Source organism: Hyaena hyaena, unplaced genomic scaffold (genome assembly GCF_003009895.1).
Source record: "Hyaena hyaena isolate Hyena2069 unplaced genomic scaffold, ASM300989v1 scaffold_96, whole genome shotgun sequence".
Taxonomy (NCBI): Eukaryota; Metazoa; Chordata; class Mammalia; order Carnivora; family Hyaenidae; genus Hyaena; species Hyaena hyaena.
In genome coordinates this window covers 3,536,618-3,662,714 of record NW_024080729.1, presented here as the reverse complement: position 1 = coordinate 3,662,714, position 126,097 = coordinate 3,536,618, and the positions used below count along the sequence as shown (strand labels likewise).

The window sequence follows — 126,097 nt, the reverse complement described above, 5'->3', positions numbered from 1 at the left end:
AAAAAAAAAAAAAAAAAAAAAAAAAAAAGAAAAAGAAAATACCAGCAGAGATTTATACTGTAGGCTTTAAGAGTAGTACATCAATGACAATGACTACATGTTTTTCTGTCTGTTGTGTTGTGCCTCAGAAATATTCTCCAATGTGGTTTTGACTTGCATTTCCCTGATGATTGAGCACTTTTCTTGGTACTTATTGGCCATCAGTATATCTTCTTTGAAACAATGTCCATTCAGGTACTTTGCTCATTTTTAATTGCATTATTTTTTGTTTTGTTTCATTTAGGGTTTTTTTGCTAGTGAGTTGTAGGAGTTTTTTTTTTTTTTTTTAAAACGTTTATTTATTTTGAGAGAGAGAGAGTTCCAAGGAGGCTCCATGACAGTGCAGAGCCTGATGTGGGGTCCATCTCAGGAACCATGAAATCATGATCTGAGCTGAAATCAAAAGTTGCACACTTAACCAACTGAGCTGCCCAGGCGCCCCAATACTATTGATTTTTTTGGTGTTTACTTATTTTTGAGAGAGAGAGAGAGATGGAGACAGAGGATCTGAAATGGGCTCTGTGATGACAGCAGAGAGCTCAATATGGGGCTCCAACCCATGAGCTATGAGATCATGACCTGATTTGAAGTCGGATGCTTAACTAACTGGAGCCACCCAGGCGCCCCAAATGCTATTGATTTTTTTTTAATGTTAATCTCTATCCTGCAACTTTATGGAATTTGTTGATTAGATATAACAGGTTTTGAGGGTTTTTTAGTGTATAAAATTATATCATCTGCAAACAGAGACAATTTCACTTCTTCTTTTCCAATCCTAATGCCTATTTTGTTTTCTTTTTCTTGTCTGATTGCTCTGGCCAGGACTTCCAGCACGATGTTGAATAGCAGTGGAGACAGTGGGAACTTTGTCTTGCTTCTGATCTTAAAGGAAAAGCACTGACCTTTTCAATATATTAGCTATGGGAGTGTCATATAATGGCGTTTACTATGTTGAGGTACGTTCCTCCAATACCTAAGTTGTAGAGTTTATCATGAATGGATGTTGAATTTTGTCAAATGCTTTTTCTCTATCGATCATGCTTTTTTTCCTTTTCATTCTATTATTATGACGTATCACATTGATTGATTTGTATATTGAACCATTCTTGGATCAGGGATAAATTCCATTTGATTATGGTGAATGATCTTAAAAAAATTTTTTTTTACACTTATTTATTTATTTTTGAGAGACAGAGTGAGACAGAGCGTGAGCAGGGGAGGGGCAGAGAGAGGAGACACAGAATCTGTGCCTCCAGGCTCTGAGCAAGCAGTCGGCACAGAGCCTGACGCGGGGCCTGAACCCATGAACTGTGAGATCATGTGCCAAAGTTGGATGCTCAACCGACTGTTCCACCCAGGCACCCACTTGAATGACCTTTTTAATGTGCTGTTTAATTTGATTTGGTAATATTGTTTTGTATATGTTTCCATCTATATATATTGGCCTTTTCTTGTAGTGGCCTTGTCTGGCTTTGAATCTCAGTAATGCTGGCTTTGTGAAATGAGTTTGGAAATGTTCCTTCTTCTTTGGGGCTTTTGGAAGAGTTTAAGAAGGATTGGTGTTCATTCTTCTTAAATGTTTGGCAGAATTCACCAATGAAGCCATGTGGTTCTGGTCTTTTCTTTATTGGGAGATTTTTGATTACTGAGCAATCTCCTTACAAGTAATTGATATGTTCAGATTTTCTATCTCCTCTTGATTCAGTTTTGGCAGATTGTTTATTTTTAGGAATTTATTCATTTCTTCTAGGTTGTCTGATTTGTTGACCTATAATTTGTCATAGTAATGTCTTCTGATCCTTTGTATTTCTGAAGAATTGGTAGTAATGTCCTCATGTTCACTTCTCATACTTGTAGTTTGAGTCTTCTCTCCTTTTTTAAGTTTTATCTAGCTGAACGCTTATCAATTTTGTTTATTTTACACATAACTAACTTTTGGCTTCATTGATTTTTTAAAAAATGTATCTATTGTCTATTTCATTCTGCTCTGATCTTTATTATTTTCCTACTTTTTCTAGCTTTGGTTTTAGTTTGCTCCTTTTTTCATGTTCCTTAAATTTGAGTTTTTGATTCAGGATCTTTTTTTTTTTATTTTAAATGTTTTTATTTATTTCTGAGAAATACAGAGAGAGAGAGAGAGCTAGCATGAACAGGGGAGGGTCAGAGAGAGAGGGAGATACAGAATCCGAAATGGGCTCTAGGCTCTGAGCTAGCTGTCAGCACAGAGCCCAAGACGGGGCTTGAGCCCACGAACTGCGAGATCAAGACCTGAGCTGAGTCGGATGCCCAACCAACTGAGCCACCCATGCACCCCAGATCTTTCCTTTTTGTTGGTTTAAAAAAAAATTTTTTTTTTAATGTTTATTTCTGAGAGAGAGAGAAAGAGAGTGCAAGTCAGGGAGGGGCAGAGAGAGAGGAAGACAGAATCTGAAGCGGACTCCAGGTTCTGAGCTGTCAGCACAGAGCCCAACACGGGGCTCAAACTCACCAACTGGGAGATTATGCGTGACCTGAGCCAAGGTCAGACACTTAACTGAGTCACCCAAGTGCCCCTTTCTTGTTTCTTAATGTAAGTGTTTATAGCTATACATTTTTTCTTTAGTACTACTTTCATTGTGTCCCATAACTTTTGGTATGTTGTGTTTTCCTTTTCATTCATCTCTAAGTATTTCTAATTTCCCTTGTGATTTCTTTGATTTCTGGGTTCTTTAAAAGTGTTTCCACAGCTTATTGAACTTCCAAATTTTCTTTGCTAGTGATGTCTAGTTTTATCCCATTTTGGTCAAAGAAGGTGCTTTCTATGACATTAATCTTTTTAAATTTGTTAGACATTTGTGGCCTAATATATCGTCTCTTCTGGAGAATGTTCCATGTGTACTTGAGAGGAATTCATATCCTGTTGGTGGGTGGTATTCTGTATATATGTGTTAGATCTAGATGGTTTATTGTGTTAAAATATCTTCCTGTTGTAGTGAAACCTTTATATATTAGTCCTTTGTCTTTTGCAATCTTTTTAAACTTAAAATCTATTTTGTCTTAGTATTAGTATAGACACTCTTGTTCTCTTTTGGATACTCTTTGAATATATTTTCCCATTCTTTCATTTTCTTAAAAAAATTTTAAAAAGTGTTTATTTTTAAGAGAGACAGAAAGTAAGCTGGGGAGAGGCATAGAGAGAGGGAGACACAGAACCCAAAGCAGGCTCCACAACTGTCAGCAGAGTCTGATGCAGGGCTCAAACCCACGACCTGTGAGGTCATGACCTGAGCCAAACTGGGACACTTAACCAACTGAGCCACCCAAGTGCTCCCCCATTCTTTCACTTTCAACCTCTTTTTGTGTTTGGATCTCAAGCAAGTCTCTTGTTGGCAGCATGTAGTTGCATCACGTGTTTTCACCCATTCGTCCAATCTCTTTTGATTGGAGAGTTTAATTCACTTCCATTTAAAGTAATTCCTGATAAGGACAGATGTACTCACCATTGTGCTGTTTTCTATATGCCCTATAGTTTTTCTGTCTCTTATTTATTTCTTGCATTCCAGTTTTCTTTTGGGTCTAGTCGATTTTTGTTTCTTTCTGTGGTAAAATGTTTAAATCTTTTATTTCCTCTTCTGTATACTCTATAGCTACTATATTTTCTTTTTGGTTACCTTGGGGATTACATTTAACATAAATAAAGGTATAATATTCTAACTTGAATGTATAGCAGCTTAACTTCAGTAACACACACTGCTCCATTACAGATCTGTCCCCAATCCTTTTGGTTGTCAACACCACAAATTACATTAAATTTAACTTAATTAATTAAATCAACTAAAATTACATCTTTACACATTGTGTGTCCAAATACATAAAGTAATCATTCCTTTAAGTTCATTAATTTCCTAAATTATGTGGAAAACATATTTGGAGTTACATACCAAAGTTATGGTAATATGAACTTTTACATTACTATTTTTTATTTTTAAAAGTTCATTTATTTATTTAGAGAGAGAGTTTGTGAGCACATAAGTCAGGGAGAGGCAGAAAGAGAGGGAGAGAGAGAATCCTAAGCAAGCTCTGCACTGTCTTTGTGGAGCCCAATGTGGGACTCAAACTCACTAATCGTGAAATCATGACCTGAGCTGAAATCAAGATTGAGACTCTTAACCAGCGAAGCCACTCAGGTGCCCCGGTTTGTTTGTTTTTTTTTCCCCTTAAAAATGCATTATTCTCAGGGCTCCTGGGTGGCTCAGTTGGTTAAGCGTCCGACTTCAGCTCAGGTCATGATCTCACAGTTCGTGGGTTTGAGCCCCGCGTTGGGCTCTGTGCTGACAGCTAGCTCAGAGCCTAGCACCTGTTTCAGATTCTGTGTCTCACGCTCTCTCTGACCCTCCCCTGCTCACACTGTCTCTCTCTCTCTCTCAAAAATAAAACATTAAAAAAAATTTTTTAATGCATTTTTTAAAAAATTTTTATTTATTTCTAGGAGAGAGAGAGACAGCGTGAGCAGGGGAGGGTCAGAGATAGAGGGAGATACAGACTCTGAAATAGGCTCCAGGCTCTGAGCCGGCAGTCAGCACAGAGCCCGACGCGGGGCTCGAACCCACCAACCGCGAGATCATGACCTAAGCGAAAGTCGGACTCTTAACCGACTAAGCCACCCAGGCGCCCCAAATGCATTATTCTCTTAAATCATGTAAAAAAACAGTGCTGTTATAAACCATTGTTATAATACCAGCTTTTAATTTTATTCAGAGAAAATATAGGCCTTTATTTTTCAGTAGAATTTAGTGATTCATCCAATGCTCATCCCAAGTGCCCTCCTTAACGCCCATCGCCCATTTAGCCCATCCCCCACCCAGTACCCTGCCAGCACCTGTTTGTTCTCTGTATTAATAGTCTCTTATGGTTTCTCTCCGTTTATCTGATTTTTGCTTCCCATCCCCTATGTCCATCTGTTTTGTTTCTTAAATTCCACATGTGAGTGAAATCATATATCTTTCTCTGACTTATTTCGCTTAGCATAATACCCTCTAGTTGCATCCACGTTGTTGCTAATAGCAAGATTTCATTCTTTTTGATTGTCAAGTAATACTACATTGTATCTATATACTGCATCTTCTTTATCCATTTATCAGTTGATAGACATTTGGGCTCTTACCATACTTTGGCAATTATCGATAGCACTGCTATAAACATTGTGCTGCACGTGCCTCTTCAAAACAGCACACCTGCATCCCTTGGATAAATTCCTAGCAGTGCACTTGGTGGGTTGTAGAGTAGTTCTATTTTCGGAAAGGGGCAGAGAGAGGAGGAGACACAGAATCTGAAGCAGGCTCCAGGTTCTGAAAGCTAGCTGTCAGCACAGAGCCCAGTGCAGGGTATGAGATCATGATCTGAGCCAAAGTTGGACACTTAACCAACTGAGTGCCACCCATGCGCCCCGGGTTTTAATTTTTTGAGGAACCTCCACACTGTTTTCCAGAGTGGCTGCACCACTTTGCATTTCCACCAGCAGTGCAAAAAGGGTTCCCCTTTCTCTGCATCCTTGCCAACACCTGTTGTTTTCTGAGCTGTTAATTTTAGCCATTCTGACAGGTGTGAGGTGGTATCTCATTGTGGCTTTGACTTGTATTTCCCTGATGATGAGCAATGTTGAGAATCTTTTCATTTGTCTGTTAGCTATCTTGGATGTCCTCTTTGGAGAAGTGTCTGTTCATGTCTTTTGCCCATTTCTTCGCTGGATTATTTGTTTCTTGGGTGTTGAGTTTGATAAATTCTTGTTAGATTTGGATACAAACCCTTTATCTGATAGTCATTTGCAAATATCTCTTTCCATTCCATCAGCTGTCTTTTAGTTTTGCTGATTATTTGCTGTGCAGAAGCTTTTTATCTTGATGAGGTCCTAATAGTTCATTTTTGCTTTTGTTTCCCTTGCCTTTGAAGACATGTCAAGTAAGAAGTTGCTGCGACCAAAGTCAAAGAGGTTGTTGCTAGTTTTCTCCTTTAGGATTAAAAAAATTTTTTTTTTTAACATTTTACTTATTTCTGAGAGAGAGACAGCATGAGCAGAGGATGGTCAGAGAGAGAGTAAGACACAGAATCCGAAACAGGCTCCAGGCTCTGAGTCAGCTGTCAGCACAGAGCCCAATGAGGGGCTCGAACCCACAAACTGTGAGATCATGACCTGAGCAGAAGTCGGATGCTCGACTGAGCCATCCAGGTGCCCCTCCTTTAAGATTTTGATGGTTTCCTGTCTTGTTTAGGCCTTTCATCCTTTTTTTTTTTTTTGGTTTATTTTTGTATATGATGTAAGAAAGTGGTCCAGGTTCATTCTTCCGCAGGTCGCTGTCCAGTTCTCCCAATACCATTTGCTGGAGACTTTTTTTCCATTGGATGTTCTTTCCTGCTTTGTCAATGATTAGTTGGCCATACGTTTGTGGGTCCATTTCTGGGTTCTTTATTCTGTTCCATTGATCTACAGGTCTGTTTTTGTGCCAGTACCACACTGTCTTGATGATTACAGCTTTGTAAGATGGCTTGAAGTCCAGGATTGTGATGCCTCCAGATTTGTTTTCCAACAGTATTTTGGCTATTTGAGGTCTTTTGTGGTTCCAAATATTAAAATTGCTTGTTTTAGCTCTGTGAAGAATGTTGGTGTTATTTTGATAGGGATTGCAATACCAGCTTTTACATGTATTTACTTTGGGGTGCTTGGGTGATTTTGTTTGGTGTCCAATTCTTGATTTTGGCTCAGGTCATGAGCTCATTCATGAGATCTATCCTTGCTTCAGGCTCCACGCTGAAATGGTGGATGAGTAACCTGCTATGGTTTGAATAGACTCATCGGTTTGAATTTAGTGCATGTTGTCATTAATGCTAGGGTCTCCCAGGATTGCCAGTCATAAATTCTAATGCACGATGCTAAAAAGGCTGAATACATGTGGATAAAGCTCTTCATTGGACACTCCTCATTTCTGGAGTGGATGCAGTCTGCCTTCAATTACCCAGGTCACAGCTGGGAAACCACCTCTAGCTAGCTATCCTTAATACCCCTAGCATGTGCATTATTTGTGTAGAAAAAACATGCAGGGGCGCCTGGGTGGCTTAGTCCCTTAACCATCTGACTCTTGATTTCGGCTCAGATCATGATCTCACAGTCGGTGGGTTTGAGCCACACATTGCACAGACAGGAACCTGCTGGGGATCCCTCCTTTATCTCAAGATAAGTTAAAAAATGTTTTAAAAAATCATGCAAGTAAAGCTAATTATTTCATTTTCAAATAATTTAGCCGCAAAGGGGTAGAAGTAAAATTCAAACCCAAGGATGAAGCAAGGAGTTCAAAGGGATAAAAGATAAGGTCTCTGGAGCCTGCAGTGACCTATCTACAGATGCCTGTAGTGCTACTGGAGATAGGCTCGTCACCATCCCACCTTTCTTTTGCAAAACACGTGACCTCTCCTTTGGCCTTCAGAGTATGCTACCAGGAGTATCTGATGGAATATGCTACTTGGGAGGACACGCATGCTTGGGTTTTACATATTTACTAGAGGGCAGTTTCTCAAACTGAACCTTACAATCAGTTAAAATGGTGGCATGTTCAAAATCCTCGTTTCTGATTATGGTGTTCATCTGTGCAAAGATGCATCATCCCGTCACCTTTAGTCTCACGCTGGTTTCCAGCTGTCCTCAGAGCAAGGAAGACAATATGGCCCCCAACCAATTTTCTGATGTCACATGTCTTCATTTTGGGCCCCATGGTTTTCCAAGCAAAACAACTTTTCCTGAAGACGACGGAGGCAAAACCAAGAATGGGAAATTCGTGTTTGGTTTGGTTGTTTTTAAAATTTATTTGAGGAACACAAAAAAGTCTATCTGAATGATGTTTTTAAAAACAAGTTTTAATTCATCATATGCTGCCTTACCACTCCACATGCGGTCTAAAAGATGGTTCAAAGACACCTGATTTCTAGACAAATGAAGATTATTCAATTTGATACAAGAATATAGGACGTTTCTTCTTCTCGAGTGGCAATGGGCACCCACAATCGTTTGCTCAGATCCACCTGTATACCCCCCACCCCCCCACCCCTGGCTGTGACCCATAACACACACTTGGGAGACAGTTGGCTGGGGTGATCTGATTTTTGGAATTGTTTGTTACCTGCAAAACACTAACTGGCCTTTATAGGATGAAATCTCAGTTTTGGCCTCACTGGAGTCATGCTCTAGTCAACAGAGCTACAAATACTAAACAGTTAAGCAAACAAAGCAAAATCAACTTTTGCTTTTCATATTTCCTAGGCGAGACTGGGGCGTTTGAAGAAATCTCATGAAAAGAAAAAAAAAAAAAAAGACAAAAGTGAGGAACTAAAAGGATTCTAGTTTTCAAAAGAGAAACTCACAATTTCATTCCATTTGTTCCATGGAGCAGAGAACTGGTAGAAAATAAAATGATTTTTTTAGGTTGCTGTATGGGTCCTAACCTAACAAAAGTGTTTTGTTAAAACCTCCGTAAGAGTAAAAACGAAGTTAAGTGCCAGTGTTCTTTAGGGTTTTACACAGTGAGATGTTCCAGGTTGGAGCGGCAGTTTCCTCTGGCTGCAGACACACTCCCACGAGCGCTTTGGGCTGTGGGGAGAGAAAGCCACGCTCCATCTCGCTTACCCGTAAGGACCCAGATTCCGCTGTGTATATACGTATTTTAAGACTTGCCCTGATTCACTGCCCCAGTACTGGAGCTTTTAGGCGAGATGTGCCTGCACAGGAAGCGGTTTTCGGTTCTTTTTCACAGCCCACAGCAGAACCAAGGAGCTAGCAGCAGCAGGAGAGAGCTACTGAGTGCCGACCTGCGAGGAAAACCTTCATGCACAAGGAGCAACGACTTACTCTTACGGTTCCACAGACCTTGTTTTTAAAAATTAAGCTACGCATAGCAGTAGAAAGTCAAAAAATTTTTTGCATGATAATAGAGGAGTGTAAATAAAGTTCCATAAATCAGTATACAGGTTTATGAGGCAGTAATTTTTAAAAGACCAAAAAAAAAAAAAAAACAAAAAAAACCCCACATGGATCCTGAATGGATAAATGGATACGTAACTAAATCCACTCCAGGTCAGAGATATTATAAGAATAAGTCTTAAATTCTTAATGGCAATGGTTAGAGTGGAAAGAAGAAAGGAAGCGGTAGCTGTGCTACATTCCGCATGCCTTCTGGGAAGGGCCAGAGGAGGGGAAAGCACAATTCTCATGGCTCTCTTCTCACTCTGGCAGCTCAGAGCTTCATGTCAGGCAGGGAAAGCTGGCCCACACGCTCCCTCTGCTCATTATCGTTGCTGAAGGATGTTTCGGGAACAGCTGGGTACAGGAGAAACCCACTCTCTCAGGGAGGCTGGCTTAGGGAGGAGGGAGTTTGGCTCCGTCAGCAAGCAGGTGGCCTCTGAGGTTCTGGCTTTCAGGTCTGGGGCTGCCGAGGCCCCGAGGGGATTCCAGACCCCTCAACTATAGGCTCTGTTGGTTAAAAATGCTAGCACTTCGGTCACTGAAAAAAACCAAACCCTCTCCTCCGCTCCCCCACCCAACTGTAGGAAAGGAGAACTCCATTATGCATTTGTTTTTAGGTTTCTGCAGTGCTACTGAAGTTCAATCGAATGTAAAACCTAACAGATAGCCCCAAATTGTCAGGATTATCTCCAAGGACCTTGAATTAGATCTCGCAGGTTGACATACAATGAAATGAGCTGGACTCGAGCTGCTGGCTCAGTCTCGCCACACCAACAGCCATTTCCATTTTGTTCCACCTGGAGTGGTCCCACGCCCACCCTCCAGGAGAGCACTGGGCAGCAGCAGGGTGGCTGTTTTCTGGGAAGCCACCGGTTTTGCCGTTTGCTTCCAGAATCACACAGACTACAACGAACTTTACATTAAACACTGTTTAGTCCTGAGTAGGGTGCAAGCCCGTGGAGGAGGGGCCGAGTTCATCAGGGCTCTTCCCTCCTTTGCGTGGTGTCATACGTGGCCTCCGGCTCTTTCTTCCATTGCCTGCCCCTCTGTTTCTTTTTCACGGGTGACGACCCCTTCTAAAGTCTTCTTGCCCATTGCTTTACTGGCCTCTTCCTGAGGAAGAAGTAAGAAATCAAGAGGGTCAGAGGAAAAAGGAACTGAAACACTGAAGTGATTCCTGGCTCCTCCTGACCGTCAGGCATGAAATGGGGACATGATGATAACCTTACTGGGGTTGCCAGGCCTGGGAGGTCAGGGCAGCACTGCCAATAGTTCAGAGCAGGCAGCTTTCACCTTTCCTGGGTGACAACTAGCCTGCCCCAGGGACGCCTGCCACCAAGAAGCTGGGAGCAGACAGTACACTCAGGACCAGAGAACAACTCTGCTGGGGGGGAGGGCGGCAAAGTAAAGGGTTATGACACGGGGCTTCCCCATCACAGCCCATCCCTGGGGAAAATGGGATGGGGAAAAAAGTCTCAACAAAGACGTACTATCTGAAAAAACACCTGATGTCTCTGACTTTTAAAAAATAACAAACTTTACGGCACTCGGGTGGCTCAGTCGGTTGAGGATACGACTTCAGCTCAGGTCATGATCTCACGGTTATGAGTTCGAGCCCCCATGTTGGGCTCTGTGATGATAGCTCAGAGCCTGGAGCCTGCTTTGGATTCTGTGTCTCCCTCTCTCTCTGCCCCTCCCCTGGTCATGCTCTCTCTCTCTCAAAATGAAAAAAAAAATTTTTTTTTAAAAACAAAAACTTTAGGATGTCTCTAGGGAACTCATTTTCCTCAATTTCTTTCACGGATGTATCAGTGCCTTACAACTCTGTGTCTGGTGAGTAGAAAAGCCCGGTTCTACTTCCGGATCCAAAACAGCCTCAGATCAGATATCATTCTTCCCATTCTTGTGCATCTTGGGCTGTCTACCTGTCCTTGTGCCCCATGTTTAACCTTTTTAAAAAATTTATTTATCATTAAAAAAAATTTTTTTAATGGTTATTTATTCTTGAGTGAGAGTGGGGTAGGGGCAGAGAGAGAGGGAGACATAGAATCCGAAGCAGGCTCCAGGCTCTGAGCTGTCAGCACATAGCCCGATGCGGGGCTCGAACTTGTGAACCGTGAGATCATGACCTGAGCAGAAGTTGGATGCTTAACCGACTGAGCCACCCAGGTGCCCCTCCAAATTTATATTTTTACAGTGGGGAGGGAGGCAGAAGGTGGGGGGAAGAGAAAGAATATCCCAAGCAGGCTCCACGCTCAGCATAGAGTCTGATATAAGGCTTGATCCCAAGACCCCAGGATCATGACCTGAGCCAAAATCAAGAGCCAGAGGCCTAACTGGCTGAGGCCCCCCCTGCCCTCCCCCCCCCCCCGAAAGATAGTTCTGTGTATACCTTCGCGTCCTGCTCTGCGAACTTCTTGAACATGTTGGCGTATATCCTGCGGTCCCGCTCATTGTGCTCCTTCGCCTTTTTCTGGCACATGGAAATCTGCAGTCGCGCCGCCTTATTCTGGGGATTCACTGCCAACACTTTCTCGAAGTCGCCCTTGGCCGACTCAAACTCGTTCATGAGCAGCTGGGCTTCCCCTCTCCTGTATAAGCCCTTCTCGTTGGCACTGTCTAGTCCAAGCGCCTAGAGACAGATGGTCTACATTTTAGAAAGGATGAGTGTAACCTGTGTGTTTTGAAGAAATTCAGTATTTAAATAAATTACCGAAGCTTCCTGGGCAAGGGAATTGGAAAAAGCGTATTGAAGAGATGAGGCTCAAGGTAATTAAATACTACCGATCAAAATCCAACTAACTATACCCACATTAACTTCTGCACTTAATACAATTTCTACATAGATTCCAAGGGGGCTTTGGGGGGAGAAGCTCTTGAGAAATTCATTTTAAAATTCAACAGAAGAAGTAAATGCCCAAGAATGGCTGAGAAAATTTTGGGAAAACAAAAATAATGAGAGGGGACATGACCTACCACAGAAAAAAATACACTCTGAAAGCACTGAAATTAAAAGTTTGATTGCTAGTCCATGGACAAAAAGGGCAGTGGAAAAGAGCAAAGCATGCAGAAGCAGATTCATGTGTACGTACGTAAAAGATTTAACAGTGGCTAAGGTGTGAATACAAATCGGTAGGGAAAGGACTAGCTTTGCAATACTGGGGCTGAGACACTGGCTATGAACATGGAAAATGAGTTAAGTTGTTACCTCACATCAAAACACAAAAGGTCCCTACAGCCAGACAAAGGGTCAACAGTAATAATGTACAGACTGCCTCAGGCAATATGAAACAGACCAATCATCTAGTTGAAGGATGTGAACAGGAATTCACAGGTGAAATGCAAACGGCTGATGATGAAAAGATGTATAATTTCATCAGTGACCAAGAAAGAAAAATGAAAATAACTTTTTGTTGCCTATACTACTGAGGGGGGAAAAAAAGCCCATGGATAATATCCAATAATCCTATATTTTTAAGTTTATTTTGAGAGAGAAAGGTGGGGGAGGGGCAGAGGGAAAGGTGAGAGAGTAACCGAAGCAGGCTCATATTGTCAGTGTAAAACCGATGCGGGGCTTGAACTCATGAACCATGAAATCATGACCTGAGCTGAAATCAGGAGTTGGATGCTTAACTGACTGAGCTACCCAGGCACCCCTCAATAATTCTATTTTTTGACTCTATATTTCCATTCCTAGAAATTTAGCCTGTAGAAACAATGCCGGAAATATACAGAAGTGACCTGTATAGTCCTCTATGTGAGCAGCTGAACTCTACCATACTCAAGTTCTGAAAGGCTGAAGTGAAATCTGTTCTTATTAAATTGAACACACAAGAGTTATATGTCCAATCTGATACCAAATGCCAAAGATTTAAGGAAGGACATGGATGAAAAAAATCTTAACTTTTATTCATAGCGTATTATAGTCTGGGCATCAGAAAAGTCTAATGTAGCTGTAATCTTTCTGAACTTCCCAATTCATAAGGAGAAACAAAGAATCCCAAGCAAACAAAGGAATATTAACAAAGCAAAATGAAAAGCCCTCCACCCCTTGGCTAAGCAGCAGCAAAGTACAAAGACTAAGTATGGAAATGGAAAAAAAGATCGGGAATGTGTCAAGGCCAGTTCACACGCAGATACTCTTTACCTTATCACAGCATTCGACAGCTTTGGCGTATTCTCTGAGCTTCAGGTAGCACATGGCCAGGTTCAGGAAGGCAGCCAGCAGAAACGATTCAGAAGCCTTAGACTCCTTTTCTGATAAGCCATATTCCATCTCTAACCAGGATACAATCTTCCCGTACTGAATCACGGCCTGCATGTACTTGCCTCCCTAGGGGAGAAAAAAAAAAAGCTAGGGATTACTTGTACAGGGTCGAGAGTGTACCAAATAAATATAAACTCAGGCCTCCCGGAGAAAACTAAATCCTCAAACCATGTTATTTGATCATTTCTTTTTGCTCTTAGGAGACAGCTGTCCAGACCCCCTTTCCCCCTTCTCTGCGCAGGGCCGGTGGCCTGGGAGCTGGTTCAGGACAGTGTGCCGTACAATGCTGTTCTCCAGCTCACAGGGGACAGCCCTCCCAGCGAGGGGGCATCAAGGCTTTGGGTTACATTCTTGGGTGCTGGTATTTTGCAGACTTTGAAAAGGCTGGGAGTAGTTTTAGACTAGATCACTAGTTTACTCGAAGGGTAGTTACTTTTCTCCTTCCTCCTGAGGAGAAGCACTCCACAGTGGACTACGTTCTGGCAGAGACACAGCAAATCTTAGTTCTCTAAACCAGGAGTGGGCAACCTTTTTCTGTAGAGGGGCAGATAAATATTTGAGGCTTTGCAGGCTGAACAATCTGTTGCAAGTCTTGTCAACAGTAGTGCAAAAGCAGCTACGGACAATATATAAATACACTCGATCCCTAAACATGGATGGGGTGCGGACTCCCCATATGGTCAGAAATTGGGGTACATTTATCTTTAAAATAATTTAATTGTTTTATGTATTCATTTTTCTCATCATGACAAGTGCTCTCCTTAGTCTCCATCACCTATTTCACCCATCCCCCTACCCATCACTCCTCTGACAACCATCAGTTTGTTCTCTACGGTGAAGAGTTTGTTTCTTGGTTTGTCTCTCTTTTTTCCCCTTTGCTCATTTGTTTTGTTTCTTAAGTTATACATAAGAGTGAAATCAAATGGTATTTGTCTTTCTCCGAATGGACTTATTTCACTTAGCTATAGTTTCCAATTCTACCTATGTTGTTGCAAATTGCAAGATTTCATTCTTTTTTTAATGGCTGAGTAACACACACACATAGACACACATGCCACTTCGTTATTCATGTATCAATGGACACTTGGGCTGCTTCCATTGGTTACTGTAAACAGTGCTGCTATAAACACAGGGATGCAGGCGTCCCTCTGAATTAGTGTTTTTGTATTTCTGGGGCACATACCCCAGTAGTGTGATTACTAGGCCATAAGGCAGTTCTACTTTCTGAGGAACCTCCATACTGTTTTCCACAGTGGCTGCACCAGTTTGCACTCCCACCAACAGTGCGGGAGGGTTCCTTTTTCTCTACATCTTCCCCAACATTTGCTGTTTCTGGCGTTGTTGATTTCAGCCATTCTGGCAGGTGTGAGGTGAGATAGTCTTGGAGTTCTGACATGCATCTCGCTGATGAGTGTGTGTAACTATTGACTCTCCTAAAACCTAACTACAAATAGTCTACTGTTGACTGGAAGTCGAGTAAGCCAGCTGGGGAGACTGGCCGTGGTGGTGGGGGGGAGCGGGGGGGCTCTGGGAAGACAGAGAGAGAATCGTAAGCAGGCTCCACACTTAGCACAGAACCCAATGCTAGTCTCAATCCCATGACCTGGGCTGAAATCAAGAGTCAGATGCTCAGCTGGCTGAGCCACCCAAGGGCCCGACTGGTTGATCACCACATTGTCCATGTTATTTGTACTATATACAGTATTCTTACAATAAAGCAAGCTCAAAACAAGAAAAGGTTATTCAGGAAATCATAAAATACATTTATGATACTGTACTGAGTTTATAAAAAAAAAAAGTCTGTATATAAGTGGACCAGTGTAGCTCAAACCCATGTTGTTCAAGGATCACCTGTAAATGCGTGTGGCTGTGTACTGGAAGAATGTCACCAATACATGCTGTAGTCTGCTGACCTCTGATCTACACACAATGGAAATAAGAGTTCAATAGCAGCATCCAATAGAAATAACCAGGAGACATAAATCACACGGATGTTAGCTAACTACGGGAGAAAAATCCTTCCCCTAATATATTGTTGTTGCTCTTCAGCGATTAGAATTTGAACACTTCTGAAGATCAACTGTAGAGTTAATTTTATATATACTCTATACCAGAAATTATGGGGGCTGAGACAACGTATTTACTGCCATTTTAAGATGAAAGAAAGAAGTGACAGCTGGTAAGCACACAAATAAAGCCGGAGCACAGGTGAGGAGTCGCCTCTGCAGGAGGTGACTGTTAAGGTGGAAAGCAGAAGTCACATCCTACCAGATGGCAGACTTGAAGCCAGACCCTGGAGGGTATTTGACTGAACGTGAGACCCACGAACAGTGTTCAGATTACGTCACTAGGACCCACTGTAGTCAAAGCATGTATATATCTCAATGTGGAGCCGCCTCCCCACATGCGCTCCAGAGCTCACCCGATGACCAAGAGAAAACTGAGCGGATCTATGAGGATGCTCCTCTCATCAAGCGCTTCAAGTGGCTGGCGTAAGGAGTGCGCTCCGCCTGTACAAAGCAGCCCTGCTGTTGGGTTTTAGTGATGAGGATGGGGTAGAGAAGTTCCACGTGAAAAGCCTAGATCTGAAAGCAGTCAGGCTACCCCCCCCCCCCCCCCCCCGCCGAACATCCCTCTTCACAAGGGACGTTTAGGGAACAGAAGACCTACAGAGCTCACAAGTTCTGCTGCAGAAGGGCAGCGAAAAAGAATTCCGAAGTGTTTTGAAGAAAAAGTATACTAAAATCGAAGTCTACTATCCTCTCTGCCTCAGAAATTTGCTATCTGGGTTATTTATAAGAATAGGGAGACAGGCCCTGTCATAGTAAATGCTGAGACTTTTTAGGAAATCATATTGTATGTGCTATGGACTGAACTGTGTCCCCCAGCCTCATTCACATGGTGAGGGCCTATCTCCAGTGCAATGGTTATTTGGAGATGGGAGCTTTGGGAGGTGAACTGGCTTAGATGGGGTCCTGAGGGCATGGCCCTCACGATGGGCTTAGCCCCCTTGTAAGAGACACCACGGGACTTGCTTCCTCTCTCAACCCTGCTGTGAGCACCTAGGATAGCTAACGTGTGCACATGGCAAGGATGAGCGCTCTCACGACACACCAGCCTGCCGGAACCCTGAACTTGGACTTGCACTCTCCGGGACTGTGAGAGAGAAACTGTTGTTTCCATCACCCAGACTATGGTATTTCAAAGTGGCGGCCCAGGGTGATGAAGAGAACACTAACCTTCTGCCAGAGCCTTAGACCCACTACTATTCCTATTTTGGAACACTACAAAAAAGAAAAGTCCTCACGAGTTACAGGGTTTATCATTTCTTTCTGTCACTGTCTTTTCTCTTGCTGGACGGTGAGCAGTCTGAGGACAGGAAGCATGTCTCATCTCTTTGGACTATCCAAAGATATGTAGCACAAAGAGGCCCTTAGGAAAGGTGGGCTGAAGAAATATTAAGGTCCAAGATACAACTCTGGAATCAAAATGTCCAGATTTTGCTCTCTATCATTGAGAGCAAAAATCGAGATGTGGGTAGAAATGAAAGGTATCATTTCATTGAGATTAGGTAAGAAGGACAGGTATTTTCCCTGTTATGCCTAGCTGCTGCTTCCTCCTCCTCCTCAAATGCACCCAGTACCTTTTCTGAGGATCTCCTAGTATGCTGTTACAGGGGCAAGAAAAAAGCCAGGGAGGACAGGGACCCAGAGCTTATCATTTCAGTAGGTTCTAAATAATGGTATAAGGCTGCGGTTTCAAACCAAAAATCATACACACACACAAAACCCCAAAAAGCAAAAGAAACCCCTATCCCACAAAGAGACTTCACAATATTCCCTTTACATTTATGTAGCATTTTAATTTCTTGAAAGCACTTTCATCTGTATCACTTAAAATTCTTAAGAGCTCAACTTCTGATGCACAAAAATCTTGTTTTGTGGGATTTCTGCTTCGAATGCATGAAAACGAAAGTTCTCAGCTGGGGGCGATTTGCTCCCTGGGGGACATCTGCTGATGTTTAGAGACATTTTTTTAGTTGTCACAACTGCAGGGGTGTGTGCGCTACTGGCATTTGGTGGGTAGGATCCAGGGATGTTGCTACACATCCTATGATGCACAGGGCAGCCCCTCAGCAAAACAGAACGAGATCACTCCAAATGTCAGTGGTGCCAAGGGGGAGAAATCCTATACTAAATGAATGGAGGGAGGAGAAAAAAGGCAGGGTGGAGACTTAGGAGTTTTTTTTTTTTTTAACCTAAAATCCTAGAATTATAGATGACTTATTTCTAAATCACAGCACTGGTTTTTTGGTTCAGCAAAGTCAAAACACAGCAAAGGCCTGTTTGTCTGAAAAGGGCTCAGCAGTTGATCTTAACCAGCTTGCCTGAGAAATGCGTTTTTTCCCAAGGAGCACAAGGGGGCGCAAGAACCCCATATCACCGCAGGGTCCTCAGACTTCCTCGGACGAAACCAAGAACACCAAGAACGAGAGCTAATGCTCTTGTCTTGCAGAATACTATCAGCTATGAGGGCAAAAATCACATCTGTTTAATTGGCTTGCACAATGGTGTGTGGTCATCTGTTATTTTCGGAGCCTCTCCTGCCTTTCTTCTCTTTAAAAAGAGGTTGATATGAGGAGTTTACAATCTAAACAGCAAAATTATTCCCATTTTACAACTGAGTGCAATTCAACTCTACTAAAGGGAGAAATTTACCTACTGATGTGTAAACCAAACCAAGAGGTCAATAAGAATGGAGCTGTAATGCACCAGATGGCACGAGCTGTAGATTTTTATTTCACCCCATCTCTGTTCTCACCCACACATCTGGACTCTGTGCATGTGCACAACGTGCCAAGTCAAACACCCTGGAAAGACGAGGCCCAGGAGGCCAGTGTGGCAGACTGAAACCTGCCCTGAAATTTTAAAAGAGCGTGTATATAGGAAACTACCGGCCATTCTGGAGTCTTACATCTAAAACGAGGATCACTGCTGGGATCTTTTACCTATAATTATGTAATTATGAAGGTGCCTCCAGGGAAGTTGCTAGTAGTACAAAATGTTCAGAGACATTCTGGGAGAAAAGTCTTAGGTCAGTGGTTTTAAACCTTCCATTAATTTCCCCCCAACAGACTAATGTTTTGACAGATTTTGCCTATCGAATTGCATGTTAAAAATAATATGTTCCATATGTGTGACTGCCGATCCAGATTTTGCCCAAAGATCGGTAATTTTAAAAGTTGTTTTTAATGTTTATTTATTTTTGAGAGAAAGGGACACAGAGTGTGAGCAGGGGAGGGTCAGAGAGAGAGGGAGACACAGAATCCGAAACAGGCTCCAGGCTCTGAGCTGGCTGTCAGCACAGAGGCCAACATGGGGCTTGAACCCATGAACCGTGAGATCATGACCTGAGCCGAAGTTGGACACTTAACTGACTGAGCCACCCAGGCGCCCCCAAAGATCAGTAATTTTAAAAGGGTTCACAATATCATGAAATACACAAACCATTATTGCAATTGGGGTGCTTAGAAGTGACAAAGTCAAGTCTGTACGGGCACTGAAGGCTGCTTTCTGTTACCGATCACGGATTCGGGCCAGCTGTGTGTGTGTGTTTAGGATGCAGCTTATAGCACATGGCTTTGCCACATAATTTCATGACCAATGACGTTCCCCAAAGTTCTGAGTCACCGGCAACCAATCAGAGCTTCTGAATAGCTGAGCTGTGTCACTATGCAGAGTGGATAGCATTCTAGTCAACATGCCGGAAGCTTCAACTCCCCCATCCCCAAACTATTAATATTCTATTTAGAAGTTTGGGGAAATACAAATAATGCATTAAGGACTTTTATAGACTCCAGGTATACGGGAAATACCATTTAGGACCTATGGTCCCAAGGGATTTTACAAAAAAATATTGGATTCTCATGTATTGTGTATTTGAGTCTACAAAGAACTCCTGTGGAATCTTACTCGAATAGCTTAGAAGTATCCAATGTTTTTCAGTTAGAATTAAAAAAAAAAAAAATCAAACTTGCTCTCAAGAGTTTCAAACCTCACAGAATTTTAGGGCTAGAAAGTTGGAGATCATCTAATCTAACTCCATGACTTTTCACACATGAAAATAACCTCTTTGGATGTTAAATAGCTTTAAATCATTTTAAGTCATGAAGCCTGGTTGTCCCAATTTGGAGCTCAATCCACCATTCCCCAATGCTTTCTGGTGATTGATATGTTATTTTAGTCTATCTAATAAATAGCTATAAGTTAATATAAATAATTATACATTATCTAAATCAACAGATTTCAGATTTGTTTAGCTAAAACCCACAGCAAGAAATAGGTTTTCAGTTATGATCCAGGACCCACTCACACGCAACTCAACAAATTTTATAGAACAAAATTTATCTCTACTACATTAATGCAATACACTTGCTCTAAATTGGTATCACGACCAAACAACGGGTCTGTTCTTACAGTATGGAAAACAAGAAGCACACTTGTTGCCCTCAGGCTGTGTGACTTCTGTGCTGATTATATACCGTCTCACAGAATTCTGTAGTTGTTTCATTGGAGTTAACTTTGCTTCCCCTCCCTCCAGACAAGGTCGTCCATGCAATAGCATGTCTTAGAGTAGCCACTCCAGAAAGACTGGCTGAAGTACATTTACGCATCACTGTTTTAGACGGTTGAAAGCACCATCTACTTTTGCTCGTGAACTGCAGCCCATGGAAAAAAAGAAAAAAAAAAAAAAGAAATCTTGACAAAACTCTGTTTTTTCACTTTCTGCTCGACGTGGAGAAGATGCGTAGCTGGGGCCGGGGAAGCAACCGGCAGAACATTCTGGTTAGAACGGAATCAAGTGCTGTTTCTTTCTCTCTTATACCTGGGGTTTAAGATCTAGGTGAGAAAGGAACACATTTCTAGATATTACAAGAAAGGACTTTCAAGAAGCAATCAGTAACAAATATCATGCAGGAGTTTCTCAAGATTCCTCACAAAACCAAGCATGGAAGGATCGTCTTGGCCACTGGAAGAAATTAATATTCTCCTCCTGTCAGTTTCTTCTGGAATCTCAAATTTCACTTCCTTTTGCCATGTGCCTTAGGGGCCTCACCAACAGAGTGGAAAGGAAAATGATGTGGAACTTACCTCTATGAATTCTTACTACCCATTATTCTATTCAGTCTTTGTTTCATTCCACAAACACTGAGTGCCAACTACGTACCAAACAAGATGCCTTAGGTCCTGGGTGAGGCAGCGGCAGGTGGATAAGACAGACCTGGGTCTGCCTTTATGGAGGGTTACGATCTAGGGGAGGATTGCGAAAGGGGCTTCTGTATTCCTTTTGTCACATTAATTATCCCTTCTCACCATTTCTATACTGAAAATGACAGATGTGTAAAAATTCAGGCTTATTCTGACCCAGAAGTGTGCTGACAGAATTCAGAGTAAGGAATATCAGCACAATTAATTCACTGACACTTGAATAAATTCTTTGAGACGGAAAAGATTGTACGAGGACTCACACACCTTGAAGTACACAGTTCCCTTCTCTTTGACAATGGCGGCCTGCTCCAATTTTTCTTTGGTGTCCATCTCCCAGGATTCTTTGGCCTGTTGTGTAAATTTGTAACAAGGTTAGATGAACAGAGGAGGAAAAAGCATCAGCTGATGCCTGCAAGAACACACAGCAGCTACTTCTAGGACATCCATGCCTCAAAACACACTGGCTTTTAAACCTGTGTGCTACTGCCAGTTCACCGCTAGGCTGGAACTCACTTTCCACGATAACGGAGCTGCAGTGCGGCCCACAGTGCTCAGGAGGAGCAAGACAGAAGTACGGTGAGCAGTCTAGGCTGTCGTGAGCTGTGAAAGAGCACATCTCCAGAGCTGGCCGGTGAGGGCACTCGGCGAGGCACCTCTCCTCTGCCTCCCGTGCACTTCACCAGTAAGCTGCCGTTACTGCCTGGGCAAACCGTTTCTCTCTAGCCTCGGGGTTTCAACTCTAAAATGTGAACACCATGGTCGTCAAGTCACAGCTGTATATTCACACGGAATTTTTAAATTCCACATCATGTAGCGGTCTCTCTACTCGGAAACCTCTTTGGACCACCAGATAAACTAAAGCTCCCAAACTGTACCGGCTTGCAGACGTAATCTGGGGGACAGCAAGTAAAACCTAACTGGGAGGGTAAAGCTGATGCGGATATATTTCAAAGCCATAAATAAAGGGTTTCGTGACCCTTTCACTTGGTGCTGTGAAGACAGCTTCGGAGGGTCAGAGCTGAGCTGGCAGGTCTTCAGGAGAAGTGACCTGATGACAAGGGACAGTCACGACAGGGCCACATGCTTGCTGCGGGGACATGGAGGGTAAGGGTATGAGCAGGAACATCGCCGTTGGGGGAGAATCCCACAGCAGTCTGACCCTGACTTCCTTAGTCCAAAGTTACAGCCGTCCGGGACAACGGTTTCCCTTCGGCGCCTAATGAGACATAAAGAGTTCCATTTCCAGACGACAGCCTAATGTAAAGACATAGAGGCAGCACTGTGGGAATAAAAAAGGCACGCGCAATGCAGTTCTCGGGGCTCTCAGGGAGGAGTGGGGCCGTAGCCGGACACGAGAACTAGTGCACACACACACTGTGCGTGTGTCGGAGTGGCTGCTGCCAGGAGCCCCCACAGGAGGGCCTGAGACAGAAACAAGTTCATGCTCGTGGACCTCAAGGCAAGTGATGAACTTTTAGACTTGGACAGGAGGGAAAAGAAAAGGCCACAGGGTTGGCAGGTTTGTCTCGTGTCCCTGTCACACAGCCTGGTGGCCCATGGAGCCTTGCCTTTTGGACGGTGCCTCAGAGCCACGGTGAAGGCCCCCTCATGACTCCCAGGAAGGGTACAGTCTGTTCAGTGCTGGAGAACTGCGCCCCACTCCCCCAAGGAGCTGCTTGGCAGAACGTGAACCTTTTTGTCTTCGACCCAGGAAAGAAAGTACAAAAAGAACAAGTCTAGGAACAAATAAGGGAACAAGTCTTGGATTCTACCCAAAAAAAGTAAAAAAAAAAAAAAAAAAGGACTGACACATAGGAACAAACTCAGAACACCGAGCTCCTTCCTTGTAGCTCGACCATGTGGCACCAGTGCCCTGGGAGCCGTGGCCGAGACAAGATACAAACTTCAGTCATGAAAAGCTCCGTGTGCGAGTGAAAACCATCTCTACCCGCACCACCTAATGGGGTAAGTAATTTCCAGAAAGCGCATGGAGAAAAAAAAAAAATCGACCATGACTTCAGAGAAGCCGGTATTTTCTCACCTTTTCGAAGCTCTTCAGTGTAACTTCATATATAAGCTCAGCATTAGGTTCAATGCCAAATTTAGGCTTCCCTGCCTCTCCAAAACCATATCTGAAATGGAGAGTAGAACAACAAAGCTTTAACGAACTGCTATATTTCCAGGCACTTCCTCTGGTGTTCCGAGCCAGCACGTGCACGTAGGGCCACTCACGTCACATCCCACAGGCCCCGCAGACGGGCCAGGTGCTGGCCACAAGCCACAGTGCTGAGTAGCACTGCTGTGTTGAAGAGGCCGGGCTCGATTTAGCTTTCTTTTCTCCTTCATGATCACACGTAATGTAACACCTGTACTCCTCGGGGAAGCTGGCTTGATGTGACTTTAGACGTCACTGCCTTTTCCTCTGCTTGATTTTATATCTAGTTCTTTTTCTAAAGTAGCCATGGCCTGGCCCTGAGGACTTGTCCCCGAAGCTTTATAAGCAGGAGGACCGAGAAGACAGGCACTGTAATGGTTACAGCCTCACTCATCAGAGGCTCTGTTTAATAAGCTTTTCACTTTAAAGCGCAGTCTCCTTCCGGTAGTAGCACTTCCAGTCAGATAAGTGGGGGGAGAGGCTCACACATCAGGAAGGAAATTCATCCTCCCAGTGTTTCTGCAAGACATCTGAAAAGCACGCCAGGACACAGGAATGACATCACAAGTGTATAATCAAAAAGAACGGCCCCAGGAAGCTCTGACACCTCATCAAGAGAAATCCTCTCATAGCTCTGTGGCTATCATACTGCAAAACACTGTACCCTTTAGCCAAAACTTACTAATGAAGATAACTAAGGATATATAAGTTGTTTGCTGTTTTGTTTTGGGATCACTCAAGGTCTTTAAACACATCCAAAGCGGTCCAGAATATCCTAGAATGGAAATTCTGGTGGTGTTTGGTCTGTCCGGTCCAACGGTTTTCCCAGCATTGGGTACATACAACGCACAGCATATTATCAGTGTTCCCTGGCATATAAGAGAAGTTTCAAGCCAAACTACTCTTTTTTAAAGATTTATTTTTTTAAATGTTTGTTTGTTTATTTTTGAGAGGGTGGGGGAGAGGCAGAGAGAGACAGAGAGAGAGAATCCCAAACACGCTCCACGCTGTTGGTGCAGGAGGTCGACACGGGGCCCGATCTCATGAACCGTGAGATCATGACCTGAGCTGAAATCAAGGGTTGGATGCTTAACCAACGGAGACACCAAGGCGCCCCTCAAGCCAAACAACTCTTAAATATATGGAATTGTACTGCAAACTTTCAGGTTATGGGTTCAAAGATGCCAAAACCAGGTTGATGCTAAAACTTCCAAATTTCTCTGAGGTTAAAAAAAAAAAAAAAAAAGACTGGAGCTGGAACACTCCTATTTTGCTGTTCGCATCACTTTCTTTACCCCTTGCCTGAATTTTTCAGGAAGAAAATGCTTACTCACCTCCACTATTACACAAGAAAAAGAAAGCTGGAGCCAGAGAGAGGCACAGAGACACAAAGAGAGCTGGTAGGAATGGGGTGTGGCCATTTTAATAGCAGGGCAAAGGGTATCTTCAGCTAAGAAATCAAAGAGGACATAATTATGAGTAGCCAGTTTTAGGTAATCGTGACTAGGTCTCTACTTCAAGCTCTTAGACCCATACGTAGATTTCCTATTTTGTTTCTCCCATCTGATAAATAACAGAATAATCCTTGACTGCCAGGAGCCAGGAACCAGGAACCAGGTGGGTGGGTGAGTCCCTGACGACCACGCTTGCTGAAGCATGCGGCACTGGAGCCTGTGCTACGCGGGGACACGCCAGCACAGTTTGCCACATGCCCCAGGCCAGGGGCTCTCAATAGGGGTGAACTGAAGCCCCCCTCCCTCACCAGGGATAGCTGGCAGTGTCAAGAGGTTCTGGGTTTGCCACAACTAGGGGGGAGCTACTCGTGGGCAGAGGCCGGGGACACTGCCGAACACCCTGCAATGCACAGGGCAGCCCCACGACCGCACCACCAAGAAATATCTGGCCCGAGATGTCAGCCGTGCTGAGGAGGAGACAAGCTGCCTTAGGGGAACTCACAGATGGAAGTCTCAAGGGTAGGGGTGGGGGACATGCAGGATGGGTCAAGGAAGGCACCCAACTGCCCTGAATTCCCATCAATGGGATTACAGACAACTGAAGGAGAGTAGTATTTCTCCAATCTCCCCTGGGTTCCACTGAAGAGGTTCTGTGAAGCTTTACGTGGAGCACACCACCGTGGGGAGGCCCAGGCTGACCCCCACTATTCCGGGAGCATCTAACCCGACTCCCATGTTACACAGAAAGCTGTCTGACTGACGCCAGATCAGCCCAGGCGAGGAAGGACCGGGGCGGCGCACAGATTCATCTGACTGCAAGACAGAACACCAGGAATGTAATTCCAGGACTTAACCCAAAGACAAGCTGGGCTACAGTAGCAGAAGGAATCTGGTAGTAATGTTCTCCAATTAACAGCTAGTTGCACATAGCAGATACACAAATAATGACTATCAATGACCAGTAAGGCTTTATGAGCATGTAAGAAGTATTTGTACCTTAAGTGCTTACAAACTGCTTCATTTCCACAGATGAAGAAACTGAGGCTCAGAGGACATGCTTCCAGAGCATCACACAAAGGCGCAGAGCAGCAGAGCCAGGATTTAAATTCAGACTCTGTGTGTCCCCAGAAAGCTGTTTATTTTTTAACCCAGACTGCCTCATAATTAAACATGATGGCTCTTGGCAGCCTGTGTTTTTGTCAGGCGTTGGTGCAGGACAGAAGCATAAGGAAAGGGAGGGGAAAAACTGTAACTAGCTACACTTCACTTAGAATCAAAAAGAAGATTTGGTCACAGTATCGAAAGCAAAAGAGAAGATAACTGTCCCATTGAGAAAAAACAGGTTCTTTGGACGTCTCTGATGAACTTTACTGCGAGAGCGGGCTGCCGAGGACTCTGTTCGGGTCGGAGAGAAGGTGCGCCCTGAGCATCTTCTGGAGGAGGACACGCACGTGGCACAAGAGAGCAGGAGCCTACGTGTGCAGCAGCTCATGTACGGAGCAGCGGGACGTGCCGCTCTGTGGCGAGTGCGGATCGGACAGGGAAGCGCCCCGCAGGAGCCCGTCTACACACGCGGGTAACGGCACACGGTGCACATGTGGCCTCCTCTGCAGACCAACCAGCATGGCGAAGAGAAACCGCGTGTTCCTTTCTAGTCATGCTCAAGTATTTCCATAAAACTATGGAAAGGCTTTTAGACTTAGAAACTTAAGGAATCGTGATTACTTTTATGACTGAAAAGATCTGAAAAATCTACCCTGTGTTAAAACAGGGTTGCCTTTTCCCTGTGGTCTTGAGGGTAAAATGGCATAGAAAAACAGTCACCCCAATAGCAACAACAGCTAATATACTGAGAGTTTACATTTGTCAGGCACTGTGCAGAGTTCTTTCCACACACTACCTCATTTAGACCGCCACAACTCTAGGAAGTAGATACGGTTATCCTCATTTTATAGAAGGGGAAACTGAGGCTAAGAAGTGTTAAGTAACTTGCACAAGTGGACACAGATGGTAAGGTGCATAGCAGGGTTTAACCACTAATGATGCGACAATTAAAATGTGCAAGGAACTATTGGCATTAACAAACATAAGGATAATTTCTGTTTCTCTTTGCCATTAAACTTGAGACGTCTGCCCCCCAAACTGTCTTGTCAGCTAAGTTAAAATGTAACAAACTGATTCGTATAATATTATACATGTATGCAGAATTATGCTCAGGGAGCTTAAATCGGAAAGGATACAGCAGACATAAACACTATTCTCTTTAGGTGAGTCTAGGACTAGAATTTTAGAATGCTAGATTAAAAATAATTAGATAGTACCTGGATATGGCAGAGAAAGCCTCCTCTATTTTCTACTTGAGGAAAAAACAGCTCTGCACAGAATGAGAGAAAGAAGTTCGCTTAAGGGTGAACTAAAAATATAGAATAAATGTAAATAAAACACACTAAAGTAGGAATATAATCGTGGAAAAAGGATGACAGAGAAAAAGAAGGTATTAAATGAAAGGTGCCTCCGTGAAGGTTCTAAAGGGGTTCAAGGTGTAGAGCATTTGCAGGCATGGCCAGCACCCCACTTAGGAAAGAGGATTATGGCTTAAGAGTTAGGGCAAGGGTGAGTATGTCGCTGGACTGGCACTGAGGCTACACAAAGGCCAGCAAGTGCATAAAAGGCACAATTTTACCTACTGGTAAGTGTAGGTCATCCAGACTGTCAACAACCCCAAATCTGAGTGATTGAAACCCAAGGAGCCCGAGAAGGAGGAGACTCGAGATAAGCTGATGCACTTTCATGCAAACAGAATCAAAACACCCTGCTTTCTCTCCAGGGTCCATTTATCAAGATAGAAGGGTTAGATTCGTGGTATAATTTTAGGTCTAAAAATAATACCAAACATGTTTTCACAAGAGAGACTGTTAGTGTCTGATAGTTCTAAGCTGGGAAGTGCTAATGGATATCCTTATGATGGGAAAAATTTAGGCAAAAATGAGTCATCTCCGCTGCCTTTAGATCCAGGAAGAACACTTTTTTTTTTTTTCAGGGACTCTGTATAAGAACAGGTGGCACAAATTCAAGTAGTAATAAATCATCCAAATGCTGCTTTTACTTCCACCCCTCACATGTTTCACTGCCTCCCACTTAATTTAGAGAAAAGGGAAGGGGGGCAGGAGAATCACGTGAGAAGGGCCAACAGCTTCCTGTCTTGGCAGCATGGCAGGCAAAACCAGTAAGCAGCAACACCTGCCTGTCAGCCCTGTTCTTGACACACAACAATCACGGAGAAAGGCTCACAAATCTTTGATATTATAAAGCCCATTAATTCACTCCATGATTAACTGTAGCCTGATTTGATTGTTTCCACTGGTAACATGAACTTCATTGAAAACACCAAAACGTTGACTGAAAAAGCAAGTGGAAGCACAGCTGACCTACAATCTGTTTCAGGTGTACAGCGCAGTGATCTGACAACTGTACACACTGCACCAAGCTCACTGTAAGTGCAGACGCCATCCATGATCACACAATATTAGCAGAGTATTATTTACTATATCCTCTAGGCTGTATTTTGCATCCCTATGACTTGTAACTGTAAGTTTGTACTTCTTAATCCCCCTTCACCTATTTCACCTAACCTCTCACCCCTCTCGCAACCACCAGTTTGTTTTCCGTATTCATAATTCTGTTTCTGTTCTGTTTGTTCGTTTTGTTTTTTATATTCCATGTGTAAGTAAAATCATATGGTATTTGTCTTTCTCTGTCTGCCTTCTCTCAGCCTAACGCCCTTTAGGTCCATCCGTGTTGTCACAAATATAAAACACCGCTGAAAGAAATCGAAGATGACACAAATGGAAAGATATACCATGCTTACGGACTGCAGGTATTAATACTGTTAAAGTGTCCGTACTACCCAAAGCAATCTACAGATTCAGTGCAAGCTCTATCAAAATAACAGTATTTTTACAGAACTGGAACACACAAAATGTGGAACCACGAAAGACCCTGCACAACCAAAGCAATCTTAAGAAGAACAAAGCCAGAGGTATCACAATTCCAGATTTCAAGATACGCCACAAAACCGTGATAATCAAAATAGTACGATAGAAGCACAAAACAGACACACAAATCAATGGAACGAGATACAGAGCCCAGAAATAAACCCACACTCATATGGTCAATTAATCTATGCCAAAGGATGTAAGAATATATAATGGGTAAAAGACAGTCTTCAATAAATGGTGTTGGGAAAACTGAATAGCTATATGCAAAAGAATGAAAGTGGACTTTTTTTTTTTTTTAATTTTAATGTTGATTTATTTTTGAGAGGGAGAGACAGAATGTGAGCGGGGGAGGGGCAGGGAGAGAGGGAGACAGAATCTGAAGCAGGTTCCAGGCTCCACGCTGTCAGCACAGAGCCTGATGCAGGGCTTGAACCCACGAGACATGAGATCATAACCTGAGCCAAAGTTGGCCACTTAATTGAGCCAAAGTTGGCCGCTTAACTGAGCCACCCAGGTTGCACAAAAGTGGACTGCTTTCTTATATCATACACAAAATAAAATCCCTGTCCTTTAGATAACCTCACGATGCACTGAACTGGTATGCTGCTTACCGTGGTCCAAGATATAAAATACATTGTTCTTCACGCTGCATTTTCTCCAGGGCTTTGTCAATTCCAATTGGAATGTCATGGTCTTCTCCTTCCCCAACGATGAATACCACATCTCTACAATCAAACATCCTTCCGTCACAGCGGCCTTCCAGGTGGACTGAGGGAGAGGAGACAGGTCAGTCACAAAGCTGCTCCACAGGACTGGCTCATTTAGGGAAGTGATAAACGATGATTTCCCCTTTCTCATTTCATCTAGTGACAACTGGGGTATGTCCTGTTGACACTTCTCTGCCCACTCTGAAAATTTAAGACCCATCCTATTTCTAAGTTTAAACTTAAAATTACCAGTAACTGTATCAATATGATAGCTTAGCGGATAATAAAACAAAGTGGAAACATAGGTTTAATTTAAACCTACCTTATAAGAGAGATTTCCTCACCTATAACATAGGATCAAGAAATACTAGAATATTTGATAACTATCAAGGTGCACAAATTTAATTATCAACTATATAAGGGGGGCAACATTTATAACTCCATCTTGACTCCAGAGGCTTAGATGAAAAACAACCAAATGGCTATTTCCCCAAAGATATACAAAAGTTAACTGAATAGAAAAGTTTTTTTTTTTTTTTTAAAGAGTCTGAATCTCATTCCCAATATATTTGAGTAAAAACAGAAAGCCCAGAGCCAACATCATCAATAACTATACCATAGCTCTATCCCTTCATGGAGTGATAAATGTGAAGTGTGAAGGAATCATTAGTCTACTATAACTTCTTAAATCAAATTACCTAACCACCTCTTCTGAAATGTTAAGAGGTCAATTTCTTGGGGCCTAATTTCTCACTTCACTCAAACTCACTCAGCTCATTTCCAGGGTAATTTCATAACAGATAAGGAGCTTTTATGTTTCTTCAGAACAAAACAAGAAAAATGGATCGAGAGATATATATTTTTCTTGATCCATTAGACTTTTTTCCCTAGAATAAACAATTCTCTGAATCTTCCCAACTACTTTTCATATTAAAGATTCGTTCTTTTCCATTTAGGTCTTTGACTCAGTAAGAAAAACGAATGGCTCATACAATAGCACAACAGTCACCAAATAATACAGTAATTTGTCTTTCATAAGAAAATTATTTACTCTAGCTTCTATAATACCATGGACTAGATTAAGATGTACCAATTTCCTCAAATGCTTCTTTTCTAACACTGGTTTCTCTACTTTAACTGGCTTTAGGGAGACTAAAAATCACTTGCTCTAATCTACTTGTTTCATGAGACAATTATGATTTTTGAAATACAAATTCAAGTCCAACTTACTCTACTTGTGAACTATGTGATCTCAAAGGTCCTCTGAAGCTCTAAAATCCTGTGAATCTATGACCCAGTGATATAGTTCTCGATATAGGCCAGAAACCAGCTTCAAAGCTAATTCCATGGTTAATCATTTCATCAGGTTACCTTTATCCCAGACCTGAAAAATGATACCCTGAAAAGTAAACAGTGGTGGTATAGACATCAAGAGCTACAGTGTCACATGGACATTATGCTTTGAAGCTCTCTACCTTGTCTGATTTACTAGGATTAATGCCACCCTGATGTGTTTACATCGCAGACACAGGATGAAGCTGGAGAAGCTTCAGCCAAATTAGAGAGGGACGGGACTCTCCAAACAAGGGGAAGAAATACATTGGCTTTCAGGGCGAAGCTGACATATAGGAAGTTTGCTCTATGTCCCACAGTCATAAATGTAGATGATTTTCTCTATTACAGTCACTTTTGGAATGCTCTAGATAAAATGAAACTCAAATCATTTTATAGCACACTGAAAATCCTTAAAAAAATTTTTTTTCAATGTTTTATTTATTTCTGAGAGAGAGAGAGAGAGAAAAAGCGTGAGCAGGGGAGGGTCAGAGAGAGAGGGAGATTCAGAATCTGAGGCAGGCTCCAGGCTCCGAGCTAGCTGTCCGCACAGAACCTGATGTGGAGCTCGAACCCATGAACTGTGAGATCATGATCTGAGCCAAAGTCGGAAGAAAATTCTTTTTAATTGGAAGTATTTTCAAAATAAATTTAACTGTATTATTTTCAAATACGTACTAGAGAGGTTCTGCAGGGAGTCTAAGGTTTAAGATATTTTTACTAAAATAAATAAAAGCTGATGTTCTAAAGGAATTGAGAGTCCTGAAAAGTTTATGCTCTTAAATATTTTAAACTCTGCCTAGGAAATACATTAAAAAAAACTTTCTTAAATGTTTTATTTATTTTCGAAAGAGAGAGAGCCAGCATGAGCAAGGGAGGGTCAGAGAGAGAGGAAGACACAGAATCCGAAGACAGGTTCCAGGCTCCGAGCTAGCTGTCAGCACAGAGCCCATGCGGGGCTCAAACCCATGAACTGTGAGATCATGACCTGAGCCAAAGTGGGACGCCCAACTGACTGGCCCACCCAGGTGCCCCAGCCCAGGAAATTTAATATAGACTAATGCGATGATACTTTTCATGAGAAAAAAAATGGCTGAGCAAAGTGACTTTCCCATGAATTGTGGAATATTCTCAAGTATTGAGATTTATGATCCTGCTACCTCACAACTTAGCTGACAGATTTTTCTGTCTGAGGTTTATTGTTAGAAGTATCTTCCTCCCCAAAGGAGAGTACGTTTAGTGGGGGAGGAAACTATCAGTACATTCATTGTGGTTTTTGGTTGATCAAGTTTGAATGTGTTTTCAAAACAGGAAATCCAGAGACTGCAAAAGATTCCTGCCTGTGTGTCAGTTTCCTAGGCTCATTTTCAGCTTGATGCATGTACTTGATGTTAAAATTACATAAATAATTTCAGGAGTTTTCTTTACATGGGACAACCCATCATATTAGGGAAAAAAACTGGCTACTTATTAATAAACATATTGAGAAAGTAAGTGAAGCAAGTAAGCCCCCCTCCTACTCCCCCTGAAAGGTTCAAACTATAATGAAGGCAAGCACACTATAATGAAAGCAGCTGGCCTAAGAGAGACAATGAATGATGGAATCAATGTTTATGGCCACCTGGTAGAAAGGTAAACCTCTACAATGACTCTATACTTACTTACTACCTTATATATGTACTAATCTTATTTCTGGTAAATCTAACTCTTCTAAGTTGGACCTGAACACTATCTACAGTACCCTAAAATCTGAAACTGATACATGCATGTGCACAAACACACATACACCAGTTCACATGTAAATATAAAAAACCAGTACCTTTTTAAAAAATTTTTTTAAAAAATTTATTTCTGAGAGAGAGAGAGAGATATGGCGCGAGCAGGGGAGGGTCAGAGAGAGAGGGAGACACAGAATCTGAAACAGGGTCCAGGCTCCGAGCTGGCTGTCAGTACAGAGCCCGATGCGGGACTCGAACCCATGAACCATGAGATCATGACCTGAGCTAAAGTCGGATGCTTAACCGACTGAGCCACTCTAGCACCCCAAACCAGTACCTTTTTTAAAAAACTATTTTACTTTATTTTAGAGAGAGAGCGAGAGTGTGGGCAAGAGAGAGAGGTGGGGGGGGGAGGAGGGAGGGAAAGAGAGGGACAGACAGACAGAGAGGGAGAGAGGGAGGGAGAGAGAGAATATCTTAACCAGGCCCCATGCTCAGCGCAGAGCTCAATGTGGGATTCAAGCTCATGACCCTGGGATCATGACCCGAACCAAAATCAAGAGTTGGATGCTCAACTGACTGAGCCACCCAGGCGCCCCCAAACCACTCCTTTTAATCTGGAATATCAGAGTAAGAAGGTATCACAGCCTGAGAGGTATACAGCCCACTGATTAAGTCTACAAGTAGTGAAGGCTATCGCTCTGTTAACTGGTTTGTAAGCCTGGAACACTGGTGTGACAAGTTCTACAAGACTGCTGACAAGAACTCACACACCACCCGGGGGCCACAGAAACGCCACGAACTGCCTGCCATCGTAGGGCCCCTTCACGGTGATAGATGCAAACCTGCCTGGCTCTTACAGATCCAGTGCCCGCCCCCCACCCCTTTTTTAATTGTCTCAACAACTGGCACCAAAGGAAACCGGCAGCTCTGGCTAAGGAAGACCTGTGGTTGCTTTTGACCTTACATCTCTTAGTGCAAATACTCACTTAATAAATATTTAATAATAACCATCATGACTCACTGGGAGCTCAGCCTCTAGGGCTCAGGAGGTCTGTTGCTAATTCCAACCAGCATGATTTACGGGAAGTAAATGATCTATGACGTGCCCAAAGAGAATAAAAGTACATACAGGATGCTTCTACTTAGGGCTTTTTTGGTAAAGGAAAAAAATACACAAGTTAAAAAGGAACATTTTCCCTTGACTTAAAGTCTATGTAACTTAGAGAGGGAAGGTCCTCCAGAGCCCATGAAGTCAAACCAAATGAAATTACCCGAGCTTTGCTGCGCAATCCGAGTGTAACCACATCAAGTAAGCCGGGTCTGCTGCAAAACATCACTTAAACTGGAGCTCTGACTTATTGTTCTCTTACTGCCCTAGAGCAATTTTGTTTTGAAGAGCACAGAACACCCTGTTCTGAATGTGGCTGGCACATGAACTCAATGTGCTGACAGCAATTTGTACTCCGATTAAAATAGGGGGGAAAAGGAAAGAGAGTGTACTGCAGTCACAAAAACTGGAATGCAAGAACCAAAAACTGTAGAATTTGTATTTTAGGAAGCAAAACTGAGAAGGAGGCTCCATAACCTTAAAAAAAAAAAAAAAAAAAGTGCTGTAAATGTTCCAGCCTAAAGACGTTAGCTCTGGTAAGTGTGTGTTTTTCCCTTTTCTAATTATAGCAGTTGGTGTCTGATGGCTTTGCACTCGCTCCCCAAACAATGACTGGGCCCTGGGGTCTGAATGGGAGTGCTGTAATGGCATCACTACTAGACAAGACTGGTCATCTGGCCGGAGAAACCCGGGCTGTGACAGGTTACTCCCACAAGACAAGGGGTTTTTCTGCCACCTAATTCACGTCAAATGAGTTTCTCTCTGCCTGCCTAATAGAGCAGAACATCCAAGAGACTTTGGATTCTTAATGACTCCCTGAAAAGGCAAATAAGGAACCAGAGATGAATTTGTCACATCAGGAGAGGCATATTCATCACTGACTGGAAGAGAAACTGTTCCCATCGAGCATGGTAGTCAAATGTGGCCTCAGACTGCCCCTCGTCCTCCACACCGTTTTATACTCTTAGAGATGAACAAAGGCCACTACACGACTGCTTACAGACCGGGGGGACCGATGCTAGCTGGGAGCAGGTATGGTCCCTGGCTGCTGGAACACAGTGACATTTATGCAAATGGATCAGAGATCTTAGTCTAAATGGCAAGCACGCCCACAGCAATGAACTGCACCCGGCACACATCCTTCTCACTCTCCTCTTTACACACGTGTAGCACTTTTGTCAGGCCTAGAGGCCAGTCCCATTGTGCCACTTCACAACCACGGCTTTCGGCACAGTCATCTAAACGATCTGAAGCTCCACTTCTCTATCCACAGGAGTAGGGAAAAGAATGTTAGCTAGCTCCTAATTGTGGAGAGGACCAAATCAGGGACTGAATTAAAGCTGATAGCCCAGCACGCGGCATGCGTTCCATACCTATGTCAGGGTATCTAAGATGTGAAAACATTGTGCTATGTGTGGATACGCACAGATGATCTAAATCGAAGTTAGCTATGATTATTTTCCTGCAATTAGCAGTAAATTATACCAGATTAAACATGTTTTAAAACTTTGGTATAAGCAACTGCCTAATGGCTCCACAGAGCTGTCACAATGTGAATAAAACTTAAAAAAATTTTTTTTTAATGTTTTATTTATTTCTGAGAGAGAGACAGCATGAGCAGGGGAGGGTCAGAGAGAGAGGGAGACACAGAATCTGAAGTAGGCTCCAGGCTCTGAGCTGTCAGCACGGAGCCCTGACACGGGGCGTGAACCCATGAACTGTGAGATCATGACCTGAGCCGAAACTGGATGCTTAACTGACTGAGCCACCCAGGCTCCCCCAAAATTTTTTAAAGATTTTAAGTAATCTCTCTGCCTAACATGGGGCTTGAACTTACAACCTTGAGATCACACATAGCACACTCTACCAACTGAGCCAGCCAGGCACCCTGGTTTGGAAGTTCTAATGTGCTATTCTTCCTAGTAGCTAACATTAAATTCTAAACAAATTACTTAAAGGTATATATATTTGTATCAATGTTAACGAATTAATCAGCATAACCATCCCCTAGAATAAAACCATTATAGGCAATTTTGCCTCCCCTCTCCACTTCCCATCTGCACCACATTTTGTTTAAATGACTCAGAACCTAGCTCCAGACTGTTAAACCATTATTATTTTTAACATGATAGTTATGTCATTTCAGAGATCTTTCAAGATAAATGCATCCAACTTCACTGACATGTTATGGAAATTGCTTTTTTGCTCACTCATGTTTCTTATGCCTTGAAGTCTTCACTTCTTAGTTTTATTGTGATAGTTTAGTATTATCTTATAGCATTTTTTTCAAAAAGGGCATGAGTCTGCATATTCCCAAAAGCTGATTTTGTTCTCATACTTAGATGATGATTTGGCTGAGGATAGAACTCTACGGTCAAAATACTCATAGTCACAATGTTCAAAGCATTGTCATGTAGTATGTAGCGTCATGAGTAAGAAATGTGAGGTCATTCTGATCTTCCTTCCTTTGCACAGACCTTGTTCCTCCCTGGAACAGTTCAAAATGTCCTTTTAAGCTGTGGAATCAAGAAATTTCATCAGAATGTATCTTGGTGAAAAAGCACTCTTTACTGTTGCATGGCACTCTTAACTGGCCCTTTCAATCTTTTTTTTATTAAGTTCCTTTTTTAAAAAATGTTATTTTTGAGAGAGAGAGAGAGAGACAGAGAGAAGGAGAGGGGCAGAGAGAAAGGGAGACACGGAATCCAACCCAGGCTCCTGGCTCTGAGCGGTCAGCATAGAGCCCGACACAGGGCTTGAACTTGCAGATCGTGAGATCATGACCTGAGCTGAAGTCCGACACTTAACCAACTGAGCCACCCAGGCACCCCAAGGCCCTTTCATTTAAAAAAAAAATTTTTTTTAATGTTTTTATTTTTGAGAGAGAGATAGAGACAGTGTGAGCAAGGGAGGGTCAGAGAGAGAGGGAGACACAGAATCTGAAGCAGGCTCCAGGCTCTGAGCTAGCTGTCAGCACAGAGCCCGATGTGGGGCTTGAACCCACAAACCATGAGATCATGACCTGAGCCGAAGTCGGACGCTTAACTGACTGAGCCACCCAGGCATCCCTAAGGCCCTTTCATTTAAAAAAAAATTTTTTTTAACGTTTTATTAATTTCCAAGAAAGAGAACGTAAGAAGGGGAGGGTCAGAGAGAGGGAAACATAGAATCCAAAACAGGCTCCAGGCTCTAAGCTAGCTGTCAGCACAGAGCCTGACGCAGGGCTCGAACCCACGAACCGCAAGATCAAGACCTGAGCCAAAGGCAGCCACCCAACCAACCGAGCCACCCAGGCACCTCAAGGCCCTTTCAATCTAAGGGCTCTTCTATCTTCTCTAGGGAATTTTCTTCTATCACATGTTTGATTAGATTAAAATGGGCTTAAATTTTTCATCCCTACTTTCTTTCTTCGTCTTTTATATCTTTGGGGGTTTTCTGCTCTATGTTCTGAGATATCCTTGACTACTTTTTATTTTTTATTTATTTATTTTTAAAATTTTTTTATTTATTTCTAGGACAGAGAGAGAGAGACAGCGTGAACAGGGGAGGGTCAGAGAGAGAGGGAGTCACAGACTGAAACAGGCTCCAGGCTCTGAGCTGGCAGTCAGCACAGAGCCCGACGCGGGGCTCGAACCCACGAACCGCGAGATCATGACCTAAGCGAAAGTCGGACGCTTAACCGACTAAGCCACCCAGGCGCCCCCTTGACTACTTTTTATATTGCTAATCAGAATTCTGGGACTGCCCATTTTGCCTTTTGACCCTTCCACTGAGTTCCAATTTTGACAATAATATTCTTAACTTTCAGAAACTTTATCTTTCTTTTCCTTTTTCACAGAAGCTGTTTTTTTTCTTAACCTATTAATTTAACATCCTGTTAAATATCTCTGAAGATAATGACAAGTATTTTTAAAAGTTCTCTTCAGGGCATCTGGGTGGCTCAGTCAGTTAAGTATCCGACTTCATCTCAGGTCATGCTCTCATGGCTTGTGAATTCGAGCCCAGCGTCAGGCTCTGCTGACAGCTCAGAGCCTGGAGCCTGCTTTGCATTCCATGTCTCCCTCTCTCTCTCTGCCCGTCTCTGTTCATGCTCTGTCTCTAAATGAATAAATGTTAAAAAAATTAAAATAAAAGTTCTCTTCTATTTCTTCTTAGTCCATCTTGGTGTTTATTTTTGTTATGGTAACTTGTTGATATTTCCTTGTTATCTGGTTAGGTTATAAAGGAAGTATGCAGCAAGACCACAGGCTTGTGGTTACCTGGCACGGATTTTCTGAGTGGTTGGATACATTTATTTCCATGGTAGGATTTTCCCCAAAGGGATGGGCTGATTGTGGAGATCTATGGAAGATTCTAGAAATATTTACTGTGCACATGAAGGCTGGGGATACCTTTCCCCAGTGGTGATATACAGACAAGTTTTACTTCAGGAGCAAAATACTTGAGACTATTTACTGTTATGCAGAGTGATTTCACTTTTCTTCCCCTTAAAATCTGCTTTAAAAGTTGAAAGACACTTCATGTCCTTACTCTGTAGCCCAAATCTTGACACACGGAGTCTTCTGAAGCAGATCACTATTTTATTTTAGAAATCTGGCCTTACTGGCTTTAGCCTGGGAGCAAAAGACATAGCCAGACCCTAGAGTAATTCTCAACCCTTGGCTGCAAATTAAAATCACCTGGGAGTTTAAAACCTTGTGCCTGGAGTTCCAGCCTGTGAGATTTAAGATTCTTATTTAACTGGTCTGGAGTGAGGTCTGGGCATCAGGATTTTAAAAGCTCCCCAGGTAATTCTAAATTCAGCCAAAGTTGAGTACTGCTAGGAAAGCTTACTGGCCCAGCTGTTCCATATTGTTTTATAACAACCCTGATGATTGCCCCACAGCCTGCTTTGGCTCCCTTGCACCCGCTGACTGTGAGCTTGGAGTTCTGCCCAAGCTTGTTGAGAAGAATGGTATGTACCTCTGCAGAGATCTTCTCTACACCTGTTTTGAGTTGGGTTTCCTGAGTCTAGTTTCCATCAGTCCAATTTTATCTACTTTACATATTTCCAGAAATTCTTCATAATTTCTAATCTACTTGTATCCTATTTTCCAGCATGACTATGGATTTCTTTTTCTTTTTTTTTTTAATTTTTATTTTTGAGAGTGAAAGAGAACATGCACATGCGTGCAGGAGGGAGACAGCGAGAGCTAGAGAGAGCATACCAAGCAAGCTCTGTGATGTCAGCGCAGGGCCCAATGTGGGGCTTGAACTCATGAACCCTGACATCAAGACCTGAGCTGAAATCAAGAGTTGGATGCTTAACTGACTGAGCCACCCAGGCACCCACCCTCTCCTTCTTCTTTTTTGGAAATCATTCTCCAGCCCCTCTTCTGTCTTACTCAGTGGGAATAGGAGAGGGAGAGGTGAGGGAAGAGAAGGGTACTCCAATGACATGAACTCTGCGGGCAGCTCTGCTGAAAGACTCACATTTGAAAACACTGCCAAGTGTCTGCATCCTTTGCTCTCAGAGGTGGCTAAAAGCACTGTGAGGCAAGACAGCCACATACAGCCAGCATTTTGATGTGTCTACTCCAAGCACTAAAGTTAACAAGTCAAAAATGTGAAAGCTGGGTGACTTGAGGAAGGAGGAGTGGTGGCTATTTAGAGCCTTATGTCAGATTCAATTTCTAAGAAAGCTAAGCTTAAAAGTGACAATGCAGTCATTGCTGGCGATTACAGTACTATGTCTAAAGTATCAGTCGCCATCACACTGTCAACTGGACTACCTTAGAACACTGTGACTTTTTTTAATGGAAAAAGTACAACACTGAATAAGAATTACAAGAGGGTCATCATAATTGACACAAGAAAAAGCACACTGTAACAGAAGCTAAAAACTGCGCTGCAATTATCAGGATCCTGACAAGAGAGGGTAAACATTTCTCTGAGGAAGAAGAAATCCTGTCAACTAATGTAAGTTCTCTCTTCCACAACAAACAAATTAAGGAAGCAAAAGATCACAATTGAGTTAAAAGCCTTTTTTGATTCAGTCCATAACTTTATTCTTCAAAAACCAACCAACCAAACATCCTGGAGAAATAGGATTTAGGTACAATTAGTATTAAGACATATAATGAATTTGAAGACTGTTGTTAAAGACAAATGAATCATGAGTGCCAGGTCAATCCTGGTAGAGCCAAAAGGAATTGCTGATGAATTGGATGTAGGGTCTAAGGGAAAGGAGTCCAGGATTTCCAGCCTTAAATCTATTTTAAGGAAGCAAAACCAATTCTATAAGCATAATATAGAGGGAAGAAAAAAGAAATGAAATACCCATCCTGTACTAGGCCCCTTTCTTCATTTAACTGTCCCGATAGCCTATGTGGGTTTAAGAGATTATCATTCCTGTTTTACACACGAGAAAACGAGAAAACTGGCTGCCCATGGCTGTTAAGTAACTTGTCTAAAGTCGTAAGAATATAAAGTAGTGATTCTGAGGTTCACACTTTGTAACTCTTCTGGGTCTATGATGATGTATTATAACCGACCATCACTGTCTCTCCTGTTCTCTTCACAGCAGAACTGGCTTTAGTTTGGGGATTTCTTCCTGGCTTTGAATCTAAGTGTATGGGTGATGCTATTAAAAAAAAAAAAAAAAAAAAAAAGCAAGCTAGTAAAGACTTCAAAAGAACAAAGTGCCCATGGTTTCTGCACTGTCGGCACTGAGCCTGACGTGGGGCTTGATCCCCTGAACCATGAGATCATGTCCTGAGACTAAATCAAGAGTTGGATGCTTAACTGACTGAGCCACCCAGGTGCCCTTGACAGGCACCACTTTTAAGTCAACCTTCGGTCCTTCTCCTACACACAGTGAACTTGTTTCAAAGAGGTACAAGTGAAAATATAATACATTTTTATAAAATTGATTTGTTCCAGAAAGCCAAATAGGGCTTTTGGATAAAAAAAAGTAAAAATAAACCATTTATTCTAAAACTTCCCAGAAAGTACAATCCAACAAGATGAGAGACAAAGTATTAGTCATTACCCCTTTTTTTTTTTTAATGTTTTTTATTTATTTCTAGGAGAGAGAGAGAGACAGCGTGAGCAGGAAAGGGTCAGAGAGAGAGGGAGTCACAGACTCTGAAACAGGCTCCAGGCTCTGAGCTGGCAGTCAGCACAGAGCCCGACGCGGGGCTCGAACCCACGAACCGCGAGATCATGACCTAAGCGAAAGTCGGATGCTTAACCGACTAAGCCACCCAGGCGCCCCTAGTTATTATCCTTTCTTAAGATATTTGAAAACAGAAAAAGTAAAATTAGATAAAAAATTATTCATATATATTTTTAAAACCCATCGATAGTATGCTACCCTTCATACAAAAAGAAGGGGACATAAGAGAAAAACTACAGGTACCTGCTCATTTCTGCAAAAGAAACACAAGAAGTATAAACCAGGAAGAAATGTGACTGGTGACCTACAGGAGGTAGGTAAGAAGAAGGTGGAAATAATGTGAAATGGCAACAGGCTAGTACAAGGAGGGGGAAATAACACTTTATGCATCCTTTTGTACAGTTTCAGAATCATGGTAATATTTCACCTACCGCAAACAAACAGTTAAAAGCAACCAGAGTGGGGGGGGGGGGAAGTAACCCTAAATGGCATCCAAACATAACAAAAGAACATAACTGCAATATAAATGAATAACATAAGCATACTGAAGGGAGCGATGACACAGAACTGACCTAAGTTGGAAAACAGTGTTTTCAATGTATGCCGTGAGGCTAGGGACTACAGGAACTTCTACACAAATACTTCCTGCATTTACAAAGTGTGTTTTTCACAGGGGTGTGGGTTAGCAATTTTGAAACCACTTTCTGTGTAACCTACAATTAAGCAAATAAACAAACACATCGTGGATAAGGAGAGAGAGGTTTCTCACTGCTGGAGAAAGCAGTTTTAAAAAAGCGAAGGGAGAAGGTGAGGATGAACATAAGGTGCTGGATAGGAACCAGGGGTGTCAGTACGTGCTCCTAGCTTTTAATAGACACACGGACTAATACAGCACACATACAGCAGTGTATACGTGCATTCTGTGGTACATCTATTTCCTAGCTCCGTCAAGTTAAGAGGTTCTAGAAGCAATAATGTTCCACAGTGTGAGTATACCTGGCACTCAGATCTTGGTTTCTAAATACTGTTTTCTAATAAGAAATCAGGGCTCCTTGGAAAAATGGCTGATTCCAGCCCTGGGGTGGGGAAGCTACAAAATGAGCCTAGAGCATCTTGTACCAAAAGTAAGGAAGTGCTTAAAAAACAAAGGAGGGGGTGCCGGGGTGGCTCAGTTGGTTAAGGGTCTGACTTTGGCTCAGGTCATGACCTCGTGTTTGTGGGTTCAGGGCCTGCGCTGGGCTCTGTGCTGACAGCTCAGAGCCTGGAGCCTACTTTGGATTCTGTGTCTCCCTCTCTCTCTGCCCTTCCCCCCTCAAAAAGTAAATAAACATTAAAAAAAAAAAAAAAAAAGGATGTATGTTGAAAACACACAAAAGCCAGGTTAAGAACCTTTCAATGACCACACCTGGGACAATTTGACCAATAAAGTAAGAAGAACAATAAATAATAACCTACAAAATACAATAAATACCGATGGCTCTACACTATTATAAATAACTGAATAAAAGGGAGAAGAGGCAGCCCTTCCTTATGGCAGAATTCCAATTAAGTTGTAGAAGGAACAGTGGAAATAGAGAAATCACCACTAGGCAAATCCTACAGTAATAACTGTTGCATGGAAATATTACTCATGGATCAGGGGTGCCTGGTATCCTGCTTGTGTTTTCTCTCAAAATAAATAAGCTTAAAAAAAATCATTCATGGATCAGTGATGCAAAAGACACCTGCATGGTCTTCTAGTAGTTAGATCCCTCCCAGTGAGATACTTAGTAAGTTAAAAATAGCAACTCTATAAAGAAGAACATGGCAGACCCCCACCTTAACCATGTGAGCATCATCAGGATCATGGACCTTCTGATGATGATGAACTGTTAAGGGCACAGGATCACTTACATGGTATTCTTCAAAAAATGCATAACCCCAATCTAATCATGAAGAATATCAGATAAACCCAAAATGAAGTACACTCTAAACCAGCCAGTTGTCGGCAAAGTGTTAAAATCATGAAAAACACAGGAAGGCTGATGAATTGTCACAAACTGGAGACTACTACTGGAGGGACAGAATACAGCGCTGGATCCTGAATCTGACCATGGACCAGGAAAAGGACATCAGTGTGGCAACTGATGAAATTCACACAAGATCTGTAGAATGATATTAAAGTTTATTTATTTTGAGAAAGAGAGGGAGAAAGCACGTGTTAACGAGAGGGAAAGGGGCAGAAAGAGGGGGAGAGAATCCCAAGCAGGCTCCATTCTGTCAGCACAGAGCCTGATGCCAGCTTGATCCCACGAACTACGAGATCATGACTTGAGCCAATACCATGAGTCAGACACTCAACCGAGTCACCCTGGCACCCCAATAGTCAAGAGTATTTTATCAATGTTAATTTCCTAATTTTGATAAATGCAGTGTGATGAGGGAAGATGTTAACAGGGGGAGCTGGATGAAGCATACAAGGGAATTTTCTCTACTAGTTTTGCAATTTGTCTATAAGGCGAAAATGATTTCAAAACAAAGTTAAAAATAATGACTCCCACCAAAATTACTACCAAAAGCAAGATCCGATTTAATTTAGCCTGCCCCAGAGTTAACCCTGCAATGGTAGTTTTGTGGCACTGTTCAGTGCTGTTTCTTTTAATTTGGTTGACAAAAGCCTCCAGTTAAAAAATATATATTATAATTGTTGAATCTGGGGAGTTACTCTATCATAGGAAAAAAACCTCTAGTTTTCTAGATGTTTGAAAATTTTCATAATAAAAAATTTTAATATCTGTTATAGATAACCTTTTTACATACTTGCTAATATGCTGAAAATGATGTTCTATCATTCTTGTAACCTTCGTAAAAATTTAGAATTCTATCATGGAACATTCAGGGCTAACAGGACCTTAAGAAATCAAGACGTCTAACCCTGTCTCATCGTAAAGGAAGCTGGAGCCCAGAAAGGCAAGGGCTAGTTAGAGCTGTTGAAGCTAGAATCCTGTCTCTGACTCCTGGGCTAGGTATTTCTCCAACATTATACACTTGAGCTTCTCTTCATTTATTCTAAAACATACCAAGAATGATAGCTACCTAAACACTTCGACTGCAATAGTACTGTAATGTTATTTATAACTGTTTCCAACTAAATAAGTAACTCAACTTGAACTAATTTGCCAGACTCACGGGAATGAAATATGGGTCTCAAGTAGTATATACAAATGGGAAAGATAAGAAAATCAACCATTCTAGTTTACTGTTCTAAGTGAACTCTTTATTTTAAATGGGCCTTTTATAATAGTTCATATTGCCATCCTTGTTGAGTGCGTTGATTGTTTTCTTAGTGGAAGTATTTTTCTATGTTTTCTCACAACTCTTTTTTAAAAAGTACTTCAAGTTCAGTGAATGGCATCTTTCAAACATCTATCCGTGCCGAAAGCACCTAGTGAACACCAAATCTGTGTAGGGCACTATAGGTGATGCTGGAAACAAAAAGATTTAAAATGATTCTGGTCCTTGTCAAGCTGTCTACTGGGGAAATGGGCAAACACTGATTACAATTCAAAGTGACAAGCAGTGTACACCACAGGACATACATCGTGCTCCGGGAGGAAGAGTGATCAGGTACCCAGTCCTTGGGAGTATCCTTCTCCCCAACTTAACAAGTGAAAAAAATGGAATAGTCACCCAATAAATGGAAAAGTAAATGTGAACCTAGATCTCCTGACACAGAACAGAGTGAACACTATTATCCAATTTTGATGTAACTAAAACAATGAACTTTTTCATCTTGAGAAAAGCCAGTGAGATGGGTTTGGGAGCTCCGAAAGGAATTATAACCCAACTGCTCCGTTTAGTAACTCTCTAACCTTGAGGAAATTTCTCTGAACCCACTTCTCTGAACTCACTTTTCTCACCTGGGGATAATAAATCTTATCTCATAAAATTATTATGAGAATAAATGAATAAATACATAAGGCAACTAACATTGCTGCTGGCACATCATGGAGTCCATAGACTTGGACTTGATGGATGGGATTACACTTTCTGGGTCTACAGAAGCTGGTACAGTAAGTACCTAGCATAGACATGTTGGATGAATATTTACCAAATAAAGTCATTATTAATAAATGTTGAATTTAAAACTATTCTTGAGTTGAGCTATATTCAGTTGTTTATTTCTATAAACAAAGTTTTAAAAAGAAACCTCCATTTTATCCCCATAAATGGAACCCAACTTTCAAGGACTACTTTGCTGTCACGGCAATACTTACTTTCTACTATTGCTCCTTCGTTTGGGTTTGAATATCCTTCTCCTTTCTGTTTGATTCTTCGGATAATGCCTCCATCTTCAAATAAATCCTCTCCTTTGAAATCAAGGAGCTCAATCTAGAAAGGAAAAAAGGATTTGGCTGAGAAAAGACCAAACAGAGCCAGCTTAACATACTTAACGACAAGGACAACTGATTCTCCTTTCATTTTATACAAAATAATACTCTTTTAATATTTATCTATGCATCTCAGTTATTGGAAAAGTAGGGAAAAAAAGAATACTGCACTTTCAATACCTGGAAAGAGCCTTCACGTAACGATAATGTCTCGGACTGCATCCTGTGGGGCTGCAGCGCACAGACAGACAGGAAATACTAGGAAAGCTGCCTTGTGGGCAAAAAGCCAGGGCTACAAGGTGCTGCCCAGAACTGTTTTGTCTGACTCTAGAGGCCACCACCTTTCCACCCCAGATTCATGGAATTCCCTTTGTAAATGTAAAAATAAATCCTATGAAATCAGACCTACAACCAACTAAAGGTGTGGGGGTTTTTTGTTTTGTTTTGTTTTACCTAGTTATGACGTTTCAGGCATTTCCTCCCTTAATTTTTTAATCAGACTTGGACAAATCTATGTACTTCAACACAGGATGAGTAACATTATCACCAGCTACTGCCTCTAATGAAGAAGTGAGATCGGTGACAAACTGTAAGCCTGCAGAATATGAAAATACCTTACCCTTTGGTTTAGTTATATTTCAACACTGGTCTCCCACATTTTCAACCTGTCTTCTGGTCAACTTTGAGTATGTTACACTCACATCACTGACCAGAACCTTTCCTTCTAAGCCTGGTGTCTTTTGTTTATTTGTAGATGACCTTTCTGTGCCAAAAACACGTTTCTAAGAAAGCACTGGCACACACCCCTTGGGTTTGTGGGAAACAATTCAAGAAGCCAAGCTCCAAAATAAATAAGTTGGATCTGATTCTCAATAGCAAGCTTAGCTCCTTGTTCCACTGTCTCTTGCTTCAGAGCCAGCACCAGAGTAGAACAGATGCTAACAAGGCAACATCACACACATATTTACCTCAAAAAAGAGAGTTGCATTCGAGGGAATTTTGGGGAGACTGCCAGCCGAGCCATATGCATATTCTGGTTTGCACAGTAAATGGCAAATCTCCCCTTTCTTCATGGTAGCCACCCCAATGTCCCAGGCCTTGATAACTTGGCCTACGAGAAAGAAAAAGGTGGTTAAGAGTGATCGGCCATATTTAAAAATATTTAACGGTCATAAAACAAAAGTTCGTACAAATTTCTTATTATAGTACATGCTCAGTAGGCAGGGGCTACAAAAAGAACCAAGAAATAAATTGTGATTTAAAAAAATTTTTTTTAATGTTTATTTAAACATTAAGGAGAGAGCGACAGCACGAGCGAGGGAGGGGCAGAGAAGGAGAGGCAGAGAATCCAAAGCAAGCTCCAGGCTCTCAGCTGTCAGCACAGAGCCTGATGCAGGGCCCGAACCCATGAGCCACGAGATTGTGACTTGAGCCAAAGTGGGAAGATGCTTAACTGACTGAGCCACTCAGGCCCCGCCCCCTTTTAAATTTTTTAAATGTTTTATTTACTTTTGAAGGAGAGACAGACAGAGCATGAGCGGGGGAGGGGTCGTGAGAGGGGGAGACAATAACCTGTGATTTTTAAGGGTGACCAGAGAAGACTCCTTGCTGAGAAGGAAAACAGTGGTATCAATTTCTAAGTTGCCCAAAGACCAAATCTTTGAAAAGTGGTAGTAACACCCTCTTTGAAATGTAGCTGGGTTGCAGCTGTTGCTTAATTTACAATTTCAACCATAATAAAGGGTGTGTTTTCTAGGTACAGATAGAACAAAAATAGTGTGGAATGAAACAGAATTTGTCCTTAGGAAGCTTATAATTTAGTTGAGTAGGCAAAAACAACAAAACTGGAAAAGTATAAATTGCATAAAAAGGCCCATGAAAGAGATCTCCAAATTTAGAAAAAGAAAAAAGTTTTTTGTTTTTTTTTTTAACAAAATGGTTATGTGTCCTTTTGTCAAATCACAAGAACCACTGAACTCAGATTTTTTTTTCCCTACTTCCAGGAATCTAAAAGTTGACTTTACGTCTCAACTGTACTATATTAGCCTATATAATTGTAATTATATCTTACAATAAGCAGTCTCAAATCCTTTGGGAAACAAAAAAATGTAGGGGATTTAAAGGAATAAAATACAAAAATGAGAGGTCATGTCAATCAAAAACTGACAGCAGGACCAGGTAATCAAATCCCAGCACAAGTGAATTTTTTTAAAGTTTTTTTATTTGAGAGTGAGACAGAGTGTACAAGAGCAGGGGAGGGATAGAGACAGAGAGAGAGAGAGAGAGAGAGAGAGAGAGAGAATCCCAAGCAAGCTCTGTACTGCAGTGCAGAGCTTGGCATGGGGCTCAAACCCACAAACTGCAAGATCATGACTGGAGCCAAAGTCGGATACTTAACTCACTGAGCCACCCAGGAGGCCCTAAAAGTGAATTTTGAAGACCGCTATTATCTTGAACTGAAAGCTGGTGGTAATATATTAGAATAAGAAGAATTCTACACTAAAGTAGGTAAGTAGGGATGGATAGAGCATTCCTGACTCAGGACTACAGCTTGTCTTAAGTATTACAATTTTTCAAAAGATCAGATACTTAGTTTAGTTAAAAACGTATAAGTTATACATGCCTATTATTCAATCACACACAAGAGAGAAAAACAAAGTAAAAGGGCATCCGTTCCCTTCCTATAAGAAGACACTGTTGCTCCTTTTACATCCTTCCAGTGTGTGCTGTCACTTTAAAAAAATTTTTTTAATGTTTATTTATTTTTGAGAGAGACAGAGTGTGAGTGGGGGAGGGGCAGAGAGAGAGGGAGACACAGAATCCAAAGCAGGCTCAAGGCTCTGAGCTGTCAGCACAGAGCCTAAGGCGGGGCTCGAACTCACAAACTGTGAGATCATGACCTGAGCTGAAGTCGGATGCTCAACAGAGCCACCCAGGCGACCCTAAAAAATTTAAGACACAAATGACAGCATATTATGCATTTAATTCTGCTTTTTATTTAATATGTATCTTGATCTCTTTCCATCAGCAGAAAGAAAGATATACATTTTATTTGTCTACTAATTTTTAGGGTTTGCATTTTAGAGGTTAAAAGTGCAGACTGCTTTAACCTCAGACTACCTGAATTCAAATACCAGGTGTGTCCCTCACAAGTAATGTGTACATTTTTTAACTTCTGTGCCTCAGTTTCTCATCTGCAAAATGTAGATAATAACTGTGTGTGCCATATAATTGTTATAAGAATTATTAGATAAAATATGTCAAATTCATGACATGATGCCTGGCATATGATATATACTTAATAAAGAACAGCTGGGTGCCTGACTGGCTCGGTTGGGACAGCACGCAACTCTTGACCTTGGGAACCTGAGTTCAAGCTCCATGTTGGGTGTGGAGCCTGCTTACAGAAATAAAAATAAACAAATAATGAAAAAATAGCCATCATCATCACAAATACAAATATTTGTACAATATTTAATACAAATATTAAATGAGATCTAGCTCATTCTAAGCAGTGGCATTAATATTCCAGTCACTCTCCTATTGAGAAACATATTAACGGTAGTCTAAATAAGGATATTTGTCTATATACGATTGTCTACTTTTTGTGAGAATATTTGGAGAATATTCTAAAAATGCAAAGGTGATGTGCATTTCAATTTGATAGATATTGCCTAACTGCCCTTCTAAAATGGCTACATCAATTTATTTATTTATTTATGCTCAGGTAATGATCTCACAGTTCTTGAGTGTAGCCCCCCCTATCAGTGTGGGGCCTGCTTGGTATTCTTGCTCTCCCTCTCTCTCTGCCCCTCCTCTGCTCTCTCTCAAAATAAATAAATAAATAAATAAATGTATCATTTGCAATGTACAACGTGGGTTTCTGTAAAGTGGACTGAGAACCAGAAGATGCTTGTAAAGCAATCAGTACACAGAATTTTTCTGGTAAAAATGTGTTCTGAATGGCCTGCTTATTTTTGCCTTTTACCCACCACTAATTCAATAGCAATTTACAAAATGCTTTTAGCCATTCACCTTAGTTAAAGCTTTCCAAAAATGTCCAAGTTTTCACAGAAATAATTCCTTTCTTTCTACACTAATTTAAGTGTTTTATATACTAATTAAATTACATGATTACAAAAAGTACACTGGATATAAACAGGTTTCAAGTGCTTCTTAGTGACAGTCTGAGGAAGAAAACTGCAGCCCCTTAACTTAACCCAGAAGCTGCTGGACACGGACAGCCAGGCAGGCCTTCCTGATGTCTGAAGCTGGCCTGGGGGAAGCTAGGCCATGCCATTCTCCCGCTGGATGTGAACAATCTCACAAAATATCAACATCAGACAAGGTCACTCTGAGACCATGAAAAAGTGAGACAAAACAAAAACACCTCAAAATTTTGAACAAAAAATCAAGTCATTGTGCAACCTACAAAATTCCAAACCCCCCCTCCCCTGACTTCCAGCAGTGACTGCCACCTCTCCAGCAGGTATGGCTGCAGTCTCTGTGTGTGCGGCCTTCCTCCTGGAGAAGATGTGTTAAGATACCCAAGGAATTACCTCACATCCTAACAATATCCAATCCAGACCAAAAGCCTTCTTCCTTAATCCCTTCCCCAAATCACCCAATACAAAAGCCCAAATCCTATAATGGATCCTCTTACTGAAGTACCCCACAATTTCCCATGTGCATTTCCCCTCCCTACAGTGAGTAATAAACCCAGCTTGTTCAATGACAGCTTTGTTCCTAGTGGCCCATGGCTGGAGGGCATCGACAAGGCACACTCAGTTGGCTGACGCACAGGGCAGGACCACACCACGGACGGGAGACTGGCAGTATCGCTCAATGTCTTTCCAGACAGAATGGAGAGCATCATCAATCTGGGGTTGGTAAAGCATGTTTCTACCACACTTCCTTAGGCTCCATTTGTAGAAAGAGAATTACAGGGTCAAAGCATAAACATTTTGCAGATTCTTCTTGATCTGGAGGATCATAATAGGTATAATATACCAAAAATATATGTTATTCTTACACTTGATCTGGACTTCAATTTGACTAGCTCAAACAACAATTTATCAATTTCAGGAGTCCTATTTCATTTGTAACAGTATCTGAAATAAAAATATATATTTAAACAAATGTATAGTGTAACTATCCCTAAGTTTAAGTTTAAACGCTCTCTCTCTATATAACTGTAAGCAATTGAAAAAATTTAAAAGTACACAAAAAGCCTAGTATAAAAGCAGTGAACTGTACTTTTTTCTTCCCTCTGCAAAGTGTAACCAAAGAATACATCTTAAGACATAAAATTTTGTAGGTTCATCAATCCTAACAAGTGGATCACTCTGGTGGAGGCTGTTGCTAAGGGGGAAGCTCTGCCTGTATAGCGATGGGAGATACATGAGAACTCTGCACCTTCTGCTCAATTTTATTGTGAACCTGAAAGTGCTTTAAAAATAAAATCTACTGGGGTGCCTGGTGGCTCAGGTGGGTAAGTGTCCGACTTCAACTCAGGCCATGATCATGTGGTTTACGAGTTCGAGCCCCATGTTGGGCTCTGTACTGACAGCTCAAAGCATGGAGCCTGCTTTGGATTCTGTGACTCCCCCTCTCTTTACTCCTCTCCCACCCATGCTCTCTCTCTCAAAAATATAAATGTAAAAGAAAAAGTAAAGTCTATTAAAAAATCGTATTAACAAAATTTAATGGAAGCAACCAAGTGTGTACAGACAGGTGAATGGATAAAGGAGATGTGGTTTATATACACAATGGAATATTACTCAGCCATAAAAAAGAATGAAATCTTGCTATTTGTAACAATATGGATGGATCTAGAGAGGACAATGCTAAGTGAAGTAAGTCAGAAAAAGGCATATACCTTATGGTTTCACTCATATGTAGAAACAAAACAAATGAACAAATAAAGAGAGAACAACCCAGACTCTTGAATACAGAGAATAGTTATCAGAGGTGAGGTGGGTAAGGGATGGGAAAAATAGGTGAAGGGGATTAAAGAGTACACTTCTCATGATGAACAGTGAGTAATGTACAGAACTGTCGAATCACTCTACTGTACACCTGAAACTAATGGAACACTGTATGTTAATTAAAATTTTTAAAAACAAATTTTATTTTTGAGAGACAGAGAGAGACTGAGCACAAGCAGGGGAGGGGCAGAGAGAGAGAGAAACAGAATCCGAAGCAGGCTCCAGGCTCTGAGCTGTCAGCACAGAGACCAATGCGGGGCTCGAACCCACAAACCGTGAGATCATGACCTGAGCCAAAGTCGGACGCTTAACCAACTGAACCACCTAGGAGCCTCACACTCTATGTTAAATATGGAAAATAAACAAATAAATTTATAAAATGGGGGCGCCTGGGTGGCTCAGTCGGTTGAGCGTCTGACTTTGGCTCAGGTCATGATCTCGCAGTTCGTGGGTTCGAGCCCCACATCAGGCTCTGTGCTGACAGCTAGCTCAGAGCCTGGAGCCTGTTTCAGATTCTGTCTCTCCCTCTCTATCTGACGCTCACGCTGTCTCTGTCTCTGTCTCTCTCTCAGAAATAAATTTAAAAAAAATTTTTTTTTAATAAATAAATTTATAAAATGAAAAATCAGGTAACACTTTAAAACATAATTTAATCATGAATAGTTTAATTTATAATAAAGACTACAGTGACTACTTTAGAATATTCCAATTTTTTCTTTAAAACATTTAAAAAATTGTGGTAAAATACAAGGGGTGCCTGGGGGCTCCATCAGTTAAGCATCCGAGTTTGGCTCAGGTCATGATCTCACAGTTCATGGGTTTGAGCCAGGCATGACAGTGCAGAGCCTGCTGGAATTCTCTCTCTCCCTGCCCCCCACAAAATAAATAAACTTTAAAAACACAGTGGTAAAATACACATAACATAAAATATACCATCGCAACTATTTTTAAGTGTACAGATCAACACTGTTAAGTATATTCACAATGTTGTGCAACCAGACTCTAAAACTTTTTCATCTTGCAATGCTAAAACTCTACCCATTAAACAACTTCCCATTTCTTTCTGCCCCAAGCCCATGGCAAGAATTTTATTCTACTCTGTTTCTGTGAATCTGATTATTCTAGATGCACCTATGTCAGGGGTATCATATATTTGTCATGTTTTTTAAAAGATATTATTTTTAAGTAATCTCTACACCCAACGTCATACTTGAACTTACAACCCACAAGATCAAGAGTCACATGCTCTACTAAGAGAGCCAGCCAGGTGCCCCATAGAGTATATGTCTTTTCACGACTGGCTCACTTTACTTAACGTATCCTCAAGTTCCATCAGTGTTGTCCCATGTGTCAGCTTTCCCTCTTTTTTAAGGCTGACCCAACTGTATGTATATATGGAATTATTTATCCATTCATCTAGAGATAAACACCTGGGTTGCTTCCATCCTTTGGCTGTAGTGAACAATGCTATTAACAAACATGAAGGTACAAATATATCTCTCTGAGACACTGCTCTTAGTTCTTCTGGGAACATACTCAGAAGTAAAATTACTGGGTCCTAGGGTAATTCTATTCTTAATTTTTTGAGGAAGTGTCATACTGTTTTCCATAGAGGCTGCACCATTCTACATTCCTACCAATAGCATACAAAGGTTTTCAACTTCTCCACAGCCTTGCCACGTGATATGTTCTCTCCCATCTTCCTTTGATAGTAGCCATCCTGATGGGTATGAGGCAGTAGTATCTCAGTGCAGTTGTGACCTGCATTTCCCTAATTATTAGTGATGTTGAACATCTTGCATATGCTAGTAAGGCTATATATACATATGGAGAAATGTCTTTCAATGCTTATTTTATAATCAGTTTATTTGGTTTTTTTATTGTTGCTCAATTACAGGAGTTCATTATAATGACAAGGGGTCAGATATTTGCAAACAGTCTCCCATTCCATAGTCTGCCTTCTCACTGTTATTGTATCTTTTGATGCATAGCTTTTAATTTTGATGTAGTCCAAATATATATTTTTTACTCTCTTGCCTGTTCCCTGTGGTGTCATATCCAAAAAAATCATTGTCAAATACAATGTCACAGAGTTTTTTCTCTAAGTTTTTTTCTAAGAAAATATAATTTTAGGTGTTATGTTTAGTCTGTGATTCATTTTTTAATTAATTTGTGTATATCGTGTGAAGGGCACAACCTTCACTATTTTGCATGTGAATGTCCAGCTTTCCCAACATCATCTGTTGAAAAGACTACTCTTTTTTTTTTTTTATAATTTTTAAATGTTTATTTTGAGAGAGAGCGGGGGAGGGGCACCAAGAGGGAGACAGAGAATCCCAAGCAGGCTCCACATTGTCAGCACAAAGCCTGACGTGGGCCTCGAACTCACCAACTGGGAGATCATGACCTGAGCTGAGGTCCAGAGTCAGACGCTTAACTGACTGAGCCATCCAGACGCCCCACTGAAAAGACGGCTCTTTCTCTACTGACTTTCCCTATTGACTCTACTGACTTTCTCTATTCACCCTTGATGAAAATGATTGACTATACAATTTTTAAATATATGTGTGCATTTGAAATATGAGAATATCTGAAATACTATAGGATGAAAGATATATGGAATTATACAGAAAAACACTTTTTAATGTGGAAACAGAGGAGGACAAAAAAAGATAAAATATTTTCATTGTAAAAGGGTTTCCTTTCAAAACAGAAGAGTTGATACTCTCTTAAATATAAGCATTATCACTAATAAGTTTCAGATAATTAAAAACACACATCTGATTTATTCCTGCTTTATATTCATTGAAGGATTTCCAGGACTGAGTACCAATTTCTGCTATTTTAACTCTATTTTGCAATATTTTCTATTAAAGAAAGAAAATTTCAGGTTATGATATGGTCAATGTCTTCTTTTTATACTCGATAAAGCAAATTAGTTTTTATTGTGTACTTTTCCCTCTTACGAACTGTTTCAGTGCTATTTCAAAATGTCTTACAAAAGGGCCTGATAATCCTCTCTCTACTCCCTACCAAAAGTATCTGATTATGAATTGAACAAATAAATTTCCATTTTAAGATTCTTCTAAGGTGATCGTGTCTTCTGTTACGTTCATTTTTGCCAGTTCTCTATTTAATTACTAAGAAAACTGATCACAGGAGAGTATCTCCCCATTCTCACGGCTTCATAACTTTTAAAACAAGAGAGAAAAAATAGATATGGTAGAATAATCTGTCCTGGGACAGCCTCGTTAAGGACTAATATCAACTCTGCCACACTAAACTGTTAGATACTTGAAGGCAGGAGTCATGTCTTGATTATTTTCTATTTCCCAAAGAATTATAAAGTATAATACCATAACATTATACTCAACGAAACAAGAGTCCATGCTATAATTCTTACATAAATGGAGTTAGAAATTTGTTAGCTTCCCAGTTTACTCTCACCCTGCCTCAATGGGCTTCTCCCTAATATCAACATACAAATGGAAATCAAAAGCATTTCTCCTCTATTGCAAAGTACCAGCTAAAGCCAAAGAAAGTACTTTCTCAAAGTTTGCTGTCTTTCTGGCTCACACGTTTGGATAGGGTTAGAAAAATTAAATATTTTGGCCTAAAAGCCTTCATTCCAAATCCTGAATACTACTAAACTGCACGTAAAACAAACAAACAAAAGCCCAGATGTTAAGGATATATTTAAGTGGGAGCAAAAGCATCAATAGAAATTTAAAGGGAGCACATGGTTAAACCACAAACAACCCACAGGAAGTTGGCTACGTGGTTACCCATTACTAGTAGTACTTCACTAGTTGTAAGATGTTGTCAAGACTTAAAAGTGCATGAAAAAACCACTTCAACTTAAACACACACACACACACACACACACACACACACACACACAAAACAGGGGCGCCTGGGTGGCTCGGTGGGGTGGCCGACTTCAGCACAGGTCATGATCTCACAGTCCGTAGGTTCGAGCCCCGCGTCGGGCTCTGTGCTGACAGCTCAGAGCCTGGAGCTTGCTTCAGATTCTGTGTCTCCTTCTCTGTCCTTCCCCTGCTCCTAATCTCTCTGTCTCTCAAAAATAAATAAAAATAAAAAAAAAAAGTAAAAACAAACACACCAAACTTTGAAAACAGGAATTCATCCCATAATATCAAGCAGGTAATAACAAAAAATTTGCTTTTTAAAAAAAAAAAAAAATTGTTTGAGAGAAAGAAAGAGAGCACAAGCCGGGAGGGGCAAAGAGAGAGGGAACCAGAGGATCCCAAGCAGTCTCTGCACTGTGAGTGCAGAGCCGACGCGGGGCTCAAACCCAAGAACCGTGAGATCATGACCTGAGCAAATCTAAGAGTGAGACTTAACCAACTAAGCCACCCAGGTGTCCTGAAAAAATTCTGCTTTTGAGAAACCTCTGTAACTATAGCACTTCTGTAAGAAAAGTGTCTGTCTGGTGTACAGCAGGCACTCAGTAAATTCTGCTGGACCAGGACGTATTTTGTTTTTGTACCTGGTTTGAGTTAGTTTTAAATCTTAAGATCCATACACCTTGAATTGAAAGAAACTGCTTGGGTGTGAATCCTGGCCCTACCACTTTGTTGTATAACCATGGGCTAATAACTTCCTCTCTCTGTATCTTAGTTTCCTCATACGTAAACAAACAAAAAAAACCCCAAACCAAATGAAAACAAAGCTGGTCAATTATAGTAGGTAAGCCATAAAAAAATTCAGTAAAGTGGACTTCATCAAAATTAAAAACCTCTGTTCCTTTAAAGACCAATTAAAGTGAAAAGGCAAGCCAGGGGCACCTGGATGGCTCGGTTGGGTAAGCGTCCGACTTTGGCTCAGGTCATGATCTCATGGTTTGTGGGTTTGAGCCTCACGTCGGGCTCGGTGCTGATAGCTGAGAGCCTGGAGCCTGCTTCGGATCCTGTGTCTCCCTCACTCTCTGCCCCTCCCCCATGCACGTGTGCCCACTGTCTCAAAAATATGCATTAAAAAAAAAACCACAAAAAACTATAAACTGCCTAACCAATGTTTCTTGCTTTATTTTAGTCCAAAATATGGCCCCAAACCATTAAGGTTCTTGTTCCTGTACTCTTTACAGAAGGTACGGGAATGGAATCACAGCCAGAATTAATCTTCATGCTTTTCTCCAGATGCCTCCTTTTTAGAGGAGTGGGGAAGGCTGGTCAGGTGGCCTATTCATGTTAACACGACACAGGAAAGAGTGCAGACAGGAGCCTGGCTTCCTAACGCCCAGGTTAGTTGCAATGTGGAATCTGACGGCAGATCAATGAACTTTTTATTAACATCACGTTACATTAAAATCCACTGATCTAGCCTGCACACCAATTGAGTCTTTTAGTCACACATGATTTTGTAACATCTTGTATTGGGAAAATATTGGTTCACTGAGTTACACAGATCTTCCAAACATTAACACATTTCACCAGATGATATTTTAAAAACCACATTCATGAGCATATATTGATCTCATCAGAAGTCTTTGCCATTTTTACTATGATATGTCATGCAGAAGATCGATTCAAGTTACGTCTGAGGGGAGTCCTCTGAGCCTCTTGTATTTCCACATTTACTTCCTTCCCCAGGTCGGGGAAGTTCTCTGCTATAAGTTGTTCCAGGACTCCTTCAGCACCTTTCCCTCTCTCTTCCTCTTCTGGGATTCCTATGATGCGGATATTGTTGCGTTTCACCGTATCGCTGAGCTCTCGAATTCGTCTTTCCTGTTCCTGGATCAGTTTGTCTCTTTTTGTGTCAGCTTCTTGTTTTTCTATAATGGTGTCTTCTAAATCACTTATTCTCCTTTCTGCCTCTTCAATCCGTGCATTGGAGGCCTCTAATTTATTATGTATCTCATTTATTGCATTTTTTAATTCTTCATGCCTATTTTTATTTTCCATTCTGTCTGTAGCCATAGTTTCTTTGTGATCTCATCAGAAGTCTTTTAAGTTTGGGGAAGGTGTCATGGTCACAGTGGCAGATAAAGACTTCCGAAAACTGGAGTTTTCATTTGAAAACTCAATGGTTACAAATACTGTCCGCTGTTTTCCTTGAAGTGACAGGCTCACTTCATTCATTTTTAAGAAAGTATCTGCCAAATACTGAATAGTCAAATCTGAATAATAACAGTTTGCCCTTTCATGAAAAAATTGCATCTAGCTCCATTGTTCACTCAAGTTAAGTGCATGAGTGCTTTCCCAAGAAACAATCACTGGCCTCGGGTACAGAAGTGTGCCCTGAGCCCTTCCCTGTCTGTCACAAAACAGAACAGAACAATTCCAAAGTCAGGGATTAGGATTTCATACAATTGGTATTTTTTACATTGTACCAAGGACATTACGTGAACCGGGCTTCCCTTCTTTTATTAAAAATTTTTTTTTCAATGTTTATTTTTATTTTTGAGAGAGAAGTGGACAGCGCACGAGCAGGGGAGGGGCAGAAAGAGAGGGAGACACGGAATCAGAAGCAGGCTCCAGGCTCTGAGCTGTCAGCACAGAGCCCGATGCGGGGCTTGAACTCGCAAACCACAAGATCATGCCCTGAGCTGAAGCTGGACGCTTAACTGACTGAGCCAGCTAGGTGCCCCGATTCTTTTTCTTATATAAACAGTGAACAAGGGCATCGAAGAATATATGATCACTCATATAGTTTGGTGCCATAGCCTAGATCTATGCTAAGGGCACCAGCAGTTTTTACCACTGTGGCTTTTATACCATCAGTGCAAATGTCAACACAGTAAAAAGCTGAACAATATCTTGGTATTATTATGAAAATAATTTTGACATTACAGACCCCCTCTAAAAATCGCCTAGCTCCTATATAATATAAATAGCAAGAAGTTTAAGCAAAACACAACTCAAGAAACACCGTCTTACCTTTGCCAAGACTAAAGACAAATGGTTCATTTCTATCATGACTGGAATCAAATTTCTTTCCATTTGACAATTTTCCTTTGTAATGGACATAAACTTTGTCTCCAATCATTGGCATTTCCTCACTATTTCCCACTCTTTTGACAATCTGGAAAAGACAAACATCAAGAAAAAAGGAACTGATTTTATTCTAATCAGAGAATAAAAAGGTCACACAGTCGATTCCACATTACCGAGGCAGATTTGCAAATAATTACCTGTCCTTTCTAAAGGCTTCCCTCCCAGTCTCTCAATAGTCCACACTGCCAGAAAACTGTCCTGTGCTACTCTGCATCTTTCAGGCTATATCTAACCTTAATGTCAAGCACACTATTCTCCCAAAATAACGTAATATAACCAACAGATCCTGTGCTTCATGCTTTGACACTAAACTCTCTCAAGACATAGAACCAGTTCACATATAAACTGAATCAAAACAAAAAGACTAGTGGACTTTCAAAAACCTTCAAAAAGAAGTCTAAAACAAAGTTTCAAAGGTGAGATTTTATTTACTTCCCTCCTTTGCTAAAAACATTACCTTTTGACTAGATTCTGCTAGTTTGGTTTACTTCCAAAAAGCTCAACTTCCAGGTACAACAGGTTACACTTCCTATTATATGCACACTATTCCATTTGCAAAAAACCCAATATCACTGCATCGTTTGATACAATACTGAAAAACTTGTTTTGTAGTAAAGCAAATGCCAAAAAAGCTCCAGGCTGAGAAATGTTTAGCTGTCATAAAATCCAGTATACTTATTTGGTTCTTGGCAGAGTAGGTCATTAATGCAGTTGGTCAGTTCTGGGAAAAGAAAATCAAATCCAGGCGTGTAGTGGTATAATTTATTTTGTCAATCACCTATGCCAAATTAATCATCTTTCTTAGTTAACAGAGGACAGTAGCTCGTGTCCAACAACCATCTTTTAGGGGAAGAGTCTGAAGTTTTATATAAAGAATTCAATCATTTGCTCCTAAGTTCCTTAAGTTGTGTACTACCAGCCCCATCCTCTTTATCACCACATAAACACCGTACACTTATATTCTACTACTTTCTTAGTTCAAAAGTCCAGACATTGTTTAAAAGAAAAGAATCAGAGGAGCCTGGGTGGCTCAGTCCTCTAAGCATCCGACTCTTGATTTGAGCTCAGGTTATGATCTCAGGGTCATGAGATTGAGCCTGATGTTGGGCTCCATGCTAAACGAGGAACCTGCTTGAGATTCATCTTCACCTCTCCTCTCTCTCAAAAGAATAAAAAATAAAGATGAAGAATCATTATTGCAACTCCACCAAAAACTAATTAGAACTGTGAGAACTAATTAAACTGTTAGAACTAATCAATGAATTCAGTAGAGTGGGAGGATTCAAAATCAACACACAGAAATCAGCTGTGTTTCTATACACTTGTAAGAAGGAAATAATGGAGAGGTGCCTTGGTGGCTCAGTTGGTTGAGTGTCTGACTTCGGCTCAGGTCATGATCTCACGGCTCGTGGGTTCGAGCCCCGCTTTGGGCTCTGTGCTGACAGCTAGCTCAGAGCCTGAAGCCCGCTTCGGATTCTGTATCTCCCTCTCTCTCTGACCCTTCCCTGCTCATGCTGTCTCTCTCTCTCTCTCAGAAATAAATAAAACATTAAAAAAAAATTTTTTTTAAAAAGAGGGAAAGAGTGGAAAACCAAATAAATGCAAATCAAACCCACAAGATTTCACCTCACCTTTTAGAATGGCTATGATGAGTAAGACAAGAAATTAACAACTGCTGGCGAGGACGTGGAGAAAAGGAAACCTTCACACTTCTCACTGTTGGTGGGAAGGTAAACTGGTGCTGCCATGGTGGAAAATAGTGTGAAGTTTCCTCAATAAAATAAAAATAGAATGACCATATGATCCAGCAATTCTACCTCTGGGGATTTATCCGAAGAAAATGAAAACACTAGCTCGGAAAGATCTATGCACCCCCATGTTCAGGGCAGCAATATACACAACAGGTAAGCCATGGACCCAGCCAAGGACCCACAGGCAGATGAACTGATCAAAGAAATATGGCACATATACATACAGTGGAATTTTCATCCAGCCACAAAAAAGAATACAATCTTGCCATTTATGACAACATGGATGAACCCTGAGAGCATTATGCTAACTGACACAGAAAGACAAATACTGTGTGATCTCACTTATATGTGATTCTAAAAAAGCTGAACTCACAACAACAGAGAGTAAAATGTTAGTTGTGAGGGGCTCCGGGGGGCAGGGGTGGGGGAAGGAAATGGGAAGATGTGAGGAGCTGCCTTAAGCAGTTGCATTAAGGAATGAATTTTAGTCTTGATTCATTTTAAACATGTAAGCTCCACAGTGTAATTTTCCTGAGCTAGTCACTGACTTCCCAGACATGCCTTGGCCTTTTAAAAAAAATCATGTAAGTAACAGAGAATAAACAAGGTTACTATAGATGAGGCACTGTGCTAAATGCTTTATATAATCCCAATAACTCTATGAGGTAGGCAGTAGAATTCCAAATTTACAATGAGGAAATTTTATCACAGAGAGGTTAACTAAACTACCCTATGTCACACAGTTAGTAGACTACTTAATCTTAACCAAAAGCCCCATGGTGAAACCTAAGGCTGTAGACAATGATAAATGATATGATTTAAAGGGCTTACAATCTCAAAATGCTTCTTACAAGCCTAAACATCTTATTAGATTTACTCCCTGGAACAAAGCAGGGCTGGAGGCAGGCTGGGGACCTTGTTCTCTGCATGGGTGGGTGCACTGAAAAGATGAAAGAGAAGGACTTAAATAGAGCAAAGAGATGTCGTGGACCGCCTGCACCACTTCTACTGTCTGTAGAAGTTTCTTGGGAGTTTGGGATGAGGAATTCATACAGTTACAGACTGAGAAGCCCTCTGAAAAATGAGAGCATGATATAAATCTATGGCATAAAGCCCTTATTTCTAGAGCTGAAAGTCTTCCAAAATTTGGCTGAGCCTGTAGCAAGCTAATGGTAAAACGAATACATTCAGAAGATTCAGGCACAGTAAAAAAGCTTTCACATAAGCAAGGTCAGACAAAACAAACTAAAGAAATTCTCATTTACTACTGCTGATAGAGAGATTAAAACTCAGTTTAGTGAGATTAAAACTCAGTTTAGTGGTGATATTTAGAATGTGTGAGATCGTCTTTTCAGGAAACAATAATTTACTACATAAAACTCGTCCATGTAACAGCAGCATAGGAGAACGACTTAATACGACTAAAAGCATTTAACCCTCTCTCAGCTACAGTTTGTTCATTTCTATGGAATACAAATACACATCTTCCATCAATAAAATGGAAAGATCGACACGTGCTCTGTTCATCTTACAAGATCATTGTGAGATACAAATGAAAAAAAAAACACATGGGGGTGCCTGGGTGGCTCAGTCAGTTAAGTGTCTGACTTCGGCTCAGGTCATGATCTCAAGGTTTGAGTTAAAGCCCCGCATCAGGCTCTGTGCTGACAGCTCAGAGCCTGGAGGCTGCTTCAGATTCTGTGTCTCCCTCTCTCTCTGCCCCTCCCCTACTCATGCTCTCTCTCTCTCTCTCTCTCAAAAATAAATAAACATTAAAAATACACATACACACGTAGAGATGACTAATTACACAGTGAAAAACATACACAGTATGAGGTTTCACTTTTTTTTAGAGAGAGAGACTGTGTGAGCAGGGGAGAGGGGCAGAGAGAGAGAAAGAAAACAAAGCAGGCTCCACACCTGGCAGAAGCCCCAAACTGGCCTCAATCCCACAACCCTGGGATCATGACCTGAGCTGAAATCAAGAGTCGGGTGCTCAACTGACTGAGCCGCCCAGGTGCCCCTATAGTATGTTTTAATGAGGAAAGCTAATTCCAAAGTAAGATATAGTCTTGGATAAAACCTCAAAAAGTATCTTCACTGCACAAACAAGAATTTGTATGTAAAAACAAATCCTTTTGAACTCTGTAAGTTGGCTTTTCTTTTTCCTTTAGGAAGTCTTCTGAATTGTCATTAGCTAGTTTCATGTCCTTAAATATTATGTTAAAATGACAATCCATGCATACATGCTGAGGACTGGGAGACACAGCCTTTTAGAGTCACACATAATTTGGATCTGGCCCCCAGATCTGCATTTCCTATGATATAGGATATTGGGCAAATTAATTCACCCAGCTGGGCCTCAATTTTACCATCTACAATCTGGGATTAAAAATAAACCTCAGGGCGCCTGGGTGGCTTTGTCGGCTCTGGTCAGGATTTCACAGTTTGTGGGTTTGAGCCTTGCATTAGGCTCTGGGCTGACAGAGTGGAGCTTGCTTCAGATCCTCTATCTCTCTCTCTCTCTGCCCCTCCACAGCTTGTGCGTGCTCTCTCTCTCTCTCAAAAATAAACATTAAGGGGCACCTGGGTGACTCAGTCAGTTAAGTGTTTGACTTCGGCTCAGATCATGATCTCACAGTTCGTGGGTTTGAGCCCTGCGTAGGGCTGTGCTAACAGCACAGAGCATGTAGCCTGCTTCAGATTCTGTGTCTCCCTCTCTCTCTGACCCTTCCCTGCTCATGCTGTCTCTCTCTCTCTCTCAGAAATAAATAAAACATTAAAAAAAATATTTTTAAAGGAAAGGAAAAAAATAAACATTAAAAAAAATTTTTTAATTAAAAAAATAAACCTCAAGTCATGAAGATGAAATGAGAGGCACTTAGAAAGCCTCAGTGAACACTGTTCACCTCTACCTCTGGCCAAAAACACCAACATTTTTATAAATAATCCTTCCAGATAGCAAATTTCCCTAACATGTCATTCATCCTTGTAACCTCACCTTTAATACTCCTCTATCTTTTTTAGAGGTAATGTCCTCTCCACGTTCAGCAACAGCTGCTGCCGGGCTTTCTCCATTGTTCTTGGTGCCTTCATCAGTAGTCATGGTCCTTTAGAAGTAGAAGACCTGCTGAAAAGAAAGGTATTTTAGCTAGGAAAAATATCACTGCTTTACACATCTGAAAATGCCCCTAGGACCTGGGCTCTCCCTGATGTAAGATTTACTTAGGGCCAATAAGGTTAAACAGTGAAAATGAACACAAAAACATTTGCCACGGGCATGTGTTAATATCATGAAGCATGTAAATAAAACATCATCCAATTCTTCAGTTTCCCATGCAGCGTGGGTCCCAAAATTAGAGAGCGGTACAGATCCAGCTTGGTAGTGATTACATTCCTTAGTATGATTACACACTGAAAACAGGACTTTCAGAACTCTGAAAAGGTCTTTTTCCTATAGCCATATTCTTTTTTTTTTTTTAATGTTTTATTTCTGAGAGAGAGAAAGACAACGTGAGCAGGAGAGGGTCAGAGAGAGAGGGAGATACAGAATCTAAACTAGGCTCCAGCCTCTGAGCTAGCGGTCAGCACAGAGCCCAATGTGGGGCTCGAACCCACGAACCGTGAGAGCATGACCTGAGCCGAGGTCGGACCCTTAACCGACTGAGCCACCCAGGCGATCCCCCGCTTTTAAAAATTTTTTTAAAACCGTGTAGCCATATTCTTGACAGGATTAAGACTGTATCAGGTGATCTGATTTTAGGAAACAACATATCACACAACATATCACAGATATGTTTATCTGTGATAAACAGAACAGATCTGAGAAGCTCACAGACCCCAGTCTGAGCCTTAGCTCCAGCGACATGTTTGACACCTGCAAACCTCATCTCAGTGAGCCTCAATTTCACGTCTGTAAAAGGGACAGAGTGCACTGTTAAGAGTTACTGTGAGGCATCAGTGAGACTCTGCATGTATTATGTGAAGAGATTAGCACAGAATCTCAACTTAAAAATGTAAGCATTTATCATGCTTATTACTGGGTTCTCTACAGGGTTCCACATTTCATTTCCTGCTCAAAATACCTATGGATTGAGGCTCTTCCCTAGCATGGCACTCCGAGGCCCTTCACGGTCTGACCTCTCTCTCACGGGCCCAGCTCCCACCGCTTTCTTTACTGTGGCTCACGTGGCTCACACTCTAGCCAAACCAGAGCACCCCCTCAGCCGTAACAGGACCTGTGCTTTCCCATCTTTGTGCTTTTGCTCACTCTCTTTCTTCCTCCTTAGACCTTCCCTCTCAGATGCTTCCTCCATCATACACACCAATCTTGACTCTATGCGTGGGAGTGTCTGCATTTCGGTGTGCTTCCTGAGCTCTTCCCTTGATGTGCTGCCTCTAACAGGTTTACAAGAAGACACATTTGTTCCATTTAAAAGGTCCTTGATAACAAGGGCCATGCTTTGTTCATATTTCAATCTCCTAGAATGCCTCTACCTTTCAGACTGCTAAAACAAAAGAGCAAGGAATCTGGAGCTCCTTCCGAGCTGTTTGATGTCAGCTGTTTGAGCTGTTTGATGTCAGCTATCTTTAACTCCTCTAAGCCTTTCCCCCCACCTGTGTAATTAGAATAAAAACAACAGCAACTTTCACAGAGTGATCATCTGGATTAAATGGTATAATATGTACTTTTAGAAGTATACCTTCCAATATTAACACTTACTGTGACAAGACACTTTTTCAAATACAAGGCAAGCCAGTGTTACCAACAGTCTAATCGACAGATGAAACAAAACACACCTTAATGGCTCCTGCCATGATTAATTCCCTACCACTTTCCTGGCTGAGCAGGAAAAGTCAAGAATGAATCACTTCTACAGCTATTCTGCATTAGGCTAATAATGGATCTAAAGCTCCCTAAAGTCAATACATAATAATAATACATCACAATGTTTTAACTCATTTCCAATTGACCCAAATATACTTCAGTGTCAACAAAGACACAAATCAAATTCAGCTGTGCCCAAAACTCTTGAAAGAGAACACCAAAAATCAGGGGCTAAGCCCCTTTGCTCTGTTTTCTAGTACAGTTTATACCAAACACAAAAGATCCAAATGCTTGGCTCAGGATAAGGGAGAGGCCAGAACAAAGCATTCTCAGACTAACAACAACAGAAATTAAGTACCCAGCTGTATGTGATGCTGGGCTAGATAAAATTACATGAACATCGTTGGTTCCCAGCTTCTAGCAACCTACTGCTTATAACAGACTTCTCTGATGCATAGGAACTTGTAGAAGCCACCTCTGAAACAGAGGGGGAGAAAAGATTCTTTTAAATATTTTGCGAGTCATGAATCATATTCCTGGAAAAATATATGTACACAAAAAAATTTCCTGGGCTTCATCAGTAGGCATCCATCGGTAGACCCCTGGTAAAACCCTGAATGAAATCAATAAGCAAATTACAATAACCAGGTGGAAGGTTATTAAAAGGTAGGACAGTCACACAGTCTCAAAGCATGAATCCAGATTACTTATTCATAAAAGAAAAGGGCTTTCCAGTGAAGCGATCTGACAGATATTCCTTAGCACAAGTGGTCTACATCAAGATCAGACTGTGTACTACCAAAAATAACACGAGCTGGTATCACTGTGCCTCCTGATGTGATAAAATGGGAAGTATAAGTGTAGTGTTCCTACCTAGATAGTGCTCCTATCTAGTATTTAACCTAGAACATATCAAGAAGAAAAGACAAAATTAGTTGTGGAATACTGTATGAGGCAACTGGCCTAGACTCCTCAAAATCTTAATATTATGAAAGATCCCTCACCCAAAAAAAGACAGGGGTCCCGCTCTGGCTTAAAGGAGACTAAACAGACACAACAACCAAATGTGATGTGTGGTCTTTGGCTGGACCCTGGATGAGGCAGACGAAAGTATTATAAAAGTACATTTCTGGGAGAATTAGAAAAATCTGGAAAAGACCATACAGTAGATTATTATTACCTTATAATGCTAATTAAGGTTCTGGAGTATGGTACAGTGTTGATGTGTTGTGCAGAAAAATCTTCTCATTCTCAGGAGACACGTGCTGAGGTACTTAGGGGGAGGTGTCATGATGCCTGCCACTTACTTTCCTAAGTGTGTGTGAGCACAAATATCACCAAAAACTAAGAGCTTGGAGAAAGCATGGCCACCACACATCCAAACACAATGCCTTTCTTTTTAATGCTTATCAATTGGGGATCAGCTCAACTTTTAAATGAGAATATTGTCAATCAAAAAATTTTTCTTTGGTTCTAACCCTACCCTTTGGAAACAACAGCTTGCTAAAATTCAATAGACAACCTATAAGTTGATCTGCTAACTTTGTAAGTCTCACTTGATAAAGGAATGTACTCTTCATTTTGGTTCTAACACTTCAAGGATACAAGTGATCTCAGATAACGGTTCTGAGTAGTACACAGTCACTAAGGGGCAGCATGAATAATTAAAACACAAAGATAAACAAGAAAACTGTTTTCAACTTTCAAAGGCAGATAAATCTGGAAGAATAAGGAAATAAATGGCACTTTCCAAATTTTTTCCCTTAGTTCCTATTATGTCATTTCAGGTACAGATTTTTATAAGCAAACAAAATAAATTTTAAAAAACCTTCTTCCGGGGAACCTGGGAGGGTGGCTCAATTGGGTAAGCATCCGACTCTTGATTTTGGCTGAGGGCATGATCTCGTGAGTTCAAGCCCTGTATTTGGTTCTGTGCTGGCAGCACAGAGCCTACTTGGGACTCTCTCTCTCTCTCTCTCTCTCTCTCTCTCTCTCTCTCTTTCTCTCTCCTCCTCCTCCCCCTCAGGCATGTGCACACTTGCTTTCTCAAGATAAAGAAACATTAAAAAACAACAACAACAACAAAGCAAAACAACTTTTTCCTTGGGGCACCTCACCGTCTCAGTCGAAGAGCATGCAATCTTGATCTCGCAGTTGTTGAGTTTGAGCCCCATGTTGGGTGTAGACATTACTTACATAAAAATAAAACTTAAAAAAAAAACACCAACAACCTTCTTCCTTAGTCTAGTTTATATGAAAAAAAGGCAGGAAGAACAGACAACTCCTAAAAGCCTGCAAGACACACTGAGAAAGTTTCACTTTTTTCATGAGAGACCCTTTTCTTCTCTCCCCTACTCTCAGTTTATTCTGGATTTAGAATCACTATGTAGCTATGGATATTAATCTAGGCTAAGGCTCACTGTTCTGAACCGTCCAGAGGGGGGAAACTGCCACCCTGCACCTCACAGAGGGAACACACAGTTCTGTTATGGACATGACAGATAAGCAGGTACTCTCCAAAGTGCGAGTCCGCAAACACCTGAGACATAACAGAAAAATGAGAATGCGCTTACAATTTCACCAAGAGCACACTGAAAAATTCAGTCAGCGTAACTAGACAGTCAGATCCCCCAAATGAGAAGTCCTTTTAAAGCGTTAGCCACTAATTCCCCATGTGTATTACTTACTATGTTGTTCTCTGTTAAAATATAGGTAAGTTGTATCAGATCATCCTACTGTCTACCAGGAGAGTTTTCAGAAAGACCAAAAAAAAAAAAAAAAGAAAGAAAGAATATAGGAACTGGATACTTGGTTAACAGCACAGACTGTCACAGCAGCATTCTCTCTGAGTAACACAGACGCATGGGCCATAAAGGCTTTCAGCCTCCTAGAATTAAAACACAAAAGAAAGAAAACACACAAGGGAAGAGGTATATACCCTGGGGCTTAATTCATCTTAATTCTGAAAATACTCGAGTAAGGATGACCTGGAAAGCCCTCACTGGCTTTCAACCCCAGGCCTCCATCAAACACTCAAGTCCAGTAACACACCGGAATGTCAGGAGGAGTTCTCATGCAACAGACGATAAATATGCATGCAGAGGAAGTAAGACCACATAAGAAGACAGACTACACATCTCTATGAAACTGCACACTACGTGTAGCCATGTATTGGCCGCCAGCAGATGTCCTTCCTCCACACTGGGGTGGAGAAAAGGAAGATGGTAAGACTACTCTCACATGTGTCCATCCATTTTTTTCTCCTTCAAAAAAGAAACTGGTGAAAAGTAGCCAATAAGCACATGAAAAGATGCTCAACATCATTAGTTATTAGGGAAATGCAAATCAAAATCACAATGAGATTTCCCCTTCTTCCCTTCTAGGTTCTTAGGCTGGTCTAACAATTAAATTTACGTAAGACAGATTAACAGGAGAAAAAACAACAACAACTTTTGTACCTATGGGAACCCCAAAGATAGGAAGCTCCCAGACACTCAAGCAAGTGAGGCTTTATGAGCCATCCTGAGCTAAGGAGGAGGAGGAGGAGTCTAGAACTTCAAGGGCGAGGAAGACAATTCACAGGAAGATGGGAGGAACAGGCGTTTGGTGAGCAAATGTCTGCCCTGACGTGCAGATAAGCCTCTTTTATATAAAAAGTGATCTCTGGTATTAGTTCTCTTCCTGGTATAGGCCCTCTATCTAGATTCTCATAGGCAGTTAAGAGAAAGGTAAACACAAAAACAAAAACCTCTTCTGAGTCTGTTAGACCTCGACTGCCTTCAGCTCAAAATAATCCACATGTCACAGTGGCCCATTCTGGGGTCACATATTCTGCCCTCCTCTTAACATACCACTTCATATCCATTAGAATGGCTACATCAAAAATGAAAGCGATGAACGTCGGAGAGGATGCAGACAAACTGGAACCCTCATGCTTTGCTGACGGGGATATAAAATGGTGCATGCCCTGTGGTTCGCCAAAATGTTAAACACAGAACTACCATCATGATCCTGTCATCCCACTCCCACATATGCACCCAAAGGAAGTGACACCAGAGACTTATACAGCAACCTTCGCAGCAACACTATTCACAATGGCCAAAAGGTAGAAACAATCCAAGTGTCCATAAACAAGATATGGTGTGTGTTCACATATGTATTTGGCCATAAAAAATAAAATTCTAACACATGCTACAACACGGACAAACCTTAAAAAGATTGTAAGTGAAATAAGCCAGACACCAACGGACAAATATTATAGGATTCTTTTATGAGGTACCTAGAATAGGCAAATCCACAAAGTCAGAAAAGTGGAATAGAGAATGACTAGGGGCTGGGGAAAGGGAGATGGATGGTTGTTCAATGCGTTCAGAGTTTCCGTCTGGAAAGGTGAGAAAGTTCTGGAGAACAACAGTGGTAATAATTACACTGTACATTCAAAACTGGCACAAATTGTAAATTTTATGTTATGTATATTTAAGCACAGTCAAAAAAGGAAGAAGAGAGAAACCTGAGGCCAGAGCAGAGAGAAATTAACAGACGAGTCAGCCAGATTGAACTTCTCTTTTAATCCTCCAACTGTCCCCTTAACTGGAGCCGCTTTTCTCATTTCCGGGGCCCATCTGAAATGGGAAGCCAACTCTCCAGCAGTGACTGCTGCATCAACTCTTCTGAGACTGAAGGCACAGCTGTCCGGTTAAGAGGACTGCAGAGGAAAAGAGTCCTAGATGGGATGACCACTTCACAGCTACAAACCATTTCCTCCTTAGATACTATATCTTCAATACATTCGACACTTCAGTAAACTTGCTTTTCTCAGTTCAAGCAGTTACTGAAGAAGGTAAAGTTAACAGACCAAATTTATAATTACTGCTGTCACTGACTACCTGGATGAATTACTGTTCTCATTAAAACAAAACAACACCCTAGAAAATATTGGGCCATCCAAATGTCAAAGGTTGGAAGACAGCCCTAAATTATCAACTTTCTTCAAGAGGACACTGGAATCACAGAAAAATTTGTAAAGCTCTAACTCAGCTGGAAAACCAGAAAAAGTGTGTCATCGGCCTAGAAGGCAGATGGGATGAGACTGAAGGAGAGAACAAAGAAGCGCAAATTAGCTTCTAAATACCAACTGTTAGAACAGCTCTTCCCCAAGTAGTCTGGGGTCAGCGTCACAAAAAGCAGGACTGAGCCAGAGAATTTCAGCAGAGAGCAGTCCAGAAAGAGAGCAAAAGCTGTGCTTGGGTCAGTTAGGCTGGGTAGGTTTCCTTCCCTCCCTAGTGCACAAGGGGGCTCCATTCTTTATAGAAGATATAGGGATTTTCTTTATTCTTGGGGTTCAGACAGATCACCGGGATATATTGTGTTTTTTGTCTTCTTTCCTTAATTCCTGCAGGGGCCTTGCTATCACGGCCCTTCACTGCTGAAGGTGAGTCTTTGGGGATCTCAGGGGAGTTGCTTCTATTATTTCTTTTCCTTAAGTGTCTGTCCTCTGACTCTAAAAGTCTTACTAGACAGACTGTGGACATCCTGGTTCTATCCTTCAGATCTCTTAAGCATGTTTCTAAACATGGGATAAACATTAGAATCACCTGGGAAGCTTTAAAAAGCCACTGATGCCTGCACCCTGCTCCCAGCAAAACTATTTAATAGAGCTCACGGGGGCCAAGGCATCCAGTCCAGTGTTTTTAAAAAGTATCTCAGATGATTCTAATGTGCACACAGGGTTGAGAAACACTGAGCAGAATTTTCTCTTCAATTCTATCGTTGGTGTTTTGCTCTATATTCTAAGGGATTTCCTTTGAGGGAATTTATAGATCACTCTTTGGTTACCAACTATGTCCATTATTTCACTTACTCTGTTCAAAGGATATTTTTATTATTTTTTACTTATCTTTTTATTATTTATTTTTGAGAGAGAGAGAGCGAGCAGGGGAAGGGCAGAGAGAAAGGGAGACCGAATCAGAAGCAGGCTGTAGGCTCTGAGCTGTTAGCACACAGCCTGACACAGGGGTTGACCCCGCGAACTGGAAGATCATGACCTGAGCCGAAGTGAGACACTTAACTGACTGGGCCACCCAAGAGCTCCTGTTCAAGGGATCTTTATAAATAGTGTTTTTTATTTCTGTACACTCTTGTCATCTGATTGGACATTTTGCTTAGCATGTCTTTATTTTGTAGATGCAATTCTCAAATATTTAAGGATTCTACTTAGAATAAAATGGAACATCTATGAATAAGTATTTGGCTAAAAGTTTTGTTTTTCATTTTACTGAAAGAACATTGCTGATTATGTGTATCCCTTAATATCTTTCCGAGACACTGGGCAGTGGTAAAGGTTGAAAGGTTAAGAAATGGAAATGAGAGAAAGATAGCACATTGAAAGTTAAAAGTAGAAAGGGAATGTAAAAAGTTGCGAAAATGACAAGAGAGCCATTTGATACTTGTGTTAGGTTTATAAAGGGAAAAAGTGAAATGCTTTAGGTGAAAGGGAAGTAGAGAGCAAAGGCTTGAAAAGAGAAAAGGACCAGAAAGACTTAAATATACAAGGGAAAGAGTCAAGAGGAAACAGAAAAGTAATGATCCAAGAGTAGGAAGAACACAAGTGTATATTTGTTAATCACTTAAATATTTACGAAAGCTTAAGTTATAGCTAAACTAATCATGTGGCTAAATAAAAGTATGCTAAAGTTTTTCCTCAATAGAATAGCATGGCAATGTTTGAATAAAATGTGGCAAATTCTTACAAAAATATAATGCAGTCTTTGAAAAGGATGATATAAATCTAGATAGTACAAAATGACTTAGTTAAGAGTCTAAACACCAAAAGTATCCAAATAGCTGAATTAAGATTTTATAAATGCTCATCCACTGTAAAAACAAAACAAAACAAAACCATTGTAATAAATGAAGTGTATTATTATGGTGTGTAGTGCCCAGTGGTACTTTGGTCCTCTGGGCTATTTAAAAGAAAAAGAAATGTCAATTGATGGTATCACAGAGAGTAATACGAGTGACAAAGTGGTATTATCATAATTACTTGTAGCAACCAACCATCGTTCCTTACAGCAGTGGATTATAATTATACGAATATAACGTGTCAAACTTTTTTATCACTGTTTTTGCTTAGAGTTAAGATAGCTAAATTCCAGGGGCCCTGGGTAGCTCAGTCAGTTAAGTGTCCGATATAGGCTCAGGTCATGATCTTGCAGTTTGTGAGTTCAAGCCCCGTGTCAGGTTCTGTGCTGACAGCTCAGAGCCAGGAGCCTGCTTCAGAGTCTGTGACTCCCTCTCTCTCTGTTCCTGTCCCGCTCATGCTCTCTCTCTCTCTCTCTCCCTCACAAAAAGAAATAAACATTTTTAAAAAAAGAGAGCTAAACTCCAGAAATATTAATATAGAACAGGTATGACTTTAGCCATTCCAGATAAAATAACCTTCTAATAAGGACATGAAAATATGTCTAAGATGCCCTAGTAAGCAAATAGTAAGTGCCAACAATCTGTACTATGATCCTATTTTTAGAAGGAACAGAATGAATTTGTATGTATATATTGTTTATACATACAAAGTTTAGAAAGATACCTACTATAAAACAGCCAGTTAAGATACCTCTAGAGAATGAGATCTGGGAGAGGGGATAAGAAGGAATTCTCACTTCTTAAATGTTATTTTAAAAAATTTAATGCTTTATTTTATTTTTAAACATTTTTTTTTAATGTTTTTTATTTCTGAGAGAGAGACAGTGTGAACAGGGGAGGGTCAGAAAGGGAGGGAGACACAGAATCCGAAACAGGCTCGAGGCTCTGAGCTAGCTGTCAACACAGAGCCCGAGGTGGGGCTAAAATTTTTTTAATGTTTATTTATTTTTGAGAGAGAGACAGAGACAAGAGAAAGAGCTAGCAGGGAAGAGTCAGAGAGAGAGGGAGACACAGACTCTGAAGCAGGCTCCAGGCTCTGAGCTGTCAGCACGGAGCCCGCTGCAGGGCTCAAACCCATAAACCGTGAGATCATGACCTGAGCTGAAGTTGAACGCTCAAGTGATTGAGCCACCCAGGCGCCCCCTTAAATTTTATTTTAGACAATTTAAATAGTTTAATGCTGAGCATATATTACTTTCATGTTTTTTCTTAAACCTAAGACAAAAAGATGAAATACTCCATGGGTCCACTCATCAGGACTTTTTATTTTATTTTTTCTCTTCAATTTAATGCAAACATCTTGGCGTGCCTTCGATGTAGAGGAAGAAACTCTGGTTGAGCAAAGAGTCCTTGTGACACACCCAGGAGGCAGTCAGACACGGGCATGAGCTCTGAAGTCTGCATGTTCAAGGGGGGTAGTTACCAGAAGCTGGAGTTACCAGTTACATGGAAATTTTTTTTTGATGTTTTATTTCTGAGAGAGAGAGAGAGAGAGAGAGAGACAGCGTGAGCAGAGGAGGGGCAGAGAGAGAGGGAGACACAGAATCTGAAGCAGGCTCCAGTCTCTGAGCTGTCAGACACGGGGCTCGAACTCCACGAACCGTGAGATCATGACCTGAGCCGAAGTCAGACTCTTAACCAACTGAGCCACCCAGGCGCCCCTCTACAAGGAAATTAAGATGAAAGTATATACAGTAGTTGCAATTACTAAGTAAATAAAACTGTGTTCTCAAACTTTTAATGTCCAAGCTCCACTTCTGATTACTAGGACTCTTAGTGATACAGTTGAACAGTTTAAAAACCGCAAACCATCCCCAACGAAGACAGCAGTATTACCAATGATAGACTAAAAAGATCTCTCAGCCCTGGGGTGCCTGGGTGGCTCAGTAGGTTGAGCACTTGACTCTTGATTTCCGCTTAGGTCATGATCCCAGGGTCATGGGATAGAGCACCACGTTGGGCTCCATGCTGATTGTGGAGCCTACTTAAGATTCTCCTCTCTCTCCCTCTGTCCCTCCCCTGTTCAAGAGTGAGCAAGCGAGCAAGCAAGCAAGCAATCAGTAAGATCTCTCCGCACTTTGAAAGCGCTAGTCCTCTCACTGTCCTTTAACACCATACCACAGTTCAAATAAAATTATTTACTGCTCTTTTACCTCCTCAGGCAAGCATGTGAATGAATCCTTCCCTGGTACTTGACTTCAGGCCCTGCCTCTTGGCTGTCATTAGCTGTAGCCTACTCTGCATCAAGTCATGACACCCCCCTTAGCTCAAAGATACATCTGATAGGTATCACTGGTCAGAGCTGTGGTAGAGACTGCAAGCAATTCTCAGGTCTCTTTTTCTCCACCTCTTATTAATAACACCCCTAGTTTTTAACTGAACACAAAGCTCCCAGATGAAGCCCCAATGTCCCCCCTTATAGCAAAGTATGACCACATAACTAAATTCAGGCCAATGGGATGCCAGGAAAACATATCCATAAAGAAACAGGTGGCCAGAACATTATAAAGTCACTTCTGAGTTAAAAGCTGAAAGATAAAGGGCCATTCAACAAATACTGAGCACCTACTATGTGCCAGGCATGTTCTAGCCGAGGGAGATACAGCAATAGACAACAGAAACAATTTCTATCTTCTTGGAACTTACATTCTGTTAAGGTTTTAAAGACAGGAGTAAGCCTTTATTAACTGTTCATGTTTTTGATTAAAAAAATCAAATTTCTGGGGTACCTGGGTGGCTCAGTCGCTAAGTGTCTGACTTCAGCTCAGGTCATGATCTCACAGTTCACAGGTTCGAGCATACGTCAGGAACCTGCTTCAGATTCTGTGTGTGTCTCTCTCTGCCCCTCCTCTGCTCATGCTCAGTCTCTCTCTCTCAAAAATAAATGTTAAAAAAAAATTTTTTTTTTTTTAAAGTCAAATTTCTACCTGTGCCACAGTGGTAGATTATCAACCTGGGTTGGTTCACAGGGTCAAACAGTTTGCTTCCAAGTCTGCTGATGATTTCTAAGAACAGGCCAACAAGGTAACACAGGACAAAGGTCTATAAACACTGTATAGACACTGTGTCCTACTCATTTTTGTACTTTTACCACCTACCATAAGTGAATGGCATAAAAGAGGCGCTCAACAAACACTGAAATCAATTGTGATTTTCAAAAGTAGTCAATATAAAAATGGTAAAATATCAGACTAGAATAAGGAATCAGTGCTGAAATATCATTACCAGTTGTCTATATTCCTTCTCCAAAACTACTCTGAAAAGTCTAATCTAGAGAATTACACTGCACCTGAGTGTTCAACTATAAAAAAAAAGTAAAAATAATATTCTGCTCTAATCAGGAACGGTAACTAACAAAACCCTGGTATAACTAGCGTATCTCTGAAGTGCACTGTAATTACGTGTCTGGGGATACATACACATAGTAGATTCATCTTGTTTTGAGAGAGAGACAGAGAGAGAGAACATGCACACAAGTGACTGAGAGGCAGAGGGAGGGAGTGAGAGAGAGAGAGAAAATCCCACGAGGGGCAGAGAGAAAGAGCAAGAGAGGTGAGGAGAGAGGGAAAGAGAGAGAAGCGGGGCTCCTCCAAAGCAGGGCTCAAGCTCACCCAATATGGGGCTCGAACTTACAAACTGAGATCATGACCTGAGCCAAAGTCAAATGCTCAACAACTAAGTCACCCAGGAGCCAGTAGATTCAGCTTAGTAATAATATCAATTTGGCTTATACATAGGCAGTCAAGAACAGAACACTAAATCTAGCTGTCAATCTCTTGAGTATACATTGAATAGACAACTGGAGGAAAAGTTGGTTTCGAGCTGGAATGCAGAGAGAAGAAACCTAGGATTTCTGTTTTGTATAATAATGTATCCCCTTATAGTACTATCTTGTTAAAGCACTGTAATAATATAAATTAAGCATGTTTAAGCATTGTATTAAGTATTAAGGCCTTAATACATGTTTTCCAAGGTCCATTATTTTTTTTTTAATTTTTAAAATGTTTATTTCTTGGGAGGAGAGAGATGCGGGGGGGAGCAGAGAGAAAGGCAGAGAGAGGAGACACAGAATCTGAAGCAGGATCCAGGCTCAGTATGAACTATCAGCACAGAGACTGATGTGGGGCTTGAACTCACAAACCACAAGATCATGACCTGAGCCAAAGCTGGATACTTAATCGACTAAGCCATCCAGGCGACTTCATTATTTTTTTTAAAGTATTTTATAAAGGTTTTTTTTTTTGAGAGAGAAGTAGAGAGCAAGCGGGGGAGGGGCGGAGAGAGGGAGGGAGACAGAATCCCAAGCAGGCTCCACGCTGCTAGCGCAGAGCCCAATGCAGGGCTCAAATTCACAAACCGTGAGTTCATGACCAAAGTCCGTTAGTATGCCCAATGGAAAAACTGTATGAGAATAGCATTTCAGGTTTGTGAACAAAACCTTAGGCAGCAGGAGCAGAAAGCTTGGCTGCCTTAAATCCCCACCATACAGGGGCAGAAGAATAGCAGCTGAGGACAGAGAGGGGAAGAGTGCTGCTCTCAAGCTTGAGGTCCAGGGGCTTCTGTCTGGACACGGGGCTTCTGTCTGGACACTGGGCTTCTGGAACAAGTTTATCTCCCATTACAGGAGAGACACAGTGTTCGGGGAGAAACCTTATAGATTCGGAGAGAGAATCTATAAGGCTGTTAACAAGGCAAGAATATGGAAAATTCTTTTTGATGTGCCCCCACCCTCTCTCAAGCCCCTTCATTTTGCCTTGGTACCTTCCCCCGTGTGCATATCAAGTTACTGACCAGTGAAGTTTGTTAATGGGACTTACTCCATCCCTTAAGGATAGGCTCTTAGGGCATTCCAAGATGACAAATTAATCCCATAATCAATCTTGTCAACTAGACAAAGATTCGTCTATCTCCCTACGTAAACACCCTCTTTGGACAAGTGACTCAGATAGTCCACAATTCCGGAACAAATTTCTCATTAAAGGGTATACATACGGTAGAGCACTGAACCACGCCTGAATTTAAAATATGATCTATTGCTAACCAGCTATGGAATCTCTGGCTGTCGCTCCGTTTCTCCATCTATAAATTTCAGGGGGTTAGACTAGAATGACATTTAAGATTTATTCCAACTCTAATATTTTATATTTAGAATTACTTTTTAATGAGTAAACACATTCTTTACTTTGTGGGAAAATAAGATTTGAAATGTGGAAGGGAAAACAATTCCCAAGGAATGGAAAAAGTTACTTTGGTATTACAGAGTTCACTTTCCATTGCAACTCTCTGGAAAAACACTATTAATTCTGAGCTTTACCACTTAGAGGCTGTATTCGTATTTCACAGCTGCAGTAACAAATTACCACCAACACACGCTTAGGTAATACACATCTATTAGCTTATAGTTCTGGAGTCAGAAACAGTTCTCTCTAGGATAAAATCAAGGTGTCAGCGGGGCTGCAGTTCCTTCTAGAAACTCGAAGAGAAAATCTATTTCCTTGCTTTTTCCAGATTCTAGAGGCCGCCTACATTCCTCACTTCATGGCTCCTTCCTATATTTTCAAAATAAGGATATTGTGGAGCTCCTGGGTGACTCAGTCAATTAAGCATCCAACTTTAGCTCAAGTCATGATCTCAGTTTGTGAGTTCAAGCCCTTCATCAGGCTCTGCATGGACAGCATGGAACCTGATTGGGATTCTTTCTGTCTACCCTTCTCCCACTCTCTCTCTCTCTCAAAACATATAAAAAAAGAAATTCAAAATAACAATATTATATGTCTCTGATCATCCTTCTGCAGTCACAACTACTTCTGATCACAGCCAGGAAAGTTTCTCTGCTTTGTTAATTTCTTAAGAATCCCTGTGATTATGTTGGGCCTATTTGAGTAATCCACTATAATCTCCCCATCTCAAAGTCTTTAATCACCATCTGCAAGGTCCCTTCTGTGTAAGATAACATGTTAACAAATTCCAGAGATTAGGACACGGACATATTTGAGGGGCCTTTATTCTACCTACCATAGATACCTGACCATCCAATCAAAATCCTAAGATTTTTTTTCTCCCAAGCACAGAATTCTGTTGACTTCCTCTCCTCCATTTTATCTTTAGGGCTCTTATAACATTCTTTCCTGTCTACTTATCATCCAGTTGAGCAATGTTCTAATCGGACATTAAAATGAAACTTAACATTTGATATATATCATTCTGAAAATTCCTTTAGAATTTCAGAAAGCCTAAATTGGAACATTTATTATAGTTTTTCAATTTCATGATAAATTAAAACTATAAGTAAACTCAGGAACCTGGGTGGCTCAGTCAGTTAAGCGTCTGACTTCAGCTCAGGTCATGATCTCACAGTTCATGAGTTCAAGCCCTGTGCTGAGCTCTGGGCTGACAGCTCAGAACCGGGAGCCTGCTTTGGATTCTGTGTATCCCTCTCTTTCTCAAAATAATAAATGTTAAAAAAAAAAATTATACGTAAACTTGATAATACACAATACACCTATTCCCACCCCAAACTTAATCACTGAAAATTATTTTAAAAATTACTGAGTCCCTTATGTGGTTCTGAAATTTAAGCAGCACAATATAAACACTGAAGAACATAAAAGTACATTTAAAAAAATTTTTTAATGTTTACTTCTGAGAGAGAGAGAGAGAGAGAGAGAGCGCGCGCAAGTGTGCACGTGCGCTAGTGAGTGTGTGGGAGGGGCAGAGAGAGAGGGAAGACACAATCTGAAGCAGGCTCCAGGCCATGATCTCATGGTTTTTGAGTTTGAGCCCAACATGAGATGCTCTGCTCACAGCATAGGGCCTGCTTCAGGTCCTGTCTCTCCTTTCTGCCCCTCCCCCACTCGTGCTTTCTCTCTCTCTCTCTCAAAAATAAACAAACACTGAAAAGACCATTCTTTTTTCATTTAACTTCCTTGGTGCCATTCTTGAAAATTAACTGCCATATTTTTTTTTCTGGCCTTTCTGTTCTGTGGCTTTACATCAATACCACTGTCTTGATTAACACAGCTATGTTAGTTTTAGAAGTCCTCTCTCTACTCTGCATCAAAATTGTTTTGGCTACTCTAGACCTTCATCTCCCTATGAACTATAAAACCAGCTTATCACTTTCTATAAATTGCCAGTTGGGATTTTGACTGAGATTGTACTGAACTGAATCTTTAGAGAAAATTGACAACAATAATGGGTCTTCCAATCCCTAAATATAATAACTCTTCATTTATTTAGGTTTTCTTTAATTTTCCTCAGTAATATTTCATAGCTTCCAGTGTAGAGGCCTTACACATCTTTTATACAACTTTTCCTTAGGTAGTGATTATTTTTTATTTTATTGTAAATGGTATTCTTTTTAAACTTCAACTTCTGACTATTTATTTGTTTGCATACAGAAATACAAGTGACTCTTCTATGTTGATCTTGTATCCTGCAACTTTGTTAAGTGCACATAATTTTTCTGGGAACATTTCCTTTTCTTTTTTTTTTTTTTTTTTGAAATCATGAAGCATCATATCTGTAAATAAAGAGTTTTACTCTTCTCTTTCAATCTAGATGTCTTTTATTTCTTTTTCTTGCCTGATTGCACTGGCTAGAACCTCCAGTACAATGTTAAATAGAAGTGATGACAGTGAACACCTTGTCTTGTTTCTGTTTTTAGAGGGAAGAGATTCAGTCTTTTAGCCTTAAGTATGATTTCAGATATTGGTTTTTCATAGACGCTCCTTATCACACTGAGGAAATTTCCTTTTTTCCCTGGTTGGATGTTGTTAAATACCTTTTGGTGTCTACAGAGTTTATCATATGGTTTTTCTTTTTTACTTTGTTACTAGGGTACATAGTCTCTGTCTACCACCTGCCCTATCTATAGGAAATATATCCCAAGACCCCAGGTGGATCCCTGAAACTACAGATAGTACCAAATTCTATATATATGATGTTTTTCCTATACATACCTACGATAAAGGTTAGTTTATAAATTAAGCACACTAAGAGATTAACAACAACTAATAACAAAACAGAACAATTATATCATACTATAATAAAAGTTACGTGAGGAGCTCCTGGGTGACTCAGTCCATTAAGCGTCCAACTCCTGATTTCAGCTCAGGTAATGATCTCAGTTTCGTGAGTTCGAGCCCCATGTCAGGCTCTGTGCTGACCATGTGAAGCCTGCTTGGGATCCTCTAGCACCCTCACTCTCTGCCCCTCCCCTGCTCATGCTGTCTTTCTCTCCAAAAAAAAGAAAAAAAGAAAACATACACACATACACACACACACACACAAAACAACAAAAAAACCCCACTCCTCTAACAAAGGCATATAAAATTTTCCTTCTAGCACTTGCATTAGCTACTTCCCACAAATTTTAATACACTGTTTTCCTTTCCACTCAGTATAAAATGCTTTCTAAATTCATCTTTGAATTTTTCCCCTTTGACCCATGAGTTTCTTAATTAGTTTCTAAATATTTAGAGGTTTAGAAAACACAGTTTTCTGTTATCAGTTTCAAACTTAATTCCCTTCTGGGCACATGACTTTTTTTTAATAATGTAAGTAATTTTAAATTTATTGACACTATTCTGGGGACAAAAATGTAGTCTATACTGGTAAATATGTGTAACTGAGCAAAATAGGTATTCTGCTATATTGGGTAGATGTCAAATAAATATCAATTAGGTCAACTGGCTGATAATGTTTAAATCTTCTAACTCATTACTGATATTTTGCCTTCTTGTTCTATCAATTGAGAGGGTAAGGTACTGAAATGCCCACCTATAATTGTAGATCTGTTTCTCCTTTCAGTTCTATCAGTTTCTGATTCATATATTTTGAAGCTTATTAGGTATAAAAATATAGAGGACCATTCATTTTGAACTGACCACTTTATCACTATGAACCAACCTTCTTTATCCCTGATAATATTCCCTGCTCTAAAATCTAGTTGGTCTGAGGGGCACCTGGGTAGCTCAGTTGGTTGAGCATCCAACTTTGGCTCAGGTCATGATCTCACAGTTCATGAGTTTGAGACCTGCGTCAGGCTCTCTGCTGATAGTGCAGAGCCTGGAACCTGCTTTAAATTCTGTTCCTTCTCTCTCTGCCCCACCTCCACTCACATTCTGTCTCTCCCTCTCAAAAATAAATCAGCATTACCAGGGGAATTCTACCAAACATTTAAAGAAGAGTTAACACCTATTGTCTTGAAGCTGTTCCAAAAAATAAAAATGGAAGGAAAAAGTCCAAACTCTTTCTATGAAGCCAGCATTACCTTGATTCCAAAACCAGACAAAGACCTCTCTAAAAAGGAGAACTATAGACCAATTTCCCTGATAAACATGGACGCAAAAATTCTCAACAACATAGCAGCTAATAAGATCCAACAATACATTAAAAAAAATTATTCACCATGACCAAGTGGGATTTATACCTGGGATGGAGGGCTGGTTCAATATCTGCGAAACAATCAATGTGATACATCCTGTCAATAAAAGAAAGGACAAGAACCACATGATCCTCTCAATAGATGCAGAGAAAGCACTGACAAAATACAGCATCCTTTCTCGATAAAAATCCTCAAGAAAGTAGGGATAGAAGAATCATACTTTGAGATCATAAAGGCCATATATGAAAGACCCAATGCTAATATCATCTTCAATGGGAAAAACTGAGAGCTTTCCCCCTATGGTCAGGAACAAGACAAGGATGCCCACTCTCACCACTGTTATTCAACATACTACTGGAAGTCCTAGCCTCAGCAATCAGACAGCACAAATAAAAGGCTTCCAAATCGGCCAGGAGGTCAACTTTCACTCTTCACAGATGACATGATAATCTATATGGAAAACCCAAAAGATTCCACCAAAAAACTGCTAGAACTGATCCATGAATTCAGCAAAGTCACAGGATATAAAATCAATGCACAGAAATCAGTTGCATTCCTATACACCAATAATGAAGCAACAGAAAGAGAAATCAAGGAATCAATTCCATTTACAAGTGCACCAAAAACCTTAGAATAAATCTAACCAAAGAGGTGAAAAATCTGTACACCGAAAACTATACAAAGTTCATGGAAGAAATTAAAGAAGACACACAAAAAAATGGAAAAATATTCCATGCTCCTGGATAGGAAGAACACATATTGTTAAAATGTCAATACTACCCAAGCAATCTACATATTCAATGCAATCCCTATCAAAACAACACCAGCATTCTTCACAGAGCTAGAATCCTAAAATTTGTATGGAACCAAAAAAGACCCTGAATCTTGAAAAAGAAAACCAAAGCTGGAGGCATCACAATCCCAGACTTCAAGATGTATTACAAAGCTGTAATCATCAAGACAGTATGGTACTGGCACAAGAACAGACACTCAGATCAATGGAACAGAGTAGAGAACCCAGAAATGGACCCACAAACGTACGGCCAATTAATCTTTGACAAAGCAGGAGAGAATATCCAATGGAATAAAGACACTCTCTTTAGCAAATTGTGCTGGGAAAACTGAACAGCAACAAGGTGAAAAATGGACCTGGACCACTTTCTTACACCATACACAAAAATAAACTCAAAATGGATGGAAGACCTAAACATAAGAGAGGAAGCCATCAAAATCCTAGAGGAGAAAGCAGGCAAAAACCTCTTTAACCTCAGCTGTAGCAACTTCTTACATAACACATCTCCAGAGGCAAGGGAAACCAAAGCAAAAATGAACTAATGGGACCTCATCAAAATAAAAAGCTCTGCCCAGTGAAGGAAACAATCAGCAAAACTAAAAGGCAACCGACGGAATGGGAGAAGAGATTTGCAAACAACATATCAGATAAAGGGTTAGTATCCAACATCTATAAAGAACTTCTCAAACTCAACACCCCAAAACCAAATAATCCAGTGAAGAAATGGGCTAAAGACATGAACAGACACTTCCCCAAAGAAGACATCCAGTTGGCCAACAGACACATGAAAGAATGTTCAACATCACTCATCATCAGGGAAAAATATAAATCAAAACCACAATGAGATACCTCCCCACACCCATCAGAATGGCTAACATTAACAACTCAGGCAACAACAGATGTTGGAGAGGATGCGGAGAAAGCGAATCTCTTTTGCACTGCTGGTGGGAATGCAAACTGGTGCAGCCACTCTGGAAAACAGTGTGGAGGTTCCTCAAAAAAATTAAAAATAGAATTACCCTACGACCCAGCAATTGCACTACTAGGTATTTATCCAAGGGATACTGGTATGCTGTTTCAAAGGGGCACATGCACCCCAATGTTTATAGCACCACTATCAACAATAACCAAAGTATGGAAAGAGCCCAAATGTCCGTCGATGGATGAATGGATAAAGAAAATGTGGGGTGTGTGTGTATTTATTTATACATATATATATTTACATATATTTATATATATATATATATATAAATGATGGAGTATTACTTGGCAAAAAGAATGAAATCTTGCCATCTGCAACTACATGGATGGAACTAGAGGGTATTATGCTAAGTGAAGTTAGTCAGAGAAAGGCAAATATATGATTTCAGTCATATGAGGACTTTAAGATACAAAACAGATGAACATAAGGAAAAGGAAGCAAAAATAATATAAAAACAGGGAGGGTGACAAAATGTAAGAGAGTCTTAAATATAAAGAACAAACAGAGGGTTGCTGGAGGGGTTGCGGGAGGGGGGGATGGGCTAAATGGGTAAGGGGCTTAAGGATCTACTCCCGAAATCACTGTTGCACCATGTGCTAACTTGGGTGCAAATTATAAAAAAAATAAATTATAGAAAAAGTGTAAATAAATAAGCATTAAAATTTTTTTAATCCAGTTTGTCTGAAATTAATACAGGTATTCCATCCAACTTTCTGGACTAGTATTAGCATAGAATATCCTTTTCCAACCTTTTACTTTTAGCCTATTTGCATCTTAATATGAACAGTAGGATTCCTGTAGGCAACATACAGTTGAGTCTTGCTTTTTTACCCAATCTACTAAAACCCTGCATTTTAAATGGGTTGTTTAGGTCATTTATAGTTAATGTGATACTGAATATAGATTGGTATAAATTTAACATCTTGCTAGTTGTTTTCTATTTGTCACATCTGCTCTTTGTTCTCTTTTTCCTCTTTTCTTGGATCTCTGAACTTCTACTTTTTATCAAATCTGGAGAATTTTGGCCATTGTTTCATCAAAAATTTTTTGTCCCCCTCTTCTCTAGTCTACAATTACACATATATTAGACTACTTGAAACTGTCTCATAGCTCACTGATACTCTATTCATTTTTTTCCAATCTTTATTTCCTTTTATTTTGGATAATTTGTATTGGTATGGCTTCAAGTTTACTAACCTTTTCTTCTCTATTAATTTGCTGTAAATCCCATGAATGTGTGAGTTTCATCTCACACATTGTAGTTTTCATATCTAGATGTTTAATTTAGGTATTTTAAATATATTACAGGGGCGCCTGGGTGGCCCAGTCAGCTAAGCATCAGACTTCGCCTCAGGTCATGATCTCCTGGTTTGTGAGTTCAAGCCCCGTGTCGGGCCCTGTGCTGACAGTTCAGAGCCTGAAGCCTGCTTCAAATTCTATGTCTCCTTCTCTCTGACCCTTCCCTGCTCACACTCTGTCTCTTTCTCTCTCTCTCTCTCAAAAATAAATAAACATTAAAAAATTAAATAAAATATTTAAATATGTTAGACACCTGTATCTGACATTCTTAATCTCTCCTATACTGCCTTAAACATACAGAATATAGTCCTAAGTGTTTTACGGTCTTTCTTCGCTTACTCTATCATCAGTGTCTCTGTTTCTATTTACTGATTTCCCTTATCAGGGGCTATATTTTCTGCTTCATTCCAAGTCTGATATTTTCCACTGGAAGCCAAATGTAAATTTTACCTTGGTGAGTACTAGGTATTTTTTGTATACTTTAAATATTAAGCTTTATTCTTTGTTCTGGGATACAGTTAAAATACTTGGAAATAGCGTCATCCTGCTGAGGTTTTCTTTAAGCTTTGTTAGACAGGACTAGAGTCTTTAATTTAGGGCTACATTTGCCCTACTGCAGAGGCAGTACCTTTTCTGAGTATTCTATCCTGTGACTTCTATTTTCCTCTCTGGCCGGTGGAACACAAAGAAAGAATCAGAGATCGTTCCCTCTAATCATTTTGGGTGGTCCTTTCTTGGCTTTGGGTAGCTTCCATAAAACACATGAACTGATCAGTACTCCTCTGAAGCTTTAAGGGGGACTCTGCAGACCTATGGAGTTCTCACTTTGTGCAGCTCTTTTCCTTCCAAACTGTAGCTACCTTGGCCTCCTTGGCCTCCAGCTATCTCAACTCAAGGAGACTGCTGGGCTCTGCTTGGGAACCCTCCCCCCCTGAACTCCCCCCCCCCACAACATCCTTACACTGTGGCCTGGAAACTCTCTCCAGGTAGTAAGCTAGATAATGGTAGGGCTCATCTGTTTCTCATTTCTTGGCGATCATTGTCTTGTGCTGCCTGTTGTCTAGTGTATGAAACTTCGTTTATTTTTTCTGGGGTTTTTGTATGTTATGTGATTACAGCCAAGAGAGTAAATCAATCTCTATTAATCCATCTTGGCCAGAAGCACAAGTCTGTGAGTACATTTTCAAGCCAGGAAAAGGAAGATACCCAGTTTAAAAAACAAAAATAAAAAACACAACAACAACAACAACAACAACCCACAAGTATTACGGAGTTTCAAGTGGGAGAAAAAGTGATAAAACAACACTGTTTAGTACAAATTTTGAGCCTGAAATTTGAAGGGTACAGGTTTTCCATGACATTAAAAAAGTCAAAGCCTGTAACTAAGAGGCACCTGGGTGGCTCAGTCAGTTAAGTGTCCAGCTCTTGGTTTCAGCTCAGGTCATATTTCATGGTTCGTGGGATAGAGCCTCGAATTAGGCTCTATGCTAGCAGCGTGGAGCCTGCTTGGGATTCTCCCCCCCCTCCCTCTCTCTGCCCCACCCCACCCTCAAAATAAGTAAACTTGAAAAAAAAAAAAGCCTTTAACTGATAAATGAATCTACCTCCAAAAATGGCAGGTACTTTATCAGTCAAAACTATGAAAATTTCTGGAAATCTGGATAATTGCAGTCTCTCGTTTTCCTTTACTCTATTAGGAAGTGATTATTTTAATCCTTCCAAGAATGACAAAAGTATAACTTGACATTTCTAAAGGCCATTAATATACCACAATTTCTTAAAAAAATCTAAATTAGGGGACACCTGGGTGGCTCAGGTGGTTAAGTGTCTGACTCTTGGTTTTGGCTCAGGTCATGTTCTCATGGTTCATGAGTTCAAGCCCTGCACAGGCTCTGAGCTAACAGTGTGTGGCCTGCTTGGGATTCCCTGTCTCCCTCTCTCTGCCCCCACTTCTGCTTGCTCTCTCTCTCAAAATAAACATTTAAAAAGAAATCAAATTAAAAGAAAAATCCCCTTCTCTAGATTAATTCAACTGAAAAATACATGGTGAAAATCACCTTAATACTTGAAAGTCATAATGCTACAAAAGTTGGTTTATGATTCACACTGGACTAAACTTGCTTTAGTTTTAAAACTCCTCAAATGAACAATATGCAAAATCTATAACATATTTCAATATATTGTGGTTTTAATATTGCTTAAACTGGAAAGAAAACTCCCTTACTGTTTAGAGCACACACATGCTGAAGAAGAACTTACAAACAACATATGAACAGCAGTATGTCACCAGGTCATATGATTTGCCTGTGTGTCTATTTATTTTACTTTTTAAAAATATTTTTTGGGGGTGCCTTGGTGGCTCAGTTGGTTAAGCATCCGTGCTGACAGCTAGCTCAGAGCCTGGAGCCTGCTTGGGATTCTCTCCCTCTCCCTCTCTCTCTTTCACTCCCTGATTTGTACATACACTCTCTCTAAGTAAATTAATTAAAAAAAAAAAAAAAAAAAAAGCTGAGTATTAAATCTGAGACTGGCTCATTCTAACCATAACCTTATATCCCAGCTCCTCACCTTCTCACACTCTTCCTGGAAAAGTTAAGTAACTTGGGTTTTTATCTACAGAGCCATGAGTCACCTCTTCAGTTAAAAAGTTATTCTATTAGCCAAAACTGAGTTAAAATTATAAAATTTAATAGCTACATATTACAAAAAGTTTGACAAATAAAGGGGGGAAAATCACCATAATCCCAACATTACAATATAAGGGCACTTTTTTTTAAAATGGACATTATATTTTAGAGCAGTTGTGGGTTCACAGCAAAAAAACTGAGTAAAATGGCCAAAAGAGCCTTGAAAAGAACAAAGCTGAGAGAACTCACACTTCACGGTTCCAAACTTTAATTACAAAGCTTCAACATCAAGACAAGGGGATAGGAGAAATAACGACAGACATGGATCTATGGACAGAATTGAGAGCTGAGAAATAAACTCCTCCATTTATGTTCAACTGATATTTCAAAACAGTTGCCATGACAAGTCAATGGGGGAAGTAACAGTCTTTTCAACAACTGGTGCTGGGACCACTAGATCGCCACAAGCGAAAGATGACAGAGTTTGACCCCCTACCTCACACCATATACAGAAAGTAACACAAAATAGATCAATGGCAGCAATGTAAGAGCTAAAACTATCTGCCCCCTAGAAGCAAGCATGGGGATGGTAAACCTTCACTGACCATGGGTTAGGCAATGGTGTCTTAGGCGAAACTGAAAGCACAAGCAACAACAACAAAAAAATTAAGAGAAGAATTCACGAAAATTAAAAACTTCTGTGCTTCAAAGAACACTAAAAAGAAAGCGAAAAGACATCGCACAGGATGGGATGAAAATTTTGCCAATCGCTTATCTGATAATGGATCAGATATCTAGAATACTTTAACTCCTAGGAGAGGGGAAAGAAAGCAGAGTAGGAAGGTGCTGAGCTCCCCTCCCATCACGGACACACACAGGTAACAATCCCACATGATAAAACTCACTCTGAAAATGACCTGAAAACTGGCAGAACAGATCTTTAACAGCCGAAGACAGAAGGAGACCACATCAAGAAGAGGAGGTGCTGAGACAGAGCTGGTGAACCAAACCCAGGGCTGTAACCCACAGCAGGAAGGATATCAAAGGCATGAAGGATCCAGGATATCAAGCTCCACAACGGGTGCCCCCCACCCTGGGACCTGCACGGGAGAGATAAGCCCCCATAACATCTGGCTCTGAAAATCCGGGGGTCTTACTTGGAGCACCACAGGGCCGAGGGAAACCGAGACTCCACTACTGAAGGGCTGTGGCACTACTATCACTCCGTCCAAGACCCAGCATAGTACCTAGCACCTGGGTTTTAAGTGAAGGAGATTTACTGATTAATGTTAGAACATGTGCCGGAGAGGGCAGGAATCTGCAGGAGCTTTCCTGGAAAACGGAAGTCCGGAGGGTACCACTTTTCTTGCCCTCCTTCAGCCCAGCTGGCCACTTGTGGGAGCCAGTTCTGACACTCTCTACCTACCTTGCACGCATGCTAGCCCAGCCCCAGCCTTCCCCTGCAGACCTGCCCCACCTGGCGGGCGCCCCTCCAGAGTGGATCCCACCACACCACACCTGGAGGGCAGTCTATGACCAACATTCCCATGGAGCAACTACTGCCCTACCATACCTGGCAGGCAGCCCTAAGCGGGGAGGTACCCCTCCAGGCACCCCACCAGACTTCTCCCCCGAAGAGTGAGGAAGCAGCCCCATGCACCAGCCTGTCCATACTAGCTTGCTGGGGTCTCTCAGCCAGCCATGGGAATAAAGGGCAGGGGGGCGGGGTGAGCCCTGCCCACCAGTGTACCCAGAGGTAGAAGCCAGTCATTGCAGACAGCAGGGGTAAGGGCTGGCGCCACCCACCAGCACATCCCTCGAAACTGCAGCTGTAGCCTTGCAGGGGGCACACTCTGGCAACCAGTGACCCTCCAGAGGCTGTAGCCCCTCACTGCTGATAGCCAGACTGAGGGCCAGCCATGTCCACCAGCATGCCCACAGCAGTCACAGCCCAGCCACAATAGGTGAGCGCACACTACTAACACAGGGGACACCTGTGGAACACCTGGTTATGGTGACGGGAGGGGGTAGAGGGCAGGCTGCACTAACGGACACCACAGGATATCTTTTACATAAGGTCATTTACTTTCAGACCAGGAGACATAGCTGACCGACCTAAAACACAGAAACAAACAGAGATTCAGACAAAATGAAGGGACGGAGAAATACGTTCAAAATGAAAGAAGAGACAAAACCCCAGAAAAATTAATCGAAACAGAGAGAAGCAATCTGCTGATCAAGAGCTCAAAGTACTGATCATAAAGAGACTCACTGGACTTGAGAGAAGGGTGAATAAACTCAGTGAGAACTTCAACAGCAAAATAAAAAACATAAAAAGGAACCAGAGCTAAAGAATACAATAACTGGATGAAAAATACACTAGAGAAAATCAACAAATTAGAAGATGCAGAAGAATGAATCAGAGTTCTAGAAGACAAGAAAGGGGAAAACAACCAAGCTGAACAGCAAAAGAGAAAAAGAATTTCTTTAAAAATGAGAATAAGTTAAGGGAACTCTGGGACAGCGTCAAGCATATTAGCATTCACACAAGGGTCCAAGAAAGAGGTAGAAAACTTACTTGATGACATAACAGCTAAAAACTTCCCTAATCTGGGAAAAGAAAACAGACATCCAAGTCCAGGAATGAAAGAGAGACCCCAAACAAGATGAACACAAGGAGATCCACACACCAAGACAAATAATGATTAAAATGACAAAAGTTAAAGAAAATCTTAAAAAAGCAGCAAGAGAAAAGCAAACAGTTACATACAAGGGAAACTCTGTAAGCATGTCAGCTAATTTCCCAGCAGAAAACTTGTAGGCCAGAAGGGAGCGACATGATATATTCAAAGTGCTGAAAGGAAAAAAACCTAAAGCCAAAATACTCTACCTGACAAGGTTATCGTTCAGAATTGAATGAGAAATAGAGTTTCCTAGGCAACAAAAGTTAAAGGTGTTTATCACCATTAAACCAGCCTTATATTAAAGTACATTCTTTAAGTGGAAAAGGAAAGGGCATAACTAAAAGAAAAGTATAAAAGGAAAAAATTTTACTGGTAAAAGCAAACATACGGTAAAAGGTAGTAAATCTATCACTTATAAAAACAGTATGAAGGTTAAAAGACAAAATTGGTAAAATTATAAAAAATTATTTAAAAACATAATATAGGGGCGCCTGAGTGGCTCAGTCAGTTAACCATCAGACTTTAGCACGGGTCATGATCTCACAGTTCATGAGTTTGAGCCCCACGTCAGGCTCCATGCTGACAGCTCAGAGCCTGCTTCAGATTCTGTGTCTCCCTTTCTCTCTGCCCTTCCCCCGCTCATGCTGTATCTCTCTCTCCTTCAAAAATAATCATTAAAAAAATTTTTTTTAATATAATAAAAAAATAAAACATCACAGTTAGAAAACATGGGCAGGGAAGTAAATATGTAGTGCTTTTAGAATGTGTTCAAACTTAAGCGATCATCAACTTAACCTATACTGCCATATACACAGATCGTTTCATATGAACTTCATGGTAACCACAAACCAAACACCTGTTATATATACACACACACAAAATAAAGAGAAAGGGATCAAACATAACACCAAAGAAAGTCATCAAATCACAAAGGAAGACAGCAAAAGAAGAAATGAACAGAGAACTACAAAAACAACCAAAAAACAATGGACAAAATGGCAATAAATACATACCCATCAATAACTTTAAATGTAAATGGACTAAATGCTCCAATCAGAAGAAATAGGGTGACAGGGTAACAGACTGGATAAACAAGATCCATCCATATGCTGTCTACAAGAGATGCACTTCGGACCTAAAATAACAGACTAAAAGTGAAGAGATGTAAAGGTATTCCATGTAAATGGAAGTGGGGGAAAAAAAACTGAGATGGCAATACTTATATCAGACCAATTAGACTTCAGAAGCACCTAAATATATACAGCAAATATTAACAGATACTAAGGGAGAAACCGACAGGAATACAATTCCAGCAGGAGATATTAACACCCTACTTACATCAATGGACAGATAGATCATCCAGACCAAAAAAAAATCACTTTGAGCAACACATTAGACCAGGCGGACTTAACAGATATATACAGAACAGTCCATCCAGAATAGCAGAATACACATTCTTTTCAAGCACAGATGGCACATTTTCAGGATAGATCACATGTTAGGCCACAAAACAAGTTTCAATAAATTTAAGATGACTGAAACCATATTAAACATTTTCCAACCACAACAGTATAAACTAGAAATCAATTATAAGAAAAAAATTGGCAAATTTTTTTTTTAAAAACCTGGCAAAAATACAAACATGGGAAGACTAAAAAACATGCTACAACCAACCAATGGATCAAATGAAATCAAGGAGGAAGAACAAAAAATAACCGGAGACAAATGAAAATGGAAACACAATGGTTCAAAATCATTATGATACAGCAAAAGCAGTTCTTAGAGGGAAGTTTATTAGTGATACAGACCTACCTCAAGAAACAAAATTCTTGAATAAACAATCTAGCCTTATGCCAAAATGAACTAGAAAGAGAATGAAGACTGAAGTTAGTAGAAGGAAGAAAATAATAAAGATCAGAGTGGAAATAAATGAAATCAGACTACGAAAACAACAGAAAAGATCAATGAAACTAAGCTGGTTTACTGAAAAGACAAAATTGATAAATCTTTAGTCAGATTCTTCAAAAATAATGAGAGAACCCAAAAAAATAAAATCAGAAATCGAAGAGAAGTTACAAATGAGACCATAAAAATGCAAAGGATTACAAGACACTACAACAAAAAACTATATGCCAACAAATTGAACAATCTGGAAGAAATGGATAAATTCTTAGAAACATACAGTCTTCCAAGATTGCATCAAGAAACAGAAAATTTGAACAGATGAATTCTTAGGAACAAGATTCAATCAGTAATCAAAAAACTCTCCAGAGACAAAAGTCCACAATCAGGTGGATTCACAAGTGAATTCTACCAAACATATATAGGTTAAAAAATCTAGCCTTCTCAAACTATTCCAAAAAAAGCAAAAACAAAAAAATTAAAACAAAACAAAACAAAACCAGAAGAGGAAGAAATGCTTTCAGATTCATTCTATAAGGCCAGCAATTACTCTGATATCAAGCCATAGACATTCTCCTACCCCCCAAAAACTTACAGAACAATACCCTTAATGTAAAGACCCTCAACAAAATATTAGCAAACCGAACTCAAGGATCATTCACCACTGTCAAGTGGGATTTAATCCAGTAATGCAGGGATGGTTCAATACATTCAAATCAATCAACATGATACACCATGTTAACAAAATGAGGAATAAAAACCAAGATTTTCTCAACAGATGCAGAAAAAGCATTTGACAGGGCGCCTGGGTGGCCCAAGTCAGTGAAGTGTCCAATTCTTGATTTCAGCTCAGGTCACGATCCCAGGTCATGGGATAGAGGACTGCATCAGGCTCCATTCTCAGCATGGAGCCCACCTGGGATTCTTTCTCTTCCTGTCTCTCTGCCCCTCCCCCATTCCCTCTCTCTCATTCTCTCTCTCTCTCAAAACAAACTTTAAAAAGTCCTTAAAAAAATAAAGAAAAATATTTGACAAAATTCTATTCATGATAGAAAAATCTCAACGATGTGGGTAGAGAAAAAATATACCTCAACATAATAGAGGCCATACACGACAAACCCACAGCTAACATCATTCTCAACAGTGAAAAGCTGAAAGCTTTTCCTCTAAAAAGATCAGGAAGAAGGATGCTCAATCTCACCACTTTTATTCACCACGGTACTGGAAGTCCTAGCCTCAGAAACCAGAAAAGAAAAAGAAATAAAAGGCATCCAAATTGGTAAGAAACAAGTTAAACTGTCACTATTTGCAGATGACATGATACTATAAATAGAAAACCTTAAAGATTCCACCAAAAGACTATTAGAAATAATAAATGAATTCAGTAAAAATTGCAAGATACAAAATCAACATTTGGAATTCGGTTGTATTTCTATACACTAATAACTATATCAGAAAAAGAAATTAAGAAAATAATTGCATCAAAAATAATATACGTAGGAATAAACTTAAGGAGGGAGGTGAGAGATCTGTACTCTAAAACCTGAAAAACACTGCTGAAAAAAATGAAGACAAACAACGACAACATAAATAAATAAATAAATAAATAAATAAATGAGATATACCATGCCATGGACCGGAAAAATTAATATTATTAAAACGTCCATACTACCCAAAGCAATCCACAGATTCAATACAATCCCTATCAAAATGCCAACGGCATTTTTCACAGAACTAGAAAAATCCTAAAATGTGTATGGAACCACAAGAGACTCCAAATAGCCAAAGTAATCTTGAGAAAGAGGAACAAAGCTAGAGGTATTGCAATCCCAGATTTCAAACTATACTACAAAGCAATAGTAATCAAAACAGGACGGTACTGGCACAAAAAGAAACAGGACATCGATCAATGAAACAGGACAGAAAGCCCAGAAATAAACCCAAGGTTATATGGTAAAACTAATCTGTGACAAAAGAGGCAAAAATACACAAAGGGGAAAAGACCATCTCTTCACTAAATGGTGTTGAGAAAACTGGGCAGCTACATGCAAAAGAATGAAACTGGCCCACTTTTTTACACCACATACAAAAATAAACTCAAAATGTATTAAAGACCTAAATGTAAGACCTGAAACTATAAAACTTCTAAAAGAAAACATAGGTTGGGGCGCCCGGGTGGCTTAGTCGGTTAAGCGTCCGACTTTCGCTCGGGTCATGATCTCGCGGTTCGTGGGTTCGAGCCCCGCGTCGGGCTCTGTGCTGACTGCCAGCTCGGAGCCTGGAGCCTGTTTCAGAGTCTGTCACTCCCTCTCTCTCTGACCCTCCCCTGCTCATGCTGTCTCTCTCTCTCCTAGAAATAAATAAATAAAACATTTAAAAAAATAAAAAATAAAAAATAAAAGAAAACACAGGCAATAAATTCTTGGACCTTGGCCTTAGCAACATGTTTTACATAGGTCTCCCCAGACAAGGAAAACAAAAGCAAAAAACAAAAAAACTGGGACGTCAAACAACATCAAGCTTTCCACAGTGAAGGAAACCACCAACAAAACAAAAAGGCAACCTACCGAATGGGAGAAGATATTTGCCGATATTATATCCAATAAGGGGTTAATACGCAAAATATATAAAGAACTTCTACAACTCAACACCAAAAGACAACCTGATTAAAAACTGGGCGGAGGACCTACACAGACATTCTTCCAAAGATGACATACAGGTGGCCAACAAGTACATGAAAAGATGCTCAATATCACTTCTCAAGGAAATTCAAATCAAAACCACAATATCATCTCACACCTGTCAGAATGGTTATTATCAAAAAGACAAGAAATAACAAGTGTTGGCGACAATGTGGAAAAAGGGGAACTTCCTTGCACTAGCTGTTGGGAATGTAAACTGATGCAACCACTACAGAAAACAGTATGGAGGCTCCTCAAAAAATTACAAGTAGAAATACAATAGGGCCCAGTAATTCCATTTCTGGGTATTTTATCAAAGAAAAAACTAAATGAAAAGCATACAGGCACTCCCATGTTTACTGAGGCATTATTTACAACAGGCAAGATACAGAAGCAACCTCAGGGTTCATCGACACATGAATGGCCACACAAAATATGGTGTGCGTACACAATGGACTATTACTCAGCCCTAAAAGAGTGAAATCATACATTCCCAACAACACGTATAAACCTAGAGCCTATTATGCTAAATAAGTCAAAGAGAGAAAAATACCACAGGATTTCACTTCTATATAAAATCTAAAAAACAAAACAGAAACAGAGTCATAAATACAGGAAAGAAACCTGACGGCTACAAGAAGGGAGGGAGTTGGAGAGAGGCAAAATGGGTGAAGGGGATTAAGAGGTACAAACTTCCAGTTATAAATAAGTCATGGGGATGGAAAGCATAACATAGGGAATACAGTCAGTAATAGTGTATCATGGTATGGTGAGCATTTTGTAATGTATTTAATTTTTGAATCACTATATTGCACACCTGAAACTAATGTAATGTCAACTATACTTCAATTTAAAAAAAAAATCCTACAACTCAGTAATAAAGAAAACAAATAACCCAATTAAAAAATGGGTAGGGGCCCGTGGCTGGCTCAGTTGTGGAGCGTGTGACTCTTGATCTTGGGGTTGTGAATTTGAGCCCTGCCCTGGGTACAAGAGATTACTTGAAAAATAAAAGTTAAAAAAATGGGCAAAGTATGCAAATACACATTTCCTCCAAAGAAGATACACAAATAGCAAATAATCACATGAAAAGATGCTGAGGGAAAGTAGGGAAATGCAAATCAACCTACAGTGAGATACCACTCCACGCCCAATGAGATGGCTATTAGAAAAAAGATCATAATAAGCACTGACAAAAATGTAGAAAAAGTAGAACCCCCACGGATTGCTAGTGGGAATATAAAATGGTACAGCTGCTTTGGAAAACAGTGTGGCAGTTCCTCTAAAAATTAAACAGTTATCATTGATCCACAGTTCCAAGACAAATGAGAACATATGTCCATACAAAACCTTGTGCATCAATGTTCATAACAGCATTATTCACAATAGCCGAAGAGTAGAAACAACCCAAATATCCAATAACTACTGAATAGGTAAGCAAAATGGTATATCCACACAACAAAATACAGTTCAGCAATGAAAAGCAAGGAAGTACTGATAATATGCTACACGAACAAACCTTGAAAATACTATGCTAATGAGGGTGAGAAAAAAAATACCACATAGGCTACAATTCCATTGATATGAAATGTCCAGAACAAGCAAACCACAGAGACAGGAAGTGGACTGGTGGTTACCAAGTGTAATGGTGGAAGTAAGAGCGGCTGCTAACAGGTGTGAGATTTCTTTTGGGGGTGATAAAATGCTCTGAAGTAGGATAATGGCAATAGTTGCACAATTCTGTGAATATATTGTTGAAATCCTTCTATTTTATTTTTTTTAATGTTTTATTTATTTTTGAGAGAGAGAGAGAGAGACAGCATGAGAGGTGAGGGTCAGAGACAGAGGGAGTCACAGAATCCAAAGACAGGCTCCAGGATCTAAGCTAGCTGTCAGCACAGAGCCTGAAGCAGGGTGTGAACCCGCTCATGAACCATGGATCATGACCTGAGCCGAAGTTGGACGCTTAACTGACCGAGCCACCCAGGCACCCTGAAATCTTTCCATTAAAGTTTATTCATTTTTCAGAGACAGAGTATGAGCTGGGAAAGGGCAGAGAGAGAGGAGGACAGAGGATCTGAAGTGGGCTCTGCGCTGACAGCAGCAAGCCCGATGCAGTGCTTGAACTCATTTATGGTGAAATCATGACCTGAGCCAAAGTCAGACCCTCAACTGACTGAGCCACCCAGGCGCCCACAATTCTGTAAATATACTGGAAACCACCGAGTTACACACTTTAAAGAGGTTATTACCACACTATGTGAATTTTATCTCAATTAAACTGTTAGAAAAATTACCCTATGGAATGGATGGACATTAATTCCTAACATACATTGCTTCCAATGTATCTATTCTACAGAACACTGCTGTGAACGGTTTTGTGCCCAGGCTTTTATCATACTATATAATTAAGAGTATGGATTCTTGGGCCCCCTGAGTGGTTCAGTAGGTTAAACGTCTGACTCATGGTTTTGGCTCATCATTTCACAGTTTGTGATATCAAGTGTCCTCTCAGGTTCCATGCTGACAGTGTGGAGCCTGCTTGTGATTTTCTCTCTCTGTCCCTCCTCTGCTCTTGCTTGCTCCCTCTCCCTCTCAAAATAAATAAAATTAAAAATAAAATTAAAAGAAAAAAGAGTATAAATTCTTGGGGCACCTGGCTGGTTCAGTTGGTGGAGAGTGTGACTCTTAATCTCAGGGTTGTGGGTTCGAGCCCTAGGTCAGTGTAGAAATTAAAGATAAAATTGTATACATATATAAAATATATACAAATTCCTTTTTTTAAAGATTTTAAATTTTATTTTATTTTTTATGTTTATTTATTTGAGAGAGAGAGCACAAATGCAAGCAGGGAAGGGGCAGAGAGAGAGAGGGAGAAACAGAATCCCAAGCAGGCTCAGTCTCACAAATGGTGAGCCCGTGACCTGAGCCAAAATCAAGAATCAGATGTTTAACCGACTGAGCCACCCGGGTGCCCCAACAAGTATTCTTAACTGTCTGCTTTAGTGGGAACCCTGGCTTGACAATGGCAGCTATATGAGGGCTGCTTGGGCAAGTCACTCAACTACTTTGTGCCTCAACTTTCCCATCTATCACATGAGATTAATAGTACTTACACCTCTTGGAATTCTGAAAATTAAATCAAGTAAGGGCTTGTCATGGTGACTGTCACACAAACAGTAGTAGTTGTAACTGTCATTCTGGTTTGTATTATTTCTTTAAAAAACTTTTTTTTTTTTTCCTTAACTTTTAGAGCCGGGAGGAGGGAAAGAGGCAGAGGGAGAAAGAGAGAAAATCTCAAGCAGGCTCCATGCTGAGTGTAGAGCCTGATCCAGGGCTTGATCTCACAACCCTGGGATCAGGACCTGAGCCAAAATCAAAAGTGGACACTCAACCAACTATCCAGGCACCCCTCCTTTGTTTTTTGTTTTTTTTTTAGGTTTTTCTTTTTTAATTGAGCTCTAACTTACGAAAAATATAGAATGCTTCACGAATTTACATGTCATTTTTGCACGGGGACCAACTCATCTTCTCTGTATCATTCCTATTTTATTTTGTTAAGTTTTATTTTATTTATTTGAAAGAGACAGAGGACAGTGCAAGTGGGCAAGAGGCAAAGAGAGGGAGAGAGAATCCCAAGCAGGCTCCATGCTGCCAGCACAGTGCCCGATGCGGGGCTCGAACTCATGAAACTATCAGATCATGACCTGAGCCAAAACCAAGAGTCAGCTGCTTAACTGACTGAGCCACCCAGGTGCCCCCCGTTCCAATTTTAGTATACATGCTGCCAAAGCAACCACTACATTATTTTCTTAAGATGATTTCCAGAAGCGGTGTTACTGGGTCAAAACCCATGAACATTTATGTGCCTGGATCCATTTTGCTCAGCTACATTTCAAAGGGGCTGTACCAACTTTTGGTGCCAATAGTAAATATACGAGAGAACCAAGGTAACCATGCCATCATCAACATTATGTTACAGTAAATCTGTTTTGTTAATTTAACAGCTGCCTCACTTTGGTTGTTCATTTTTGCTGCTTTGCCGTTAGCATCTTGGAACGCAACAGTTTTCTAGTTATCCTAAGAATCCTGAACACCACGAGCACCTGCCGAATGTGAAATCTGAGCAAGACCCGATACTGGGAGCCATAATGGGAAGAGAAATGAGTAAGGCCAAAGGTTTTGGTGAGGTAGGGCAAAGAAACATTTTGATTCAAGATAACTGGGATCACGTATGAGAGAACTACAAAATATCTGTAAGGGTAGGGGAAAGATGGTGATTTATAAAGCAGGGAAAAGGCGGTAGTATTCCAGCTGGTTCTTGAAGGATGGACATTAATTTCAACTGGCAAGGGTGTGGGGCAAGGGCGAAACCGAGGCTGGGAAAAGAACACGGCACATTCCAGAGCTGTGTCTCGAGGACAAAGTTGCTAGGGGAGCGGGAAAGGTGAGAGAACAAGGCACAGAGTGCTCTCGGAGCACAAAGAGGTCCCTCTAAAACACAGCCAATGACTATGGGCGCCGAGGGAGACAGTTTCTCAAGGGCAAGAAACACGCAGAAAAACACAAAGACATGAATCATCACGGCCCATCCAAGGAACTGCGTGTAATCCAACTTGGCTAAAGTGGAGGGTACATGTGGAAAGGAGGCAGGGGATGCTAAATAGGCAGAAGCTGACTGGGAAGGACTGTGTGTGCCAGAATAAAGAATTTGAACTTCATTCCAAAGGAAATGGAGAACTGAAGCAAAGAAGTGACAATCAGACTAGCTTAAAAAAAATTACTCTGGCAACACTCCAACAGCTTCCCATCTCACACAGAATAAAATCCAAAATCTAAAGTCCCTCTTGCACTTAACACCGCGCACGCTGGTCAGTGGCGATCTCTGAAACTGCTTCCTATTGCTCCTTCTCTCACTCACTGGTTTCGCTACACTGGCCTTCTCACTATACATCCCCTCCAACGTGCGTCTCCGTACAGCTTCTGCACTGGCTCTTCCCTCTGCCTAGGACTCCTCCCCGGGGCACAGTTTGTTCCCGTACTTCCTTCAGGTAGGTCTCTGTTCAAATACTTCTTATCAGAAAGGCCTTCCTTATTACCCAATATAAAAACAAGTAACTACAGCAATCAGCCCCACCATTTTTTCCCTCCACTTACCACCTGGCACATATATTTACTTGTACGGTGCTGGTCTCTCCTCACTAGAATGGTAAGTTCCAGGATTAAGCCTCTCTCAATAACCCTACAATGTAGGAACTGTTATTGCCATTTCCAAATGGTGAAATTAAGGGGCATGATATTGCTAGTGGAACCAGGCAGAATGACTCCTGAGGTTGTGACTCTAACCACTGCACACAGTGTCAGAGGTCCTGACTTTGACACGAGATCATTTCCTGTGAGTAGGCTCCATCCTGAGAAGCACTGGGATAGTAAAAACTCTAAATTCACACTATATCCTAAAAACATATGGAGTCTTAACCATTGGTTATTAGCCAAGTTTCAAAAGCCAGGAAACATTTTTGTAAATGATCAATTAAAATGTACAAGGTACCTGGCCTGTGATGTCCCTCCCTGAGGCCTGGATTGACACTCCTTAGACCCTGGGGCCTGCTTCCAGCTTGCTGAGGCCCATGGGCTGGATCATAAAGGACTTGCACTGTGTCTTCCATGTGCCCCATCTTCCTGCTTTGTTTCCTCTCACTTCCTTGGCCTGCTGCTCTGGCCAGGAGCTCAGTGCCTTTCTGTGCACCCCTTCACCCTCTTTCAGAAAAAGCTGTTCTCAGGAAAGATCTGATAAACTCCTTTACTCTTGGGTATAAGTGACTAATAATACCTTAAAAATGGAGAAAAATGTACAAGGTTATCTGAACTTTACCCAACAAAAAGCTTTTTTTTTTCTTGTTTAGGACCCATAGATAATAAGATGAAAAGATTTTATGAAACTAAAAGGAACAAAGCAAAGGACACCAAAACTCAAGTATAATATTAACCTCAGGAATAAAATTAACTCCACCTTTAAGATAACCACTAAAATTTTCTGAGGTATCACTACCAAAAGAAGGACACATTACCTACCAGAAAACACCAAGTAAATATTGAATTATATGCAGATACAAATCCCAATTCTTTTCCTGCTCCTGATTATACATTTCGTCTTTGCTTGACTACTCTTTCATCCCATCTCCCATTATCGAGAGTATCCCTTTTAGAAATGTAGTTCTCCACCAACTGCTTTTCCCCTGTCAACTACACCATACCAGAATTTACCACTCTTAATATCAACTACTACCTGTATAATGACCAAATCTAATTAAAATTTCTCTCTCTTTTCTTTCGCAGTTTTTGATCTCAAATTGCCTGACTATAAGTAGGACCCTTTTATATCCCTACCTTTTCAGAGAAAATCAACTTTTTGAAAATTGTCCCCTTTTCTATTTACTTCGTTATCTGTACTATCTGGCTACTCGCCTAAGTTTACAACTTCAATATATTTCTTCTCCATTTAATCAACAGGGCTTGCCAACTGCTCATTGTGTCTTCTACGATCTTACTTTCCAAATCCGCCATCTATCACCGTATTCTGGGGTTTCTTCATTTCCTTCCCGAATTACCACAGTTTTCCAGCTGGCCTGCCTACTTCCAGCCTACTCGCTTCCATTCATTCCATACATACTGCCAGTAAAGCCTCTCTCACACAGCACACTCCCAATTCAAGGACCTTAAATAGTTCCCCAACACAAGTCCAAACTTCTCAAACCAGTACTCAGGGCCCTCCTTCTACCCCTTCAGACTGTCACTAATAAATGTTTATCTTACACATTCTAAGGCAAAACCCCAGAAAACCAACATCTTTGTCTCCCATATCCAAATCAGTGCAATGCATACGGTAGATCTACAGACAACACAAACCACCATCTTTCACTTCACTTAAACTAATTACATCAAGCAATGGGAATACATTAATCTATCATCTTCTGAACAACTCAAATTTCTATGGGAAGGATTCGTTTTCTAAAGTTAAACCCTTCTGGGGTACCTGGGTTAAGTATCTGGCTTCAGCTCAAGTCATGATCTCACGGTCTGTTGAGTTCAAGCCCTGTATGGGACTCTGTATTGACAGCTCAGAGCCTGGAGCCTGCTTCAGATTTTGAGTGTCTCTCTATCTCTGCCCCTCACCCACTCTGCACGCTTGCGCATGCTCTCTCTCTCAAAATAAAACATTAAAAAAATTTTTTTTCAGTTGAACCCTTCTAATCAGCAAAATGAAAATGTATGCAGTTATCAGTAAATAACACCCCATATCCTTAGTGGAAGTACAAATATTTTAAAGATGAATTTGCCAATATCTATAAAAAGTTTAAGTGCAAAATATTCTTTAGCCCAGCAATCTTCCAGGAAATTACCTATAGATAGTCTCACAGAAGAAAGAAAAATTATATGCAGGATATTAAGCACAACACAGTTATAATAGTTTAAAAAAAGACACAACTGAAGCTTCCTTACTGGACTATTATTATATGTCCCCACCAATGGAATATTATGCAGCAATTAAAAATAAAGTAGCAGCTGTACATGAGCTGATATGTAAAGATGTTTAAGAATGACACGAGGGGGGGAGGGGGAGGAAATCACAGAACAGAATGTACATTATTATTCTATTTGTGTAAAGAAAATGCATATACATTTGTGAATGCAAGAAAATATCTAAAAAGAAATATAACAAACCACTAATAGCAGCTAATTCTGGGATTGGGATTCAGGGAAAGAAACAAGGGATTTTTACTTTATGGGGTCCACATGCATGTACAGGCACATATATAGCCTTTTTTAAAAGAAGTATAGATGAGGGGCGCCTGGGTGGCTTAGTCGGTTAAGCGTCCGACTTTCGCTTAGGTCATGATCTCGCGGTTCGTGGGTTCGGGCCCCGCGTCGGGCTCTGTGCTGACTGCCAGCTCAGAGCCTGGAGACTGTTTCAGAGTCTGTGACTCCCTCTCTCTCTGACCCTCCCCTGCTCACGCTGTCTCTCTCTCTCTCTCTCTCTCCTAGAAATAAAGAAAGCATTAAAAAAAAAAAAAAAAAAGAAGTATAGATGACATATATTATTAGTTTCAGGTATATACTACAGTGATTTGATATTTACATATACTAGGAAATGCTCCACAATGAGTAGTTATCACCTGTCACCATACAAAGTTACGACACTGTTATGGACTATACTCCCTATGCCGCCCTTTACATTCCCTGATTTATTTTATAACTACAAGTCTGTGTCTCTTAATCCCCTTCACCTATTTTGCCCATCCCTCCACCCCTCCCTTCTGATAACTACCATTTGTTCTCTGTATTTAGGAGTCTGTTTCTGTTTTGTTTCTTAGGTTTCACAGAAGTAAAATCATAAGTATGTGTCTTTCTCTAATTTATTTCACTTAGTATAATACCCTCTAAGTCCATCCATGTTCTTGTAAATGGCAAGATTTCATTCTTTGTTATGGCTGAGAAATATTTGTGTGTATGTGTGTGCGCGCGCACATGCACATGTATATATCATGCCTTCTTTATCCATTTCTTTTTTAATATATTTTCTATTTTATTTTTTTAATGTTTTATTTATTTTTTAGAGAGAGAGAGAGAGACAGCATGAGCAAGAGAGGGTCAGAGAGAGAGAGAGACACAGAATCCGAAGCAGGCTCCAGGCTCTGAGCTAGCGGTCAGCACAGAGCCTGACATGGGGCTCGAACTCATGAACCATGAGATCATGACCTGAGCCTAAGTCAGACGCTTAACCGACTAAGCCACCCAGGCACCCCTATCCATTTCTCTCTTCATGGACAATTAGGCTACTTCCATATTTTGGATATTGTAAATAACATTTCAATGAACATATGGGTGCATGTACCTTTGACTCATACCTATCTTTTAACAAAATAATCAGTATTAAATTTTCACTTAAGAAAGGAAAAAAAAAAAAAAAAAGGACTTTTTAAAAAATGTTCATTTATTTTTGTGAGAGACAGAGCATGAGTGGGGAAGGGCAAAGAGAGAGGGAGACAGAGAATCTGAAGCAGGCTCCAGGCTCTGAGCTGTCAGCACAGAGCCCAACACAGGGCTCAAATTCACCAACCGTGAGATCATGACCCGAGCTGAAGTTGGAAGCTTAACTGACTGAGCCGCCCAGGCGCCCCACAAAAAAACACTCTTAAATACAGAGAACAAACTGGTGGTTGCCAGAGGGGAGGTGGGTGGGAGAATGGGTGAAACAGGTGAAGGTGAGGGCCAAAATTCTAGTTACAAATAAGTCATGCATATTCCCTACAGCATAGGGAATATAGTCAATAATACCGTAAAAACTTTGTATGGGGCCAGATGGTGATTACACTTATCATGGAGTGCACTGAGCAATGCACAGAATTGCCAAAAAAAAGATGTACACCTGAAACTAATATAATATTGCATGTCAATTATACTTAACAATAAATTTTAAAGAGAAAGAAAAGGTTGTGCACAGCAAAGGCTCTTAATTTTGGATGAACGTAAACTGATCCGATTATCCACAGAGCAAGAAATATAAACTACTCAAAATGCTTATGAGAAACTCATCCATTCATTCAACAACCATTTAAGGAGCACTTACTGTGGGCCAGGCACTGTGCCTGATGATACTGATATAACAGTAACAGGAAAGCCCTGGTCCCTGCTCCCAAAGAGCTTATAGAAAGGTCTTTTGTCTCCATTTTTCCTATTTCCCCTGTAAAAGCCTTGCACTCTGACTTGCACATCTATGTTCTCATTATGCCTATGGTTCCCCATAAAATAGATACAAATTAATAGGATAATTATCAAACAAAAACAAAGGCTTTAAAAATTGACTCCTATTCCCTTTATAATTAATTCAAAAAGTTACTAGAAGCACAATTTGTAGAAAGAACAGCTCAACAAGCACACTTTAAAATAAATAAAAAGTAACCTAGGAGTACCTGGGTGGCTCAGTTAAGTGGTTAAGCATCTGATTCCTTGTTTCTGCTCAGGCCATGATCTTACATGCCAGAGTTTGAGCCCTGCATCAGACTGTGTGCTGACAGCGAGGGAGCCTGCTTGGGATTCGCTCTCCCCCTCTGCTTCTGCATCTGTCTCACCCCATGCTGCGCACACATGCACTTTCTCTCTCTCAAAAACAAACAAGGAACCTAGATGCTAAATGAAGGGAAATTAAGAATATTTGAGGAAGGGAAAAATGTTATAGGAAATATTAATTTTCTTCAACTTACACGTTTACTAAATTTTTGTACAAGGAACATGTACTACATAAGAAGTTCTATAATATAATATACAAGAGAAGTATAGTGAGGTCTTGTTCTTTGAAAAACATCTATTGCAACAACAAAGCAGCTACCACACACAGTTCAACTTCTTAACCTTCCATCCCAGTCCCTTTGTGGTCTGGCCTTGTTGAGACTCCCTGTTTTGTCAGCCCCAAGTCCATTCCTCCCCTCCTCTGCTGGAAGCAACATTCTGGGACTTTCCACCGGGAACCACTGCTCCCCACCTCCTGGAGTGGAACCAATCCCCAATCTTTGACAGTCCTTGCTTTCTACCCCCTTGGTCGCCATGATAGTTTGGAAGTGAACATGTGACTGTGGCAGATATAAACCTTAATCAAGCTTGACATGAGGCTAATTTTAATGAGACTAGTAAAATGATTATAAATACAGACATAGAATGCAGCAAAACTCCTACAAAGAACATTGTAAAAAATAGAATTCTCACTTAATGTAGCAGTGAAATAGTCATTAGTTACCTCTTTTGTTGAAATATACAACAATGGAGCAGCAACAAAAATAAAAAATGCCTTCTACAATGTTAAAACTTCCCACTTGTCTCAAAGATTAAGAATGTTCAAGCCGTACAAATCATATCTTGTTAAAAAAAAGCTATGTATAGAAACAGAAAAAACAGGTCCCAGGCATATACGTTAATCACATCTCCTCTGACAGAAATTTTAAAAATAAGTTCAAAAATAAAGACTCCAATGTAGTGTTTTATGAGGCACCTAAAATGCTATAATATGTGAAAAAATAAAACTTGACATACATTTAACTTTTGAAGTCATTTTGGTCAATTATTTTCAACACTAAAGAAATACAGAATATATTAATAAATTATAGAGAAACAAAGTTCAATTTTAGAAAATTAAACTTACCCATCAGAACTTCCTAAAACGGACTACCTTGTAAAACAGAGACCCTCCCTTCCCAAGAACTAGACTAAAACCCAAACTGCAATTCTCTGAAAACATGACATCCTTGAAGAATTTGACAGATGTGCCAGCTGTTTTATTTCTTGAAAGTGTATATTTGAACACATATAATAATCTGTTGCATTTTTTTTCTAGCATTGCACAATGTTCCTGGCCTGCAAAGCACATACTGCATCTATTACCATATTTTAGCATATGACAGCATTGTTACAAGAATCCATAATATTCATCTCTGACTAAACTCACATATAAATTTTTCAGTCTTTAAATGGTCCTGGATTTCAGTTCTATATGTTTTTTCCACAAAGTCTCAATACAATAACATTTCCTGAACTTTTAGCTTTTAGTTTCCTGTTCGTCAATGGCTACAACTCTAGAAGCAATGCATAAACACACCCCAGTCATGGTATTTCCACTTTGACGACAGTGGACATGAACTTAGTATGACCAAACATAACTACAGCGCATATAAGTGGTGTCATCTAACACAGCAATAGCAGAAATTTAGCAGTTTTCAAAAATGGAAATATAAATTATACTATTGGTATAAGAATGACAATTACAAAACAATCTTTCTTTCTCAATGTAGGAAAATTACAGGACTCATACCAAAACAATCCTCCAAGTACAAAAGAAGTTGCAGGTCAAAAGGCAGATTAAAAAAAAAACAAAAACAAAAACCCCTTCTCTCTTCAGAAAAATGAAGACAGAAAAAAGAAACCAAACTATGGGAAATATAATAAGTGATTGGATGCAAAGCTTTGAGGATATGGGGGAAAAAATTGTATACCTCTGTGGATTATACAATTCAACTTCAGTGTTTAAAAATGATAAAGTAGGGGCACCTGGGTGGCTTAGTCGGTTAAGCGTCCGACTTTCGCTTAGGTCATGATCTCGCGGTTCGTGGGTTCGAGCCCCGCGTCGGGCTCTGTGCTGACTGCCAGCTCAGAGCCTGGAGCCAATTTTCAGAATCTGTACCTCCCTCTCTCTCTGACCCTCCCCTGCTCACGCTGTCTCTCTCTCTCTCCTAGAAATAAAAAATATTAAAATAAATAAATAAAATAAAAATGATAAAGTAAAATTAGTACATCAGTAAAAATGAATCTAGTGCAGATGCCTACTTTCTTCAAAGGAACTTAAGCAGGATAAGCAGAAGTCTGGGGCATTTTTATGTAACCCACGCCTTTTTCTTTCTGTAATCATGGGAAAGAATATAGAACATTATTACCAGTTGCAAAATGATTTCATGATAAAGTTATACTTAAAGTGACTAAAAAGTATTTGTATACCATGCAAATTTCCAAAATGCATTAAGGACACCTTGCCAAAGTTAAAACCATACATTTCAAGGGGGAAAAAAAGTGTGATACTGATTTATTCAGTGGTTTGGAATGGAAGTTATTTATATATGGAAAAATTATCTACTCTTATAAAAAGGGAGTATTTATTGAGCATCTCAAGTGACCAGAAACTAAGTTTAGAGCTTTGTAAACCTTCCATTATCTGGATTTACATAGGAAAACTGTGTCAAAGAAAACAATGCTTAAATAGGTTTCTCACCATTATTTGTGGCATATAATACAATGTAAAAAGCTGGACAAGATGCTGACGCAAGAAACTACTGTAAGAGAAATATAGGGTTGGGGGCTGTGAGGCCAAAGTACCAGAGCTCCCAACTCTTCACACTAATCTTACCAGCACTTGACCTTACCAACACTTGATCTTACCATCAATCAGTAAAATAATAGAAACAAAAAGTCTACTTTTTTTGAGAATGCTATTTATGTTTACAACACTATTATATTTATAATTCTCAACTCTAAAAATGAAAGAAAGAAACCTTTTTCTTCTCAAAGCAGATTTTGGAGTTTTGGTTTCAATTACTTTAAGAATAGTAATGCTCATCCGAGAAATGTAATCACAGGCTTCTCATTAAGAAGTATGAATTATGGGGCACCTGGGTGGCTCAGTCGGTTAAGCATCCGACTTCGACTCAGATCATGATCTCGCAGTCCATGAGTTTGAGCCCTGATTCAGATTCTCTGTCTCCCTCTCTCTCTGCCCCTCCCCACTCAAGCTCTCTGTCCCTCTCTCTCAAAATTAAACATTTTTAGGGGCACCTGGGTGGCTCAGTCAGTTGAGTATCTGACTTCGGCTCAGGTCATGATCTCAGAGTTTGTGAGTTCGAGCCCCGCATCAGGTTCTATGCTGACAGCTCAGAGCCTGGAGCCTGCTTCAAATTCTGTGTCTCCCTCTCTCTCTCTGCCCCCTGCCCCTCCCCCACTAGTGCTCTGTCTCTGTTTCAAAAATAAATAAACATTAATTAAAAAAAAAAAATCTCCCTCTCTCTCTCTCTGCCCCCTGCCCCTCCCCCACTAGTGCTCTGTCTCTGTTTCAAAAATAAATAAACATTAATATTAAAAAAAAAATAAACTTTTTAAAAATTTCTTTAAGAAGTGTGCATTCTTGGTAGTAAAATTTTTTTTTCTTGGTTTTTAAATAGTAATAGTAGAAGAGTTATTGGTAGTTCTACTGTAATTACCACTCAGGATGGTTGAGAATCAGACTAGGAAGGACAGTAAAAAAAACCAAAAACACAAAAAACAAAAAACAACCACCTTAGTTTAGCTCTAAAAGGGGCAGGCCTGCTCATTAATTAGCTGTGGAACTTGAACATGTGACTAAACCTCCTCTGGAAATCAATGTCCTCATCTGTAAAACAAGATGGCTCGACCAGAGGTTATTTCCTTCCCTTACTTCTTCTCTCTCGCTCCCCCTAGCCCTTTCTACTTATGGCATTAGTGATTTAGGATCTAGACTGGGGTTTCTGAGGACAGAGAGGAAAATTTGGAGAAAAGGAGTAAGGATTATGTAAACAACTAAAATGTGGATAGAGAAAAAGTAAAAGAACTCACGTTTATAAAAGGAAATGGACAAATGGTTCAGGATAGATCATGAGTTTCATTGTCAAAATTGGCTTAAGCCCACGTTTCAGTTACAATGATATCAGGAAAGAAAGAGAGAAATGCCAGAGTGCCTCACAAATAACTCCAGAAATCCTCCCAATTTCCCTCAGTACCTACAGAAAAGACTTCCTAACACCAGACTTAATCATTCATAACCCTGCCTCTATATAGTCACCAACTATTTTCCAACAGGTTATTCTTCTCAGCCGATTTGGCCTCATCACTACCAACAAAAACCTAGAAGATCTCCCCTTCATTATCACTCAGTGTTCTATCTGAAATGCACGCTCTCGTCTCTCAACTTGTACTAATAATTTATGACGCTCTAACCATGCCTGAAGCACCATTCTCAGTACTTGACATGTATTAACTCATTTAGCTTTCTCAATGATCCTGGGAGAGGTGAGTAACTGTGCTTGAGATTAGCATTTCGACACAGGAGCCTGTCCTCTTAGGCAGCTAACCAGTCCTTCAAAGCTCAGATTGAGTTCTGTCACCCTTCTGAAGTTCTCATCTCCTTAGGGATTATTCGGGCCCCTCGAGTCCTTAAGTAAACCACTCATTTGCCACTTACCATGGGGCCTAGGTTGTTGTTTACCTTTTGTGCATATATTCTATCTTTTCTAAAAACAGGGTCTTGTCTCATTTATTCTTAGCAACACTACTTAGAACCTAAGAGAACCTAATGCCTGAAATATAAAAGTGCTTACTAATGAAACTATAATGGCATTTATTATTTATTAAAGACATATACCAGGCTCTGGACTAAGTGTTTTATAGGTACTGACTTCTTTAATCCTCACAACTGCCCCTCCTCAATATTATAGGTGAAGAAACGAGGCTCAGAGAAGCTCTGTATGCTGTCCAATATCACACCAAGTGGGAGTGATAGTCTTACTTAAAAGAGTCTGTACCGTGTTCTTATTGCCCAGTCTACCAGAGAACACCTTGAAAAAAGAATCAGTCCTAACTGCAATTCAGTTCAACTAGTGCTTACTCTACAGCATGACCCTCAACACTAAGGATTCAGGATCAGAGAAGTACAGCTGCCGCCCTCAAGAAGTTCACAGTCCATTAGGAATCACTGGCAGAGGCACCGTCATCAAGACTTCAATATTTTAACTTATAGTTTAAATCAAATATCATATTAATCCTTGGAAACTCTCACCCACACCACTCATTCTCCCTTCAGGCTCCCTCACTCCCTCTATCTTTGGACTCCTCTCTCTAGCTTTTGTATTATAGAAGGGTCCCATTAATCCTAACTATTAGGATATCTAAATTTAATTTAGTGACAGCTCAGACTCAAGGATCTATCTGATGAATACACGTCACTAGGATATATGAGCAGTGAAGAACAGCTAGGAAAAAAAGCAGTAGCAAATGGCAGCCAAAAGACTATGAAAGTCACACTGTAAAGAGAAGTAAAAGCCATAAAAGAAGGGAAACGGACAAACACAAGGTAGAAAGTAGGAATCCAGGAGAAATTCAGTGGAGAAACAGATAAATAACAACATTAAAATCTAATCCACTTTAGGAATTCTAACTCCTGGGGCGCCTGGGTGGCTTAGTCGGTTAAGCTTCCGTCTTTCGCTTTGGTCATGATCTCTCGGTTCGTGGGTTCGAGCCCCGCGTCGGGCTCTGTGCTGACTGCCAGCTCAGAGCCTGGAGCCTGTTTCAGTCTGTGTCTCCCTCTCTCTCTCTGGCCCTCCCCTGCTCACGCTGTCTCTCTCTCTCTCCTAGAAATAAATAAAAAACATTTAAAAAAAAAAAAAGAATTCTAACTCCTTCAACTCTTTCTCTTCCTAGCCTCTAAAGGAAATTTTGTAAAAAATGTATGTATATGAAGCAATGGCTGAAAAACTACTAGGAACAGTATATAAGTTAGGAGAGTTGTTTTTTTTTTTTTTTTTAAATGAGAAACCATTTGTTTTAGAATTTCAGAGAAGCAAAGAAAACTTATAATACTATCTAATCCAACCCACTCATTTTACAGTTAAAATAAGGCTCAGAAAGGTGATTTTAATTTGTCCAAGACCATATAGCTACTTAGTAGCAACACCCTTGAATCTCATTCCAATGTCTGCTCCTCCAGACAGGGCTTCCTAGCAATGTATTTTACTTCTCCATTCTCCACTCTTAATAACTGAGTTTCTGCATAAGCATCTCAGAATCCACATTTTGTTCCTAATTCCCATAGAATAAAATAATCAAATATTCCAGATTATGTGAAGCAATATGGAATTTAGTTCTTTTATTCCCAAAGTCAGTAATCTCTAACTGGGTCCTGGTTCCTACCAGGAGGAAATTCAAACATTTCCCAGAAGAGCAGAAAGAAAAAAAGATCTCTGTAAGTTGACCAACTTCTTTTCTGTTTCTATTTTATACCCTCCTAACTAACCTGAGGCTCCTATCTTTCTGACAAATATCAATTCCAGGAGCCTGTAAAGAAAAATAATGAAGAGAGTATCATGTCACTTTCAGCAAAAGTAACTTTTAGACAGGAACTATCTTGGCCAGGAAATAAGGCAGAAGGGAGAAGAGAAGAATTTCAAGGGGCGCCTGGGTGGCTTAGTCGGTTAAGCGTCCGACTTTCCCTTAGGTCATGATCTCGCAGTTCGTGGGTTCGAGCCCCGCGTCAGGCTCTGTGCTGACAGCCAGCTCAGAGCCTGGAGCCGGTTTCAGAGTCTGTGACTCCCTCTCTCTCTGACCCTTCCCTGCTCATGCTGTCTCTCTCTCTCTCTCTCTCCTAGAAATAAATTAAAAAAAAAAAATTAAAAGTAAAAAAAAAAAAGAGAAGAATTTCAAGTAACCCATATACTAGTACTTTTAGCCTTAAAACCATCAAGCAGTCCTGAAAGCGTGTAATATACACCTAATATTTCCTTAACTGCAAAGCACTTGCAGATATGGGCTGGAAGGAACCCATGCTGGGCCACTTCAGTGGTCTAAGAAAGTCTGCTGCTTACACCCTAAACCTCCCCGCCCCCCACGATAAACTGTGCGCCCTGCCAGCCACCGTTCTCCAGGTTATTTGAGCTGAGTGATTTTGAAGTCTTAACATCATCTTAGTTCAAATACAGTGATTACCTAGGCCTTCAAAATAACATCTCTGCCTACAGAGGGCTGACTGAAGCCTTCCCTGGAAGAGACGAAAATGCCTTAGTTTGCTTTAGGAACATAGCTTAATTTTGGTATGTATGAAGTTCGTCATAGATTAGGGATACTCTCGTACTTTAACATGTTAACTAAATTAGGACATTGTACTAGAAATGAACAGGACAAGAAAATAAAGACATTAAAAAGTCAGAAACGAAGTGTTTTATTGACTCACTGAGCTTAGTTAGGAAGTAAAGGAAGAGTGAAAAATGACCAACGAGAATCATGGAGCTAACAGGTAAGGAGGAAAACGGGAAAGAGATTTCTGCCCGGGGATGGGGAGTATGGGTGCTGGTGTGCCGCTGCTACAGAGATGGTATTGAAACAGATTTAGATTCAAGACCTAAAGGGCCTCAAGTTTGGAAGGCTTCAAGTTTAAACAGAAGATCTAGATTTGTGGCCTAAGAGCACAGCAATAATCAAGTTTTTAGAGAAAGAGAAGGTTATAGAAAAGAACTTTTAAAACAACGGCAGTCCTCAGATAATACACTTTGAAGATAACCTAACCTTCCAGATGAATACTTCATTATGTAGACACAGAATATTTGGGTTGCTTTGTTCTAAATGAAAAGCTAAAACATTATTTTTTTTCCTCAGGCTATGAATTGACAGAGAGGAGCTAAGGATTAAAACAAGTTTCATAATTACTATTTGTCCAAAGCCAAGTCTCTGATCTAAAACACACTGCTTCTGAAGTTTCTGTGCTTATAACAAAACTTTTGGAAAACAAGGAGAGAAAAATCTGATGCACAATAGTACTACCATTTTATAATATTTGTGAGAACTTAATAATCTTGAAAACACCTTGGGAGCACGTGGGTGGCTCAGTTAAGCATCCGACTCTTAATCTTGGCTCAGGTCATTCATTATCTCATGGTTCATGAGATCGAGCCCCACACTGGGCTCTGCACTGACCGCATGAAACCTGCTTGGGATGGATTCTTCCCGCGCCGCAGCCCCACGTGTGCACTCTCTCTCTCTAAATATATAAACTTAAAAAAAAAAAAAAAAGCACACTAAACAAAATGTTGATAGTTAATACATCTGGAGAATAGGTATATAGAGGTTCATAATACCATTCTCCCCAGTTCCGTATAGTTTAAAACTTCCATTATTAAAAAAAAGCCTACCTACACATATTTTTAATCTGTATTAAGATAAAAAATATTATTATTATTATTTCTATTATTTCTATCTGTAGTTAAGGTTTGACAACTAAAAAGAACAAAAAACAAAAACAACTTGGAACCAAAATTCTTACAGATAAACATTTCAAATAATGTTTTATTCATTCGTAATAGACCAATGAAATTGAGTGTGTATGAAAGGGAGAAAAAATCCTGTGTCATTTTAGAGAAACATGAGTATGTTCATTAAATGCAAAGTCCTTTTATCCATGTTAGTTGATACTGAACTTTTGTTATTTTTCTCTTCAATGAACTTACAAGTCTTGTTGAAGAAAATATACAGTCCATATAAATGTATGGTTTCGGTTAGCAAAGGCAAAATTAGCATTTTTCCCCAGTACCAATGACTGCTTTGTTGAACCTGCTGGTTAGTGGTCATATTATTTCAAATATCTTCCACTCTACTAGGTAAGCAAATAAACAACTTTCTTATATAGATGCAAAAAAAAAATTAAAAGAACCAAGACCCATAAATTATACCTAACCCTAACCTATAAAAAAACACACACACACACACTTAAAATTATATAAACTAATATGTTTATATAATATAGTAAATCATATTATAAATAAATAGATGTACTTTAAATCAAATCACTCTATTGAGACTCTGACAGCACTGGAACTAATAGCAACAAATTTGCTACTTAGATTTGCCACTTACTGATAACCAAGAATAGTTCATACCATTTATAAGCACCTAGCTTTCTATAAGCACCTGTCTTTCCTCTGTATGATAAACAGCACCACCCAAAAAAGACAACCAGATTTGTTTGCCTCATGTTCATCTGGTAAGTTCCAAGACAATAAAAAGTATACATGTCTGTGCAAAACCCGCACACTGTAGGTGTGCAACTCTTTTTTTTTTTTTTTTTTGCCCCTGAGAGAGAGTGAGACAGCGTGAGCAGGGAGATGCCTGGATCCGAAACGTTTCAGGCTCTAGGCTCTGAGCTGTCAGCACAGAGTCTGACACGGGGCTCAAACCCACAAACCGTGAGAGCATGACCTGAGCCGAAGTCAGACGCTTAACTGACTGAGCCACCCAGGCGCCCCTATGTGCAACTCTTTTAACAGGAATAATCACACCTTCGCTCCCCAGAAAGCTATTGCTAGCTATCAGTCCCATTCTCTAGGTGACATGTGTAGCGTAACAAAATAAGGCAGGCTTTCCCTGCGGATACTTCTGCTTTGAATCATTTTCAGAATCTCGTTTCTTCTAACAGAAATTTGTCACCAAGAAATTTCAGAGAGAAGCAGTATAAACACATATATGGAAAGACAAGAGACCGCCAGTGATTCTATTCTTCTCCATCATCGTTAAAGCACTCAAGTCTGCCTCAAGGTATTTCATTTTGCGGATAACAAGATCATTCTCCTCTTCAACGAATTTTTGAAGCTTTTTTTTCCTCATTAAAGTAAAAGTTACATACCGTAAAATTTCCAGATCTTAAGCAGTCAGCTCAGTACGTTTGAACAAGCGTGTACACCAGCAACTGGTGAATCTGGACGTTCCTTGGGCTAGGTCTTGCAACTTTTCTGTAAGTTAAAAAGTATATGAAAATAAAAAGTTACCCAAAAAGTGTACACTTGAATTTCCAAATACCTAAGTCAAGATACAGAATATTTCTATCTCCCTAGAAAATTCCTTTTTGCCTCTTTCCAGTCAACCACAACCCTTACCCAGAAACCACTGTTCTGATTTCTATCACCATACCTACAGTTTTGCCTATTCTTGTATTTTTCAAAAATGGCATCAGTTGGTACATACTTATGCCTAGCTTCTCTTGCTCTGAATAATATTTCTGAGCTTCATTTACATTGTATGAATCAATAGTTTATTCCTATTGTGAAAAAAGCTGCTATGAACATTTTACATTAGTCTTTTTGCAAATATGTACTTTATTTCTCCTTGGTGAAGTAATGTTTCATTTAAAAAGGAGTGGGTACTTCACCTATAAATAAGCTTGTAAAGTCATACAGTACAGATAGACTGAATACTTATTACACATTATATACAGCAAATATATATACAGATGTATAGAACACAAAATATAAAATGTAGATATTTTACCTGTGTGTGTATGTGTGTAAATGAATAGATTCTGAGAAGTCCAACTGGGACCAACAAAGATACATTTTTTTTAAATGTATAAAGCTCAAAGTGAAAACACATCTAATGTGGGAAAGCTGTCCATTTCAGTTTTTCTTAGTAAGTATTATGTTTTAACCTAAGAATAATTCAAAGGAGAAACAGATTTCTCTCTGTATGAGTTACTCTGTCATGTTTCAATGAAATACTTTCTTCTCATAACAAATCTCCCTAAACTAGACCTTCAAAACATTAAATGTTACCTCCACTATAATTTTTCATGTGAGGAGTAAAACCCAAAATGTGTGTTAAAAGTACAAATTTTATTTTATCGTCTTGCTTTTTTTAAAAAAAAGAAGTTAAACAGGGAAGTAATATTGGCTAGTACTTAACATGGGTAAAGACCATCCCATCTTCATCGAGAATATATTCTGAAAAGGGCTCAATCTCTAGGACGTTTTCTCCACCCCAAGAAGCAATGTACTGCAGCATCAAGTCTATGAAAGATACATCTTGACTTTGAAATTCTACTGTGCAATTTTCAGCTGAAAGTAGAGGTTCTTTAATTTCCAATGATAGTAACATTAGAAATACACATAAATCTGATTGTTGAAGATAGCAATTTGAAATTCCCAACCCTGCTCTTGATAATCAGACTATCATTTCCAGGGGACTAAATAAAACTGGCTCCTCGTTTAACATCACCCATAAACTGCCAAGATGGAGGCAGAATGCTACAAATGGTTCTAGAAATTTACCACTACCTGTTTTTCGGAAGGGTTTGCAACTATAAATGGGAGAAAACAACCCTCTTGTAATGTTTGATCTTGTACATCTTTCATTCCTCCTCCCCCAAAATGAGCAATTTTAAAAACATATCATTCTAATGTACTACATTTTTAACCTTAAAAAATATTCTTAGCATTTGGATGTTTCCTGACTTTCACAGATATGTGATTATTTACTTAACCCATTATTCACTCTGAAAATACATCACTTTCCAATAATTGTACCATTTTCTAAAAGAACAAGGAAAACAGCCTCGATCAATCGTTACAAAAACTAACAGCAGCTCTAAACCACCATAACCCCCAACTTTCATTATCTTTTTCCTGACTGTTTTAGATAATTACAATTTTATTCTTATTTTTAAAGTATCTTTCTTCCAGACCAAGAGCAGAAAACAGGTAGAGCCAATTATATAGACCCCATACTCCCTCTGGTGGTCCTTCCCTCTCATTAACTAGATGTGTTCCAAAAGCCGAGAAGTAAATACTAATAAATAAAGCATAAAATGATCTTGCCCCATTTAAGGATTATAGTCTTACATGTTTAAGTTTCAGCTGAGTACAGGGCAATTCTCTTCATAACAAACTGTGAGGTACAAATTATTTTGAGAACTAGAGTTTTGGTGTTTCAAATATTGCTAAATATCCTCAGCAACCTGTTAAATAAATTAGTTATAAGGGTGCGTAAGGCCCTACAATAATTTTAAGCTCTCTTTTGACAGAAGAGTCATCTAACGGAATCTTATTCGCAAATTAAATCACACTTAAGTGGCTATTGTTTTAAAATCAATGATTATTTACATACCAACAACCACTCTGTCTCCTCTGTGTGTAGATTTAATTTTCTTTACACTTTGGAGATACAGTATCAGAAGTAAAAAAAAAAAAGCACTATAGAGCCTTTCTCACTCCCTCCTTGGCCATCCTGGCGTGCCTGCTCTAGGTTGGGGACTGTCCCACACCTAAAGCAGGAAGATGGTGGCCGCACAGAAAAAGAAGTCACTGGGGTGCCTGGATGGCTCAGTTGGTTAAGCGCCCCACTTCGGCTCAGGTCATGATCTCATGGTTTGTGGGTTCCAGCCCTGCGTCGGGCTCTGTGCTGACAGCCAGCTCAGAGCCTGGAGCCTGCTTCAGATTCTGTATCTCCCTCTCTCTCCGACCCTCCCCTGCTCACGCTGTCTCTCTCTCTGTCTCTCAGAAATAAATTAAAAAACATCAAAAAAGAAATTAAAAAAAAAAAAAAGAAGAAGAAGTCACTGGAGTTGATTACCTTTAGGCTCCAGCTTGATCCGATAAGGGGACAGTACATGATGGGGTACAAGCAGATAAAATGATCAAAGATGGTCAAATGAAACTGGTCATCCTAGCCAACAACTGCCCAGCCTTGAGGAAAGGAGCACTACGCTATCTTGGCAAAAACTGGTGCCCAACACTACAGTGGCAACAATACTGAACTGGGCCCAGCATATGAAAAATACTACAGAATATGCACACTGGTTATCACTGATCTGGGTGATTCTGGTAACACTAGGAGCATGCCGGAAAACACTGGTAAAAAGTAAATCATGCAAAAATTGTCTTTAATAAAACTGGCCAGAGGTAGGGGAAAAAAGGCACTGTAGAAAATTCAGAAATGTACAATAATGAAAAAACAAAATCTAATTATTAATCAGCTATGTGAGAAAGTTCAGGGGCACCTGGGTGGCTCAGTCAGTCACGAGCTAAATGTGGAGCCTGCATATTCTCTCTCTCTGCCCCTCTCCCCTGCTCACACGAGCTCTCTCTCAAAAATGAACAAACAAATAAATAAACACACACACACACACACTTCTGTTAAAAAACAAAAAGTTCAAACAGTTTCAGGGTGCCTGACTGGCTCTGTCGGTGGAGCATGCTACTCTTAATCTCCGGGTTGTGGGTTCAAGCCCCACACTGAGAGGACAAATGACTTTTAAAAAAATAAAATCTTTTTTAAAAAGTTCAAATTGTTTCAGAATTATAAAATGTCTGTATTTAACTGTATTAATTACAGAATTTAGTGTGCAAAACATGGACAATACAGATTTTTCTTCATGAACTGTGAAAAATTATATTAAAGGCCTGTTTAGAGATATTCTTAATGCTAGGTATAACATGCATATTGCAGTCAAATAAAGCCATATTCCTGTCTAACACTGTCACTTGATTTATCCTCAAATTAGCTATTTTAGTATATGTCCTTGTTTTTTTGTGGCTTTATTCATTCAAAAATATTTGCCAACCCCAAAACACAAAAGGAACCACACCTGAGGATAAATGCCTTAAACACACTCAATATGTTTATGGTGTAGATGTAAGAATTCAACTTATGCTTAATTTTGAAACTGAAATGTGGTTGATAATTTTGATATGGTCTACCACAAGTTAAAGTGGACCAAAAAAAAAAAAAAAAACCAGTAAAGTACCTAAAAACTGAACTTGAAAATGGGCTTTTAATTAAAAGACATTTTTATAAAGTTGCTAAAATATGCTTGTGTAAAAAAAAACATGAAATAAAAGTTTTATTTATTATATGTGGTATATTTAAACAGCACCATAGAATAAGGATTATAATAATTACACATAGTAAATTACACATAGTAGTTAAAACTAATATATTCCTATACACTTTAAAGAATAATTATTCAAGTCATCCAAAACAATGAGAACCCCAGACTTTTAAGACTCCTTACAACTACTTACGTAGAATAAAATCCACTCTAACAGGGACGAGTCACTGTTGAACAAATCTACCCTAAGTATTAAAAAGACAGCTCAGCTTTCATAGCAATAACTTTTTCTACAGAAAGAAGATGCTCTTTCTTCTCTAGACTGATTCGTTCTAAGCTAAGAAACCTTTAGGAAACTAAATAACCCAAACTATGGGTTCTTTTCCAGCCCAAGAACAAACAGAAAATTGAAGATTTAATTAGTTGCCTAATCCAGTGTTTTAAGGTTTTCATGTTGAACTGGATAAAATTATGTGTTTTTTTTTTCTTTAAAAAATCACCCCAAATTAAAAACATGTATATTTGTTTTGTTAAACGTTGGAGGGACGAAGACCTTGTAACATTTAACTCTATTGTTTGAGAAATATAAGACACTTCATAAAGACCATCTTTGATTTTGTTTTAAAATCCCAGTCACAACTAGCGTATTGGTTAAAGAGTTCAACTTTAAGGGGTGTTACTAAACAGCTAGGTGAATAATAACCATTCAATGAAATACTAACAAAGTAGCATAATTAAATCAAAACTGTAATATTGCTTTTAAAAAGTTAACACTCCTCTAGATATAAAACACACATTAGAAAAGAATTAAGTCAGCTAAGTCAAATTACTCACAAATAATTTAAATAGGTATAAGCTACGTTTAAAAAATAATCATATCCTATTTTTAAATGTATTTTTTTTCTGTAGATGCCCAACATTGGTCAGGTCCACAATCGTGGATTAAGTGGAGGTCAGTAGGGAGAGAGACGCAGAAAATGGTAAGTGAAGTACGACAAATAACATTTTCCCAAAAAGAAGAAAAAATTCTTCAAGTCTTTTCTTCAACTTTGATTCAAACACCAAGAGAAAAAGCTAGTACAATTTTCTAAAGTAAAAACCCCTTTGGGGGTGGGGGTGGGGATGCAGAATTCCATAGGCCATTCAGAAGCTTAACCAAAATATGCCTTAAATTTTCCCCTGTCCACAATCTAACAAAACGGGAAGACAATGAAAATAAACACTCCTGTCTACTCCCATCTTTCCAAAGAAAGCTTCCATTCAATGCTAAGCCGTATTCCACTGGAAAACATACTCCAGAAAAGTAAATCCAAAACCACGAGCTCAAACTACTTCATGCAGAATTTACTGAATGGCGGCCAAACGTTGTACACGCTGTTCTGAACCACACTGAAGGATATCAGAGTTCTGCATTCTCCATTTACTAACTTTGTACCTTCCTTCCTATGCTTTCGCCGCCACTGCAGAAACCGATTTTTTTTTTTTTTTAAATAAGGCCATTTCCCTCCAGGCACGTCAATGGAAAGAATGCAATCAATGCACGCTGACCCCTTCAAACTGTTTCTTTCTTTCTTTTCTTAATTAATACTGGGTTGGACCCCTATACTATGGCCAGCACACCTTTTTAGACATCGGCGGAAGGAGTGCTAACGTTCCAGGAGCGAAGCGACTAAGGAGCCCTAAATCAAGTTGCAACCTGGCACGAGAATCATCACCTGTTAGACCGGCGCGGCGCGGGCACCCTCCCGGGATGCTGCATCCCGGTCGCTGGTCCCACGGCGGCAGGTGAAGGGCGGCGAACCCGCCTCCACACCCACCGCCCCGGGAGCGCAAACCGAAAGCGAGGAGGGCAGCAGCCGGACGCTCCGTTATCCTCGCCCGCCGCGGGCCCCGCCAGGTGTGCGCCGCTGCATCGCGCCCGCGGCGTCCCGGCGCGCGGCGCACACCCCGGCTCGACTTCGCCCGCCGCCCCGGGCCCCGGAAGGAGAAGTTTCTCTCCCGCCCGCGGTGGCGGCCGTTCACGCGCCGCCCGGCTCTCCGCGGGTCCCGCAGCCTGCTCCGGGCGGTCGCGGTCACAGGCGCCGGGCCTCGGGCGAGTCGGGAGCGGCCGACCGGGGCCGGGACCTGTCACCTCGGGAGGGAAACAAAAGCCGGGTGAGGACGGGCGGGAGCGACTGTCCTCGGCTCCGCGAGGGGGAGCGCGGCGGGGAGCGGCTCTCGCGGCCGCCCGACTCCGCGCCTCCCGGAGGGAGCACCGACCTCCCGCGGGCCGGCGGGGCGCGGAGGGGCCCCGCAGTTGGACAAGGGGCAGCCGACGTGCCCGCCTCGGGGCTTCCCCGGCCCCGTTCGCCCCGAGCCTGCCTCTCCCGGGCAGGAGAGCCGCGCGTGAGGGGGCGCCGAAGCGGCGCGGCGGCGCCCTGACCGCGAAAGAGGGAATTCGGTTCCCGGGGCGCCGCGGCCGCCCGCCCCATCCCTGCGGCCATGGCGCCGGTACCTGTCGCCGTGGCTGCTCCTTGGCCCCTTCTCTCTCTGCCTCACCCTCGCGCCGCTCGGCCCCCAGCCCACCCAGCAGCCCGTCCGCGCGCCGGACGCCGCCGCCCGAGACTGGCAGCGCCCGCGAACCGGCCCGAATCCCCGGGGCAGCGCCCGGCGCGGTCCCGCCCCCGCCGGCCGCAGGACCCGTCTTCCATAGGGCGCCGGGGCTGTCAGTCCGCCCCCAAAAGGCGCGCGGGCTGTCGCTCCGCCTGTCCGGATTGGTGGCCGCGCACCGTCTATGCAAATGAGACCCCGCCCCCGTCCATTTGCACCTCCGCCTTAGTGTAAACTCCGCCTCTCCACGCCAGCCCACGTGTCTGGCCCTTGGCCTTTGTGGGGGCCGGCGGGAAGGGATGAAGGAAACTGACCGGTGCCCCCCTCACACCGTCTCTTACCTCCGGAGAAACTAATGCCCAAACGAGCTATTGACTTCCCATCTGAATCGTATCTCTGAAAGCCCTGCCCTCCTGCCTGTTCGCCCGGCCTGCCCAGAGGATGGAGAAGGGCAGGCCAGGATGTTTGTGTCAGGTAAGCCGACTAGGTTAGCCTTAGGAAGTCCAAAAGATGCCCTGTTGGGCCTGGGGAAAATCCCGTCTTGAGAACTAGTTTAGCCGTAGTACTTCCCCATGGACACTAAAGGACTGTGAAGACTATGCTCTCCTGTGGTTTTCTGCCTTGCAAGCATAAGACACCAGGCCCATTGAGACAGCAAAGGCCTTAAAAAACGTTGGTGTTCTCTGATCCCCTTTTCCCACTCCACCCCAGTCCCTACCAGCAAAGGGTAGACCTGCTGAGCAAACAGCTTCAAGAGGGACCAAAGCGCCTCCAACGGCAAGGGGGGCTGCCTGAGTAGCTCCCAATAGAGACTCAGATGTGGGAACTTGGCTGGCTGCACCTGGGCTTTAGGGGATAACCAACTCAATACCCTCATTTTTGAGGAAACAAAAACCTAAAGTCTCATAGCAATGGGACTTACTAGTCACCTATGGAAATCTTAGGTCTCCTGGCCAGATCAGAAGCCACATCTCTTAGCTCCAAATCTGCTCTCTGCACTATGTCAGGCTGGTCATTTAGGCATTTATGAAGAGCCTCTTCAACAAATCACTGACGCTGCATTCAGGACGTGGTGCTCAGAGAAAAAACCAGCTAGACCCAACCCCAAAACCTCAAGAGCAAAGAAAAACCCTGACTTAATGCCTAGAAGCATCCCTTTTCACCAGATGCCAGGGAGAGTCACTGAAACAATTTATTCACGCGTTAATTCAACAAGACATTGGTGATTGAATCCAAACCCAACCATTTGTCCTTCAATGATTTGTTCTGAAAGTTTCTAACCCTAATTGATTAAGCATCTACTGTGCTTACTACTAGCAAGTATTAAGCACTGTGCTGTGTGCCAAGTATGCATAGGTGAGAAGACATTGTCCCAGCCCTTGAAGGCTTTAGCCAAGGAGATAGTGACTTCCACGTTCCAAGTCGGTACCACTTATGTTACAGTGGGCAGCTCCAAGGAAGGACCAGTGGGCTTTTCCCGGGAAAGGCAGGGAAGGCTTCATTGAAGAGGTGGCATTAGAGCTGAGTCCTAAAAGAGTTTTGAAAGATGGTGTTTGCCAGATGGAGGGATGTGGAAGAGGAAGGAACAGATTCCTGGCCTGCGGAGGACAGCCTGAGCAAAAAAAGCACGCAGACCTGGAAAAGCCTGGTAACTGAGGGAACAGCGAGGCGCAGCACAGGCAGATCTGCAGGGCTGTGTGGCCATGTCACATGCTCGGGGGCTAGGCTCTTCCAGGAGGAAGACAGAAAAGGCCCCGGAGGCTGCCAGGCTGTGTTGTAACACACCGCAGCAAACAACAACAGGCCCTGTAGATACAGCTGCAGGCTTTTTTTTTCTAGGCCAGAGTCTGTGGGGAACAGTCAGTTCTACAGTTCTGATGGCAGCCGGGCTGGCCCCACCCACTCTCTCAGAAAACCACTCCGGTCACTGCACTTGCCCTCCTTGGCATTTGGAAACACGTGTGCTTGCAATTTCCCCAAACACTGCTGCCCTTCAGAGCTCAAAGATAACGTGGGCCATGACTGCAGACACCTGGGCGTGGGACCCAGAGTCCTTTCCTGGTGCACAGAGCCATTCTTTGCAGGGCCTGTTACCAAGGCTGGCTTCACAGACGTGTGACCTGCGCTTGGTTGAATGCTCTGCTGTCACCGTCTTGAAATTCTTGATAATTTTTCAACAGTGCATTTCCATTTCATTTCATTTCACCTGCAAATTATGTAGCCAGTCCGACCTGTCACTGTTAGTGCCCCCCGGGAATGCTTGTGATCCTGCTCAAACCGTATCTCCTTTTTAAAGCACTTGGCATTCACCAGGTTTGTTCACATGCACTGTATCACTGGATTCTCACAATGGCACTGCAGGGCAGTCTTGTATTCCTAGTTCCCATTTATTAGCTGAGAAAAACTGAAGTTTGGCAATCTTCTCCAGGTAGCACAGCAGGGAGTGGCAAACTTTGTATTTGAACTCAGCCCACACAAGCCCCCATTCCATCTGGTATCAGTCCACCTTTATGTTGGTTTCAGAATCCTTTCAAAGGTGGATTTGTACAGGAAGGATTTGTACAGGTGGTTTTGTTTTTGTTTTAAGTAAGCTCTACACCCAACATGGGGCTTGAACTCACGACCCTGGGATCAAGAGTTGCATGTTCTACCCACTGAGCCATCCAGATGCCCTTATAGTATACTGTCTTAAGAGTCAAACCACATGGTGGAGTGAATGTATGTCATTTCATGGCTGCATATCATATTTGAATAATTTTTCATTAATTTTGAAAAAGTTTCAGCCATTGTATGTTCACATGCCATTTCTGTACCTCTTTTGTTTTGGGCCCCCAGTCGAAATACCTGTTAGACCTTCTCACTACATCCCTTCCGTATCTTCTATCTTTCGTCCTTCAACGCTTTGTTCTAAAAGTTTCTTGTGACTGTTCTTCAGTTCACTAATTCTCTCTTCAGCTTTTTAAAAACTTTTCCTCTTGGGGTGCCTAACATGCAACTCTCGATCGATCTCAGGGTCATGAGATCAAGTCACTTAGTGTCCATGGGTATGAAACCCCTTTAAAAAATTAATAATTCTCCTCTTAAATTCACCCATCAAGCTCTTCATTTGTTGTTTGCTTGTTTGTTTGGGGTTTTTCTCAGTTCCAGAATTTCTCTTTGGGCTTTTCAGATCTGCTATGTCACTTACATCTCTGTGTGACTTGCTATGATTTTCAAGCTTGGCTTTTCTCTTCTTAAAGCAAGTGTAGCTGTTTTATGGCTTGAGTATGTTAATTTCGATCTAGTGTCCCTGTGGTTCGGCTTCTGTTGTCAGTTTTTACTACTGGTCCTTCCTCATGAGGTTTTGTCTCACCATGTACCCGGTTATGTTTTGGAGACTGTATTTGAAAAATCATTTAAGGCAACAGTGATAATACCTTCCTCCCAAAAGGATTTCCATTGGTTTCTGCAGGCATTTGGGGACACTGGCAAACTAGGATCACCTTAACTCAATTTCATGGCTTCTAATTTTCTGAGCTTCCCAGATGACTTGAAGCTGACCACAGTATGTAGGAGGGTTTATTTATGGTTTGTTTGTTTGTTTGTTTATGGTTCCTCCTCCTTACCCAATGTTGCAGTTCATTGAGGTGGGACAAAGACTGGGAGTTGTTTTAGTTATATATGGTTTCATAGCAAACTATCCTAAAATTTAGCAGTTTAAAACAGATGCTAATGGACTTTTTCTTAAAGGGCCAGATGGCAAATATTTTAGATTTGCAGGCCATATGTTCTCTGTTACAGCTACTGAGCTCTGTCATTACAGTTCAAATCAGCCATAGACAATGCATGAGTGAATGGGAACTTTATTTACAAATCCGGGCAGCCATTCTCAAACTGACAAAGAACATCACCAAAAAACTTATGACTAATACCATGCTTAATGGTAAAAGCCTTGATACTTTCTCCAAGAAAAAGACAAGGAACAAGATGTCCACTCTTGCCGCTTCTTAATATTTTATTGGAGGTTCTAGCCAGCGCGATTAGGCAAGAAATGGAAATTAAAAGCCATCCAGGTTGGAAAGAAAGAAGTAAAACTATACCTACTGACAGATGACATGATCTTTGTGAATAGAAAATGCTAAGGAATCCACCTAAAAACTGTTAGAACCAATCAGTGAATTCAGGGGCACCTGGCTGGCTCAATCAGTAGAGCGTGTGACTCTTGATCTTAGGGTTGTGAATTCAAGTCCCACGTTGGATGTAGAACTTAATAATAATAAGTGAATGCAGCAAGTTTGCAGGGAACAAGATCTATAATAAAAATCAATGCTATTGGGGCGCCTGGGTGGCTTAGTCAGTTAAGCGTCCGGCTTTCGCTTAGGTCATGATCTCGCGGTTCGTGGGTTCGAGCCCCTCGTCAGGCTCTGTGCTGACTGCCAGCTCGGAGCCTGGAGCCTTTTTCAGAGTCTGTGTCTCCCTCTCTCTCTGACCCTCCCCTGCTCACGCTGTCTCTCTCTCTCTCTCTCTCCTAGAAATAAAATAAAAATATTAAAAAAAATCAATGCTATTACTTTACACCTTCAATGAACAATACAAAAATGAAATTAAGAAAAAAATTTCGTTTTTAATAGCCTAAAAAAGAACAAAATACTGGGATGCCTACATGGGTCAGTGGAGTGTGCAATTCTTGATCTTGGGGTTGTGAGTTCGAGCCCCATGTTGGGTATAGAGATTACTTAAAAATAAAATTTCAAAAAATAATAATAATAAAATACTTAGGAATAAATTTAACAAAAGACGTGCCAAACTTATACTCTGAAAACATTGTTGAAAGAAATTAAAGAAGACCTATATATAATCAGAAAAATATCCTATGTTATGCATCAAAAGACTTTACATTGTTAAGATGGCAATACTCCCCAAAGTTTCTGCAAATTCAATACAATCCCATCAGAGTCCCAGTTGACTGCTTTATAGAAATCAACAAGGTGATTCAAAAATTCATATAGAATTGTAAGGGACCCAGAACAGCCAAAACAATATTTAAACAAAAAAACAACAACGGTGGGGGGGGGGGTGGTTCCTGCCTGGCTCAGTTGGTGAACCATGAGACTCTTAATCTCAAGGTTGTAAATTCAAACCCCTCATTAGGTGTAAAGATTACTTAAAAATAAAGTCTTTAGAGGGGTGCCTTGGTAGAGCATCTGACTCTTGCTTTTGACTCAGGTCATGATGTCATCATTCAAGAATCCGAGCCCCATGTTGGGCTCCGCGCTGACACTGCAGAGCCTGCTTGGGATCTGTCTCTCCCTCTCTCTCTGCCCCTCCCACCCTTCCTCTCTCTCTCTCTCTCTCTCTCTCTCTCTGTCCAAGTAAAGTAAATAAACTTAAACCAATGTTCTAAGGTCAACTGTGTGATAGTTGCACACATCTGTGAATAGTAAAGACCTCTGAGTTGCATACATAAAATGGGAACATTGTATGGTCGGTGAATTAATTATATTTCAAGAAAGCTGTTAAAAAAAAAAAAAAGAAGGCTGCATGGGTGGCTCAGTTGGTTAAGTGTCTGACTTCACCTCAGGTCATGATCTCACAGTTTGTGAGTTCGAGCCCCGTGTCAGGCTCTGTGCTGACAGCTCAGAGCCTGGAGCCTGCTACGGATTCTGTGTCTCCTGCTCTCTCTCTGCCCCTCCCCCACTCATGCCCTGTCTCTCTCTCTCCTTCAAAAATCAATAAATAAACAAACATTAAAAAAAAAAGAAGAAGAACAAGGAGCCATTTATGGGCCTTGGTTTGCTTATTCCTGACTTAAAACGATTCTATTTAATTGCTCACAGTTCTTCAATTTGGAGCAGAGACAACCGGCATCTACTCTATGTGGCATCAGTTGGGACAGTTTGACTAGGCTCAAATGACCAACTTCCAAGATGGCCTTACTCACATGGAGAGTGAATGGGACCTCAGTGGGATGTTGGAGAGGGTCCTACATTCTTGTCCACATGGCCTCTCCATGAGGCTAGGTTGGGGTATCTCACAATAATCATGTCTCAAGATGATTGGACTTTTACACGGTGGCTGGCTTCCTCCAAAGGGCAAATGTGGAAGCTTCCAGGTCTTCTAAATGTTTAGATCTGACGG

General features: G+C 40.8%; 1 protein-coding gene, 2 non-coding genes and 1 pseudogene across 6 annotated transcripts; 2 read left to right on the top strand and 2 right to left on the bottom strand.

The window, feature by feature from the left end:
- Positions 1 to 7,902: 7,902 nt before the first annotated feature.
- On the bottom strand, positions 7,903 to 119,980 carry FKBP5 (FKBP prolyl isomerase 5). 4 transcript variants are annotated; one of them, XM_039235299.1, is made up of 12 exons: positions 119,886 to 119,980; positions 113,417 to 113,522; positions 62,317 to 62,445; positions 57,448 to 57,592; positions 45,530 to 45,672; positions 44,448 to 44,562; positions 28,779 to 28,935; positions 22,602 to 22,692; positions 20,825 to 20,908; positions 13,173 to 13,358; positions 11,418 to 11,657; positions 7,903 to 10,138 (listed from the first exon to the last, which is right to left on the bottom strand). In XM_039235299.1, the coding sequence occupies exons 3-12, from the start codon at positions 62,419 to 62,421 to the stop codon at positions 10,031 to 10,033; spliced, it is 1,374 nt and encodes a 457-aa protein (XP_039091230.1). In that variant the 5' UTR covers positions 62,422 to 62,445; positions 113,417 to 113,522; positions 119,886 to 119,980; the 3' UTR covers positions 7,903 to 10,030. The 4 variants fall into 4 exon arrangements, with proteins under 4 accessions (XP_039091230.1, XP_039091229.1, XP_039091232.1 ...); XM_039235298.1 differs by having other exon boundaries at positions 62,317 to 62,442; XM_039235301.1 differs by lacking the exon at positions 119,886 to 119,980 and adding an exon at positions 119,107 to 119,195 and having other exon boundaries at positions 62,317 to 62,442.
- Positions 50,936 to 51,020, top strand: TRNAQ-UUG. The gene has a single exon. It is a non-coding gene; the product is annotated as a tRNA-Gln (tRNA).
- On the bottom strand, positions 96,892 to 96,996 carry LOC120233851. The gene has a single exon (XR_005528935.1). It is a non-coding gene; the product is annotated as a U6 spliceosomal RNA (small nuclear RNA).
- LOC120233824 lies at positions 116,096 to 116,503 on the top strand (annotated as a pseudogene).
- Positions 119,981 to 126,097: the final 6,117 nt, after the last annotated feature.

What these genes read in the sequence shown, in the direction of transcription:
- FKBP5 (XM_039235299.1), bottom strand. Translation starts at nt 62,421, where the DNA reads ATGACTACTGATGAAGGCACCAAGAACAATGGAGAAAGCCCGGCAGCA. An exon ending in CACTGAAGAGCTTCGAAAAG is followed by an intron (nt 20,909 to 22,601) that starts GTGAGAAAATAC and finishes TTTACACAACAG; the next exon opens with GCCAAAGAATCCTGGGAGAT. An exon ending in TCGCAGAGCAGGACGCGAAG is followed by an intron (nt 10,139 to 11,417) that starts GTATACACAGAA and finishes CTTCTTCCTCAG; the next exon opens with GAAGAGGCCAGTAAAGCAAT.